Source organism: Osmerus eperlanus, chromosome 2 (assembly GCF_963692335.1).
Source record: "Osmerus eperlanus chromosome 2, fOsmEpe2.1, whole genome shotgun sequence".
NCBI classification, from domain to species: domain Eukaryota; kingdom Metazoa; phylum Chordata; class Actinopteri; order Osmeriformes; family Osmeridae; genus Osmerus; species Osmerus eperlanus.
Window position 1 is genome coordinate 23,114,491 of NC_085019.1, and position 121,523 is coordinate 23,236,013.

A 121,523-nucleotide genomic window follows, 5' to 3' on the forward strand; every position below is an offset into this window, starting at 1 on the left:
AGCGATACAGGCTAGCCACACAGCCTAGCTACAAAGGCTAGCGATACAGACTAGCCACACAGGCTTGCGATACAGGCTAGCGATACAGGCTTGCCACACAGGCTTGCGATACAGGCTAGCGATACAGGCTAGCCACACAGGCTAGCGATACAGGCTAGCCGCACAGGCTAGCATTACAGGCTAGCAATACAGGCTAGCCACACAGGCTAGTGGCACAGTGTAGCCACACAGCCTACCTACACAGGCTAGCCACACAGGCTAGCGATACAGGCTAGCTCTACAGGATAACTATACAGACTAGCATTCCCCAACACTACACCTGGATGTGAGGTGTTCAGACAGCATCTCATTAGTAGGTACACTGAAAGCCTATTATGAGTGCTTCATGTATGTCTCACTACATCTACAGTATAAATAATCCATGCTGATGTATAGAGGTGTGTAGTTACTGCGCTGCATTGGATTCAGCACTGCGTACAGTGAAGAACCTGTTAGTAAACTTACTGGATTGTGTTGTTGCAGGCTTAATGATCAACGCTAAATTACCTGCTATCCTAACTCCCATTTCTCTCTTTTGCTCTTTTTGTCAGAAACATGCACACACACACACACACACACAGAGACACACTAGACAGTAACTGCGTGTCAGCTAAGAAAAACAGAACTATCTCTAGCCATAATTGGACAAGACTACATTACCATGTAATCTTAATGAATAGTTTCATGCTCATGGGTGTCTCTGTGTGTGTGTCTGTGTGTGTGTGTGTGTGTGTGTGTGGAACAGAACATTAGAGGATGACGCATGGCATGTCTTACTGCAGCCAGAATAGAGAACGACTGTGTGTGTGTGTGTATACATGTGTGTGTGTGTGTGTGTCTATTGATAGCCATGGTGAGCAGTGAGTGTATTGTTGTTGAACTGAACCAAACCAGTTCTGTTCATTCCTGCCAGCCTGCTGCAGCCAGATTCAGTGTGTTGGGATGTGAGAGAGAAACCACATAGCAGGCAACACTACAGTGTCTACCTCCCCCTGGTGGTCAGGCTGTGGAACTGCAGGACATCTGCAGCTCCATGACAGCTATGGGTGAATGTAGTTTGCCTCAGTCTGTGTTTTGCATGTCATGTAATGTTGGATGGATCAAACTTGACTGTAACTTACTCCTTCTTCCCTCCTTCCCCTAATACCTCTCCCTCCCCCCCTCTCTCTATGCCTCCATTTCCCTTCTTCCTCCCTGTCTCCCTCCCCCCCTCTCTCTATGCCTCCATTTCCCTTCTTCCTCCCTGTCTCCCCCTCCCTTCTTCCTCCCTGTCTCCCTCCCTCCCTCCCCACCTCCCTCCCTTCTTCCTCCCTGTCTCCCCACCTCCCTCCCCCTCCCTTCTTCCTCCCTGTCTCCCCACCTCCCTCCCCCTCCCTTCTTCCTCCCTGTCTCCCCACCTCCCCCCCCTCCCTTCTTCCTCCCTGTCTCCCTCCCTCCCCCTCCCTTCTTCCTCCCTGTCTCCCTCCCTCCCCCTCCCTTCTTCCTCCCTGTCTCCCTCCCTCCCCACCTCCCTCCCCCTCCCTTCTTCCTCCCTGTCTCCCCACCTCCCTCCCCCTCCCTTCTTCCTCCCTGTCTCCCCACCTCCCCCCCCTCCCTTCTTCCTCCCTGTCTCCCTCCCTCCCCCTCCCTTCTTCCTCCCTGTCTCCCTCCCTCCCCCTCCCTTCTTCCTCCCTGTCTCCCCACCTCCCTCCCCCTCCCTTCTTCCTCCCTGTCTCCCCACCTCCCTCCCCCTCCCTTCTTCCTCCCTGTCTCCCTCCCTCCCCCTCCCTTCTTCCTCCCTGTCTCCCTCCCTCCCTCCCCCTCCCTTCTTCCTCCCTGTCTCCCTCCCTCCCCCTCCCTTCTTCCTCCCTGTCTCCCCACCTCTCTCTCCAGTCACGGAAGCTGAACCGTCTCCCTCCCACCTCCAGACCAAGGCTTACATCCGCCAGCTGCAGGTGATCGACAATCAGAACCTGCTGTTCGACATGTCCTGCAAACTGGAGCCCAAAGACATGTGAGAGACGGGGGTGAGGGATGGAGAGATGGACCCCGAGACGGGAGGATTCAAACTCAACAACAACCGGTCCTTCTTGCACCTCCCACTTCTTATTGGACGAGTTGTCTGTCAGTGTCACCAGCCAGTGATTAAGACCCTCTGGGACTAACTGACACGGTGGAATTCTGTGGTTGTAGGACTCTGCTATTGGTCATCCGTAAATAAGGTGGGGTTCAAGAACGTGTGAAGAACTGATTGGACGGTAATTCGAGGATGTGGATAAACAACTGGGCCTGCTGTTTACTTGACTCAACCTGTCTCTCGACAACCACTCATGCCGTCAGCTGTGTCGCGAATTCTTCCCAGTTCTCACTGCCACCAAAGCCCCCTCTCTCTCTCTCTCTCTCTCTCTCTCTCTCTCTCTCTCTCTCTCTCTCTCTCTCTCTCTCTCTCTCTCTCTCTCTCTCTCTCTCTCTCTCTCTTTCTCTTTCTCTTTCTCTTTCTCTCTCTCTCTCTCTCTGTCTGTTGGAACTCATTTCACTAGCGGGCCTCTGGAACTTTCCAGGTTGTCCGGAACACAGCTGAAATACAGACTGAAGGTGGAACCTTCTAGAATGATAGAAACGTATGGTGTAGAACAGGTGGAGGTGCAGGACTCTGTCAGTGATGTCGACCTGACGTTTTGACAACGTATCAGTCTGTCGAGCGGGTAACTCAGAGCGTATCCTCACAAACAGCACTGCCCGCCTGTTTCCACGCCAACCTGACTGTCTAGAGGTCTGAACACTTTTAACCACCAACTCGGACTGCGCCCCCTGTTTTTCTGTCCTTCCTCTTGACCTACACTCAGGCGTGAGACAATCTGACCCCGACGCCTCCCTCACACCTGACCACGTCTGTGCTACACCTTTTATAAGCCGGGCTCGTCCCCCCCGGACGCGGTCAGCTCTCAGCAGACCAGGGCCTGGACGTCAGACTCTCCTGTTTCTTCAAACAGCTACTGCTGTTACTGCTGTAACGGGTTGGGAAAAACGTGAGGTTTGCGCCTTCAGCCATAAACTATCTGAGAGGATCAACCTAGACAAGGAGCTTTAATGTTTAATTATATTTGGGTGTAGGCTTACTGAATTTCTTTGTTGTTTGGAATAGAAAGGGGATTTCTTGTTTTTGTGAGTAGTTTCTTCGACAGACACTCAGAGTACCTTAGGTCAGGTAAAGGTGCTCTGAGTACCTTTATCACAAGCTTCATTATGATGAAGAGAGTTTGAACCGCATCATTTCCTGTCAGGCTACCCACATATAAGAGCTTTCTCTACTGGTTGATTCAGTGGTTGATCACTGAAGGTGTAACTTCTCTACATGTACAGATCAATAATTGGCCAACATGTACAGAAAATGGTTGGCCAACTTATTTGTATCAACAAAGCACTTTTGCCTCACCTCAGGGCTCCATTTAATGAGGATAAAACAAGAGTGATATGATGGTGATATTGTATTCAGTTTTAATATGGCTCAGTTCAGTACAGTTCAGTTTTGTTTGTACAGTACGACCGTTAAGTATCATGCTACGTTACCGCACAGACTGTGGTTGCAGACTTGCTAAGTGTTTATCGCTTATGTGATTTCTTTTTCCTGAAGGGAATTCATCATAGAGGAGAGATCCTGAGCTAAATAACAATTCAGATTCGGTGTCGCTTATTGAAAATTGTATAAACAGATGGAAACTTTACACCTGGCACAAACCCTTGGTGAATCTGACCCTGAGTCTTTACCTGCTATAGCCATGGCAACCTCATCCCTATCACCGCATGTATCATGACATTGTTCTCTAAAATATTGATTATAGAAGATCTTGTATGAGGAGTTTTAGGCTGGATATTATGTCAGCACCTTGGCCAATCCTAAAGGTCTGAGGGGGTTTGAAGGACAGCTAAGCTAGGCTTGTAGCTCCTTGTCATTGGACTGGCTGGTCATTCTGTCAGATTGTTTTAGCCAGCACTCTCAGACCTGCTTGTCCAGGGTGGTGCTCAAGACGTGAGTAAGTGGACCCATGGAAGGTGATATCATCACTCGTTGCCTGTGACTCTCTCAGGACCACTTCCTGGGTCGTGACCCCTAGAGGACTGCCTGCGACTCCTGTATGATTAAGCTATAATGTAAATACTTCTACGCTGTGTAAATAACTAAATAATATGGAGACTCTATTTTATGAATGAGCTACGAAATGGATTACTCACTGAGATTATCTGATTTGTTTTGTAAATGTGAAAAAGTGTGTACAGTTATCTAACGAGCTGAAAGACAAAGGTCTACTATTGATGGTTGATGACTTCATGAATTGTACAGCTTAACTATTTAGTTGTTTTGGTTGTTTTGATTTCTTAATTGAGGGTAAGGGGGGGGGGGTAATGGGGGGGATTTTTCAGTCTTATTGCGTTTTGTTTTTGTACAGAAGTCAGTGTTTACAGTCATCATCTCTACTGAAACTCAGATTTGATGTTATTAGACGTGGTGCATGGAGTCTGGACCTGGCAGGAGTTGGAGACCCCTGGTCCTGTCCTGAAACAAGCCCTGACCCTCCCCCTTAAACACACCCTCCCCTCCCCATTAGACACACCATCCTCTCCCCCTTAGACACACCATCCTCTCCCCCTTAGACACACCATCCTCTCCCCCTTAGACACACCCTCCCCTCCCCCTTAGACACATCCTCCTCTCCCCTCCCCCTTAAACACACCCTCCCCTCCCCCTTAAACACACCCTCCCCTCCCCCTTAGACACACCCTCCCCTCCCCCTTAGACACACCATCCTCTCCCCCTTAAACACACCCTCCCCTCCCCCTTAAACACACCCTCCCCTCCCCCTTAGACACACCATCCTCTCCCCCTTAAACACACCCTCCCCTCCCCCTTAGACACACCATCCTCTCCCCCTTAAACACACCCTCCCCTCCCCATTAGACACACCATCCTCTCCCCCTTAGACACATCCTCCTCTCCCCTCCCCCTTAAACACACCCTCCCCTCCCCCTTAGACACACCATCCTCTCCCCCTTAGACACATCCTCCTCTCCCCCTTAGACACACCCTCCTCTCCCCTCCCCCTTAGACACACCCTCCTCTCCCCCTTAGACACACCCTCCTCTCCCCCTTAGACACACCCTCCTCTCCCCCTTAGACACATCCTCCTCTCCCCTCCCCCTTAGACACACCCTCCTCTCCCCTCCCCCTTAGACACACCCTCCTCTCCCCTCCCCCTTAGACACATCCTCCCCTCCCCCTTAGACACACCCTCCTCTCCCCCTTAGACACACCCTCCTCTACCCTCCCCCTTAGACACACCCGCCCCTCCCCCTTAGACACATCCTCCCCTCCCCCTTAGACACACTCTCCTCTCCCCCTTAGACACACCCTCCTCTCCCCTCCCCCTTAGACACACTCTCCTCTCCCCCTTAGACACACCCTCCTCTCCCCCTTAGACACACCCTCCTCTCCCCCTTAGACACACTCTCCTCTCCCCCTTAGACACACCCTCCTCTCCCCCTTAGACACACCCTCCTCTCCCCCTTAGACACACCCTCCTCTCCCCCTTAGACACACCCTCCCCTCCCCCTTAGACGCATCCTCCTCCCCCCCTTAGACACACCCTCCTCTCCCCCTTAGACACACCCTCCTACCCCCCTTAGACACACCCTCCTCTCCCCTCCCCCTTAGACACACCCTCCTCTCCCCTCCCCCTTAGACACACCCTACCCTCCCCATTAGACACACCCTCCTCCCCCCCTTAGACACACCCTCCTCTCTCCTACCCCCCAGAAACACTGTCCCAGGACTAAAGATCAGGGATTTCTGGACAGGCCTGGTAGACTCTCCATTCCATCTCCCTTATTTCTCTGAAAAGTGTGCACACATGTATGTCCCGATATGGACATGACAGGTTTACATGTATTGTATAGACTACAGCCTCACATTACCCTGGCCTCTGCCATGTTCCTCGGGGCTTCTGTTCCGTAAGAGGGGATAAAACAAGTGTCCACCTTTTGTGATGATAAGGATTTAGGATATGGTTGGTCTGGGAGAACTCTGTTCCCCTGGTAGGCCCCACCACACCCCAGCTTCAGACACTACACGCCTAAATAAAGCCTCTGCTGATGACCCTGGTGTCTCTCTCTCTCCTTATGGTGAATGTGCATATCTGTCTTTTGATGTACCTGTTAATGCTCTAGCATTGTGTCCAACCTCAACACAACACACACATAAGTACATCAAAATCTTAGAACTTTTCCTTTTCTAAGTCAACGCGTACCTCCCTGTGCTATGGCTTTGTTAGGAAAACAAACAGGATCGTTACACTCCAACTGCAATATAACTTGTTTATTGACAATGATCAGATACAGTAGAGTGTTCCGGACGGTAGTGAGTCTCTGTGATGGTCTTCTCTTGATATCCTCTCAGCCCAGCGAGTTCCAGCCAGGTGAGAAACTCAGAGTCCTCGTCCTTACCGCTGAAAGTACATTTCTGGCTCCTTGGCAACGGTCCTTACGTTGTCCGGGAGAAAGTGGGCCAGGAGACCTGCAGGGTAGAAGAACCGAGAGGCAGGAAACCAGAACAAACATCCCACATCAGCCTCCTGGAGATCCTCCAGGCTGAGTGTCCAAGTGTCCTTGAGCAAGACACTGGACCCCAAGCTGCTCCCGGTGAACAGGCTAGCCTTGCATGGCAGCTCTGTCGCTGTGGGTGTGTATGAGTGGGTGAATGAGAGGCATAATGTAAAGTGCTGTGGGTGCCGGGATGGGCGACTGTGGCTCAGAGGGTAGAGAGAGAGTTCTATCCCCAAATCCTCCAGGCAGGCACAAGCACAGATAGACCCCTAGTGGTGCTCAAGCACCTGCCCTTTTGCCCTGGATGAGAAAAGTGCCCCTTCTGCTGGAGACCAATTTTTTCTTCATTCATCAAAATTTAGGCAAAAGGGCAGGTGCTTGAGCACCACTAGGGGTCTATCTGTGCACATGCCAATGGGTGCCCTTTTTTTTGGTTTGAGCACCTGCCCCCCAAAATGTCTGTGTAAATGTACTGAGGCACAGACAAACCAGACCTCCAGGTTTGTACTGAGGCACAGACAAACCAGACCTCCAGGTTTATACTGAGGCACAGACAAACCAGACCTCCAGGTTTGTACTGAGGCACAGACAAACCAGACCTCCAGGTTTGAGACTAAGAATGGACTCAGTCAAGTCTTGTCCCAGTAATTTGACCCCGAGGAGCACCCATTCTCACTCTCACTCTACTTAAACGTATCAGTAGGCCGTCCTACTGGCTCCCAGACATCTTGAATGTTTTGGCGATGGACTTTCGAAGCGCACGGAACATTCGTACGTGTAGAGGACGTCTAGGGGGCTCCTGCTTGGTCTCGTGGTCCTTCGACAGCTCCAGATTGGCAGGCGAACCACACTTAGTCCCTGTGACAAGACAACATTTTAAATTGGTGAATTTGAAGTTAGGCTTTGTCAGAGTAATTAGCCAAATCTACAGGATCACTTTGTGATTAATTAAGGATGACAAGCAGTGATGGTCGCTCACCAGGTGTGACGTGAGAGCTGGGGGGAAGCTCCTCCTGGGCTGAGGGCTTCTTGGGCTCCGTCTTTCTCTTCAGAAACTGCAGGGGAAAACACAGAACATGCTGGAATCTATGGAAACTATGACAACACCTCCACCAAAGCATCAGGATTAAGAACCACAACAGCCACTCAGTCCCAACACTGCCTCTTCATTCTATACTCCATTACATGAATAACCAACCCATGGTCATTCATTCTGTACTCATACGATATACTATAAGCTCTGCTCTAAAAGCTCTATTACATAAATAACCCACCTTGTTCTTGAAGAGCTTGGCTTTCTTCGGCAGGCTCCACCACTTCAAGCCCTTCTTAGCCTTTCTCGTCTCTCCTGCAGAGGTCGACGCTGTCCCAGCATCCATGATGACCGCTGCAGGGCTGAGCTCACCGAGATCTTCCCCAGGACACGGAGCTGCAGCAGCAGACTCACACAGAGTGTCCATCACTCTCTCCGTCAGGATCCTGACCGTGCAGTCCAGGGTCTCCTGGCAGGCCAGGCTGGAGGTCGAGGGAAGGTTCAGCTCAAGGCTCTTCTGCAGCTGACTCTTAACCGAGCTCTCAGCATAGCTGTGGATGAGCTCCTGCCTGGAGGGCATCGGGGGGCTTTCTGGCAGCATCAGCTCCGACGTGCTTCTGGTGGAGCTCACGGGGCTCTGAAGATGCAGGCCGGTGGTGGCTGTCTGCCGGCGGAGCCGACGGACGTTGGCGAGCAGACTCTCTGAGGCGGTCTTGATCTGGAGCTCGTCCAATCCGGCGGAGTCCAGTCCTACGGTAGCGTTGGAGACTGTTGGACCCTCTTCGTCCTCACATAACTGGCTGAGATTCTCCAGTATGGAGTCCAAGAGGGCACAGGTCAGGAGGCCGTCCTCACTCCTCTTCAGTTCAGCAGTGGAGCACTCTGAAGCTGCTACTTCTGCTCTCATGGCACTGAGAATCACCCCAAGGGTCCTCTTGGTCCAAGAGAAGGACGCCTTCGGAGGGATGATCTCAGATACACGTTCTTCAAGAGCCGACAGCTTGTCTGCAGCTTTCTGCAGGGTCCTCAGTGTGCTGTCATAAAGCTGCTGGCTGGAGGAGTGGACCTGCTCCCAGAACTTCATGCCACCAGATCTCGCCTTTGCTGAGGCCTTGTGCTGCTCAACCACCTCATGGAGATCGTCTAGGATCGCACCAAGCAGGTTCTCGCAGTTCTCAGAGGAGACCAGCAGCGATGGACGCTCTGAGCTCTCTGGATTGGCCGCATGAGGTGAGCCACGAGGGGTCGCCGGCTGGCGAGAGAGCTTCTGAGTTGCTCTCCTCAAGGCCTGCTGGAACACATCTTTCCCTTTGGTCGCGTACTCTTTTATGATCGTTCCCACTCGCGTGTCATGAGCCAGGCTCTGCCCAGCTGCGGGTGGGCCCTCTGGACGTAAGAAAATCAAGGTCTCCAGGACCTCGGTGGTTCGGTGTCCACTCCCTGGCAGGAGGGAGTCGACAAACAAGGAGCGGTAGATGTGGGAAAAGGACATCTCCGGACGCCTTAGGATCAGCGAATGATCCAGGATGGCTGAGATGCCTTCGACGAGCTCATCGATTTCCAATTCCTCTACGGCCTTGTTTAGACAGGCCAACATCTGTTCGTTGGCCAGCTGCTGAAGTTTGGTCAAGCCTTCGTTCTTCACGCTCTCCCGATAGCAGAACTCACTACTTATGGCTCTGCAGGCTGCTGTCACCGTGTCGACAGACCGGATCAACAGAAGCCTGATGAGAGACGGGGGCAAACTTTCCAGAGACGTCTCGTTCATCAAAGAGACGCTCTCGTCCGCCGTCACATCTCCCATCCTGGAAGAGCTCACCAGGGGGGTCAGTTTGGCCGCTGCCTTGCAGACCATCTTCTTGACTTCAGAGGAAACATCCAATGTGTCCCATCCTGTGAAGGAGGAGCTGTTCCCTGCTCTGGATGATGAAGACTGGATGTCCAGCAACTCAACAGCACTCTTCACGGATCCAATGATCCCATCGACCAGGTCACTGGCCAGGGAATGTCCAGAGCCACCACTCCCCAGATAAGGGATCATGACCAAATCCTCAGTTCTTGATTGGCTGGATGGCGATGTGGACGAGCCCTCCTTCCTACACGGCCCAAACTGCTCCTCCAGCTTCTGCTCCACAGCCTGGACAACGTTGGTCCTCGACATGGTGGTCAGGAGCTCTCCCAGGGACCTTCCAGAAGACCGACTGCTGCTCCCTGATCTCCTCAGCAGCGGTAGAGTCTGCACGTCGGCACAGACAGCAGAGAGGAAGTAGCTCACAGAGGAAATGGTAACAGGCCCTTGAGCTTCTTCTTGGATTGCGGCCCTGGCTGCTAGGATGTTGCCGATGACCGGCACGATCACCTCAGCTGCCACAGAGCCCAGACTGAACTTGGCCTCCACCTGCAGATCCGGAGAGGGGGTTCCACTCTGTCTGCTGAGCGCCACCTGGCTTTCTGTGTCAGCCTGCAGCATGGAGGACACTTTGGTCAGCATCTCCTGGGATAGCAGCCCAGCAGCTGATGTGCTGCAGGTCTGGGTGTCTGGAACATCTCGGCTGGCATCCAAGCGAGGCAACATGTCTGGCAGCCTGCTGTTGATCAGCTGCAACACCGCACTGATCACAGAGATGGGCAGCTTGGTGCGGCTCGACAGGGCTGAGGAGCAGGCTGTCTTCATCGCCCTCTGGCTGGCAGACGTGGTGCTGCTGCTGGCTGTGCCGGGGGGCATTCTCTCCACTCCACTGACGCCCTGGGAAGTGGACGCAACCTCCAGGGCTTCCAGCTGGTCTTTTGACCCAGTGGCGGGTACTGAAGGAGCGGGCAGATCCGAAGCCTCAACCAGGAGGTCCATGTCCTCCAAACTTAGAGGCCTCACGGTCAACACCCTGATGAAGGTCCCCTTGTCTCCAGACAGACTCCCCTCTCTTCCCTCGTTCACCCCGGGCTGAGATGAGTCTTTCTTATCTTTGTCCATGTCTCTTCCTCAGAGACTGCCTCAGGTCACACTTGCTGTTGCAGTCCGATTTGAGAGAGAGGCTTTCACACCTGACCCATGAAAAGGCAGACTTTTACAAAGAACACAGAGAATGTAATTACTTTTTCAGAATAATCTAATATCTACCTACACATATATATCTACATGAAATCATTTGTCTTGCAAATTTAAACCTTACAATTTAAAGTGCAAAACGATGGGACCATATTACATTATAATATTTCTGTGTTCCAATACGAATTTGTCAAGGTTAAGGCGTCTTAGCAATCGTTATCCTTTGTCCAAGAACATTTTCACTTAAAACTGAGCACAGTGGTCATAACGGTCTTTTACAGTTTATTTGATGAATTACGTCATAATACAGCAAACGTCATCAAACAGCAGACGGCGAAATTTCAAGATAGCGCTATTTACTTTTCCAAAAAACACAGAGAATAGGCTACAATAACTTTTTCAGATTAATGTATTATCTACCTTCACATCTACCCGAGAACATCGTCTTGACAATTTAAACCTTACAACTTTAAAAAGTCCCCATATCCCCTAGGTGCAAAACAATCTGAACATTTACTTACATATATAATACGTCTGTGTTCCAATACGAAATTCGTCAAGGTGAAAGCCTCGTAGAGATCCAAATCCTTGTCCAAGAAAATGTTCAATAAGAAATGAGAGCAGTGATCAGAACGACCTTTTATAGTTTATTTGATGAATTACGTCATAATACAGCAAACGTCATCAAACAGCAGACAGCACAATTTGAAGATATTTACTTTTCCAAAGAACAGAGAATAGGCTACAATAACTTTTTCAGATTAATGTATAAACTACCTTCATATCTACCAGAGAACATCGGCTTTTATATTGAAACCTTACAACTTTAAAAAGTCCCCATATCTCCTAGGTGCAAAACAATCTGAACATTTACTTACATTACAATATTGCTGTGTTACAATACGAATTCGTCAAGGTTAAAGCGTCGTAGAGATCCAAATCCTTGTCCAAGAAAACTTTCTATAAGAAATGAGAGCAGTGATCAGAACGGCCTTTTATAGTTTATTTGATGAATTACGTCATAATACAGCAAACGTCATCAAACAGCAGATGGCGCTCTTTACACCCGGTCTGTTTAGAGTCCAGGCCGTGGTCTCTTATCAGTGTTAAACAGGGGCGAACATTTAATTGTACATGAACTGTTTGAAAACACTTTTTGAAAACGGAAAATGTAAGCCCTCACACACTTTGTATCAAGAAAAATATATTTAACGGCCCCATCCACTGTTATATAGATTTTAAAAAGCTGTCAGCACCCACATTGTAAAATAAACCGACGCCGTTGCTGTTCCATATTTGCATTATTTAATTATGATTTACCCATTTAGACGAATCAGGTTTATTTCGACTGGATATCATCCTTGAGATCTCTTGAACGCTGCCTGTCCTTGCATCATGGCGGGTCTTCAGGACCATCGACCCAAACATGAAGCTACAACTTTTCATTGGTGTGATTATGATATTCATACAAACATAAACGCCACTGGATTGTAACGCCTGTTGATAACATTGTTTATTATCAGCAGAAACGACACCGAACGCCTCAACAGGTGTGGTCACCTTGGTGAAGTAAGGAAAACGAAACTTGTTTTTTACAGGCTTTTATGAGGGTGGCTGAAAGCTCACTCTCAGAAACTTACTCAGAAAGCGATTGAATTAGACAAATCCTGGTAACAAATGTAAACTGTCAGACATGCTCAAAACCTAGGCTAATTGTTTACATTACAATTCTTTATTGGGAACTCGTGCCAGATGACAGACGTTCATGACGCGGAATTTCATCATGATCAGGTGAGACTACTAGAATACTTAATGTTCATTAAGTTCCTTATTTGTTTGACAATAGCCTTGTCTGTAACCAGGAGAAGAATGTCTGTAACCAGTGTTCGTCATGCTGGCTGATCTGTATGAATAACCCTGGCTTGTTTATTCAACTGGATCGTGCCTCACTAAACTCAAATGCAAAGTTCTTTATTGGCATAAATACTCAGGAAAACAATATCACCAAATCATTTTCACCACATATCAGGGAATCTAACTATCATCTATCATAAAACAAACACCAATATAAACATGATGTCATAGTTTACTGTAGCTATTCTAACGAAGTCTTGTATTTCAGAGAGGAGCTTACTGAGGTCCTGTGTCAGTACAAGTCAGACACCCTGAGCCACATAGCCACTCTGAGGGACTTCTGTGACAGGCACCTAAAATGGAGCTTTCACAGGGAAACAGAGCTGGAGATGATGAGAGACATCAAGGAAAGGGCTGACAGAATCAACCTGACTTTCAAGCATGTCAAAGAGTCTCCGAACAAGTGGAAGGCGCTGGGAGAGTACATGAAGAGTGGCCTGACGCAGATGACAGCAGCCAGGCGATGGGAGGAGCTGCAGAAGGAGCTGGCGGAGGTGTTGAAGGACACCCTGGCCGGGCTGGAGGAACTGGACCACTTCCTGGATGCTGTGGAGAGGCTGGCGGTCACTTCTGTGTCTGTGTTCGATGAGGAGTGTCCGTTTGGTGACCAGGAGGTGAGCCCTGCCGGTGTCCGTGATGTCATCACTGCCTCACAGGAAGCGTGTCCTCTGCTGGTCCGGTTCAGGAGAAACGCAGGGGACTTCTTTCTGGCCAGCCTCTTCAACGTGCCGGTGTTGGCTATCCAGCTGGACTCGTACATACGCAGCACCCAGCAGCTCTGTGACAAGCTGGAGAGCAAGTAAGAGAGCCCAGTGTAGACCGTTACTGTAGACCCAGCTTGCTGGATCAGGATGCAGGGTTACATTACGTCTTTATTATTCTTATATTACATTATCTGAACTTTCTTTTTCCAATGCAGATTGATGACAATATCAGAGATTGAGAGTAAATCTAGGTAAGACCTGCTGCTGACATGCATTTGTATCCTGTTTTAGTGTTTTATTGTTGTTGTTGTTGTTGCTGCTGCTGCCACCTAAGAAACAGTGAGTATACTATGTTTTATTCAGCCTCAAAGGGTTCATGTTTTGTTTTCTTCATCAGTCAACTAAGAAAGAAGAACGAAAATGTCGACCTCTGGGATGTGAGTGATGCATCCGTGCTGAATATGCTCGTCCATCTCAAAAAGCTCAGTGATGTCAGGTAAGCAGAACTCCCACTTCTATTTTACATTGCTCACCTCAACATCTGGGCTCACGGTGGCTTTCTGACTCTCTCAGGACCAACCAGGACTTCAGACTGGTTTTCCTGTTCCAGGAGGAAGCTGAAAACTTCATCAAACTCTTCATCCAGAGCAAGCCCAGAATGTTGCAGTTTCTGTCTGACCTGGAGGGGAGCGCCGTCCAGCTAGACAACATGAAGCGTGGGGCCCAGATCTCCACTGTGGCAGGCAGCTCCGTGGGGGCGGTTGGAGGGGTCCTGTCCATCGTGGGTCTGGCTCTGGCCCCCGTCACAGCGGGGGTGTCCCTGATTCTGACCATGACTGGCGTGGGTCTGGGGGTCACCAGTGGGGTCAACAGCTTGGTCACCGCAGTCACAGAGATGGGCGTCAACATCACTCATCAGAAGAAAGCCAACGAGTTGTTCCAGAGTTTTATGGAGGACGTGCAGAACCTCCAGGGGTGCCTGGAACATGTGGCCACAAAGATGGTTCCCGTGGTGAGTGAGGTGGACGCAACCGCGGGAGCAGGGAAGATTGCGGGGAGTGGTTATGCCATCGGGAAAGGAATCGACTCCTTGATCGATTGTGCCACAGGTGTGAAACTTCTGAGGAGTGAGGATGCGATTGCTGACCTGGGACAGGCCGCTAAAGGGACGCCCCTCGCCCTCTCCAAGGCAGCCCGGGGGGGGTTCATCGCTCTCAACGCCCTGTTCATTGGCCTGGACGTGTTCTTCATCTGCAAGGACAGCGTCAACCTGGCCAAGGGCAGCAAGAGTGAGGTTTCCCAGCTCATCCGGGCACGAGCACGGCTCTGGTGCTCCGAACTGGAGTCATGGCAGAAGATCCATGACTCCCTGCAGAGAGGTCTGCTAACGTTCCAGGACAGCGAGAACCTGCTGAAGATGCCCTTTTACCCTGTGGAAGAGATGAAGAAGATAAACCAGTAGCACAAAACACCACTTAGAGAATTTAAGGGTGCGTTCAACACTTGTAGTTTGGTTCTCTTAGTTCTCTCGGTCCGGACCAAAAAATAAAATGTTATTCCTGGTTCGCTTAGCGTTCACACTGACATTTACATTTAGTCATTTAACAGACGCTCTTATCCAGAGCGACTTACAGTAAGTACAGGGACATTCCCCCCGAGGCAAGTAGGGTGAAGTGCCTTGCCCAAGGACACAACGTCATTTTGCACGGCCGGGAATCAAACCAACAACCTTCAGATTACTAGCCCGATTCCCTAACCCCTCAGCCATCTGACCCCTTTATAACACCAAACCTAAACAAAAGGCATCAGGATAAGCTCTCAACTTAATTGGACAGCTTTTATAACGTCAATGATATGATTCGAACCGCACCAGAGTTCGTTTGGAAGCGGACCAAGACCCACTTTTCAGGCGGTCTCAGTCCGCTTGTTTGGTCACCCCAAGGTTTGGATGGCACACTTGTTCAAATGAACCGCACTAACAAAGCAATTGCACCAGAGTTTGTTTTAATTTAACCAAATCTGCAAAGTGTGAACACACCCTAAAAAATATATTTACACTTTGCTGATCTACTATTTCTTAGCAGTCTCTCAAATATTTTCAGAAACATTTGAATGTGATGTACAACACTCCTGTAAAAGATTTTCACGTGACCACTACCAGCTCTTAGAAACTACTATCTCTTTTTCCCCCTTTTTTATTCTTGTAGTATTGACCTGACCAATGATGATGATTTCTCAGTTAAATGGATCATTGACTGCACATATGATGGATTTCTATTTGAACACTATATTCAAGACTGTCTTTATATTGACACCAAACCTTGCTCTTGCATATCAAATTATTAATCTACTGTGTTCGTCTTATTTTATAAAAATTCTTGAGTTATTTGTTTATTTTAACAATTACTATTAATGGTCTGTATTGTCTGATCTATTCTTAGAAACAATTAACTTCATTATTTTACTAAACCTAATATTTTCTCATACTGTGACAATAATAGCAAGATGTTGCTCTGTTAAATTGGTTGATCTATTCTTACAATGCATAATTAAGTATTTCATGTATACTAATATTGCCACACTCCTACAATAAAGACAAAAAACCTTCCATGTTTTGGTCATCTGAAGCATTCATCACATTCCTGTGACTCTTTACCCCAGAACTTTTATTCATTTTATGTTAGGGTCAGGTGGGGACTGTCAGTCCATTCATGATGATGCAGATTGATGAGGATGATGACACTTCCATTAGCGTCCCAGATATGCAAATACACATCCTAGCGAACACTGACATGTCCATCAGGGTCTATTTCATACACCCCCAGCCCGATAACACACCCTGTTTACACCCCCAGCCCGATAACACACCCTGTTTACACCCCCAGCCCGATAACACACCCTGTTTACACCCCCAGCACGATAACACACCCTGTTTACACCCCCAGCCCGATAACACACCCTGTTTACACCCCCAGCCCGATAACACACCCTGTTTACACCCCCAGCCCGATAACACACCCTGTTTACACCCCCAGCCCGATAACACAGTCAGAGTACCTTCGGTCAGGTGAAGGTGCTCTCAGAGTACGTGTGTACTGTATCACAAGCTTCATTATGATGAAGAAATAAAGCCTCTGCTGATGACCCTGGTCTCTCTCTCTCCTTATGGTGAATGTGCATATCTGTCTTTTGATGTACCTGTTAATGCTCTAGCATTGTGTCCAACCACAACACACACATAAGTACATCAGAATCTTTCCTTTTCTAAGTCAACGCGCAGCTTTGTTAGGAAAACAAACAGGACCGTTACACTCCAACTGCAATATAACTTGTTTATTGACAATGATCAGATACAGTAGAGTGTTCTGGACAGTAGTGAGTCTCTGTGATGGTCTTCTCCTGATATCCACTCAGCCCAGCGAGTTCCAGCCAGGTGAGAAACTCAGAGTCCTCGTCCTTACCGCTGAAAGTACATTTCTGGCTCCTTGGCAACGGTCCTTACGTTGTCCGGGAGAAAGTGGGCCAGGAGACCTGCAGGGTAGAAGAACCGAGAGGCAGGAAACCAGAACAAACATCCCACATCAGCCTCCTGGAGATCCTCCAGGCTGAGTGTCCAAGTGTCCTTGAGCAAGACACTGGACCCCAAGCTGCTCCCGATGAACAGGCTAGCCTTGCATGGCAGCTCCGTCGCTGTGGGTGTGTATGAGTGGGTGAATGAGAGGCATAATGTAAAGTGCTGTGGGTGCCGGGACGGGCGACTGTGGCTCAGAGGGTAGAGAGAGAGTTCTATCCCCAAATCCTCCAGGCAGGCACGTGCACAGATAGACCCCTAGTGGTGCTCAAGCACCTGCCCTTTTGCCCTGGATGAGAAAAGTGCCCCTTCTGCTGGAGACCAATTTTTTCTTCATTCATCAATATTTAGGAATAAAAATTACTCTCTCTGTCATCAATTCCCCCCAAATGTGTTTTGATATCTGACGGGGCATTTATTTGAGTTCTTGTGAGAATTTCGCCCCGACATGCTCCGCGGCGCTCACAAGCCCCCGTCGCGCATGCAGTGCTGAGCGCCAGGCCAAACAGCTGCAGCCTACTTCTTCTCTGACCCGCAGCATCAGACAAACAGGTAATGACGGTGTTTGTGCAATCCCCCGACGTTGTTTGGTGATGAATTAACCACAACATTAGCGCTGCTGAAAACATTACGTCGCAGCTGGTCCGACATTTCCTAAAAAATAGGCAGGCAGGCAGGGATGTGTCTTAGGGGGAGGGTGTGTCTAAGGGGGAGAGGAGGGTGTGGCTAAGGGGGAGAGGAGGGTGTGGCTAAGGGGGAGGGGAGATGAGGGTGTAGCTAAGGGGGAGAGAGGAGGGTGTGTCTAAGGGGGAGGGTGTGTCTAAGGGGGGGAGGAGGATGTGTTTAAGAGGGAGGGGAGAGGAGGGTGTGTCTAAGGAGGAGAGGAGGGTGTGTCTAATTGGGAGGGTGTGTCTAAGCGGGGGAGGAGGGTGCGTCTAAGGGGGAGAGGAGGATGTGTCTAAGGGGGAGGGGAGGGTGCGAATAAGGGGGAGAGGAGAGGAGGGTGTGTCTAAGGGGGAAGGGAGGGTGTGTCTTAGGGGAAGGGTGTGTCTAAGGCAGGCAGGCATAAATTATAGTACATTTTTACATTTAGTCATTTATCAGACGCTCTTATCCAGAGCGACTTACAGTAAGTACAGGGACATTCCCCCGAGGCAAGTAGGGTGAAGTGCCTTGCCCAAGGACACAACATCATTTTGCACGGTGGGGAATCAAACCGGCAACCTTCTTATTACTAGCTCGATTCCCTAACCGCTCAGCCAACTGACTCCCCATAGTAGCAAGCATTAAAAGTAAGTAAGTCATATTTCTTAGGAAACGTCGGACCGAGGCAGGGAGAGAGGCAGGCAGGCAGAGAGGCAGGCAGAGAAGCAGGCAGAGAGGCAGGCAGAGAGGCAGGCATAGAGGCAGGCAGGCAGAGAGGCAGGCAGAGAGACAGGCAGAGAGACAGTCAGAGGCAGGCAGAGAGGCAGGCAGAGAGGCAGGCAGATAGGTATGCAGAGAGGCAGGCAGAAAAGCAGGCAGAGAGCCAGGCAGAGAGCCAGGCAGAGAGGCAGGCAGGCAGAGAGGCAGGCAGAGAGACAGGCAGAGAGGTAGGCAGAGAGACAGGCAGAGAGACAGGCAGAGAGGTAGGCAGAGAGGCAGGCAGAAAGGCAGGCAGAGAGACAGGCAGAGAGACAGGCCGGCAGGCAGGCAGAGAGACAGGCTGGCAGGCAGGCAGAGAGGCAGGCAGAGAGGCAGGCAGAGAGACAGTCAGAGGCAGGCAGAGAGGCAGGCAGATAGGTATGCAGAGAGGCAGGCAGAAAAGCAGGCAGAGAGCCAGGCAGAGAGGCAGGCAGGCAGAGAGGCAGGCAGAGAGACAGTCAGAAAGGCAGGCAGAGAGGCAGGCAGAGAGGTAGGCAGAGAGACAGGCAGAGAGACAGGCAGAGAGGTAGGCAGAGAGGCAGGCAGAAAGGCAGGCAGAGAGGCAGGCAGAGAGACAGGCCGGCAGGCAGGCAGAGAGACAGGCTGGCAGGCAGGCAGAGAGGCAGGCAGAGAGGCAGGCATGCAGAGAGAAGGGCAGAGAGGCAGGCAGAGAGGCAGGCAGGCAGAGAGGCAGGCAAGCAGAGAGGCAGGCAGGCAGAGAGGCAGGCAGAGGGGCATGCAGGCAGGCAGAGAGGCAGGCAGGCAGAGGCAGGCAGAGAGGCAGGCAGAGAGGAAGGCACAGAGGCAGGCAGGCAGGCAGGTTTATCTTTTAGAAAATGTCGGACCAGCTGCGACGTAATGTTTTCAGCAGCGCTAATGTTGTGGTTAATTTATCACCAAACAACGTCAGGGGATTACACAAACACCGTCATTACCTGTTTGTCTGATGCTGCGGGTCAGAGAAGAAGTAGGCTGCAGCCGTTTGGCCTGGCGCTCAGCACTGCATGAGCACTAAGTGGAGGAGGAGGGAGGGGCGCGGCGGGGGCTTGTGAGCGCCGCGGAGCATGTCGGGGAAAAATTCTCACAAGAACTCAAATAAATGCCCCGTCAGATATCAAAACACATTTGTGGGAATTGATGACAGATTAAAATATTGATGAATGAAGAAAAAATTGGTCTCCAGCAGAAGGGGCACTTTTCTCATCCAGGGCAAAAGGGCAGGTGCTTGAGCACCACTAGGGGTCTATCTGTGCACATGCCAATGTGCACAGATAGCCCTTTTTTTTGGTTTGAGCACCTGCCCCCCAAAATGTCTGTGTAAATGTACTGAGGCACAGACACACCAGACCTCCAGGTTTGTACTGAGGCACAGACACACCAGACCTCCAGGTTTGTACTGAGGCACAGACAAACCAGACCTCCAGGTTTGTACTGAGGCACAGACAAACCAGACCTCCAGGTTTGTACTGAGGCACAGACAAACCAGATCTCCAGGTTTGAGACTAAGACTGGACTCAATCAGTCTTGTCCCAGTAATTTGACCCCGAGGAGCACCCATTCTCACTCTCACTACTTAAACGTATCAGTAGGCCGTCCTACTGGCTCCCAGACATTTTGAATGTTTTGGCGATGGACTTTCGAAGCGCACGGAACATTCGTACGTGTAGAGGATGTCTAGGGGGCTCCTGCTTGGTCTCGTGGTCTTTCGACAGCTCCAGATTGGCAGGCGAACCACACTTAGTCCCTGTGACAAGACAACATTTAAATTGGTGAATTTGAAGTTAGGCTTTGTCAGAGTAATTAGCCAAATCTACAGGATCACTTGGTGATTGATTAAGAATGACAAGCAGTGATGGTCGCTCACCAGGTGTGACGTGAGAGCTGGGGGGAAGCTCCTCCTGGGCTGAGGGCTTCTTGGGCTCCGTCTTTCTCTTCAGAAACTGCAGGGGAAAACACAGAACATGCTGGAATCTATGGAAACTATGACAACACCTCCACCAAAGCATCAGGATTAAGAACCACAACAGCCACTCAGTCCCAACACTGCCTCTTCATTCTATACTCCATTACATGAATAACCAACCCATGGTCATTCATTCTGTACTCATACGATATACTATAAGCTCTGCTCTAAAAGCTCTATTACATAAATAACCCACCTTGTTCTTGAAGAGCTTGGCTTTCTTCGGCAGGCTCCACCACTTCAAGCCCTTCTTAGCCTTTCTCGTCTCTCCTGCAGAGGTCGATGCTGTCCCAGCATCCATGATGACCGCTGCAGGGCTGAGCTCACCGAGATCTTCCCCAGGACACGGAGCTGCAGCAGCAGACTCACACAGAGTGTCCATCACTCTGATCTGGAGCTCGTCCAATCCGGCGGAGTCCAGTCCTACGGTAGCGTTGGAGACTGTTGGACCCTCTTCGTCCTCACATAACTGGCTGAGATTCTCCAGTATGGAGTCCAAGAGGGCACAGGTCAGGAGGCCGTCCTCACTCCTCTTCAGTTCAGCAGTGGAGCACTCTGAAGCTGCTACTTCTGCTCTCATGGCACTGAGAATCACCCCAAGGGTCCTCTTGGTCCAAGAGAAGGACGCCTTCGGAGGGATGATCTCAGATACACGTTCTTCAAGAGCCGACAGCTTGTCTGCAGCTTTCTGCAGGGTCCTCAGTGTGCTGTCATAAAGCTGCTGGCTGGAGGAGTGGACCTGCTCCCAGAACTTCATGCCACCAGATCTCGCCTTTGCTGAGGCCTTGTGCTGCTCAACCACCTCATGGAGATCGTCTAGGATCGCACCAAGCAGGTTCTCGCAGTTCTCAGAGGAGACCAGCAGCGATGGACGCTCTGAGCTCTCTGGATTGGCCGCATGAGGTGAGCCACGAGGGGTCGCCGGCTGGCGAGAGAGCTTCTGAGTTGCTCTCCTCAAGGCCTGCTGGAACACATCTTTCCCTTTGGTCGCATACTCTTTTATGATCGTTCCCACTCGCGTGTCATGAGCCAGGCTCTGCCCAGCTGCGGGTGGGCCCTCTGGACGTAAGAAAATCAAGGTCTCCAGGACCTCGGTGGTTCGGTGTCCACTCCCTGGCAGGAGGGAGTCGACAAACAAGGAGCGGTAGATGTGGGAAAAGGACATCTCCGGACGCCTTAGGATCAGCGAATGATCCAGGATGGCTGAGATGCCTTCGACGAGCTCATCAATTTCCAATTCCTCTACGGCCTTGTTTAGACAGGCCAACATCTGTTCGTTGGCCAGCTGCTGAAGTTTGGTCAAGCCTTCGTTCTTCACGCTCTCCCGATAGCAGAACTCACTACTTATGGCTCTGCAGGCTGCTGTCACCGTGTCGACAGACCGGATCAACAGAAGCCTGATGAGAGACGGGGGCAAACTTTCCAGAGACGTCTCGTTCATCAAAGAGACGCTCTCGTCCGCCGTCACATCTCCCATCCTGGAAGAGCTCACCAGGGGGGTCAGTTTGGCCGCTGCCTTGCAGACCATCTTCTTGACTTCAGAGGAAACATCCAATGCGTCCCATCCTGTGAAGGAGGAGCTGTTCCCTGCGCTGGATGATGAAGACTGGATGTCCAGCAACTCAACAGCACTCTTCACGGATCCAATGATCCCATCGACCAGATCACTGGCCAGGGAATGTCCAGAGCCACCACTCCCCAGATAAGGGATCATGACCAAATCCTCAGTTCTTGATTGGCTGAATGGCGATGTGGACGAGCCCTCCTTCCTACACGGCCCAAACTGCTCCTCCAGCTTCTGCTCCACAGCCTGGACAACGTTTGTCCTCGACATGGTGGTCAGGAGCTCTCCCAGGGACCTTCCAGAAGACCGACTGCTGCTCCCTGATCTCCTCAGCAGCAGTAGAGTCTGCACGTCGGCACAGACAGCAGAGAGGAAGTAGCTCACAGAGGAAAAGGTAACAGCCTCTTGAGCTTCTTCTTGGATTGCGGCCCTGGCTGCTAGGATGTTGCCGATGACCGGCACGATCACCTCAGCTGCCACAGAGCCCAGACTGGCCTTGGCCTCCAACTGCAGATCCGGAGAGGGGGTTCCACTCTGTCTACTGAGCGCCACCTGGCTTTCTGTGTCAGCCTGCAGCATGGAGGACACTTTGGTCAGCATCTCCTGGGATAGCAGCCCAGCAGCTGATGTGCTGCAGGTCTGGGTGTCTGGAACATCTCGGCTGGCATCCAAGCGAGGCAGCATGTCTGGCAGCCTGCTGTTGATCAGCTGCAACACCGCACTGATCACAGAGATGGGCAGCTTGGTGCGGCTCGACAGGGCTGAGGAGCAGGCTGTCTTCATCGCCCTCTGGCTGGCAGACGTGGTGCTGCTGCTGGCTGTGCCGGGGGGCATTCTCTCCACTCCACTGACGCCCTGGGAAGTGGACGCAACCTCCAGGGCTTCCAGCTGGTCTTTTGACCCAGTGGCGGGTACTGAAGGAGAGGGCAGATCCGAGGCCTCGACCAGGAGGTCCATGTCCTCCAAACTTAGAGGCCTCACGGTCAACACCCTGATGAAGGTCCCCTTGTCTCCAGACAGACTCCCCTCTCTTCCCTCGTTCACCCCGGGCTGAGATGAGTCTTTCTTATCTTTGTCCATGTCTCTTCCTCAGAGACTGCCTCAGGTCACACTTGCTGTTGCAGTCCGATTTGAGAGAGAGGCTTTCACACCTGACCCATGAAAAGGCAGACTTTTACAAAGAACACAGAGAATGTAATTACTTTTTCAGAATAATTTAATATCTACCTACACATATCTACATGAAATCATTTGTCTTGGAAATTTAAACCTTACAACTTAAGGTGCAAAACTAAGGGACTATCATATTACATTATAATATTTCTGTGTTCCAATACGAATTTGTCAAGGTTAAGGCGTCTTAGCAATCGTTATCCTTTGTCCAAGAACATTTTCACTTAAAACTGAGCACAGTGGTCATAACGGTCTTTTACAGTTTATTTGATGAATTACGTCATAATACAGCAAACGTCATCAAACAGCAGACGGCGAAATGTCAAGATAGCGCTATTTACTTTTCCAAAAAACACAGAGAATAGGCTACAATAACTTTTTCAGATTAATGTATTATCTACCTTCACATCTACCCGAGAACATCGTCTTGACAATTTAAACCTTACAACTTTAAAAAGTCCCCATATCCCCTAGGTGCAAAACAATCTGAACATTTACTTACATATATAATACGTCTGTGTTCCAATACGAAATTCGTCAAGGTGAAAGCGTCGTAGAGATCCAAAGAAAATGTCCAAGAAAATGTTCAATAAGAAATGAGAGCAGTGATCAGAACGGCCTTTTATAGTTTATTTGATGAATTACGTCATAATACAGCAAACGTCATCAAACAGCAGATGGCGCTCTTTACACCCGGTCTGTTTAGAGTCCAGGCCGTGGTCTCTTATCAGTGTTAAACAGGGGCGAACATTTAATTGTACATGAACTGTTTAAAAACACTTTTTGAAAACGGAAAATGTAAGCCCTCACACACTTTGTATCAAGAAAAATATATTTAACGTCTGCATCCACTGTTATATGGGGGGAATTCGGGTAAACTGGGACATTGGGTAATGGGTAATGTGGGACACCTAAACTCCACAGAGCGTTTTCTTCCCCGCTATGACAATGTCTAGTCCACTGAACTATGACTCTAGGTTTAACATGGATGTTATGTGACTGAAATCACAAAACGTGATAGGGTGTGGTGTCACAGAAAGGGTCAGCACTATTCAATCAGGGAGCTCCGATGAAAAAATACATGGAAAAAATGCTAAATTACCCGAATTCACCTTATATATATATTAAAGTTGACCCATCCACATTGGAAAATAAACCGACGCCTCTGGTGTTCCATATTGCCTGCTTTAATTGTGCTTTAATTCCCATTTAGAACAATCAGGTTTATTTTGACTGGCTATCCTCGTGTGTAAGTGCGCAGCCACTTCACCGTTACACAATAAACCCCTCTGATATGAGACACTACAAGGCTGGCGATTCAATTTTGATTTGCCGGTGCCAGCCTTGGTGTCTATTCTAGCCTCTGGCAGCGTTTACTTAAAAGACAATTTGGCAGCATGGAGTAATAATCCCTCGTGCCCTTATATGGTTTAGTATTTGATATGCATGCACAGATCATAGACCACTGAAAAGCCAATGTCAGTAATTTCTTGACCTCATTTTAAGCTCCACCCCCTCATTCAACAGGTTTATATTCCAGGTCCCCCGCAGTTTGCATCCCACTGGTGATTGTTTCTCAGTCTCTCTCTGTCGCTGTCATCTGTCCTCCTATCGTTGAACTCCAAACTAAAGGTAATGCAATGCAGCTATAGCACTGGTAATCGTTTGCTGCACCACTTCACGAATTGTGCATGTATGTCAAATTATTTTGAAACATAGCCTATTCATGTTATGCTCTTTTAAAAATTTGGCTAATTAGTGTACTCGGTTATAACTAACTTGAATGAATGTTTATCACCATACATCGTTCCTCAACAATTTAACTGGATTGGCTCGAGGGTAATTGTAATTAGTGGCAATAATATGCAGGTGGTTTGCAAATCGACCTGTGCATCATTTTGTCAATTAAATTGATGCAGCGTGTCAACCTAGTCTGCAAGTGAACTGGGTAGTTGGGAAATTTTTGCTAATCCCGAGGTTTTCGTTCAACCACTTATGTGCCTAATCCAAGTCACTTTGAAACGATTATAATTAATCTTTGTCTTATAATAATTGAAAGGTAACAATTGGCTCGCAACAGTGAAAGAGCTATGAAGCCGCTTAACTATCAATGACGGGCAGTTCCGTTTGAACTGCGTTGCAGTCATCTTGCAAGCGTGGTTGCCAAATGCGCTTTTGACCGGCTAAATTCCCAACACGCAGTGTGTAGTGCAACATTCCTTGCCTTGTGTCACTGACGGCCAACAAATGTATTTTAGCATGCACACATTTGTAAGACTATAATGGGACCATACCGAAGTTATCGCTGTTCTAGCTCTGTAGCCAACTACATATCCGTTGTTACAGTAGCTCGGTGACGTTAGGCAACTTGGCCTAACATCAGCTGTATCAGGGTAAAAGGAGATTGAAGGCTTGCCCCAAGCTGTGTTTGTGCTGAATAGGCAGTGAAACGAGTCCTTGCTGTCCGTGGTGGAATGAGCATGTGGAAATGTTTTCCACGGGGGTAAGTGCCAACTGGAGGACTGACGGATAAGAATAGCACATATTTGGCTAACCATTTCCAGTGACAGCTGTCACACGAGTCTATAGGTGACCAGTAATGACCTTCCTTTATCTCCCCAAGCGGTTCAATTACTGAGCTGTGACTTAAGGTCAAAGCGGGCTGACTGGTGCATTGAGGGACCACTTCCTATAACCATATCAGGTGACCCAAGTTCAGACTAGAATCTGCGGCGCCACTGGTCTCCATCCTTTGCTCTTGACTCGTGTTTCCGTGTTTTGCAAAGCAGCATCTTCGCGAGCTAGATTGACCTGTTCTGGTTTGCGAGGTGGGCTCACGCCTCTGTCTGGTTTCAGCACCATGGCCGAGAACAAGGAACAGACTTTCATCGCCATCAAGCCCGACGGCGTGCAGAGGGGGCTCGTGGGAGAAATCATCAAGCGCTTTGAGCACAGGGGATACAAGCTCATTGCCATGAAGATGGTCCAGGTGTGTTGATGTGACTGTGTTCATTCGAGAGGGGGGAGGTAATCGCATGTGAACTCCAAAACCAACCCACTCCATGTTTTGAGTTATCACGTGTCAGACTTTTGACCCAGCTGGGATTCTGTTCATGTCATATTGTAGCCATCTGAGGAGCATGCCAAGCAGCACTACCTGGACCTGAAAGATCTGCCTTTCTACCCCAGCCTGTGCAAGTACCTGGCCTCCGGACCAGTCGTCGCCATGGTAAGCACCTGTTCATGTTATTCTCCCTGAGTTTTATTTGAGGTCCTAGTTCTCTTAGCTGAGGCCATTTTGAGAGTTTGATTGGTCGGGGTTTGAAGGGCAGTGATTCTCTGACTAACGCCGGTCTGTGCTCAGGTTTGGGAGGGTCTGAGTGCCGTGAAGATCGGTAGGATGATGCTGGGAGAGACCAACCCCGCCGACTCCAAACCAGGCACCATCCGCGGAGACTTCTGCGTCCAGATCGGCAGGTACGTGAGCCGGTCCAACACCGCTGACCGCTGCTTGACCAGTACACTGCAAAAACGCCCCATGAAATAACTGCAACATTTGTCTTATATATTTTTTTTAATGCTTGCTTGGGTTTGAAACGAGTACACTAGGCTGTCAAACAAGAGCATTTCACTTGGTCCAAGTGACAAATGAAGTCACTAGAGAAGCCATTATACTAGGAACAAGTCAAACACTAGTTTTAAAAACCAGATAACCACACTCGAGTAGATAGAGTTTCCGTCCCACTGACTACTGCTTGATCAGTACCAGGAGTTTAGCCCAGAGCTCCTCTTGTAGGGCACTTGACCAATACAGGCTGAGGCCCCGATGCAGTGACCTGGGTTCGAATCCAGCTGGGGCCATATATGCATGTCTCTATCCCCAAAAATGCATCTTAAACAGTCCAGCTTGCAACCCCGACCTCGTGTAAACCGAGTCATCTGACTGGCGTGTCTCACTTCTGCAGGAACCTCATCCACGGCAGCGACGCCCTGGAGACCGCCAAGAAAGAGATCGCCTTGTGGTTCAAGGCTGAGGAGCTGATCGCCTACGAGAGCTGTGCCAAGGGCTTCCTCTACGAGTAGATCCAGAAGACTGACCCAGCCGGCTGACCCTCCCAGCCCACACTCACTTCCAACTCTGACCCTAGAACTCCCCAGCAACACCCTGAAAGCTCTAGAACTTTATACCGACGTACTTGTCAATAAAATAATAATGGTTTACCTGATCTTTTTCTTCTGTCCTCATTTTAAGATGCATTAGTTGACGTATGCTTTTATATTTTACGAATGAGTCTAAGTGACGAGTAGAAGGGGCATGCAGCAGGGGCCCAGGCAAGATTCGAACCCAGGTCACTGTGACAAGTCCTCGGCCTACATCGTACGTTCACTTCTCTGAGCTACCAGGGTGCCCCTGTTTTGCTAACTTTGTGAGCTGAAATGTTTAGATGTTTCAGGAACATGTTACTGTATAACGTAGTGAATACATGTGCTGGAGGGAGTGACTGACACCTAGACTGGACATGGTACGGAAAAGATCTACTCAATGCTCAACTGAAGTTCTGAAGCTGGGATACCGGTACAACGATACACACGTCAGAAATAACAAGCAGGATAGCTGATACTTGAGGCTGTAATGCCAAGCCATGCATAGGCTGAGTGGGTTATGAGATACGAGGGCAGACTGCGTGTGTTCCTGCCAGGAGGTTTGGGGGGATGGCAGATAGCGAGGATGGCATCCCAGTGTCACTGCCAGGCTGCATGTGAGTCTGAACAGGTGGTTATTCAGTTTGTCCTTGAGGGTGTTTGTCAGGGCTGTGGATGATGGATGGGCTAGGCTACTGTACAGCGTTGCAGTGAGCAACACTGGTTTGAAACCACAGGTAATGATAATTTCACCAACAAATCGTTTACTTGTAATGTAATGTCATAATAAATCCTACAACGAAAATTTATTTGTGAGGAATTATTATTGGCCAATATATGGAAAAACTACTCCCAAATAGACAGAATAAATGCTATGTTATGTAGGTATAACATAACTGTTACTATAGTTACTCAACTTAGTGTACATTTACAGTAACAGGGATAACCAACACACCCTTTAGTACTGCACTTTTATTCAGTGTAAAAAAAGTGAAGTGAATAATTTATTTTACACTTAATTTTCTGTCCACAACCATGCTGCAAAATTGCAATATTAAAAATGTTAATTGAGAGTAAACATCTACATTTCTTATATCTTTAAACATTTGTACATTTGATACAGTTTAGTAAACTTTATGCTCACAGCACATTGACCATGGAAACGATATACTCACAGTAAAAAACAAATGTAAAAAAACGAACCCGAAACGGACAGACGTACTGTTAGACTCCACAAGTGCGTGCCATGCAAAGAAAACATCTTGACATAATACATTTTCTTTTATCTAATCTGTAATTTTATCCAAAATACGTTAACAAGACCCAGATTTTTCCACCAATTGTCACAGTTTATGAAATCATTCCATTCTTAATATAAGATCATCACTTTATCAAATATATATATAGCACCATGATACAAATACAATAGATGAAGAGATGTCACATTAGTAACAAGCGCACACACGCACCCATACTACATCCTCACAAACCCAAGTTAGACGTGAACTACAAGCCCAGCCACTGGCACACAGGAACGAGAGGACTGAAGACACGGCTACATGCAGCTGACTTGATGTGGGCACTCTCGCACACACACTCTCGCACACACACTCACACACTCTCACACACACACACACACACACACACACACACTCTCACACACACACACACTCTCTCACACACACACACACACACACACACTCTCACACACACACACCCTCACACGTACATTAATTTCTGAAGAGCCCTAGTGTCCACTTGTGCGTTTCGTTTTGACCATAATTGGGGACCAGTTCTTCCACCCCACAGGCTTGACACCGCGGTACTTGCTATCATCCATATTCTAAACACGGAGAACAGTTGTTGATAAGAGGATGGTGCCACATGTTTTACCCTCAAACAGTCATGCCATATATCAAAGCAGCAACACAGATGTACGAAACATGTCCAGAATTTGGTCTGTTCCCGAAACACATTCTGTGGATATTGAAAATTAAAAAGGAATACAAATTTGAAAAGGAGAGAAAGGGGAACACTATTGAAAATGAAGTTATATTTTCTGATTGTTTGTGTGACTTGGGTTTTAATGGGATAGTATATTTTAGAAGAACACACGCACGCTAGCTAGACTATTGCTTTATGATTACTACAGGTGATCAAATACCTGTAGTAATAAAATAAAAATGTACCGCCGGTTTGGGTTCTATTCCAAGGCCTTGTCATACAAAACACACAGTCAACTGCAAGAACAGACACCGGACATAGCTAAACATTTAACATAACACTTGCTTAAGAAAGTTGAAACCAAACATCTATACATCCAACAGTGACGTATGCGTAGGTTATCCTTACAAAACATATTACCATTCCAGAGAAACAAACACATTAAGGAGAGCCATTGTATCACAAGCGTTTTCCATAGGTCTCTGTGTGTCTGAGGTGGCTGTAGCTAGTGACGTGCAGTGTGGGGGTGCTGGACTAACACATTGAACTCTTCCACCTGCGTCTGATTTCAGCATGCCGACAACAAACAACTTTCTCGACCACCATTACGACACTAAAGCCTATATAATACAAGAGGATTTCCTGAGAGTAAATTATCAATCTTACCGATATAGACATTGAAACAGGGGAGTGCATTCAGATGTGATAGAAGTAAATTATTGTATATAATATGGATAAATTCCTTTCTTAAATGTTTGACGTGGAAATCTTAAAAATAAAAAAAATCTTTTTGTTGTAAATTGCCTCTGTTGCTATATACTATATTGTTCTGTTTATATATCTTATATATTTTCTCTAAAATATATTCTGACAATCTCATAACTTGGCTCCTACTACTTGTGTGGGCCTGTGTGATGGCTGGTTAGTGATGGCCTGATACTGTTATTCACTATTTCATATCTGGCAGTTCCTTACAGCCTTAAAACCATCGCTCTATAAACGTGCACTTGCCCTACAGCACACTTTAGACCACTTCTTACAGAGGAAGATCAAACATTAGCGACAGTTATAAGTCTATAGGTGTCAACGTAAGGATGTTGTGTTGATGATGTCGGCAGTGATGATACATGGATCATACAGACATGTTGGCTCAGCTGAATACTTCTGTAAATATTCATATGGCTCTCTATCATGACATCTTCTCTGTAGTTATGCTATAGGCTTAATATAACATTCAACTAGATAAAAGAAGACCTTTCATACTGATGTGATCTACATTTGCATAAGAATGTTAGACCCACTGAGCCTCGATAAACCTCCATAACAGAGACTCTTATCTCCAGTTAAACTGTCGAGTGAATATATAAAGAAGGGGTCTCCAGCCCTGCTCCTGAAGGGCTGCCTGGCTGGAGGTCTCCAGCCCTGCTCCTGAAGAGCTGCCTGGCTGTAGGATTACCCTGCAACACTAATCTAGCACACCCGAGTCTGGTAATGAGCTGGTTGATCAGGTTCAAATAAGTGGGGTTGGGGGCAAGACCGGCAGAACAGGCAGGTAGCTCTCCAGGAACAGGGTTGGAAGCAAGCGAGATGACTCCACTTCCAAGGCCCCAGGGACACCCACAGGTGACCCTGATGTCGACCTGTCAGTTAGTACTGACCCTAAACACAAGGATCGAACACGAGTGACCTCAAGCTGCTTTGACGTAGTCCAGTGTAGACCTTCTAGGAAGGCTGGCAGAGGGGGAGTCCTGCTCCAGGTCTGTGATTGGTGAAGAATGTCTACCAGTAATGCTCAGTCCCAAGTTCATCAAACGTTAATACACAATACACACCCTGTTTTAGGAACAGCTGATTACTGAATACTCACAGTATACCCATATAGATTATCCTAGTCGTCAAAGTAACAAGTACAAGAGATGCACAAAAGATCTCAGCTTTGAAAAAATCCTACAAAAAAAAAGAAGAAAGAAAATCCATCGTTTTCTTTCGTTGCTTGCCATACAAAATGAAGCCAAACCGAGAGAACACTATTGTCATAAAGGGCAAGAGAGCATCTCGCTGTGTCTCTGCTGGTCTGTGGACTCCTGCTGGACCTGACCCCGTCTGGCATCGCTGCCAGCCGTGGACGACCCTACACCCGGCAGTGTTCGTGTGTTTGTGGAAGACCTGGGGCCGGACAACATCTCAAACTCTTCCTGACACTCCAGGTGCACCTGATTGACATCGACTGGTTCCGTTGCACCGAGAAGAGCATCTAGAAAAAACCCGCTCCCCACTTTCCCTGGCTGCTGCAGCCACCCAGCTAAGCTAACCCAGTCGGAGAGGGCTGGAGGATGTTTGAGATAGATTGCCGCCCCCTCCCCCCCTTCCCAGGTGCGAGCGTGGGGGATGTCCGCCCCCTCCCCCCCTTCCCAGGTGCGAGCGTGGGGGATGTCCGCTCCCTCAGGGTTCCTGCTTCAGGTAGAAACTTCCAGAGCCGTTGGTCTCCAGGTCGGACACGCCCACCTGCGGGCAGGCAAAGTCGTCCCCCTCGACTGGCTCCTCCTTCATCTGCAACTCCGCCCCTGGGAGAGAGAGATATACAGAGAGAAAGATAGATATACAGAGAGATATAAAGAGAGATATACAGAGAGAGATATATATATAGAGATATATAGAGAGAGATATATATATAGAGATATATAGAGAGAGATATAGATATAGAGATATAAAGAGAGATATGTATATAGAGAGATATTTAGAGAGATAGAGATATATATAGAGAGATAAAGATATATATATATATATATATATATATATATAGAGAGAGATATAAAGAGATATACAGAGAGAGATAGAGAGATATATATATAGAGAGAGATAGAGAGAGATATATATAGAGAGAGATAGAGATAGATATAGAGAGATATAAAGAGAGATATGTATATAGAGAGATATAGAGAGATATATATATATATAGAGAGAGAAATATAGAGAGATAGAGAGATATATAGAGAGATATATATAGAGAGATATAAAGATATATATATATATATAGATATATATAGAGAGATATATAGAGATATATAAAGAGAGATAAAGAGATATAGAGAGAGATATATAGAGAGATATATATAGAGAGAGAAGCAGTTGACTCTGTGTTGCTGTGCTTGAGACAGGGTTGAGGATCTTGTGTGTCCTTGTCGTTCCAGCGGGTGGATGTTTACCGTGAGCTCCATCAGGGCTGCGGGCCGGCCCTGCCGAGGCGGGCGGGGCTGTCCCCGTCCCCGCGGCGGATGCAGGCGTGGGGGGGGACGGGTAATCGGGCGGGGTCATGTTCTCATCCCCTGACAGGTTCCTGGGGGGGCCCCCTGTCAGCACCACACCGGAGAGACTGACTGGTCTCTTGCAGATAGGAAGCTTGCGCTCTAGGAGAAACCCACAGCACAAATATACATTATAAATGTACTGTACAATAAAACATTATTATTATTATTCTAGATTTTTTCGTTAGGGTCACGACCCATTCATTTCTTATCTGATGAACGTCGTTAAACTGAATTGATGTCTTAAGTATGACATCTATCATAATTATGGCAATGGCAATAACTGTACATGTTTGTACATCCAATGACTGTGTTTCTGTGAGGATTCCGTTTTGATCTACAGTCCCAAACAAACAGCTTATTTGATCTAGAATTGGCAGGAGGTCCACGCTTGCTTTCAGAGCTGTGCTTTGGTGTGAAAAGGGAAGCTTGCATGTGAAGAGGACCGCTCTGTTCACAGAGAGAGGGGTGGAGGAGCAGAGGAGAGAGAGGGGTGGAGGAGCAGAGGAGAGAGAGGGGTGGAGGAGCAGAGGGGAGAGAGAGGGGTGGAGGGACAGAGGGGAGAGAGAGGGGTGGAGGGACAGAGGAGAGAGAGGGGTGGAGGGACAGAGGAGAGAGAGAGGTGGAGGAGCAGAGGGGAGAGAGAGGGGTGGAGGGACAGAGGGGAGAGAGAGGGGTGGAGGGACAGAGGAGAGAGAGAGGTGGAGGAGCAGAGGAGAGAGAGGGGTGGAGGAGCAGAGGGGAGAGAGAGGGGTGGAGGGACAGAGGGGAGAGAGAGGGGTGGAGGGACAGAGGGGAGAGAGAGGGGTGGAGGGACAGAGGAGAGAGAGGGGTGGAGGAGCAGAGGAGAGAGAGGGGTGGAGGGACAGAGGGGAGAGAGGGGTGGAGGGCCAGAGGAGAGAGAGAGGGGTGGAGGGACAGAGGAGAGAGAGAGGTGGAGGAGCAGAGGGGAGAGAGGGGTGGAGGAGCAGAGGGGAGAGAGGGGTGGAGGGACAGAGGAGAGAGAGGGGTGGAGGAGCAGAGGGGAGAGAGAGGGGTGGAGGGACAGAGGAGAGAGAGGGGTGGAGGGACAGAGGGGAGAGAGGGGTGGAGGAGCAGAGGAGAGAGAGGGGTGGAGGAGCAGAGGGGAGAGAGGGGTGGAGGAGCAGAGGGGAGAGAGGGGTGGAGGGACAGAGGAGAGAGAGAGGGGTGGAGGGACAGAGGGGAGAGAGAGGGGTGGAGGAGCAGAGGAGAGAGAGGGGTGGAGGAGCAGAGGGGAGAGAGGGGTGGAGGGACAGAGGAGAGAGAGAGGGGTGGAGGGACAGAGGGGAGAGAGAGGGGTGGAGGAGCAGAGGAGAGAGAGGGGTGGAGGGACAGATGAGAGAGAGAGGGGTGGAGGGACAGAGGAGAGAGAGGGGGGTGGAGGGACAGAGGAGAGAGAGGGGTGGAGGGACAGAGGGGAGAGAGGGGTGGAGGAGCAGAGGAGAGAGAGGGGTGGAGGAGCAGAGGAGAGAGAGGGGTGGAGGAGCAGAGGGGAGAGAGGGGTGGAGGGACAGAGGAGAGAGAGGGGTGGAGGGACAGAGGAGAGAGAGGGGGGTGGAGGAGCAGAGGAGAGAGAGGGGTGGAGGGACAGATGAGAGAGAGGGGTGGAGGGACAGAGGGGAGAGAGGGGTGGAGGAGCAGAGGGGAGAGAGGGGTGGAGGAGCAGAGGGGAGAGAGGGGTGGAGGGACAGAGGGGAGAGAGAGGGGTGGAGGGACAGAGGAGAGAGAGGGGGGTGGAGGAGCAGAGGAGAGAGAGGGGTGGAGGGACAGATGAGAGAGAGGGGTGGAGGGACAGAGGGGAGAGAGAGGGGTGGAGGAGCAGAGGAGAGAGAGGGGTGGAGGGACAGAGGGGAGAGAGGGGTGGAGGAGCAGAGGGGAGAGAGGGGTGGAGGGACAGAGGAGAGAGAGAGGGGTGGAGGAGCAGAGGAGAGAGAGGGGTGGAGGGACAGATGAGAGAGAGAGGGGTGGAGGGACAGAGGAGAGAGAGGGGGGTGGAGGGACAGAGGAGAGAGAGGGGTGGAGGGACAGAGGGGAGAGAGGGGTGGAGGAGCAGAGGAGAGAGAGGGGTGGAGGAGCAGAGGAGAGAGAGGGGTGGAGGAGCAGAGGGGAGAGAGGGGTGGAGGAGCAGAGGGGAGAGAGGGGTGGAGGGACAGAGGGGAGAGAGAGGGGTGGAGGGACAGAGGGGAGAGAGGGGGGTGGAGGGACAGAGGGGAGAGAGAGGGGTAGAGGGACAGAGGGGAGAGAGGGGTGGAGGAGCAGAGGAGAGAGAGGGGTGGAGGAGCAGAGGGGAGAGAGAGGGGTGGAGGGACAGAGGGGAGAGAGAGGGGTGGAGGGACAGAGGGGAGAGAGAGGGGTGGAGGGACAGAGGAGAGAGAGGGGTGGAGGAGCAGAGGAGAGAGAGGGGTGGAGGGACAGAGGGGAGAGAGGGGTGGAGGGCCAGAGGAGAGAGAGAGGGGTGGAGGGACAGAGGAGAGAGAGAGGTGGAGGAGCAGAGGGGAGAGAGGGGTGGAGGAGCAGAGGGGAGAGAGGGGTGGAGGGACAGAGGAGAGAGAGGGGTGGAGGAGCAGAGGGGAGAGAAAGGGGTGGAGGGACAGAGGAGAGAGAGGGGTGGAGGGACAGAGGGGAGAGAGGGGTGGAGGAGCAGAGGAGAGAGAGGGGTGGAGGAGCAGAGGGGAGAGAGGGGTGGAGGAGCAGAGGGGAGAGAGGGGTGGAGGGACAGAGGAGAGAGAGAGGGGTGGAGGGACAGAGGGGAGAGAGAGGGGTGGAGGAGCAGAGGAGAGAGAGGGGTGGAGGAGCAGAGGGGAGAGAGGGGTGGAGGGACAGAGGAGAGAGAGAGGGGTGGAGGGACAGAGGGGAGAGAGAGGGGTGGAGGAGCAGAGGAGAGAGAGGGGTGGAGGGACAGATGAGAGAGAGAGGGGTGGAGGGACAGAGGAGAGAGAGGGGGGTGGAGGGACAGAGGAGAGAGAGGGGTGGAGGGACAGAGGGGAGAGAGGGGTGGAGGAGCAGAGGAGAGAGAGGGGTGGAGGAGCAGAGGAGAGAGAGGGGTGGAGGAGCAGAGGGGAGAGAGGGGTGGAGGGACAGAGGAGAGAGAGGGGTGGAGGGACAGAGGAGAGAGAGGGGGGTGGAGGAGCAGAGGAGAGAGAGGGGTGGAGGGACAGATGAGAGAGAGGGGTGGAGGGACAGAGGGGAGAGAGGGGTGGAGGAGCAGAGGGGAGAGAGGGGTGGAGGAGCAGAGGGGAGAGAGGGGTGGAGGGACAGAGGGGAGAGAGAGGGGTGGAGGGACAGAGGAGAGAGAGGGGGGTGGAGGAGCAGAGGAGAGAGAGGGGTGGAGGGACAGATGAGAGAGAGGGGTGGAGGGACAGAGGGGAGAGAGAGGGGTGGAGGAGCAGAGGAGAGAGAGGGGTGGAGGGACAGAGGGGAGAGAGGGGTGGAGGAGCAGAGGGGAGAGAGGGGTGGAGGGACAGAGGAGAGAGAGAGGGGTGGAGGAGCAGAGGAGAGAGAGGGGTGGAGGGACAGAGGAGAGAGAGAGGGGTGGAGGGACAGAGGAGAGAGAGGGGGGTGGAGGGACAGAGGAGAGAGAGGGGTGGAGGGACAGAGGGGAGAGAGGGGTGGAGGAGCAGAGGAGAGAGAGGGGTGGAGGAGCAGAGGAGAGAGAGGGGTGGAGGAGCAGAGGGGAGAGAGGGGTGGAGGAGCAGAGGGGAGAGAGGGGTGGAGGGACAGAGGGGAGAGAGAGGGGTGGAGGGACAGAGGGGAGAGAGGGGGGTGGAGGGACAGAGGGGAGAGAGAGGGGTGGAGGGACAGAGGGGAGAGAGGGGTGGAGGGACAGAGGGGTGGCAGAGGGCAGTAAAGAAGTGGTAGGCTTAGGAGAGGTAGTGTGTGGGGGGAGAGAGAAGTGATGACAGGGGACAGAAGGGGAGACATAGAGGACATGGCAATGCATACTGGAAAAAGGGATGAGGGTGTTAGAAGGGGAGAGAGAGAGAGAACAGGAATCGGGTTGAGGGGGAGCAGGAAAGCAAGAGAGAAAGGTAGAGAGAGGTAGAGAAAGAGACAGCGAGAGAGACAGAGAGAGGAGGGGGCTGAGGCAGGGGTGGGATGAGCGAGGGATGACCCACTTCTCTTCTGGCCTTTGTACTGCTGAGATTTCTTCCTCTGCTTGGCCACACTGGCAGGCAGCTCCCTGGAGGCTGGAACACACACACACACACACACACACACACACACATACACACACACACACACATATAAACAGTCCAATCATTTATCTACCATGCCACATAATCAACTCATTCACCAAAATCCCATTATATGAACTGTTTACAAATCAAAGGAGAATGAGCTTTCTGAAAACAAGAACAATGCAATCCCTCACTGCACTGGATCAAGCCTCCCAGACATGAAAACACAAACAGCCACAGACTCAGCTCTCTCCAGAAGAGTCCGAACAATCTCACTGTTCATGGCTGCATTCAGAAGCTGTGTGGCATTTTGACAAGCCCTTTGGTGTGCTGTACCTGATTTATGTGTGTGTGTTTGCGTGTGTGTACAGTATACACGTATGTGTGTGTGCATGTTTGTGTGTGTGTGTATCTAAATATATGTGTGTGTGTGTTGGTGTGTGTATATAACTATATATATGTGTGTGTATGTATACACACACACATATATATAGACACACACTGAATGGGAAAATGTGTCCAAACTTTTGACTGGTACTGTATGTGTGTATATATATATATACACACGTGTGTGTGTGTGTACTGACCCTGCACGGCGGGGGGCTGCAGCTGGTACCCGGTCAGCTGACACCAGCCCACAGGGTAGAGGTCAGGTGACTCGCAGTCCACCCACTGGTCGTACTCGTCCTCCCAGCCGTCAAAGTGGATCCGCAGCAGGCGGTGGACGATGCGCGTCACCGTGGCGACGCACACCAGGCGGGGCTCCATCAGGTCGACGGCCTCCAGCTTCATGCCCACGCGGAAGCCGTGGTTGGGAACCTCCTTGGGGGTCACAGCAGGGGGTACTCAGTCTCTGTGGCCTCCCCCACGCCTCCCGCACGCCTCCCCCACGCCTCCCGCACGCCTCCTGCACGCCTCCCGCACGCCTCCCCCACGCCTCCCCCACGCCTCCCCCAGGCCTCCTGCACGCCTCCGCCACGCCTCCTGCACGCCTCCCCCACGCCTCCTACCTACAACTTCTGGGTTGTGTTGTGTGACAAGTGTGGTCGAGAAAGATCTTTTTGTTTGTTTTATTATTATTATTAGTTTATCGTCGTGGCTCGCAGAGGAGGATACCAGCTGTGGCAGCTGCCGACTCAGCAAAACAGACTTTCCACCCCGATCTCCCCATGTAAAAATATAATACTTTTGACTTTATAGTACACTTCAATCAATAATATTAATGTTATTATTATCTGCATTATATAAACTACGTTATAGTAATTTACGGTGGCATTGGGTCACATGGTCCCTCCACGCCGCCATGTAACCCTAAACTACCTCCCCCCCCCCACATGTCTACATGTGCCCCTGGTGAGCTTACGGCGTGTTTAAATCAAACCTTCTTCGATTCAACGCGCTACGATTGACTAGGACATCCTGGTCACATGACGTGGCGAAATGGCCGAAGAAGCCTCTTTAATCCAAATCTCAGAAAACTAGCCATTACCCGCGTATACTCTGAATAATGCAACGAAAGACTATGAAATCGATCATTACAATTAATATATAACATGACTAGAACTTGTTCAGGAACTAAGTGAGTCAGCAGTGATGGGCCCTGCAGGCCTGGCTAGCCGAGCAGGAGCAGGGATGAGCCCTGCAGGCCTGACTAGCCGAGCAGGAGCAGGGATGAGCCATTCAGGCCTAACTAGCCGAGCAGGAGCAGGGATGAGCCATTCAGGCCTAACTAGTCGAGCAGGAGCAGGGATGAGCCCTGCAGGCCTGACTAGCCGAGCAGGAGCAGGGATGAGCCATTCAGGCCTAACTAGCCGAGCAGGAGCAGGGATGAGCCCTGCAGGCCTAACTAGCCGAGCAGGAGCAGGGATGAGCCATTCAGGCCTAACTAGCCGAGCAGGAGCAGGGATGAGCCCTGCAGGCCTGGCTAGTCGAATGGGAGCAGGGATGAGCCCGGCAGGCCTGGCTAGTCGAATGGGAGCAGGGATGAGCCCGGCAGGCCTGGCTAGTCGAATGGGAGCAGGGATGAGCCCGGCAGGCCTGGCTAGTCGAGCAGGAGCAGAACAAGGTTACCTTGTTAAAGAGGTGAACTGGTGCTGCCGCAGAGCCTGTGTCCCTGAGGTAGTCAAACCATCTGAATGGGAGGTTTGTGTATCCTGCAGAGGAGAAAAGCTCTCACTTAGACTACAAGCACTGCACTGACCCCCTTCCTCCCTCCCCCCTCCCCTCCCCTGCACGCAAACAGCTATTCAGACGGTCATTTTAAAAGTTGTTGTTAAACCACCTCCCACAGATTAAAAACACACTTTAAAAGTAGTGTGATGGAAGACACCAGGAGATGTCACAGTGTGCAGTGTAAAAGTGGTGCGGTTGAACAGCGTGGATGTTGGCTGTAGGTTTGGAGAGGCTAAGCAAGCATGAGGAAACTCGTCTGGAGGGTGAGATAAGGAGGAGAAGTGATATTTCCTGACCACAGGGCTTGCTGGAACGAAACATACAGATGGAGCCTGGTCTTGGTCGTACCTCGAGGTGGGGTGAGCTCGATGATGTTGATTTCGCAGAACCCGGCAGGGAAGATCGAGGGAGAGGTAGAGTGATAGCAGAAACAGTCAGATCCATCCGCCGCCTCCGAACCGTCAATGCCGATCATGAGGTATCCATCCGCCAGGACCTAGATTCAGGGACAGGAACAAGACAGTTCGGGAAGGGCTTGGAAGTCAAATGAACATCAGCCTTCAAGAGTCTCAAAAGAACCGAAGGCTCTGTAATCCTCTCACAGATCCATCTAGAGGGGAACACTCTTCAACACACCTTCAAATAAATATTTGGGGATATTTCATGCTTTATTTGTGTGACAGGAAAGGCAGAAATAGAGAGGAAGAAGGACACTGCAATTTACCCAGGCTGGATTTGAACCGGGGCCGCTGCAGTAAGACCTCAGCGACCAGAAGACTCACCTTCCTGACGGTGGCCACGCAGATGGCCGACAGGTTGAGCGGGTCGATGGCTTCTAGCTTCATCCCGTCTTTAAACCAGTCCCCACTCTGGTCCACGTCCTTCACCTGCGGACAAGCACACCTCCCGTCAGGTTCTGGATCAGGACCGACACTTCAGCCGTCAACAGTCGTCCTGATCGACTCCTGTGAGGCCCAGCGAGCCAACGCGTCTTTCTCTGACAGATATACCTTTGGAGGCATTTCTGCCGTCATTATTTTATGATAGCAACAGTGTGCTTTGGAGAGGACAGGAAATGCGGGGGGAGAGAGAGGGGATGACATGCGGGAATGGGCCCCGGACCGGATTCGAACCCACGCACGCCGCAAGGCCTCAGCCGACGCGGCGTGCGCGCGTTAGCCCGGTGAGCCACAGGGGCGTCCGAACGTACCTTAGCGAAGAGCCGCCCAGGAGCGTCCACTTGACCTTCAAGCTTCTTCGACACATCTGGGGGGAAAAAGACGACAGGTCACAAAAGCTATGCTTATTACCCCTCGTGTTTCCCCCCACAAGGGAGCCATGTGTCGATGGACTGACTAGCCAACTGCGGAGGCCGGCTGACCGGATCGTTTGAAGCGGTGGCCGATGCTGCGTGACCAGCCGATGCTGTGGATGAGCGGGCTGTACATGTGGCACCAGAAGTCGTCGGTGCCGTCGGAGCACTCCTCGTAGACCAGCTTGAGGCGTCCGCCGATCACCTGCTCCACCAGGGCCACGCGCGTCCGGCACAGGTGGGCTTTGTCCACCACCTCCACGCGCATCAGCTTCTGGAAGGGGAACTGCATGCTCTCCTGAACCTGCGCAGGCACAAGAAGTTAGAGAGCAGAGACGGGATGTCAGAGGGCAGACACAGGAAGTTAGAGAATGCCTGTCAGGCAGAGACAGGAAGTTAGCCCATCAGAGACAGGAAGTATCGAGTATACCCGTCGGTGTACCAATGCATCACTGAACTGGACACGCACGCCTACATTATGGTACCATGCTGTGACAGTAAGTGTCCCAATCCGAATGACAAGAGTCTGAATTCATCAAAAGAAAAGTCCCTCACAAGAAGGTATTCTTCCATCAACAATGACGTCTGTCTGTGACGTTCTGTAAGTGGTGGATTATACATCTGTGGCTCACCTTAGTGGAGAAATCAGGAGGCAGGGTCTTCGACCCTGTGAGACGTTTTACCAGGAAGGATTTCCAGTTGGTGCACTTGTGCTGCACGGCTGCAGAGAGAGACAGAGAGAGAGAGACAGAGAGATAGAAAGAGAGACAGAGAGAGACAGGGAGAGACAGAGAGAGAGAGAGAGAGAGATAGAAAGAGACAGGGAGAGACAGAGAGAGACGGGGAGAGAGAGAGACAGAGAGAGACAGAGAGAAAGATAGAAAGAGACAGGGAGAGACAGAGAGAGACGGAGAGAGAGAGAGAGACAGGGAGAGACAGAGAGAGACAGAGAGAGAGAGAGAGAGAGAGAGAGAGAGAGAGAGAGAGAGAGAGAGATAGAAAGAGACAGGGAGAGACAGAGAGAGACGGGGAGAGAGAGAGAGAGAGACAGAGAGAGAGTGAGAAACATAAAGAGACAGAGAAGATGACTGGACTGTGAAGACAGCCGGACTTGAAGGCAGCACCAGGAGAGAGGATGTGGTAGAGAGGACGTCCCTCTTACATGTGGGTGGAACGAGGGGCTTCCCTCCCGCAGCACACCAGCCCACAGGGTGGATGTCCGGGACACACAGGTTACACCAGAAGTCCCGGCTGGAGTCGCTGTCGAAGCCCTCGTACCGCAGCAGAGCCTTGAAGCCTGCGTGTGAACACACACGCAGACACACACGCAAAAACACACACAAGCACAGACAGACACACATCATTTTGGGGGATTCTAACAGGAATTGTATCGATGACTATTTATTTGTAAATTATTCATTTCGTTATTAAAACACGCTGAGCAGTAGTATTTCCAGTTGACTTTTTAAGTGGATGTTTTTCAGTCTCTGCTCACCTGCTAGTTTGATGATGCCCGCGATCCAGTAGACCTTCATGGGCAGGCCGCTGTCTGTGTTTGGCACCTCCACCCTCACGCCTTCACAGATATCACCCCACGACGTCCCCATGGGCACCTGGGGCAGACAGGCAACACAGGCACAATCACACGCAGCACAAGCAGCACGGTCACCTTCTCCGCAGCCACTTCCTGTGGCACAGGAAGTCAGGTGTTTTGACATCTGCGAGGGCTGTCTCACGCCCGTGATGCCGGCTGTGTCCCGGGCGGGTCTGTGTGGAGTTTGCATGTTCTCCACGTGAACACACGTGTTCCCTAGCAACATGTAGAACCGATACAGCAGCTCTCCTGTGCTAGGGAGTGTGCTGTGAACTACAGGTCAGGATCCCCGTTAAAAGTAATAAGAGTAGGTAAAAAGGTCTGCTAAATTACTGAATGTAAATAGTGAAAGGAAAGCCAGCAGAGGTGGGCCGGATGTGTCTTAAGTACGGGTACTTAAGAAAGATTTGTTGGATCAGATGTCAGTTTATTTCCTCCAGGAACACTATGACACTTACTGAGGGACTCGCTGCACTTGTTGGTTAGTTCTAACTGATTTAACTGCTTGTACGAATAAATACCATTCTGATTCTGATTGTACTCGCTGTGAATTATATGATTGTTGCTTGCTTTCCTCCAGGTACACTCTAGCACTTTCGAGGATCATGTTGTTTAATTGAAATGTGTTTAACTACATGCTCTCCTGGTTCCACCCGTTGGCACTTATTTGCTTTTCACAATGTATGCGTCATGTTTTGGCTACCCGCAATGTTTTGGGGCTATCTCGTTGTTTATGATCATTGACCTGTGCACTTTTTGCAAAGCTCTCTCTTGTAAGTCGCTTTGGATAAAAGCGTCTGCTAAATGACTAAATGTAAATGTCTGCTTACGTGTTTGAAACAGCTGACAGGAGCCCCGGCCATCTCCCCGCTGCCGATGTAGCGCCCCCAGTCGAAGGCCTCCACAGGAACCACTGCACCCAGCACACAGCAGCCAGCGTGAGGGGAACACAGTTCAACTCAGGGCCATCTGCCCAGCATCCACACACAGCACACTTCAAACCCCACCGCGGGTCTGTTTTTTTTTTACCACCGGGTCTAGCTTAGGTTTCTGGACTGGGAATGACTTTCAAATGAGGTCAAGGTCCTCCAGGGAAGAGGGCTCCTGATCTGGCGGTTGGGCTTGTTCTGGTTTTATGTGACAGAGCCGTGCTTTATGTGCTGTTTGGCCCAGCTTGTGCGTGGAACCCACCTGTCTTAGTCTTCACCTGGTTCTGCTGGTTAGCTTGGTACTGGGCGTAGGCTGCTAGTTTAGCCATGAGAGGCTGCTTCTGGAGCACCTTGGCCTTTTTTGTGGGCGGTTTCCCCTAAAAGCAAACAAACAAAACAGAAGGAAGCGACACAAATCACCTCCTGTACCCGGAAGAACGTTCTGAATCGGTTCGAATTTGGAATGTTTTATCTGGAGGTCTTTGGCTGAGTTCATGCGAAAGCACTGTTGTTTGACGTCACCTTCGTTTCACCTTGCACCCATTCGGGACTGGTGCTGTGGCCAGGAGACTTCTCCTGCCGGGGTGAGGGAGCTGTTACCTGGAGACGAGCCAGTATGCTGGCTTTCTTCGAGTTGGACGAGTAGCTCCTGGAACACGACACGCTGCAGAAGCGCTTGGTTTTGGAGTAGAAGGCGTCCCTGACACCAACCATCCCACACATCTCACACGTGGCTGCGGGGGAACAAACGACATCCTTCTAAGCAGGCGGCTCAATCAAGAGCAACTAGTTTATAACTCGGACATGTTAGAATACAAGCCATTTCATTTTGTTTGAATACATTTGTATAGCTTCGGGCTATGTTTCTGTTGACCAAACAATAACTAACATAGCCACTCACAAGTAACCATTACTATTATTATCCATATTGATTCACAGCACACTACTCTAGGTCTATTGCACCGCTGTAGAAAACAGAGGAAAGATCCGGGTCCCTGGCAGGACTGACCCATGCCAGCTTTGCCGTCTGGGTAGGTGTAGACCTGGCCGTTGGTCTTGATGATGGGCAGGCCGGCGGGGAGCGAAGGCCCCACCTCCTCATCGCTCTCCTCGGAGCTGCTGCTGCTGCTGGACTCGTCGCTGCAGCTGTCGTAGCCATCGAACATCCCAAACGAGTCCCGCCTCCTCCGCTCCGAACGAGACGGTCGCTCAGCCTGAGGGGGGGAGAGGGGGAAGGGGGGAGAGGGTGGGAGATGTCCACTGTGACAACCATCGACAATAGACAAAAGTGCTATAAAGCAGATGTCAACCGCTCTCCTGAGAGACTTTCACTTATGGCTTGTCTACAGGGTGTGCTTCTAGCTGAGCGGTTTGGAAAAACACAATGTTTGCCGGCACTGCATAGCCCAAATCGCTTGTCCACTTTGATGACTTGTAGTGGATGCTATGTTACTTTGCTACAGAAAGTATCTCTCATCCTAGCGGGTGGATGCCAGAGTCACTGGGCAATGCAGACCCTGACCATCTGACATGGATACTGTGTTAGAGCTAACATGAAAATACCCTGCGTTGTAATATAGCAGAAATGTATACAATTAAAATATACAAAGTTAGGGAGATTTCCAGTTCAACAAGTGCAACAGCCAAATGAACTGTGGCTTTACAAAACAAGCCTGACAGCGGTACACGCCCCCTTTTGCCCAGCACTTCTGCATGACAATAAGCTGCACTGAGACTAGAAGCCCAAGACTACATGGATTTCGGCAAGACACTAAGAGAGCATCGGGAATCACTGCAGTGCGGTTTATTCAATATGACAGGCCTGCCTTGGTATTAGCTGGGTAGCTGCAGCTTGCACACTCAGTGATACTACAGGCTACAGAGGCAATGCAATGAATGTAATATTAGACGGCCAGTCCAGTGTGTTTAGCTAGCCTATGTTTATCGAAATCAAACATGCGGCTTACTTACTAGCTAACCAGCTAGGTAGCCGGCTAACTAGCTTGCTAAATATAACAGAAGCAACACTTGCTAGCTAGGAAGCACTGTCATTACAACCACAACAAAAGGAGTGAAATAGAATTACACAAGCGTTCCAGAAGCACACAACCCAAGCGCAGAGCTCACCAAATCTCTTGCGTTTTCCATCAGCCCTTCATGCAGAGCGTTTTCTATTTTCGCTAGACACAACACCGAGACAGAAAAGACAGAAGATTTAATGAAACCTAAAATGCAAAAAATAAACTCCAGTTGCTAGCTAGCATATCAACATAATTATCATATTTCAGTCGCGCAGGCGTGGTGTACACACGCTGACTCCTCATTGGTCAACGGGTTCTTCTTCGTGGGTCGACTTTACAGCCTCCAGGGCCAGACTAAAATGGGTACTTCAGAGCCATCTGCTGTAGGCTGCAATAGCGCTAAACCATCAACACGCTAGATGTACAGTGAACAGGTTTTATTCTGTTCGTCTCTCAGCTTGATACTTTCATGATGTTCCAGGAATGTGTCAGGTACAGGAAGAATAGGCTGTTTCGCACCTTGGTTAAGGGTTTGTTATTTGTAAAAATGACTAAATGTAAATGTGTAGAGTAGGCGAGACATGTTGACAAGAATACATGTTACAAATACATTATTACGGATGCATTGACTTAATCATATATTTTACATAGTTACCGAGGATTGTTGTTTCCAGATCATTGCCACTGAAAAATATACATTATATACAAATACGGTAAATACGGTATACACCTTTGTGATGTATCGCTTTGCGTCAGTAGTCAGTGTGATTCACCCTCCACAGTTGTACAATTCAAATCAAATTGAATTTTATTTGTATAGTACTTTTTTACAAGCAGTCACAGATGGCTTCACATATGCCAATAGAACTGCACCTAAACCCTGAAGGGCAATGAAGGCATGCATTTGAGCCATCGGTCCCCGTGATTCAAACTGGGCTCTGAGATGTGTGATCTCGCTTTCATCTCTGATACAGATCCCCTGAGACCATGGCCTGAACTGGTTGTTTGATTGCTTTGCTTAGAGACTGTCTATCTCCTTAACAATCCCAACAATCTTCCCCTTCTTTTTTTTCTTCTTTTTTAAGATGTATGCATTCTACTCAAAAGAACTAAGTGAATCTGCCACGAATTTAAAAAAAGCCCTTTGTTTGTAATGCAATTGGAAATCTGTCCTCAAGTCTTTTGATGTGTTATCAAATCTGTTCATATCTAGGTGAGCATCAGACTGCTACTACCAAAGTATCTGGTGCCTTCTCTGAACAGGCTGAAGCTTGTTTATTTTTCTTTCATAAGAAATACACATATTTAAATTGATCCCATGTTGTCTCTTTGAACAAACTTAAAGATTCCAATAAAGGATTTAAATTTAATTCATTTTAATTTAATTCAAGATATTAACGTCCCTTGTGGGTAATTTGGTTTGCAGACAGATTTAGAAAATGTGACTATATTTATAACATCATACACTGAAATTAGTGGATTCTCAATTTAACAGAACACACTTAGACTAAATATGGTGTGACACTTTATCTCTGGCTTTAATTAAATATTTTTGATTGTGTGAATAAGCTACATTGAAGATGCAGACAGTATGTCAAATGCGGCATGTATAAACATGCTGACCACCAGTGCATAGCATCAAAAAAACGTTTTGGAGTCCCATATTATAGGACTTCCCATGTTAGAAGGAAATGATTATTGTAAAATCCAAGACCATAAGATGACCTCAGACTGTCATTTCCCCCGTGATCAACGAAGCTGGGCCGATTTTATGAGAGAAGATTCGCAGCAGCGCCTGTATCAATTGTGGATGTTTTTCTTATTTGACATAGCAAGTCAAGAACAGTGATTTCGCTTAAGGAAAAATGACCCGTTGAAATGTGAAACGAATGCAAAGGACTAACATAAAGCCAGGAGAAGGTGTTTGACGGCTACTCAAATTTTTATTCTGCGCATGATGACGCGCTAAAGTACGTCTGTCTCCGCTTCACACTGCTAGCTAGCAGGAAGTATGTTGAATCGGTTGAAAAAAAGACCGATGAGCCGAAGTCGGTTGTTGATTCGAATAAAAAAACATGCCTAGTCTATGAATTTGCTAATTCTGCATTTCGAGATTAAGCATCATTCATACGGTTGCCACGAACGACAAGCAAGGGGTAAGTTATGAGTCTAAAACGGCCTAAAACCGATGTTTTCCATCAATGGGCCGGAGCGTATTTGTCGAGATCTTTGTGTTGGTTCAGGCTAGCTCAGCTAACCCTGCCTTGCGTGCCACGGTTTTTTTGCATGCAGAGGCGAAATGTCACCTTAGGCAATCAATTCCACCAAATCGTTGTCTTATTGTATACAGAAGTTCGTGCAAATGTAGTATCTCGTACGTATGTGTTTTTGCTACTACATAGTGGGCTTTATTGCTTTTGCAGCTTCCGTTTTCCTCTTCTTTAGCATCGTGGGGGGTAGCTAGCTAGCTTGCTAAAGGCGAACTCGGCCGCATATCTTGCTACCAGGCCAGTTTTTTTCCGTCGCAAATCTAACTGGTCTAGCTTCGCTAGCCGTGAGTATCCTCGTTTGATAGGTGGCTGTACATTTTAGTATTAATGCATTAGAGTATGGATTCTTAAATATACCCGTAAAGGATAGAAACGTCATATTTTAATTACAGAATAAAAGTATTTTCACACTTGACCTAAGATAGCTTGCTAGCTAACAGTCCAATGTTTGCACAGCTAGCTAGTTGGCCAAAATGAAGCTAGCTCGCTAGCACATGCTATCCACTTTGAAAAAATTGCTTGCTAGAAAGCCATTTTCTGGTGAAAATGGATCCCTCTTTCACTATGGAGTGGGCCGTAAGATATGTTAATGTATATGTTAGGAAGTTAGTGTTTGATTTGTTTGCCAACGATGAATTTTGTAAACAAAATTCCTGCGAATAATCCAGCCGCTCCTCCGGCCTTGACGTTGCCTAATTTGGGGAGGCGGCCGATGGAAAAGAAGACGGAATGTCGCGGGGATCGGCGGTAAAGATGCCCTGCTTTTGTCCTACAAAATGCTTAGTGAACTCGATGGAAAAAGACAAGCCAAGGTCAGGTAGCCTGTTTGATTTGCCGCATTCTTAGGTCTGACATTTGTTTAGAAAATATACGTTTCCACCACGCGAATTTTTCTTGCACGTTTGGGAAATTGTTCAATTGTAGTGAAACAACTAATCTCGGTTCTTATTCAAAACAACGCATGTGTAAACAGTAAGCAACGGAGAGTTTACGGTTAAATAAATGGAATGGACATTTTTTTCACAGTTATAATTCGGTCAGTTAATGTCATGTATTATTAGCAAATGCACCAATAGGAATTTTTTCTTTTAGTTTTCCTCCTTCATACAAAGTAACTGTTTGTTTACATAATCGGACTCGACGGGCTTCCAGCTCCTGGTAAAGGAATGCAAAAGTGAGAGTTTTTGATTGTCGGCTCGGATTCAGATTAGTTAGTTTATCATGTTGTTGAAAATGTGTATCCTGTGTGGTCTGTCTGTCCGTATGGAAGTAGCCTATCTTATTTTCGTATAGTATCATGTTATCATATTGTTTTATACTAAATCAACAATAAAATGCAAACAAAAAAAAATCTTAAAATGTCAGTATTTTCTAGAATGATGAAACCCATATTAGAATAAAGCATATTCTGACATACACTTTTGAAGATGGAATATCACAGCTAATTACCATTTACAATATAATTTCTAATTGCAAGAAGCATTAGAATCTCACAGGTTTGCATTTGTTTAGATTAACAGGTAATCTAGAGACCTCAGAAAATCTATTTCACACAAACTATTTAACACCTGAATGTATGGGGGGGAGGGGGGTGTTTTTAGTCAAAAATGTCCCTCAAGTAAAAATATGTATCTTATTCGTTATGCCACCTTCCACCCTTACCTAATACCATTTCCCCCTGTTATCAAAGCCCCTCCCCCTCCACACTCCTGGTTGTATCCATCAATCAAAAAATATCTCCCACACCTTTTTTGTCCTTACAATTTTTTTCTCTCTCCCTCAAAACTGGGTTTTCCTTATCATCTGCTCCAGTGTAAACAACAGCTGACACACGACTATAGCGGACATGCTTTTTTGTGACGTTAGACCCATCTGGCTGTTTGCTACCCAGATCTTGATTGACTTGATGAGACTAGAGCATCCAGATGGCCCGGCGCTGAGGCCCGAGGTTGGGGTGCTTTCCCTCAGGGCATAGGGCTATGACTTCCACATGCTAGCTGCTAGACAAACCCACGTAGGGCTGAGTGTCGATTCTGTTGAGGTGTCAACACGTGACTGGAGGAACAAATACTGGTGTGTCAATACGTCTTGTTGGAGTGACCTGCTGTAATTGTATGTTTCTAGAATAACTGGTTCAATGTTTGGTATTCTAGAGTAGTCCAAATGACAAATGCCTAATCTTATGATTTATGTATTGTTTTTTATTTAAAGAATTTAATTCAATTGTACAATAATTCTATTTCAAACGTAGTTTAAGATTTTTTGTACAATGCTGATCATGTATGCACCCCCCCCCCCCACGCCAATTATCACTACTACTGATTAGGCCAACTTTTAATTTTCATCTTGTGTAATATGTAGTAATTAAACAATGAACACACAATCCATAATTGTTCAATAAAGTGACTTTATTGAACAATTTGAACAATTAAGGATTGTGTGTTCATTGTTTAATTAATATTATATAATATTGATAATAATAAACAAGATTGCCAATGTTTTTGTGTCTTCACAGTAGACATCCAGAGGCTGGTCTTTGTCCTCGACCACCCCTGCCCTGCCCTGCCAGGGTGGTCTTTAACCGCTGTCGGTGAAGACTGATCTTGCAGAACTGGCATTAATAGCATTCCTACACAGGTATCCTACCACTGTTATGGTATTTTGCCTTGGAAGTGCCAGCACTAATTTAAGAATATCTCCTTCCTTAATAGAATTGTTGTTTAATCTAATACCACCTTTATGTTTCCACAGTTTTTCTCTGGTGGCTTGACTGTGTCCAAATCGTCATCTGCCCATCCCTGAATAAGTGGCCTTGAAAGGTTTAAGGAGAAGACAATATCTACAGCTCTGGGAAGGAAATGGCTGCCATCACGGACAGCTGAGAGCTAAGCCTCATCTTTACTCTGCTCACCTTTGCTGTGTTCATTATCTTAAGGACCTGATTTCTCTTAATATATTTGAATCACCTTACTATGGCAATGCATGACATGAGCCGTGCCAAGGGTTTCCCCTGCAAAGAGTGTGACATGGTTTGCCCCAGTACCCCCAGTCTTCTAGAGCACATGAAGGCACATTACCAGCAAGAAGAGAACGGAAGGTTTGAGTGTGAGCAATGCGGCAGAATCTACAAACACGCCGGCAGCTTGGCCAATCATAAGAAATCTCACGAAGTGGGCTCATTCCAGTGTCCAGTCTGTACCAGGACTCTGCCCAACGCTGTTGCCCTTAAGAATCACCTGCGTATCCACACGTTGTCCCCTAGCGCTCAGGCTGAGGAGGAGAACGAGGAGGTGGTCGAAGATGGGGGCCACGATGAGAGGGACTATGGTCTCGCCCAGGACTTGTCCGATGGGTTTGGCCGCAGCCATTTGAATAACAGTGGCATGGGCCACGGCGTCATGCAAAGCCACGATCCCGACGATCACAATAAACAGAAGTCTCCTGGATCTGACGACGCCTGGGATCGTCCCTTCAAATGTGACCAGTGCGACCGAACATATCGTCACCACGGCAGCCTGGTGAACCACAAGAAGTGTCACCAGCAAGGGACGTTCAAGTGCTCCGTCTGTTTCAAGCAGTTCAACAACCTGGCGGCTTTAAATGGCCACGAGCGCACCCACTCCAAATTCAAGCCTCCAGGAGCTTCGATGGTCAACACGTTGCATGATTCTGATCAACGTCCACCGGCTCCTCAGAACGACGACGCGTCTTCCTGCTTTTGCCATTTGTGCCAGGTCGCTTTGCCCAACAAGAGTGACTTCCAGGAGCATATCCTTCTGCACAACGCAGCTTCCTCTTCATTGGGGCTTTCCCGTAGTTTCCCTGGGATAATGCCACACAACCTTAGCTCTGTCCGCTCCCCGACGTACACGCCAGCACTTGGCGACCCTCTGCCACTTCCTCCTCTGCCTGACAAACGTGGCCCTTACGATCCCATGCTCGGACCGCCCGTAAACAACCCCATCTATACCTGTGCTTACTGCGGTGCCGGTCATCCAGATCTGGATAGTCTGAAAGTCCACTACCTGACCCATGACCCCCACCCAGGTTCGCATGGCCAGGAGGGCTCGTCTATTCTCAACACAGATGGGCTGGGCTCAGGCTCTCAGCCCTCAGTATCGTCACCCTCTGGCAGTGGAAGAGTGCAGCAGAATTCGCCAGATGATGGCGAAAGACGGTTCAAGTGTCACGAATGTGGGAAGAGCTACCGCCACGCCGGAAGTTTAGTCAACCACAAGCGGTCCCACCAGACAGGTCATTATCAGTGTACCATCTGTTGCAAGCAGTACCCACACCTGGCAGCTTTGCACAGTCACCTTCGCAGTCATAAGGGCAGACCATCCAACCAGCCCATCAGCAACGACAGCAGCGACTGGCTCTCTTCAGAACCCTTGACGCTTGATTCCCAGCAGAGCTATGCGCAGGAGGGAAGTGGCGCCACCACTCCAATCTCCCTTCCCGGCAACCTTGGGGATGCAGCACACTTCGTCCCAGATGGAGGCCACAGCAGTGGCCTTGATTCGTTGGAGTTTCATGACCGATTTGATGGTTCCCTGGCTCAAAGCAACTCTGGGCATCGTCAGGCAGACAGACATATGTGTGCCGACTGTGGAGAAATGTATGGAGACATCTCCGGCATCAAGTCCCACATGTGCCCCCAACGCCGCCAGCAGCAGGGGGGGATGTCCAACGGCTTTATGGGGAACATGAACTACCACAGCCCTGGTGGCACTTCCCTCCCTTCTGGGGGAGCTGGGAACCTGAAAGAAAGCAGTGGGCAGCGCCGTGCCCAGGACCAGATGCAATACGGAGGGTCTCAAACCCACAGCAACTCCCAGGGAGGCGGCAAGAGGATGAACGATAAGGACGAGGATGACGACGGGGAGGTTTACCAGTGCTCGGTGTGCGGAAACCACTACGCCAGTCTCAGAGCACTGAGGAGCCATTTACGCAGCCATGCAAACAATCCTACAGGAGCGGGGCCATCCAACCTCTCTCCCAACGAGCAGGACTGGAGGATGATCTGCAGCACCTGCGGCCAGAGTTTTGCCAGGAAGCAGGATCTGCTGAACCATCAATTGGTTCATGGACCACAAAGACCTGATGGGCAAGCACAAGGCATGGGGGCAAACTCGACCAACACCAATGGCAAAATGGATGGTCGCAACCACATCTGTGTTGACTGCGGCATGTTCTTTGCCGATCGCCACCACCTGATCACCCACCTGTGTCCTGGCAAGAACAGGGGAGGAGCTCTGAGCAAGGAAGGCTTGAATGGAGCAAAAGGGATGACTGGTGGAGCTGGTGTTAGCGGGGGAGTTGGCGCGGGTGGAAGTCGTGATACGGGAGACCGCCAGGCCATGCCTGTTTCTGGAGAGCGACCTCACCGCTGTGACCAGTGTGGAAGAGGCTACAGGCACCCGTGTTCCCTGCTCAACCACAAGAAATCCCACAAGACTGGAGTCTTTAGGTGCCTTGTTTGCCAGAAACGCTACTACAACCTGCTAGCCCTGAAGAACCACCAGAGAACTCACTTTGACTTGAAAAGGTAAAGTTTTCCTTTGAGATTATGAACAAATGTGTTGCAATAAATTATTTTTAGGAATGATCCCACAAAATCCAAAGTACAATAGAAGGCTCTTTCCACTTGCCAGGCTTTAGTTATGAGAATGCAATGTCATTAGAATCAAATCAAGCTCTCTTTAAATGTGTCTTGTTTCATGTTAAAAGGCGATTAATGAAGATGAAGAAAACCTTGGAACTGTTTCGTATTTTCCAATGATGCATCTTCTGCTCCACAGGCACAAGTGTGAGGAGTGCGGCAAGGCGTTCAAGATCCAGAAGCAGCTCATCAACCACCTTCGCCTCCACGAGGAACACCGAGCCAAGGCGCAGGTGCGTGATCAGAGGATCCAGGGCGTAGCCCCCAACGGATCCCGCTTCCAGCAGGCCGGGCCCTCTCAGCTCCAGTCCATGAGAGGAGAGTCCTCCAAAAGCCAGAACCCCACCATGGGAGGAGGAGTCAAGTACGGCCAGCAGGGATTCAAGAAACCGTACTCCTCGGCTGGAACCTCCAGGCCTCAGAACATCGACCCGTCAGAGGGTGGAAGACGCCCGTTTGCCTGTGACGAGTGCGGACGGACCTATCGGCATGCTGGCAGTCTGGCCAATCACAAGAACCTCCACAAGATCGGAGAGTACCACTGCAACGTCTGCAACTCGACCTATCCCAACCGCCTGGCCATGAAGAACCACCTGCGTCTTCACTTCGCCCTCAAGAAGCACACCTGCCAGGAGTGCGGCAAAGGATTCCGCACCCAGAAGCAGCTGAGCACCCACACCACCGCGCAGCTCTGCAAGGGCGGCGAAGGAACCAGCACTCAGATGGACTACGAATGCGATGGCTGCTGTGAAGGCTTTACTACTGCAGAAGAGCTGGCGGCCCACGACTGTCCCGCCCACCAGCTTCCCTCCTCCTCTGCCTCCCTCAACAGCTCCAGCCTCAGCATGGAGGGAGTGGACCTGGGCCCCGACGAGCGCCCCTACAGCTGTGACCTCTGCGGTTGCTCCTACAAACACGCCAGCAGTCTGCTCAACCACAAGCACACCCACAAGACGGGAGACTTCCGGTGCAACTTCTGCGACAAGCCGTACTCCAACTACATGGCGCTGCGGAATCACATGCGCATCCACACGCAGAAGAAGAGACACATCTGCCACACCTGCGGGAAAGCTTTCCGGCTGGCCAGATTCCTCCGCAACCACCAGAAAGTCCACGAGGAGGGTCACACCCGCTTCGGCTGCCCCAGCTGCGGGAAGAGCTTCCAGGGGAGGTCTGGTCTGGCCAGGCACCGCTGCGGGGACAACCAGGTAGGCAAGGAGGGCAGGAGGAAGGCCGCTGCAATCACGGGAGAAGAGTGCCGGTACACGTGAGTTCTCGTCTGTTGTTCGTGATTCTTGAAGTTGAAAATAGTGAAGATCATAGGTTTCTACGTGTCTATTACAGGTATATGATCTCCAATCCGGCTTCCTCGGGACCATACGCGTGCCGGAATTCGGATTTTTCTGAAGTTTGGACAAATTGATTAGTGGAGAGACCAGATAAGTCAACCCCGTTTGCTTTCAGTTAGCTAATATGCATTCGTTTCCTAGGTTTCCTAGAATCAGAAATGGAATTCGATATTTTTTTTTGTTCTTTTATTTTTTTCCTCTCCAAAGATTGCTATTAACTTGATATAAAGCTGATGTAGTACCAAGTTAAAGTTATGATTTGTGTGTTCCTTTGTACTTGTTTTGATTGTAGTGCTCCTTTGTTTGTTATTCATGGTGTATTACGTAGGTACAATTTTTAAACTGGCTATTTTGAATTGTAATTGTATATTTGATCAGAAGGCCAATGGGTTTTTGTCAAGTGAAGTTACAGAAGATGGTTACAAATGGCTGATGACAGATGAGATGTATTGGTATATTGCTCCCATGAGCCAAAGGCTTTTGTCTTAATGCTGGTACTCTCAAATGACTTAGGTAGAAGTAGAATATTCTTAGTAGGTATTTGGGGTTGGCTGCACTGCACGTTCTTGTGTTATGATAAGACCATTTTATCTATTGAATGTTTAGTTTTTTTGCATAGTTTTATTAATTTAAGGAACCACAGTTCTACAAGTAACCCGGTTTCAGTAGCTTGTGACAGTGTGTATTGGGGTAGGTTTCTGTTTGTGCAGTGCAGAGAGCCACAAATACCTCCTAAGCCTCAATATGAGGCCCACACTGTCAACAACAGTCCATAGCTTCTCCCCTATTACCCACCCATGTTCCCCCACATGATTTGCCTCAGTAGTAGTACTTCTTATAGTTAATGGTAAACCACTTATAGTCATCTCAAAAGCTTAAAGCCGGATTCAAGATCATATACCTGTACGTATGCTTAGGTTATTGTATGAAAATACAGAATGACCATTTAAAAGTGTTTTTTCACTAATGGGAAAAAAAAAGTGGTAACCAGCTAATTAGATGAACTTGGTTAGTTTAGTGGAATACTTAAAGACCAAAGAATCGTTGCTAATAGACATTTTTTTCTTTCCTTGTGTCTCTTCACAGATGTGATCAGTGCGGCCGCTCCTACCGTCATGCCAGCTCCCTCCTCAACCACAAGAACACCCACACCGTCGGCATTTATCACTGCGCCGTGTGCCTCAAAACCTACTCCAATCTCCTGGCCCTCAAAAACCACCGGCGCATCCACTCCGAGACGCGCCGTCATCGCTGCCCCGACTGCGGCAAGGCCTTCCGCGTCTCCTCCCAGCTCCAGAACCACCGCCGGGTTCACCTGAAGCAGCGAGAGCTCACCTGTGGACCTTGCCAGCGCAGCTTCCCCACTCAGGCCAGCTTTAGACTCCACCTGGAGATCAGTCACGGCCAGGCCCCAGTCCCCAGGACCTCCCACCACACCCAGGCCAGGGCCGGGGGCTCCTCAGATCTCGGCTGGGGGTCTGGTCTGGACCTCACCCTGATGCAGGCCCAGGGACTGGACCCCAACGGCCTGCCGAAGCTGAACTCCCCGTCCTCCCAGGGCCGCAGCCGTGGGGTGACGGTGAACAAGTCTCACGTTTGCGACCAGTGCGGCCGCGCCTACCGCCACGCCAGCTCCCTCCTCAACCACAAGAACAGTCACAAGACCGGTGCCTACTTCTGTAACTCCTGCCAGAAGGAGTTCCACAACCTGATGGCCCTCAAGAACCACAGACGGATCCACACCGAACCCAAACGTTATCAGTGCCCAGACTGTGGAAAGTCCTTCCGCGTGTCCACCCAGCTCATCTGCCATCGCCGCATCCACACCAAGGAGAAGCCCTTCTCCTGCCAGCAGTGCGACAAGCGTTTCTCCAGCAAGTCTAACCTCCGCCACCACCAGAAGGTGCACTGGAGCAGCTCATCAGCGCCCCCTACCATGACCATGGGCGCTGCCAGCTTCCTGGGTATGCCCACAGGCCCCTTTCTATAAGTTTGGGTGGGGGGAGGGGCACGGGGAGGGGCTAGTGGGAGGAACAATCAAATGCCAAGGTTTCTGGAGGTGCCAAAACACTCTTCCCACTCTCCTCTTCATTCTCTTCCATCTTCCCACTGGTCTGAAAGTGTCAGGTCTCCTACTCTAATTCTCTAGAGCAGGTTAGTGGTTTAGACACACACAGGTCCTGCATGCAACCCCTGACTCAAGGAGAGAGAGGACACGAAGTGGACTACAGATCGCAGCTCTGGTTAGGACCATGTTTTCATTTCAAGCCCCCTGTAAATCCATCCACACCACAATATGGCTGCCCGAGCTCTCTAACACGTAACAGCCGTGTCCAGGGGACTCCCCGCACCAGGACTACGGCTCACTCGCTCTTATTGTTAGACTCCCACATTAGATCCTGTCGATACCTCTTTCATACATATACTTCTGTTTTCCCTTTTCCCATGTTGTATACACACTAGATGACTGTAAACTCCTGTTTTTGTCCACTTTAAATACCGGTTTCAAAGAGTTCACAGCAAAAGATAAGACCATTCTGATGTCATTGTAGTAATGAGAATCTTATGAAGTCTATCCAAGGGGCTTATTTGACCAATATTTAGTTGTTTTTATCTCCATTCTGATATCTTCTTGACCAACACCCAATTCCCACCACATCCCATCCCATGTGTGATGATGATGAGGATGAGGATGATGATGATTCTTGGATGAAGCCTTTGCTTGCGGCCTTTATCTTGTTGTACTAAAGATGTTGACTAGTAACAAGTTCATTTCAAGTCTCTGTAGAAGTGGGCAATACGTCGGATAAGATATTTGAGATGTTATTTGACGATGTACATATTGAGGTTTTAAAAAGTGAATGTGGTGGTTGGAGAGAACCACATTTCTATAATTTAGAACGTTCCTGAGGGGGTTCTGCTCTCTTGTGAGGTTCTAATTGTTTTTTAACTTGTGTGTTTCTTGCAGCACGAAGATGAGCTTCAAACCTTATTATTCTACAGATGACAGCCTTGCTCGTACATGGCTGTTTTCTTTGTGACATCACATTTGTGTATTCCTCCCATATTTCAAACTGTTTTCTGGGCACCATGTATTTTCAACTTTGCGCAAATAGCTAACGTGTATAGAGGGTAGGCAGTGGTGACGGAAAAAAATTAATTCACGAACATTTAAAACAACAAAAAAAGAATAGCAAAGAAAATGTATATTGTTAGGCCTGTGGCGGAATTTGTTTTTTTCCCTGTATCGTAATCGTACTTCTGACTGTATTATTTACAGTACAACTTTTATAAAAAAAAACAACAAAAAAAACCCAGATCATTGTAGTATGCATTTATTTATATTAACACTTGTATTGGAAAAAAAACGCTAGTCTTAGGATGTCTGAGTTTAGGAGCTGTGTTGTAACTGCCCCCTTTCTGATGCTCTGTCACTCACCCTCATGTATGTATCATTGACATGGAGCCAAGCAAGATGGACTCCAAAGAACACTTGTTACAGTGACTGTAGTCCTCATTTTAAGTCTCAATTTGTTATGCTTTTAAAAAGATGTTTCTGTCCCTTGTCCAATAAAACAAGGAACTGTTCTAATGTGTGTTTTGATTGCAGTACGAAGATTAAGGAACTATTACTGAGATGTTTTTTGCCTTTTACAAGTGATATTGTGACCGTCTCCTCATCGTCAAGACTGGACTCTCCTGTTTCACAAAAAACTCACGTTCAAAGGGATACTTTTGTGAAATGTCAGTGCATTCAGTCATCATTATTTTAAGTTTTTTTTGTTTTTTTTTTGTTACACCTTTATTGTAACCCTTGTATTTATTAGTATTTTTCTTTATTTAATTGCGTTTGACTATTGGAAGCTCTGTGTGAACACTTTCTTTGGGGCACTGGTGCTAGTGAGTGAAATCTAAAGTGACAGTGAAGTGATTTAGGAGTCATGTGATTTAACTAGACCACAAGACAAATGTATATTCTATTTCAACCCTTGCATTTTCACCACAATTGGTTATTAATGTCACCTCCAAACTGAATTTCGGTTAGTCTAGAAAGGTTTGGTTTGAACAAGTATAACCCTTCATCTTAAGTTCTAACTATTTGTTTCCATGCATATATATATATATGTAATGCTTACTATACACTTTTATAAACTATGTTTTGATAATTAATTTCTTAACAAAACCTGTCCATTATAACCCCTAATGCTGAGTACTGAAAATAAATAGCTGGAAAAAGAGTGAAGTACGTTGTGAATCGATCGTCCTTTAAGCGCCACACACATACGTACGTAGCTCACCTTTTTATATCCGTATGTTTGTTTCATGCGAGTGTTCAGTCAGTCTGGGTTGTGCTGTACTGGGAAAGGCTGAAGGATGAGGCAGAAACATGTTGGCGGAAGTATTGACCAGTTCAAGGGCTTTGAAAGGCTTAAGAGGACCAATGGGATTGCGTTGAGATTCAATTTCATTTGGGAGAATGACCAAATTGGTTGTCCGGCTGTGGAAGAATGGGTTTTTATTCCGAATTTAGAGGCATTTGGAATAGTCAACAGGTTTGAGTATTTTTTCAATCCGACCGCAGGAGATCAGACTAATGCTTTGATCTAGTGACAGCGCACAGTTTGGGGGTTTTGTGGCCATTTCCGTTATCTGGGGTTGGAGGTCGTCATGGAATAGCTCAGAAACGCTCAGTTTTTAATCTAAACAGACATCCGAGAGGAGATTAGGTCGTGCCACACTTGGAATCATAAAATTAAAATTGGGATGTTTACTCGCATTTTAGGTCTGGCCCGTAAGCGTTGGTTTAAAGCAGATAAACACATATTTGGTCAAACTTGAGTCTAAATTCTAACACACCCTCTTTTGTACAATGGCCTATGCTCTTCATGTCATATTGTGTTGTAGTCATGTGCATTTCACCTTTCATATTGGCATGTAAGCAATAAAGTTTGTGCTTGACAAAGATCCAGGAGTGTTGATGTTATGAAATGTGTCCATTTAGTTAAATCTTCCTGTGACAGGCTACATGATCAACCTTTAGTCTTGGTGATAAAAACAATCTTCGTGTTTCTTGTGTAGTTGGTGACAGCAGGAACGTTTAGCCTGTATCCTGGTGATTTACCTCTTAAACAGCACAACGCTCTGCTTTGATTGGACGAGAAAAGACTATCTTACATCTAGCCAATTGGAAGGCAGGATGGTGTTCCCTCAGATGAAAGGTGTTTGGAAAATATTAGACGGTTGTGACTGTAGCCGGCATTACAACTTGACGCTTCATGACTCCAGAAATAAACATGTTATTAGTCTTAATGACAGACTACTACCAAAATTTTAGCTTACTATTATCAGCCTCAAATGGCTTCTGTTGATCAATGATTTTGAAATCAATAACTTGCTTGTGCCCTTTGTAAGAAAAATACGGTGTAGCTTTTTCATGTATGAAACTCTGGCACTGTTTGGATTTTTAACTGTAAACCTTCCTTAGTGAAATCACTGATCTGATTTGACCCGACTGCCAACAGATTAGATCAGAGATTAGATACATGATAGGAAGTAGGGTGCGTATGTCGCAGAAGTGTATTCTGAGTCCAGGATGAGACTTTTCTGTATCTGAGATATGTGTCAATCTGTCTGTGATGGTTTTAAGACCTTCATCTTTTCCGTTTTTCAGATGTGTCACCAGTCGGGACGGTAAACAAGTCTTACGTGTGCGACCAGTGCGGCCGCGCCTACCGCCACGCCAGCTCCCTCCTCAACCACAAGAACAGTCACAAGACCGGTGCCTACTTCTGTAACTCCTGCCAGAAGGAGTTCCACAACCTGATGGCCCTCAAGAACCACAGACGGATCCACACCGAACCCAAACGTTATCAGTGCCCAGACTGTGGAAAGTCCTTCCGCGTGTCCACCCAGCTCATCTGCCATCGCCGCATCCACACCAAGGAGAAGCCCTTCTCCTGCCAGCAGTGTGGTAGGAGCTTCTCCAGCAGGTCTAACCTCCGCCACCACCAGAAGGTGCACTGGAGCAGCGCGTCCACAGCCAGGCCCTCCTCCACATTCCTGCCCATCCCCTCTCGACCCTTCCTCTGAGGCCGGGCAGGGGGGCACCGGGGCGTGAGACGGCAGGAGGGGCCACAGGATCGCAGAACCACCTGCAGCCGTCTCTCCCCTCCCACTCCCCCACCCCCTCCACTTCTCTTGGTACAAAAACGAACGACAGCATTGTGACGTTGGAGTTGTCTCGCGGGTTTTGGGTGGTCCCCAAGGTGGATGGAGGGTAGGTGGGTGGGAACACTAATAGCACGGGACCACCCTCCATTGTCCAATTGTAACTCTGCTGGGATATTTATGGTGAACAGTGGAGGGGTCGGGTAATTACGTTATTGTATATAGAATTCTTCCAAGATGTGAGAGGCTCTCTGGTGTTCAGACTGCTTTGTAAGATTGTTAAATGCAGCATAAATAGGAGCTACACACCTTATTCTACAGAAGACGGGCAGCCTTGCTCTTAAACGGATAGTTCTCTAAATGTCAAAATATTTGGTAGTCTACTTTTATATATGTGGAAAAGCAGGTCTCTAAACATACATCTGGCCCTTTTCAGCCAGAGATAGTAAGAGGTGGACAGGAAATGTAGGGGTGGGATAGAGGGGAGGACATGCAGAAATGGCCCAAGCCAGAATCAAACCCTGGCCCCTGCGATAGGCCTTCGGCTCATCGTACAAGCTCTATCCATTGAGCCACTGGGGCTTTGTATTAATATGTATTATGTACATGTCTATTTGGGCTACTAACCAACTGTAATTGGTGTTGTTTAAGATTTTTGTTATTGTGATGGATTAGTAGACAAGTGGTTTTGTATTCTTAGAAGCACAGATGTGCACTCATGGTCACTCCAAAGCAAATAGCATACCAGCAACGTGGGTCTCTGAGAAACCTTTGGTTAGTAAACTGTCCGTTTACCGGATGAACTCTTATTGACAGCACATTTAAACACTTCCATATTTAGTTCTTTGAGGACACTTATTTTTTGACATTTTTCTAACTAGCTCGACCATTTACAAATTTACAAAGTGATATTGAAAGTCAACATCCTGTAAATATTAAGCTGGTACTGCAACTAGTTTCATTTACTATAATTATATAAATAGCGAATATATATATAATGTATTCATAACACTTGTAATAGGAAATAGAAAGCATACGTTTCTGTGATGCCTGGATTTTGGGTGCTGTCTTTCAAGTGTCCCTTTCCTGAAACGTTTTGCTAGATGTCCTGCAGAAGCCTTGGAGCGGAGGTCTCCAGCGCTGTTCCTGCAGAGATACTCTCCCACAGGTTTTCACTCCAACCCTAATCTAGCACACCTGGTTCAAATAATCAGCTTCTTAACCCGTTTAAATCGGGTTAGTTACAACTGGGTTTGGAGCGAAACCCCACAGGAAGGCAGCTCTGCAGAGACAAGATTGGAAACCCCTACCTTCGAGTCTACATTTTAGGCTTCTCTGTTCATTTGATGGGACAGAGACATCAGATATAGGAGGCTAACCGATGTAACACACTACCATGGCTCGGAACTGTCCAACCAAAGTGCCTACGGGATTCATGCGAAAGGTCAGAGTCACGGATGAAGGACTGTGTGAAAACCCTGTTTGCAGCGGCTGTCACACGGCGGCTGTAACATAGCGACTGTAACACAGCGACTGTACCATAGCGACTGTACCATAGCGACTGTAACGTGGGATCCCCTCATGCTTTGGAGTGAGACCCCGCACCTCTCTTGAACAGTGTTGACGGGATGTGGATCGGGTAGAGAGAGAACGAGACCGGCACAAACAGCTTCAGAGCGAACGTTGACTGTGTGTTTCTGCAGGCTGCCTGCTGACAGACCCAAGGGGATCCAGAAGGTGGAAGGATATTTTAAGGACAAGCCTCCTGGAGACGAGGGCTCCTCTAACTGGGTCGAGTTGGCGGAGGAACATCCAGTCTTGTGGTTAGACTTCCACTGCGGCCCACACTGTGCTTTCCCCACGTTTTGGCCTCCCAAGGACCACAGCCCAAGTGCCACGGGACACCTGAGGATCTGGAGGACCGCATGTCCCAGCATGCTGCGCGGTCGACTGTAAAGAACCAGTCCGCTACCGTGACTGGGTTCGCGAGCTTGGTGTCGGCCTCGACTGTTCATGGGCGCTGTGGCTGAGAGGGCGTCCCGATCTCCAGACCAGCTGTTGCTGTGTTGTGGGGACTGGAGCCCCCATATTAACCAGCTAAGGAGCTGGGTGAAGTGTTGGAGGTTAATTCTGGAGACTGTACAGGCTGTTTTAAGAAGCATATGAAAAAGGAAGCTTTAGAATGAGCAGTGAGATTCCTCTGCTTACGACAGAAGGACGCTTTGAAATGTATTTAAAGTACAGTGCTAGTTCTCCTGATGGGATGTGGACACGATGAGGCTCATGCGGTTTCCTCCTTTATATGAATCTTGATCATAATAGACTCTTACGACTATGCTCAAAATGGAAGCGCTTTAGTATTAGTGATTACCGATTTAGTAGCTGTTGAAGAAACAAATTAGGGGAATATTGTTGGTGCGTTGTGTGTGAATTAAAATCCTCTGCAGTTAAACATGTTTATTGTTAACCTTTTCTGTGTGGGTGGGTGGAGTTAGATTTAGGTGGTTGTTTAGGTGGAAAAGCAGATGTCCCCATATATCCTTATTTAATGGTCTTTGGAGTAACTTGCTATTGCATCCATATTCCCCCCAACTCAGTGCGTCTTGCTTGTTTTAATGTGCTCACTTTACAATGTTTCACACCAAAAGCTCCACGGATGTCTTAAGTAAACTCCATGTGTATGTTATGTTTTCCCCCAGTTCTCAGTCGGGATCTGTGTAACGTTTGATCCACTTCCACTGCAACTTCACTTGGTCTTTGTTTGCAAATAAACATGTTTCCACACACGATGCTTTGTATTTATAGCTGGTGTATTCCCTCCAGACGGCCTTCACACACGAGTACGTTAGAGCTAACTGAGTCCTTCTGATGAAGGTGGAAGACCAGGTTGATTGCAGGAGATTACTGTAGCAACCAGTTGGTGACCTCACTAACATGATGATGTCACAGTGTAAAACATGTCATGTGTTAATAGTACAGTTGAATCACCTTCACCCAGAGAGAAAGAGAAAGAGAAGAGGAGAGAGAGAGAAGAGGAGAGAGAAGCGGGAAGAGGGAAAGAGAGGAGGCAACAGCAATAAAGACAAACCACTAAGAAATTACACTGAACAATCCTTTTCTTTATTCATTTTTTGTTATCATTTCAATATGTCTGTCGGGGTTTTTTTTGTTTGTTTTTATTTTAAATTAAAATTTGACACACTTATAAAAGACAGCATCTGCATAGAGTTGTCATCTTAAAGATCCATGGAGAAAAGGGGAGAGAGCGAGAGGAGGGGAGAGGAGATGGGGAGGGGGAAGGGAAATACTGGCACATCACACTAACTAAACAGAACAGCAAACAGCAGTACGAGAGAGGGAGAGAGAGGGACAGATAGTTTTTTACATTACGGTACGCACACATACACACACACAAAAAAAACGGGACACAAGTTGCATTTCCAGTCAAAGTTGTAGCTAACGAACGATCCAACTGTCCCCTTTTTTATTTTCAATCTCTCTCTCTCTGTCCTTTTTTTAACTCAGACAACCCCCTCTAGCTGACAAACGTAACAAGATGGAGGTCGTTTTCACCTGGCTGTGTCGCTGTCCCTGTCACAGTCACTAACTTCTATATTCACTTTGACTGTGGCTAGAATCTGCCACCATTAGCGAGTGGTGGTTGAGGTCTGATATGATATCGTCTCACTTCTGCATTTTAAAGAAAGCCCTTTTTCTTTGTATTGCACATATAGGTGGGTTTCCTCTAATCAGCCACAGCCTAGCCTTGGAGGATGGTAACACAATACAGAAGGTCTGTAGTCTAATGTTTGGGACGATCCTTTCCCGGTCAAAGAGAAGGTGGGTAACAAAATAAATGTCGTCTTTTGACCACAGACATTATCCACCTCCTGTGCTCCCACACGGAGACTACGACACCTGGTAAGATGTTAATACTTACAAATAGAGGTATACTTGAACTGTCATGAGAAATAATTAAAGACAAGCATACTTAGGAGAGGTGAACAATCCTATATCAGCCCCTATATCCTTTGATCACCTTGAGTAGACATGAATAGATAAACAGGCAATCATAGGCATTCCTCCCCTATGCCTTCTCTTAATCTATAGGTGGAGGAATTGCCATATTGCTTATTCATGATCCGTCTATTCGCATCTACTGGAGAAGCTGGAAGCTTGGAGACCAAGGGAAAAGAGGCTGAGTCCCAACTGACGAAACGTCCAATCGGGTGAGTCTACGTCCCACACTGGCCACTTGATGGTAAGAGTCCCGCCCTTAAGGACGGGGCTGGTTTGTGACTAAAGATGGTCTACCGTGTGGAAACAGAGAGCTGTTCCAGGTGGTCTGGTCTGGGGTTGTCTAATATGTGGAGACACAGAGAGAGAGCTAGTGTTCAGGGTCGGGCCTTTGCGCGGCACACTGACGGAGGCGAGCGAGAAGGAGCGGTTAGCGATTAGCGGGTACTGTGTCTGTCTAGAGATGGAGGGAAGCACTTTTCATCAGAGGAACCTCTGAACCGAATAAAACTGGTGTAGAAGGTTTAGACTGGCACACAGTTGGTCACGCAATCCTATTCTGTCTACTGCCCAAACACTCCATATAACACGTATGAACTGAAAGGATATGGATGGACAGAACATCAGTCTATGGGGAAAAGGACAGAGATCGAACCACTACACAACTTTGACAGGAACAAGTATCTCAGTAGATTTATACATGGACATGCAAGTCATTTTTTCTCTCTTTGAAGTATTTACAATAATTACATGACACAAAGATCCAGTTCAGTTTGACAAAATTGCGAGCATTCGATATTCAATATTAGTACTATTATTATGTTAACATAACTTCATTATTTCATTAAATCATTGCTATTATAATGACTCCCGTTCTGAATGTTTGATTCCTTTGCCATTCTGTCTCCCCTCAGGTTGCAAGGTTACTTTTCATTATAATAATATATTTGTTATCTATTCACTTTTAATTCATCTTAATATTGTAACCGACTCGATGAAGGTCACCTCTGAATTCTCTCTTCACGGCACCTGCCCCCCCCCCCCGCCCGGCCCCCCGCCCCGTTAGAACACTGATAAAAGCAATACTGTGGTGAAACTAGGAAAGGGTGCATCCAAATGCTAACATGAAGCTAAATAAAAAATAAAATGTTTGATTGTGGCTATTAACAGCGGCACTATTATGAGCCACACAAACAAACGAGCCTCATCAAAGAGGGTCTGGCATGTTGTGGTTGTTGTTATTGTAATCGTTTTTAATCGAAGGTAAACCTCTTCTGTGAGAACAGTTTGAAGATTGACGTGAGAAGGTCGCAATGAAGACAGATCTACTGCTATCCAAGACACATCAATCAGAAAATGGTCTGGAATCTTCTATTCATACCAAAGCAGGCGTTGGGACGCCTGCCTGGTCGAGATCAACACTATCATCAGAAAAGTTGTGGAGTGCAGTCATAGACAGCTACTGGGATGACATCAGTTCACAGTCAAGTTCAAACTCTCTCCAGAAGACGTTAATCCCACCATCTGACTAGGCTGTCTCCTGACACTAGCTTGATGGTTTCAGAGCCTTACAGACACGTTTATCCGGCTGTCGCCTGTGCGACCATCACAGTCCTTCTACCCACAGCCACAGGGTGCTTTCTCAATGCTGGGGTCAGGACACCGCTGACGTCACCTCCACACCTCAAAACGTCCCACGCTTTCTGAACAGAGAGAGGAGGAGAGGCCCACGCTTCGGGCTCGTCCGGGCCGATTCCCTCTCTGTTCACGAGGGCGGGCGTTTCGGGGAGAGACACGGCTTCTGGTGTGAATCGATAAGTAGCCAGATGAACAGAGAGATAGTTGAACATGGCCGTCGTCTTCCCCCCAGGTGTGGCAGCAGAGAGAAAGCAGAGCAACCGAGTGTGGAAACTACAGGGTGCGTCAACTTCTACGTTTTAATCCGCATCATTAAACCAGTTGACATGGCGATACGAATATGACACATGAAAATGTATAACAAATAAATAAAATAAATAATAACGTCTCCATAGGACGCAATTCTCTTTTCACTATTCCTACCACAAACTAAAACTACTTCCTAGATAGAGATGACTTTAAAAGGACAACATGTAAAGTCTATTCAATAAGTACTATTGGTTGACAGACCGACATGCATTAGGATGGGTGGGGGGCAGAGACTTGGATAACATAATAACTTTGATACAACTAAAGTACTGTGATACCATTTCTCCCTTTGTGCTCTGGGCTGACTCTGTGAACACACGGGGCAAATTGCTTTGGTTTGAATTTAATTCAACAAATATAAATAAGTATTCTTCTTTTGTTCTGGTAATCTACATCGAACTGAAACCCAATGGCTATGACCCATGGACCTGCTGTCACAAAACAGCCCTCAGCTTTGTCGTGTGTGTGGAGTGTGATGCCACACACACACACGCCCGCGTCGGCTGCAGGCGTGCACACCCACGCACACATACTGTACACAGACAAACGCTCATGCTCACAGACACACGGACACACGGTACGTACGCACCAATCTTTACCAGGGTGGGAGGGGCATGCGGACAGGGGCCCGGGAGCTCACAAGTTGCAGTCGCGGCTTTAAAGACGATAAGAAAGTTTCCTCACAAGGACAGACGCACGTCGACCATAGAAGCACAACAAGCAGAGTGGTGGTGGTGGGGGGGGGGGGGGGGAATGACTAGCGGTGGTCTGGAGCGTGGGTAGGAGGGGAGGAGGGACATGTTGCACCAAAAACCTAAACAGCACCCAGAGGTCACCAGGGGGTTACCGGACACTCTCACAAGATATGGACCCTCTGGATGAACCACACTAACTCTGGTGTATGTGAAGAGACATCAGGAACGGCAGCTACCTATATAACCCCTTGACCCTTGACCCCTACACAGGATAATAGAAATAACCCATCGATAACTAAAACAGTGAAGGTGATAAGACAGTGTTTTCTTCAGAGTGTAAAGTGCGCACATGATCGAGAGCGGAAATCACCATGCAAACTCACAAAGCCCAAAGTTGCATGCCTTTCAGAATAAGGGCTCCCTAGCCATATTCCTTTTAAAAGAACGAACAAAAAAACTACAACGACATCAATATAACCCCATTATAACTGTACATGTAAGTGGTTGGACACACTAAATACACCAAAGCTTTTCAATAAACATGCTGGCCAGTGCTGAAATGACTTGAGAGACCACAGCCTCCTGCCGTCTGTGGGTGCTGGGGATCATATCTGTGAAGTATACCACTGTTTCTCCATCTGCAGCCCTACGCCCTGACCATCTCCCCCTGCGCCCTGACCATCTCCCCCTGCGCCCTGACCATCTCCCCCTGCGCCCTGACCATCTCCCCCTGCGCCCTGACCATCTCCCCCTGCGCCCTGACCATCTCCCCCTGCGCCCTGACCATCTCCCCCTGCGCCCTGACCATCTCCCCCTGCGCCCTGACCATCTCCCCCTGCGCCCTGACCATCTCCCCCTGCGCCCTGACCATCTCCCCCTGCGCCCTGACCATCTCCCCCTGCGCCCTGACCATCTCCCCCTGCGCCCTGACCATCTCCCCCTGCGCCCTGACCATCTCCCCCTGCGCCCTGACCATCTCCCCCTGCGCCGGCACAACCACAGGGGCCTTGACTAAAGAGGGTAATCGCGAGTGCAGAATGGGATTGACGGATGTATATATATTGGGTCTTGTGTTTCTGGTAGAAAACAGTGACATGGGTTAGTCCTGGGCTGTTGCGGTTGCTTAACGGGCTCAATAGAAAGCAAAAATAACGTCCGTCTGGTCATGACAAGCAGGGTTTGACGTCTCAGTTTCCCAATTAGCCAGTGGGCCCCCCCCACCGGGCCGATTTATTGACAATATTTTCATTAGTTACCTTCGTTTTAGGGCCAAAGTGAAAGGTCAGAATGGATGACAGGCGTCTTGCTAGGTACAGACTTCCTAGCTCGTTGTTATTTTCTTTGCGAGGAGTGATTCTGTTAAAATGCTGAGGATTTGTCTTCATTAACTTAATGCGTTTCACTAACTACATGAATCTGCCTTTGGTTTTTAACCGAACAACGTCAACTTTTGGCAAAAGCAAATCTCATAAACGTGATACAGTGACTAATTGTAAAACTGATAGCTGGTGCTTCACTTTTATTCTACAATATACATCTACATACTACATACTGTTGTCCTTACAATTATTTTGCATACAGGCAAAGGATAATCTACAAGAAAACACACATGATCTTGCTGTGGCTAGCATAGTCTGTCTGAGTTTTAGAAATGAACAAATAACCCCATACACTGAAATCCCATAAAGTTCCTTTAAATAGAATCTAACAGGAAACCATAATTAGGTAACTTTGTTTAGGTTAGATTGTCTAATCAAACCAAATAAATACGCCAGCAATACAGTTATTGCTTCGAAGTCTACTGAGTGCAAGGTAGATGTGGATTACAGTCTGGGGTTTAGACAGACAGAACTGCATCTCTGTACAAGACACACCAAGACTCTCATGTACGGTGGCCCAGAAAAGTCAGAAAACCTCAGCTCACCGTGCCTGAGACCACCCACAGCCAGGAAGGGAGGAGGAGGAGGAGGGGGGGGGGGTTGCTTTCTGAACTCTCTATTCCCCTTGCTCACGATTACATCTGTTGCTTTTACAGCGCTGGCATCAACAGAAGCATGGAGGCCTCAGTATCATGTTGCTGTGTTCTACTACATGTTAGAGTCTACAGCAGGACAACACACGCGTCACATGTGTTCTTGGCATGATGTCATTAAATGTGCAATCACAGAGCACAGCTCTTACACTCAAACCGAGCGATCTTCAGCAGGCTACACATCTGGAGATTACCACCCACCTTCAGGAAAACAGGATGACCTAAATACTGATAATACATAATGATGACAATTAATGTTGTACGAATGATCTGTCTATCTGTGTGGAACTGGATTATACCTGTACAGTTGGAAAACCACACCTCCCCAGATTGGCATCGCTGTTCTACTCACAGAACCCACCAGGATTATTGAATCTTATTTTTAAATGACAGGAAAGCAACAGCAAAATGCAAACTGCATCCATAAACGTCCATAAAGTAAATATGAGGCCAGACTAGTAGTCACGGACAGTTCACACACGAACACGACCACAGGAGAACAAACCACTTCCAAATAAAGACATGAGACTCTACAACCAGGGCTAGCCAGCAGGTCAAATTTTGAGATTACGTTACTCTTTTTTTTGTTTGTTTTCATTTCTTCTTTACTTTTTAATGTGTTCTTCATTTTAGAAACATCTGAAGTACAGGCGTGACAGCTAACATCTCTCTCTCTCCCTCTCTCCCTCTCTCCCTCTCTCCCTCTCTCCCTCTCTCCCTCTCTCCCTCTCTCTCCCTCTCTCTCCCTCTCTCTCTGAACTCCATCTTTCCGATCCAGTTAATTGCACTCCACGTTGGCCACCCTGGGGAGGAGTCCAGCTGGTCGGCTTCCCTTGTCAAAACTGCATAGTTCGACCATGGATCTCTCCCCAGTCCTTCAGTTTAACCCCAAACCCCTATCCCTTGCCTGTGTGTCTGAATTAGGTTTCGGCCGTGGACCAGATTAAGCTGATGGACAAGTGGGTCCCTTATCTAATCACAGGCCTGTAACCCTCCCTTCAAACAGTTCCATGGGTGTGGGCTGGGTTTTTGTCATATTGTTTGAAATCAAGACACATGCAAATTAATGCCTATCCGCAAAGTTGATCCTCAAGTCGACTAATTTGACAGGTTGATTCGAGTGTTGCAACTACAAGAGCTCCCTTGAGATACTGTTAAACCAAAACCCAAGTCAGCCTCCCAATGAAAGGTGATTGTTGTACCTAAGAAATAAGCTCCACCCATGTACCCTACTCCCCTCTACAGTTTTTGTGCATTTTGCTCTAAAACTAGCTGGAACACACACAATTTAGCAGTCATCCGCACTGTCCAGGAGACCCCTCGAAAAGAAAGAAACGTCAAAAAAATAAGAAAAAATAAAATATTTTCACATCATAATTCTTTACAGGTAGCTAACCCATGTGCTGCTTCCTATGTTCAATACATTTACATGTACATTGTAAATATTAGGTTTATTTTGTACCCTCTTTTTGTTATGTATTTTAGTCAGCTATAATGTAATGTCGGTTTTGTTCTGTATTTTTTTTGTCTTTGTGTTTTCAACCCCCGCCCGCCCCTATGACGTTATCCTTATCTCGTGTTACATCGTTTTCTCTCCGTGTTGTTTTTCTCTCTGCTGGCTGTCGGTCGTTGTCGTGGCGATGGGCGTTCTCTAGAAGCCGAGGCGTCCCTCCGATGGTGGACGCCAGGACCACCCCAGGATCACGCAACAGATTATGATCATGATCTTTTTCTGCAGGGGGGGGGGGGGGGGGGGGGGGGGGGGGGGGGGGGGGGGGGGGGGGGGGGGGGTGGGGGGGGGGGGGGGTTTTAGGAGAGGTGTTAGACTGTGTGTGTGTGTGTGATTGGGGGGTGGGGTGGTTGAGTGTGTGTGTGAGAATGTGTGTGTGGGGGGAGGGTGTGTCTATAAACATGTGCATGTGTGTGTGAGTGTGTGTGAGAGAAAGAGAGAGTGTGTGTGAGTGTATATGTGTGTGTATTCATGAGCGTGTGTGTATGTGTGTGTGTGTGGTACGTACTGCATGTGTGTGTCTGTGTGTGTATTTGTGCGTGCGTGCGTTACCTTTGCGAGCCTGGCTCTGGTATTTGACAGCCTTCTTGGTGTCAGACACAGCCCGTTCCACGTAAGTCCACTGAGTGCTCCACATTGTACTCGATTCTGTCAATCATCTCTCCCTGTCAGCCACACACAGTGTCAGCAACATCACTCGACACAGGACAGGCAGCCCAACAGACAACTGCTGACCACAGCTTTTTAGCTCCCTCACTCCCAATCTAAGTGATTCAATCATGTGTTATTACTTATAGTATTGACCTGACTGCCTAGCTGGTTACACTTCATTTCTCTTGCCATTCATCAGAATGGATGTGCGGACATAGTAAGGAAATGGACACAAAACAGCCATAATTTCTGTTTGGGAGACAAACATGGCTGTTTTGTGTCAATTATTCATGCTTTATTGGCCAGTTTTAAGTGAAGTTTGACATGATAGGCAGGGAGAGAGAGAGAGAGAAGAGACCGAGAGAGAGAGAGAGGAGAGAGAGAGAGAGAGAGAGAGAGAGAGAGAGAGAGAGAGAGAGAGAGAGAGAGAGGAGAGAGAGAGGGAGAGAGAGAGACCGAGAGCGAGAGAGAGCGAGAGAGAGAGAGGGAGAGAGGAGAGAGAAGACATTCAAACCCAGGCCAAGGCCTCAGCCTACATGGTTCACTTGCGCCCCAACAAACAATATATTTATTTTCTTGGAAGGTATTTTGAGTGACAGGGTTAGGTTAGGGTTTGGGAAATTGTGTACCTGTTTTGTTTTCTGTCCCAATCTAACCTTAGAACCAAGCCCCTGTTCACTGCAGCCTCCTTCTGACTTGTTAAACCCAGATCCTCACTGTGATCTTACACATGGAGCCACCAGCCTGCACTTCCTGTGTTTCTGGCAGATGTGAGCATGTAGCTGGGCCCTGGGCCGGGGGGGTTCCAGAGTGATGGGTGGAGGAGAGGGAGGGGAGGGAGGGAGGTGAGGGCAGGGCTGACAGCCTCTCACCTGGCTCTCCACCAGCATGGCCATGTCTACAAACATGTCGTGCAGCTCCCTGATGCTGTTCTCCAGCTTGATGATCTCAGTGTGTCGTGTCTCGATCTCGTTCAGGGCCTGCTTGGTCATCTGGGAATCCATCTTGATCTGGAGGGCCAGGAGAAAGGGAGAGAGAGAGAGAGAGAGGAGAGAGAGAGAGAGAGAGAGAGAGAGAGAGAGAGAGAGAGAGAGAAGGAGAGAGAGGGAGAGGGAGGGAGAGGGAGAGAGAGGGGAGAGAGACAGAGGGGAGGGAGGGAGAGAGAGAGAGAGAGAGAGAGAGAGAGAGGAGAGAGAGAGAGAGAGAGGAGAGAAGAGAGAGAGAGAGAGAGAGAGAGAGAGGGAGAGAGAGAGAGGGAGGGAGGGAGGGAGAGAGAGGGAGAGAGAGGGAGGGAGGGAGGGAGGGGAGAGAGAGGGGAGAGAGAAAGAGGGGAGAGAGAGGAAAAGGGGAGAGAGAGAGAGAGGGGGAGAGAGAGAGAGGGAGAGAAAGCAAGAGGGAGAGAGAGGAAAAGGGAGAGAAGGGAGAGAAAGAGAGAGAGAAAGAGAGAGAGAGAGGAAAACGAGTGCAATCAGAAGTGAGGGGGTGGCAGAGAGTGCACTGAGCTGAATCTATTTCCTCAGTGGCAGTCGATTATAAAGTCTGTAAAAATAGCAATCGACATGTATTAACCTCTATGAAAATCACTATGAAAATCACCATGCAGACTCAAAAAGACAAAAGCTGCATGCCTTGGAGAATAAGGGGCTCTTTAAATGTCCCATTCATAGGCACTGCCACAATATATTTATATGATGCAATATTCTTATTCATATTGTATATTTCCCATTCCTACACTCTGTAAACTTTTTTTATTTGCTTCTATGCCTCTGTTATTTTGCTTGTACTTTATCTTTGTATATATTTTTTATTTGGATTAGATTTGACGCTGACTGTGTAGATTTTGCTTGCCATGCCACAGGAATGTCACTGTCCTGCTGTTCGATGTATGTGACAAATAATCCACTTTGGCTTTAAACATATTCCTTCAAAAAACGACATTGAACTTTTCAAATAACACGCCAGCACAAGTCTAGTACTGTTACATTTAGTCATTTAGCAGACGCTCTTATCCAGAGCGACTTACAGTAAGTACAGGGACATTCTCCAGAGGCAAGTAGGGTGAAGTGCCTTGCCCAAGGACACAACGTAATTTTGCACGACGGGGAATCGAACCGGCAACCTTATGATTACTAGCCCGATTCCCTAACCGCTCAGCCACCTGACTCCCTGTTCAAGGGCATTGCACAAATGCAGCAACAGAACTCTCGCCTATGCAGCTAGCTAGCCTGGCAGTTATGTTCATCTGTGTGCATGCCCTACGGCAGGGCCTCAGCCAATCAGAGCAGGGCTCAGGTGAAGCGGCTCTTACATCATCAGTGAAGATGGCGAGCTTGCCACTTTCCAGCATGTCCTCCAGCTCCTCGTTGGTGGTCGTTCTCCCAGCTGCAGGAGCACGCGCACACACACACACACACACGCACACACACACACGCAGACACACACACACACAGAAAACAGTTACAGCTGAGTGATGAAATGTCCACAACTTCCCTCACTGCTCTGTATGATGTGCTTTTAAAGGTTTAAATATTTAAATCAACATCCTAATTTTAGCACCACTCAAAAGAACAAGGGCTCATTTAAATAAACCGTTTGTTTCTGAACATTTAGTTATTTAGCAGACGCTCTTATCCAGAACAACAGCAAGCATCACTTAAGGCCCATTCGCTTTATTTCTACATTACTTCAATCTATCAATAGGATGTTCACCAGACTGCAGCTGATATATATTAAGTATATTATATTGATAAACAGGTTCTGCATCAGAGATGGTGCTGTGTCCATGTTGAAAATGGTGTGTATTGTCTGGGGGGGGGGCAGTATTTCAGTAATGAAAGACTAAAATAATCACTGTCTCCTATCAAGGTCAGTGTTACTGGGCCTGAAAATATCTGCACGTCTGCAGAAACCGAACAACACTGTTTCCAGTGTTCAGTATCAGTGTACACTAGTATTATCATGGACTATCTAGTCCTTTTGTTACTGTGTGTTTGGAGGGTGTGTATTTGTGTGTCGGTAGAGCGTGTGTGTGTGTTGGTAGGGTGTGTGTGTTAATGGGTGTGTGTGTGTTGGTAGGGTGTGTGTGTTAATGGGGGTGCGTGTGTTGAGAGGGTGTGTGTGTTGGTAGGGTGTGTGTATGTTGCTGGGTGTGTGTGTGTGTTGGCAGGGTGTGTGTGTGTGTGTGTGTTGCTGGGTGTGTGTGAGTGTAAGGACAGGGTGTGTGTGTGTGTGTGTGTTGCTGGGTGTGTTACTCACTGATCTCCAGCTGCCTCTGGATGCGGTCCTTGCAGCGGTCTCTGTACTTGGACTGCGTGGTGTTGTACTCAGTCATCACCTCCACAAACTTACGTGACAGCGTAGAGTGCTACGGCACACACACACACAGAGAGAGAGTAGGGAGGTTAATACACACCCAGATCCACACAACATGCCTGGGGAGGCAGGTTTGCTGACACCGCCGTTCCGTAGAACAGATCGGTGGCAGATGAGATCAATGAGGGTCTGGACGAGACAGACAGGAGCACACACACGGTCGCTTCTCCGCTCCGCAAAACAGGACTTTCATCCCCATCATGGCTGCTGCATCGGGGATGGTGCTGATTCTGCAAAGACGTCGCCCGTCGCAGAGCGCTCTCCAGCCACCAGAGGGAGGGAGTGAGCGCCACGGATCACTGACGGAAATAACCCAGGGGTCAAAGCAAGGATGGCTCTATCAGTGCTCTGGAGGGCCAGACCACAGCCAGGTCTGGTATCCTGCCTGCCTGCCTGCCTGCCCGCCCACCCACCAGGGGCTTGGGACAGACAGCCGCCCTGCCGACCGGAGGTCCAGGAACGACAGCAGATCTGGGGACTGAGGTGGGCGTGGCTCCCGTCTGAGCGGCGGGAGGTGGATGAGGAGGAGGTAGAAGGGAAGGAGAGGTGAGGACCGACTAACAGGACCAGACACCACAGGGCAGGTAGCCGGCCAGCTTGGGAGGCCTCGGGGAGGAGGGAGCTGGTCCGTCTAGACGTCTAACATGAAGTTGTTTATTCACAACAACAAAAACACGTTGACTCTCAACAACACGAACATTCGGAAAAAGTGAAAATAACTGAAAACAGGAACAGCAAATGAGCTGACTGTCAGGAAGCAGTGGGCTGGCTTTCCAGTGACAGCCAGAGAGAAGAACAGACTGGAGGGAGGAGGGCCCATGCGGAGGAGGGGGGGGTGAAGTGACGAGCTGTGATTCAGAGGATCAGGTGGTGGGAAGTCAACACGGAGAGACATCCTGCAGTCAGACAGGATGTCCTCTGGTCACCTCTACATCACATCTGTCCCTCGGCGCTAGAGAAACGCCTCCCAATCACAAATGAACTCCTGCTGGGACTGAGAGAAAGATTTGAAAGGTACGTGTTCGAGCACTCGAATGATTGATGGCGCAGGCCGTGTGCGTTGCGAAATGAAATATTTCATTTCAATAGGCGCAGCATAAAATGTCTAATGGAAATGAACTCCAATGAGGTTTTTATTCACGTTTTTTATTCAATCTCGAAAAAGCTTTGTGAAAACTCCCCGCACCAAGTTCCTCTGAGGCCGTCCAGACTGACTGAGACATCTGGGCGGGGGGGGGGGGGGGGGGAAGCTGCTCTCCTGCTACCTGACACATCTAATCTGATGTCCGTTGTTCTGTGGTACAGAACCTAAATGTATGTCAATGCTGCAGGTTCTGGCAGGTGTGCTGGTGTGGTGGGCGGGGCTCAGGTATGGTGGGCGGGGCTCGTGTGTGGTGGGCGGGGCTCAGGTGTGGTGGGCGGGGCTCGTGTGTGGTGGGCGGGGCTCAGGTGTGGTGGGCGGGGCTCGTGTGTGGTGGGCGGGGCTCACCTGTGTCTTGCGGATCCGCAGGTCTGCAGATGATCTATTCAGCCCCTCCTCCTGCTCGATGCTCTGCTCGATTGCTGCATGGGGTGAAACACAGCAGACGCAGTCAGGACGACAGAGGGGACCGAGCCTGCGGCACACAGAGACCTCCCCTCTGCACAGTGACCGAGCCTGCGGCACACAGAGACCTCCCGATAAAGAGAGAGAGAGAGAGAGAGAGAGAGAGAGAGAGAGAGAGAGAGAGAGAGAGAGAGAGAGAGAGAGAGAGAGAGAGAGAGAGAGAGAGAGAGAGAGAGAGAGAGAGAGAGAGAGAGAGAGAAAGAGAGAGAGACACAATCCAGTATGTCTGAGGATGCGCTGTGTCCCTTCTCTCACATGTATATGAGTTGCACTGTACGGTACACACAGCACAGCGTGTGTACGCGTGTCTCCCATCCATCTCCAGACCGTCCCAGAGAGCCCTCTCCCTCCTCTGGCCCTGGGCCCAGACACTCTCTCTCCTCCTGAGGACTCGGCTGATCACTGCACCTCGGAGGGGGGCTCCCTGGCATGGTCTTAAACACGACTTCACCTCTCTCTCAGCGGACGCCGATACTCATGCAGCCAGGCAGGAGGTCTGGCCCTGTAGGAGGGCAGTGATCAGGTCTGGCCCTGTAGGAGGGCAGTGATCAGGTCTGGCCCTGTAGGAGGGCAGTGATCAGGTCTGGTTCTGTAGGAGGGCAGTGATCAGGTCTGGCCCTGTAGGAGGGCAGTGATCAGGTCTGGCCCTGTAGGAGGGCAGTGATCAGGTCTGGCCCTGTAGGAGGGCAGTGATCAGGTCTGGCCCTGTAGGAGGGCAGTGATCAGGTCTGGTCCTGTAGGAGGGCAGTGATCAGGTCTGGTCCTGTAGGAGGGCAGTGATCAGGTCTGGTCCTGTAGGAGGGCAGTGATCAGGTCTGGTCCTGTAGGTGGGCAGTGATCAGGTCTGGCCCTGTAGGAGGGCAGTGATCAGGTCTGGTCCTGTAGGAGGGCAGTGATCAGGTCTGGCCCTGTAGGAGGGCAGTGATCAGGTCTGGCCCTGTAGGAGGGCAGTGATCAGGTCTGGCCCTGTAGGAGGGCAGTGATCAGGTCTGGCCCTGTAGGAGGGCAGTGATCAGGTCTGGTCCTGTAGGAGGGCAGTGATCAGGTCTGGCCCTGTAGGAGGGCAGTGATCAGGTCTGGCCCTGTAGGAGGGCAGTGATCAGGTCTGGCCCTGTAGGAGGGCAGTGATCAGGTCTGGTCCTGTAGGAGGGCAGTGATCAGGTCTGGCCCTGTAGGAGGGCAGTGATCAGGTCTGGCCCTGTAGGAGGGCAGTGATCAGGTCTGGTCCTGTAGGAGGGCAGTGATCAGGTCTGGTCCTGTAGGAGGGCAGTGATCAGGTCTGGCCCTGTAGGAGGGCAGTGATCAGGTCTGGCCCTGTAGGAGGGCAGTGATCAGGTCTGGCCCTGTAGGAGGGCAGTGATCAGGTCTGGTCCTGTAGGAGGGCAGTGATCAGGTCTGGTCCTGTAGGAGGGCAGTGATCAGGTCTGGTCCTGTAGGAGGGCAGTGATCAGGTCTGGCCCTGTAGGAGGGCAGTGATCAGGTCTGGCCCTGTAGGAGGGCAGTGATCAGGTCTGGGTTGCTGGAACACCCTGTCTGGGCGTGGGATGGAGGGGGGGGATTCTCTCTCGGGGAACCAGGAAGAAACCAAACGACTGATGTGTTGACGAGGACGGGGTTGTGTTCTCCTTTGCGATTCACGTAAACATTATAGGAAGGAAAAGGAAATGTTGGGCCATCTAAAAAGACAGGGTTAGATACGTAGCCTGCGAGGAAGACATGTGCGGTCGACGTTTGTTTAAAACGCCGGCCGACTCCGTCCAGGCGCCATTTTGTCTGTGCTCAGTTTGGGCTGTGTTGGCTGAGTGTTACTATGAGACGTGAGGCCCTGGCATAGCAGCACCATATTGTTGGATTTAGAGGTGCAAACTGATATGTGACCTGACATGCTGAGAGAGGGGGTGGGAGGGGGGGGGGCGGGGGGTGTGGGCCGAGGGCTAGCGTCACAGCTGGGCGACATCAGTGACGCGGCCCGACTCGCGGGCTTGTTTTTCACAGCACGGCCCTGGGGCGTCGCAACTCACCACCGACGACAGAAAACCCTGACGTCCCTCCTGAGATCACACTTAAACCAGACAGACACCCGGAGAGGGGAGCTTCCCTCTTAGAGAGACGGACAGACGTGTGCCGGGATCGACGGACTCAAGGGGTCACGACAGCGCGTGTCTCAGAGCCCGTTTCATCCGTTCTCCTCCAACCCAGGCCAACCCCTCCATTGTGTGCCATGAATCTCCAATGAGAGAGGAAGTTCCTCAGATCAGGAGTATTCCGGTCCAGCGCCAGAGAGGAAGGACTGTTAGCGACGAGGAATTTCTGCAGAGCCCGAGTTCTGCAGGGAGGAGACACCATGAGAAGCAGCTGGGTGTTTTTAGAGGACAATCACAGATAGACCTGGTGGGGATTCCAATTATAGCCATATCGCTACCATCGCAGCTATTCTCAGACAGCGCTACCAGTACCGCTGTGTGTGTGTGTGTCTGTGTGTGTGTTTGTGTCTGTGTGTGTCGGTGTCGGTGTCGGTGTAGTTTCGTGTGTGTGTGTCTGTGTATGTGTGTCTCTGTGTGTGTCTGTGTGTCTCTGTGTATGTGTCTTTATGTGTGTCTGTGTGTGTTTCTGTGCGTGTGTAGTGAGCATGTGCAGTAGAGTTCTGGGTTGAATCCCGGTATAGATAAACCCTGGGCTCCACATTAAAGCAGCTATGTCCTTGAACGCACACAGCTTGAATGACTGGCTTGATGGTGCTACAGTTCAACTGTTCCCCTCTGGCTTCCACCCCTCATTCTCCTCTCATTAAAACTAAAACCCTGAGATAGCGAGGCGCTGACCTCGCTTGACTCCACTACTGCCTTAGATCTGGAACTGGTCATGATTTCTTTAAACACGGAGGGATGAAGACGTTCTCTGATTTAGTACGCGTTCAACGAGGTCCGCTGTTTTGTTTTGTTTGATTTCTGTCAAGTCAGCCGTTGGTGTTGTTGTGAAGCCTGAGTCACTCAGAACCACCCTGGTTGTCATGGTCCGCTGAGCAAGACTGAGAGACTCTTAAAGGTCTAGACGAGGGGTGTTCACCCCTGGTCCTCAGGGACCCCCTCTCCTGCATGTTCGAGATGTTTCCAACACACCTGATTCAAACGAGTGGTCGTTTCCAGGCTTCCACAGAGCTTGACAGCAACCAATGAATCCGGTGTGCTGACCAGAGGGGTTTAATACCCCTGGTCTAGACTTCACTTAGAAAACCCTCTGGCCCTGTTCGGATCAGCAAACACAGGGCGTGTCCTCTGCCCGTCAGAGTCGCTCGACCTTCATATTTACCTTTTAATTTTGAGCGGACTTTATTGGCTGTCTTCTTGATGTCAGCTGTGAGGTCCTCCAGTTCCTGCTTGGTTTCTGCGGAACGGAGAGAGAGGGGAGAACAGGATGAGACGCAAAATGAAAACCCATCTGGGGGGACTGGGTGTGAGTCAGAAGGAAGCACTGAGAATGCTTGTGTAATGTATGTGGGGAGGGAGGTGTGTCATTGCTTCACCGTTCATCCATGCATGTAAGTGTGCACATATCTGTGTGTGTGTGTGTGTGTGTGTGGTGGATGTGTATGTGTGTGTGTGCGTGCGTGGTTCAGCTGCAGTGCTTGTACTGATTTATGACCGCTGCAGTGCCATTCAGTCAGTGAAACCAGCTCAGCCCTTTCTTTCTTTCTCTCTCTGTCTCTCTCTCTCCCTCCCTCCCTCTCTCTCTCTTCCTCTCTCCCTCCCACACAATCACTCAATCTTTTCTTCATCCTCCTCCTCTCCATCCTTCGCCCCCTTGTTCCCTCTATCACTCCTCCCTGCCTCCTCTACGAGCCCCCCATGGTTCTATCTAGTTCATAGTGTCTGTGTTGCAGACCACTGACAACATGTACCAGACAACATGTAGCTAGCTGGTAACACAAAACCATAAGCAGAATCGGTTAAATGACGACCAATTAAATGCGTCCACCTGTTGTCATATCTGTCTAATGAGTTTATCACTTGATTTTTCTCCACGTTGCAACTTGGCAGGATGACCGTTTGGTAAAGGAAACGTGTTTTCATAGATGAGCAGAAGTTAGGTCTGATCTACAGATTGAGGGTGTTGTCGACTCTAAATCTAAAGAGAGGATCAGTAGCTGCTTGGCTGAGATCAACCAACATCCAGGACTCAGGACCAGCGGATCAACTGCCAGACACAGTCAACATTTAACGACGTTTCCTGGCAGAGTTTCACCAACAGTCCCAATTAATAGTCTTGGTGAATTGTATATAGGATATGAAAAGGTTGGATGGTTGATTCAATTTTTCTAATTCTTACCTTGTTAATTAGTGTTGTTATTGTTGATAAGTATAGCAGCTCATATAGGTTAGGATTAGGATAGGTGGACAGAGATTTTCAAGAGGAACAGGACCCAACAAGTCCAATAGTCTGTACTTGTTACAAATGGCTCAACTTGAACTAATCCAAACACACCTACGACAGACACTTGAGAAATGACACCCACACAGAAACAAACACATCATCATCTTCTAATTTTATCCACACATTAGGATATTAAATTACAGACATTACAGTTGAGTACTGAATCAACACTGAAGCCTTTTTCATTTGGGTACATGTGATGGGTGTATGTCTAGAGCCAATTAGTGCTAATCAACATGTAATTACGAGGCTAATTCAGTATAATTCCTTGCTAGCTGTTATCAACAAACAGACCAGACAGTATTGAGTTGTGTCTGGTATTTAACAGGTTAACAGCGTTATGTGTGTCCTGTTTTAACAGGAAGTGTCACTGTAAGGATGTTAAAGGTGTCCTGTTTTAACAGGAAGTCTCACCGTGAGTATATTAAAGGCGTTCTGTGCCAACATCGGGCCTTTACATTGTGTCTGTCCATCGATTCTCCCAAAACAAGACGTGTCCTATGTCACTGAACTGGCAACTCATATTTGCACACAGCAACACCTCTGCACGGGTCAATACTGCTGTCTGGGAGCGGCACCTGCAGCTATATCTCTAACACTCCCGCCATGACTACACACACGCTCAGGGGCGCCGCAGACATATTAGGACCCCTCCCCATTTTGGTTATGTCTGTTTTTTAATTCAACACATTTTAATTCAAAGCTTTTGGAGGGTCAGTGCCCCTTTAACACGCCTGCACACTGGGGCCCTGGGTAGTCAGCGCCCCTTTAACACGCCTGCACACTGGGGCCCTGGGTAGTCAGCGCCCCTTTAACACGCCTGCACACTGGGGCCCTGGGTAGTCAGCGCCCCTTTAACACGCCTGCACACTGGGGCCCTGGGTAGTCAGCGCCCCTTTAACACGCCTGCACACTGGGGCCCTGGGTAGTCAGCGCCCCTTTAACACGCCTGCACACTGGGGCCCTGGGTAGTCAGCGCCCCTTTAACACGCCTGCACACTGGGGCCCTGGGTAGTCAGCGCCCCTTTAACACGCCTGCACACTGGGGCCCTGGGTAGTCAGCGCCCCTTTAACACGCCTGCACACTGGGGCCCTGGGTAGTCAGCGCCCCTTTAACACGCCTGCACACTGGGGCCCTGGGTAGTCAGCGCCCCTTTAACACGCCTGCACACTGGGGCCCTGGGTAGTCAGCGCCCCTTTAACACGCCTGCACACTGGGGCCCTGGGTAGTCAGTGCCCCTTTAACACGCCTGCACACTGGGGCCCTGGGTAGTCAGTGCCCCTTTAACACGCCTGCACACTGGGGCCCTGGGTAGTCAGTGCCCCTTTAACACGCCTGCACACTGGGGCCCTGGGTAGTCAGCGCCCCTTTAACACGCCTGCACACTGGGGCCCTGGGTAGTCAGTGCCCCTTTAACACGCCTGCACACTTCTCTCTACTGGAGTTCTCCAGGCTTAGTTTATAGATTTGGGCTTTTTGAGACTAATACCTCCCCACCCGGGTAGCTACATAAACAATCATGCGTCAGATAAACCTACAAAGAACTTCAACAGTAGATCTGGGCTGCAGCCCTGTAAGCTGTCCTCAGAGCCAGGGGTGTATTGATTGAGCTCAGCTGTTGAAGTTGGGGTTGTCCAGTTGACACCGTCCGGACTAATGTGAGGATCGATTTCTGTATAACCTTCACATTTATAGGACATCCTCAGGATTTTCATCTACTTTTTTATGCTGTAAGGACCTTGTTGGAAAAGGAATCAAGAGAGAGAGAGAGAGAGAGAGAGAGAGACAGAGAAAGAGAGAGATAATAGAGAAAGAGAGAGCGACAGAAATAGAGAGAAAGAGAGAGAAATGAGAGAAAGAGAGAAATGAGAAAGAGAGAGCAACAGAAAGAGAGAGAAAGAGAGAGAGAGGAAAGAGAAATAGAGAAAAGAGAAAGAGAGAAAGAGAAAGAAAGAACATTTCCTTGTTGTCCCTTTGCTAAATCTACTCTGATTATAGACCTCAACATTCACAATTCATTAGAAAACAGCTTAGTAGAAGCTGAATAACCACCTCTGCAAAGTTGGTTCTGACGATGCTCGTAGGCGTGCATCCGCATAGCCTACATGTCCCAGCATGCATTATTCAATAATGTACTTTAGGATGCATTTTAAATCGTTCTACACAGCATCCAGATGTTTTAAATATATAAAGGAACAATTCAGACTGTGTGCTACACTAGTTCAATAATTAATTGAATGTTATGAACAGAATATTACTTATAATTTCATTATATGAAGTGAAGAAGTAATATATCAAACACATTAAAACCAGACATCGACAATACACAGCACAGGACAAAACAAGTACTGGTTAACTAGTTAACCAGTTAACCAGTAACCACTTAACTCACTCACGAACACTCATCGCCATTAACTAGTCCGCTGAGGCGACTTCTTCATGAGGCATGCATGGAAAGACGAAGGGTGAAAAGACAAGAAGGAAACACACACAAGAAGAAGAAAAAAACAGCATTCTCATAAACGGACCACATAACATAGGACATGAACGTGCAGAACAACACATATAAAATGTTGAAATCATAAGGCAGAAATAGCATGCAAACACAATGCGAGGTTGGCGCTGCATGCATAATCCGGTGCATGTGAAACGGAGCATAATTCTGGACGATTCCGTGACGGGGGAGATGGCCGTACAGGGTGAATCGACCCAGACTAGCGCCTGTCTGACTGAAGCTAGAGCTAGCCACGAAACACGTCTGATGAGGCCCTGGCGTTATCACTGAGAGTTTTGCTCAATCCAGTTGAGTCACATGCAGTCTAGGTCACAGAAAACTGTTCGGGACATCTCATCTTTCAAAGCAGATCATTATAAAGAAGCCATTTTCTGGATAAAATCTCTGTCTTTCTCTTTCATGGTTTTCCACTAGACGATAGAGTCAGTTTCTGTTTTAATGTGAAGCGTAGTCCGATTTTAGAAGCTGAAGTTGTAGAGCCATATGATTAGATTTACTAACCCATTTGGTAAAAAAGGCTGAGGACCATCATTTAATATTCAAGAGAATATTGTGGTTTGATCATTAAAGCTTGTTAAACGTTTATTGAGCTTGGATGCAGCTCATGAGGGCTTGGTGAATAGTGATACATGTTGACTTATTTTAGCGGCCTATACAGGATCAGAAATGTCATAAATGGATTAATCATCTATTTCATTTACGTAAATACATATGCATGTTCATGACTATACACACCAACGCACAGTTTCAATCCAGTTCTAGGTTTTTGTCCTACGGCTCCGGACTTTTTCACATCTGAGAGTTTAAGTATTTTTCTAGCCTACTTAATATATATCTGAGTAGCGATACGTTCTTGTTGTTGTTTTGCAGTAGGCACTATCACACAGTTGGAAAGCAAAACTGCAAATGAAACTCCACAGTGTGAGCTAATAATAATAACTGGGTCAGTTCTATGGATGATTTAGGGGATGTGTTTAGTTGTGTGCGTGGACCAAGGGAGAGCGTGCGATTGGCCGGGACTTACTTTCGTCAGGATTGGGCGCTGCCAAGATGGCGCTGTGCTGCTTCTTAACCTGTTCCACATCCTCTGACAGCTTTTCTATACAGCCCCGGATCTCTTCCACCTGCGCAGGAAACATCAGCGTGTTAGCTTGCCGGCTGTGTGTGTGTGTGTGTGTGTGTGTGTGTGTGTGTGTGTGTGTGTGTGTGTGTGTGTACTGTATGTTCCATATCCTTGAGGGTTTAAGTTGGTTTGAGGGGCAGTTCTATGGGTGTATGTGAAGCCCTCTGTGACATGGCTTGCGAAACAGGCTACACAAATACATTTGATTTGATCCACGTTTCAACTGATTGACATAAACTGGGGAAGCCAGAGCCGAGAACAAGCGTTTCCTGTTTCCTCCTCATAATTGGACATTAGAAGCTTTTTTCTCATCTCGACCTGCGCTCTCCTCACCGGCACAGTACAGGTTCTGTGTTGTGTGGGGGAACCAAGGACTACGGACCCTGCGACGGGCCAGGGAGTCAGATGCTGAGTCATTGGCTGGCAGGAGGAGCGAGTGGATTGGCTGTGTGGGCTGACTGACAGAGCACCCTGGGATCTCAGCCCTCAGGCCAGCGCTGTGTCTGCTGTCGACTGCTCATGGTCATGACCTCCAGAGCTGCGTTCTCCTGGTTGTACACCAGAACCTGGGATGGTCCTGGTTGTGTTGGGCAAACGTGGACATTTTGGCATCATTCTGTACGGTCCTGTGATGGAGGAAAGTGTCTTGCAGGGTGTATCTGTGCATCTGTGAACCTCTTTATCTTGCCTACAGAATTTCCCCACCTAGGGATGAATAAAAAGAGTTTTCTAATCGAATGTTTCCTTATCTCTGGTTCCATGTGTGCTGTATTTTGGATGTGGGGACATTTCAGGGAAAATACTGTGTTGGAGTATTTTAGCTGGCAACTATGCTTTTGCGTTATTTGCAGACAACAGCAGATATTCTCTCTGCTGCTGCGCTCTGAATCCCAGATGGCTGTCTGTGGCAGGAGGAGTCCTCCCACAGTCCTTCATCCCCTCTCCTATCCAGGGTCCAGAAGCCACATCCTGATACAGACATGGGGAAGAAAAAAGACCGCTCCACAGTGTGACTGTAGCTGTGTGAATACTTCTGCATAAGCCAGGGCGGTTTCCTGTGACTATTACAATTAAAACCTAAACCAAGCTGTGCCCAAGTTCATTTAATCCACCTTCCGGATTCCTGCTAGGCTTGGTTTGAAAAAAAAAAAAAAGATTTCCTCCTGTCTTGACACAAGTTGAGCAAGTTGAGTTGAGGCCAGCTCTGAAGGTGGAGAAGAGTACAGCTAAGCCTGGTTTAATGACTACACTACCCAGCAGCCTTGCAGACAGGTGTTTAGAATTACCACCCTCCAGGGTCTTAAAACCTGCTGATTCACTGTCCTGCCTCGTGCTCGTGCTGTGATTGGCCAGAGAGAGAGGGCTCACTTGGTTTCTCATCTGCAACGGTAGATTGAAAGGCAATTCATCACCAATATTGAGGACAGTTAGTCTGTTCATCGCTGCACTGACAACCAATAGAGTCTAATCGAGTCCATAAAAAGCTATTACATAAGTCGTCTACACTAAAACTCTCCTTCAACAGCAAAGATTAAAGAAGTATAGTCGATGACGTGGCTCATTGTGTGAAATAGGTTCTTTGGGGAGAGCAGCAGTTTGTAGGAGCAGTTGGCATGAGACACGGTGAGTGTTGCAAGGTGGTCGGAGGCAGCTGGAGGTCAACATGAACAGTATGCATCTCCACAGTCTACAGCAGTATGCATCTCCACAGTCTACAGCAGTATGCATCTCCACAGTCTACAGCAGTATGCATCTCCACAGTCTACAGCAGTATGCATCTCCACAGTCTACAGCAGTATGCATCTCCACAGTCTACAGCAGTATGCATCTCCACAGTCTACAGCAGTATGCATCTCCACAGTCTACAGCAGTATGCATCTCCACAGTCTACAGCAGTATGCATCTCCACAGTCTACAGCAGTATGCATCTCCACAGTCTACAGCCTCCACTGCCGACAGCATGGAGGCACTGCAGTCTCACGGCATTAGGGAGAGAAAGGTCAACGTCTCTGGTGTGCCGGACAGAAACACGAGAAACCTAGGGGAAGGACTCGGCCGCTGTTACGACCCCCCAACACACACACACGCTGTGTGTTTCTCTCTCTCTCTCTCTCTCTCTCTCTCTCTCTCTCTCTCTCTCTCTCTCTCTCTCTCTCTCTCTCTCTCTCTCTCTCTCTCTCTCTCTCTCTCTCTCTCTCTCTCTCTCTCTCTCTCTCTCTCTCTCTCTCTCTCTCTCTCTCTCTCTCTCTCTCTCTCTCTCTCTCTCTCTCTCTCTCTCTCTCACACACACACACACACTCTCTCTTTCTCTGTCTATCTCACACACACACACACACACTCTCTCTCTCTTTTTCTCTCTCTCTTTATCTCTTTTGCATCACACATACACACACACATTCTCTCCTTAACATGCCCGCTACTGGTTCACCAATTAGTATGCAAATCACTACAATTTCCCCTGTTAGAACACACCAAACAGGGTTCTGCTCTATTTGCATGCATGGCTCCTCCCCTTTGCCTCATAGCACATGTCCTTGGTACATGCGCACGAGTACTAGGGCAGTTACAGTGACATCCTCTGGTTCAATCCTCCCAAACCGCTCCAGAAATACTCGTCTGTGATGCTAATACGCTGACACACAGTGGAACCCAGTCAGATGCTAGCTGGAAGCTTCCACACACTGTGTCTCCTGAAGGTCATCTGAAATGTAACACTGCATTTGTAATAATTTGCCAATAAACCGGTTGATTTAATGGAAAGCGTGTTTCCTGTGTGGTAAGTTGTTCTTAAGCCTGTGCAGCATCCTGTAATAACTGTTGTAAACAGGGAACGAAGGCCGAGCGTTAAAATGCTTAACGCTCGTTAAATGCAGCTCATATCCTCAAGCTGTACGTCATCAGCAGCTCTTAGTTTACTGTTATGAAAGTCGCTGCTGTTCCCAGACGTGGTCTCACTCACCTGCTCAAAGAACTCATCCATGAAGTGATCTCGGTCCACCTGGACCACCTCCTCATCGTCATCGCTGTCCTTGGCCTGGAGCGGGGGGGGGAAAGAGGGGGACAGGGTTAAACTCTGCCCACACATCACCCTGGTTACGGTTGAACTGTGTGTACATGCTCTCTGAACATGGCGTCCTGTGTACACTCCAGATAGTGGCAGACATGGTGTTTAAGTTAGAGGGGGTGTAGAACAGAATGGTTGTTGTGTATCATACTCGTGTGGAGAAAGAGGGGGGGTAGATTGAGTTTGGATCGGACCATGGGGGGCTGGGACTGTTGGTGGTCACACTGGGTGATGGATTGGGAGTGACCCAGGAGAAAACGTCTGGTTGATCCCAACGTCACACACACACCGGGCCCTCGACGACATGGAATGACGCTCGCTCCATCACTGACCAGAGGAAGGTCAGGAGAGAGAGAGAGAGAGAGAGAGAGAGAGAGAGAGAGAGAGAGAGAGAGAGAGAGAGAGAGAGGGAGAGAAAGGGAGAGTGAGAGAGAGTAAAAAAGGGGGAGAGAGAGAAAAAGAGAGAGAGACAGCAAGTAATAAAGAGAGAGAGAGTAAAAGAGGGAGATAAATGGTAGTGGAAAGGAAGGGCACTGGTCTGAGGTAGACCAGGGGCTTCCAGGGCCTTGCAGCCATGTCTGGTCTGAGGTAGACCAGGGGCTTCCAGGGCCTTGCAGCCATGTCTGGTCTGAGGTAGACCAGGGGCTTCCAGGGCCTTGCAGCCATGTCTGGTCTGAGGTAGACCAGGGGCTTCCAGGGCCTTGCAGCCATGTCTGGTCTGAGGTAGACCAGGGGCTTCCAGGGCCTTGCAGCCATGTCTGGTCTGAGGTAGACCAGGGGCTTCCAGGGCCTTGCAGCCATGTCTGGTCTGAGGTAGACCAGGGGCTTCCAGGGCCTTGCAGCCATGTCTGGTCTGAGGTAGACCAGGGGCTTCCAGGGCCTTGCAGCCATGTCTGGTCTGAGGTAGACCAGGGAGCTGACCATGACACAACACAAGAATTTTACGCAAGTATCATAAACAATCGCCAAAGCGTCCAACTGCGAGGTCGTACAAAGGTCCGAAACAGCCATTTCATTATTCCTCCGCGCAAACAAGACCGTGGAAGAGCAGAAATTGAGCTGTCATCTGTTGGCAAACAGAGGAATTTATAAAATGGCAGCCACACTGGGGGACTGTAGCTCGTATGTTTGGTCGTCGTTACCGTGTCTGCTGGCCAGACGGGAGGAGAGCCGAGTCCTCCCAGCATCCTGCCGGCGACAGCCAGGGAGGGAGGGGGGGAGGGAGGGAGGGGGGGGAGGGAGGGAGGGGGGGGGGCGAGGCGCTGAGGGAGGGGGGGGGGAGCGGGGAGGGGAGGAGCTCAGCCTGCAGACTCAGGCACCGCTGGGTGTGGGACTGGAGTGCTGCAGTCCTGATGGTAATGGACAGTTAACCCTTCAGATGCTGGTGAGCCTCTCTTCACCCGGCCTCCAGGCCTCCACCGCCCCTACCCCTGTTCCTACCGACCCTGCAGCAAGACATCAGCTCCACCCCCCGGCCTCCAGGCCGCAGACTGTGACCCTGGCCTCCCCTGTCATCCTCTGCCCCCAAGACACACTCAAGTCAGCCAGTCTGCCGTGAGAGAAGCGGCCCCAGTCAGACCTCAGAGGAAGCTTACGCATTCACACGCGCATTTACGATGACGTCCGACGCACCGGTCACACGACAAAAGACAGGGTTTTGGTCAAAAGCCAAAGAGTTTGTGCATGAGGTTGTGAAATGGAATCATCTCAAAGGAGTATTATCCTGGAAAGATCAGCTTTAGCCACTTAAGAGAAATCCCTCTTGCGCACAAATGAGAATCTTTGAACGCCCCCTCACACCGAAAATAAAACGGCCGCTCCATGTGCAACAAGCCTTGCACATGGACTCTGTGGGCACAAAAACAAACCTCTGTTCCATATGTGCAGTGTGACAGAGCCAGGATCGCCTTAAGAGGGGGAGCGGTCTCGCATAGTCACGCCAACATCCAAGCGAGAGAACCGTACGATGTTCAATCAGAATCAACAAGCGGTGGCGCTGCCACAGGAAGCGTGCCCCTCCGTCAGACGAGCCTGTGTTGGTTCACACCGCGCTGGGTTCCCATCAGGGGCCACGGTTTTGGAACAGCCTCTCATCTGCATGTGTGGGACTGAGAATGCGGCTCTCAGTCTGAGGCCTGTGCTGGACCGGGACGTGTTACACCAGTGGTTCCTAACCCCGGTCCTCAGGCCCCCTGTCCTGCATGTTCAAGATGTTTCCCTGCTCCAACACACCTGGTTCAAATGAATGGGTTGTTATCCAGCTCTGCAGAAGCCTGCTTATGACCGTTCATTTGAATCAGGTGTGTTGGAGCAGGGAAACATCTAAAACATGCAGGACAGGGGAGCCCCGAGGACCAGGGTTGGGAACCACTGTGTTAGACAGCCTTCAGGATGCTCTAGGGCAGCCTTTCTCAACCCTGGTCCTCGGGACTCCCTGCCCTGCATGTTTGAGATTATTCCCAATTCCAGCACACCTGCTTGAAATGACGCCTGATTAAAAGAAATGTAAACTCAGCAGAAGCCTGGTAACGACCCGTTCATTTGAACCAGGTGTGTTGGAGCAGGGAAACATCTAGAAACATGCAGGACAGGGGGTACCTAAGGACCAGGTTTGAGAAAGGCTGCACGTAGACTTAGATCACTACGGTTTGTGTCTCCGTATATGTGGTTTAGGTCGGTGTCTACTTAACGTTTATGGATGACTTCTAATTAATGTAAAAAAATGACAAAAGAAACATGAGGACTGTGATTCTGTGATCTAAAAGTAGCGGGGGAAACAGCTGAAAGTTCTGGAAACTTTCACAACGTCACACAGAACGTCCTCCTCTTTAACAGTTCTCGGTTCCATCCGTGTATTCCCGACGGTGCTGATGATAATCAGATCTCTTCCTCCCCTGAGGTAAAATATTCTGTCCATTTCCTCTGCATTATTCAACAGCTAAAAGCAGATCTAGCTGCGTTCTGCACACCAACACCGCGGTTGCTGCCACACAGAACTGAAGGAGCCCCAGGTTCTACCAGGAATCATTATAGGCGATTTATTACAGTTCAAATCCTCGAATTTAACCGATAGGCTAATTCTGGATTAACTCTGCCATTTCTTGTTAACCTGCCACAAGGATACACACCCACACAAGCAAGCACTGGTGTAGCACTGGAAATGTATTGGAGATGAAAAATAAGCCTACATGTGGACTAAAAATGCTACAGATGGAATACATTTTCAAAAAGGACTCCAAGGGGAAAAAATCATTGAGATTCAAATGAGGCAATCGTCCAGAATATGATTCTGAAAATATTTTACATTATCAGACCAATATCTCATGTTTCACTATTCGTGATATCTACTATTGTTCCGAGTCCTTCCACCACCTCGTATCATGCGAGTATCTTAGCTACATGCTAGAGAATTAATATTTCCATAAATAGCTTGGCTTAAGCAGATACATATGTTTACGAGCAATCACCTCACACCAGTCCCAGATTGTGTGTGTGTATGCAAGTGTGTTTGTACGTGTGCATATGTGTTTGTGTGTGTTTAGCTCACATAACAACAGAGAGGTACACATACAAGCATCCATGTAAACATTCAGCCTGTAGCTTAGTGATTCTGTGAATATCAACTGCTCTAGTTTCCGTTTTCTAAAACGGTTTAATTCAACTAAGAACTAATGTGATTTCATCACCATATTATCACCATATGATTAACACTTTACAGTGCTATTTTTGTTTGGTTTTTACAGTGCAACCAAAGTGTATTCACACTGTATATGAAGGTCTCACCTGTTAAAAGAGGTCTCACCTGTTAATAAAGCACATTATGAGTAATGTCAGTGAACACAATCTGCTGTTGAACAGGGATGAATCTGTCTGCTGAGTGACAGAGAACACGGGCCATTCAGCGCCTGGCAGCATTTCCCTGGTCACAGTCAGGTTCCGTACAACAGTAGAGAGGCTATATTTGTCTGTTTCCTCACCCCACCCAGACTCAGCAGTAACCCTCTGACATCCTCCACCCCTCTCCACCCCCACCACACACACACACACACACACATACACAGTCACACACACACACACACCCACACATACACAGTCACACACACACACACACACACACACACACACACACACACACATACACAGTCACACACACACACACACACACCCACACACAAAAAGTCACACACACACACACACACACACACACACACAGGGCCCATGGCAGCATCTCCACCCTCAGCTTGCCAACATGCTCAGTTCCGTGCCCGCTCACAGCTCCATCCTCCTGAGCGGTGCGGGATGACTGGGCCAGGAGGCCGCAGTCCAGTAACCAACGGTAACTGGGAGAACGGTGCAATAGGAGTATAGCGGTGCCTGTTATGGGGTGTGGCTGAGCTGGGCACCGAGGGGGAGGGGTGTGGGGGGGGTGGTGACGTAAGAGGATGAGGTGACTGGACGTCCCAGATAAGGTCTAGATGAGGTCTGACAGAAGGCTTCGCTGCAGTCACATCTGCAACTATACCCTCGCTGGAGACATTTACACTGCTCACGGAAATGGTAAAAAATATTTGGAAATACATGGGCATCAGGATTGAAATAACTGGAATTAGTTCAAACACTGAGCAGAGACCAAATACCATAAAATGCATGATGAGTGATTGTCAGATCACCCTGAATTAGCGTGAAATCCACCTGTGTGCGTTTGAATTTGAAGGCCCAGTCAGTCATCGTACGACAGCGCTGGGCTGACTGCAGAACAGCCCGGCTGGGAGTCTGGGACTAGGCGGTCTCGTGAGGGAACCATTTTACCGTGTTCCCAGAAGAACCCTGCTGGGGCTCCGAGCCCTTTCCTCCACCTGGCCAGAACAACACACCGCATCCTGGACGGTAACACAATCCTGCCCAGCATTCTCAAAGTTACCCCCTCGCAGCTGAAAACTGTAGTAAACAAAGTCTACACAAACAACTCGACATAAAAACAAGGATCTGTGAGTCCTGTGGCGGCAGCAGGTTGGGTGAAGCAGGGATGCTGTGGTACAGGGTGTTGACTGGGTGAAGCAGGGATGCTGTGCTACAGGGTGTTGACTGGGTGAAGCAGGGATGCTGTGGTACAGGGTGTTGACTGGGTGAAGCAGGGATGCTGTGGTACAGGGTGTTGACTGGGTGAAGCAGGGATGCTGTGGTACAGGGTGTTGACTGGGTGAAGCAGGGATGCTGTGGTACAGGGTGTTGACTGGGTGAAGCAGGGATGCTGTGGTACAGGGTGTTGACTGGGTGACCCAGATGGGGAGCGGTGTGTGTGCCACTCACCCCTGCGCAGTCAGAAGCCGCCCGGCCTCATGCATGCCAGAGCAGCACAGTGGAAGCTCCAGCCTTCAGAGCTGGGCAGAGTTTTGTGAGTGGAACACGCTTCCGTCATGGTATATTTATAAAGATTCTCGCCAAGAATCCAGCCTGCGGTCTAATCTGCAATCTGCATGTCACAATTTAGTTGCTGAGATACTATATATACAGTCAGGTGCAGGTAAACACTACAACGACAGTAGAGTGTGTGTTTGTGTGTGTGTATTTCACCTTACTGTAACTGCGTGTGTTGGAATTTATGGCCATCATATAAATTAGTAACACCACAAGCATGTCAGAATACTGACACCCAAGATGAACAACAGAACGTTTAGAACAGAATGATTTAATCCTAGACAGTAATTGTCTTAACCTAAGTTTTCTTTATTCGAGTGCGGTATAAAAAAAACAACCGATTCCGAGCTTCTGTAAATTAAAAAAACGGCTGAGTCTAGCTTCTCTCTAGCTGTTTATCTACCGTGTTGACAACGTAACCAGCTGCTTTGGAGGATTTGAGAGCCGACTCCGTCTCATATTGTCTGACTGGAGGAGCAGGGAGGTGTGAGGGTGCAGTAGCAGAGGGCTGGACCAACCAAAGGACATGACATTGGCTCTGCAGTAAATATGTCCACGTAAAATACAACACGAATTATCCCTCTCGGCACTCTGTGTGAATGTATGTGGCGGTGTGTGTGTGTGTGTGTGTGTGTGGATGTTGAGAGAGAGAGAGAGAGAGAGAGAGGATGGAGTGGGGGTGTATGTAAAAAGAAGACATAAAAATGCACACTGTGAGTACAAATACTGTACACAGTTAACCAACATAATTCATAAACCCACACCTTGCATGGAAGCCCATCCTGCCTCCTTCACGCCAAGATGACAGTGGACCAACCCTCAGCTCAAAGGTCTAACCTTCCTTATGAGCGGGAAGACAGGAGTCAGGAGTCAGGTGGCTGAGCGCTGAGGGAATCGGGCTGGTAATCCGAAGGTTGCCAGTTCGATTCCCGGTCATGCCAACTGACGTTGTGTCCTTGGGCAAGGCACTTCACCCTACTTGCCTCGGGGGGAATGTCCCTGTACTTACTGTAAGTCGCTCTGGATAAGAGCGTCTGCTGAATGACTAAATGTAAATGTAAGACCAGGAGCATGCCGTTTCGACACTGTCCACAGTAATCACCCGACACACTCCCGGCTTCCCACAAGCGGTCGAGGACTGCGTCGAAGGCAGGCTATCTCTCTTCGACGGGATTCTACTGCCTTGTATTCTGACGTGTCACGCTTCTATCCTGTCCTACTTTGGGGCAACAGGCTTCTGACGCCCCTGTCAACGGCAGCTCCAGGACCTGTGACGCGACGGGATCGTCCACACACCGGCAGAGCTCGCAGGAGCAGGAGTCTGGGTGTCGTCCTGAGCCGATGACGCTACAGGGGAGCTTCATCCACTGGCTCACTTAACACTCTCTCTTTCTCTCTCTGTGTGTGAGCGAAGCACGCCTGTTAGTGAGAATGAGCACACATATGTGTACACGCGTTGTGTTTGTGTGCATATTAATCTGATTAATTTGACTGACTGCGCTCTGACTGTTTCAACCCTGCAGCAGGGAGAGGGAAGGAGGGGAGAGGATGAGGGAGGGGTCAAGAGAGAGGAGAGGCTGTGGGGGAGGGGACGCAGGAGGAGGAGGAAGAGAGTGTGTGGGGGAGGGGAGTGAGAGAGAGAGGGAGGGAGATGGAGAGAGTGTGTGGGGGAGGGGAGAGCGGTTGTAGCTACCACACAGGATGTAGGTTAAACAGCATCTGTTACCATCTCAAAAAAAAAAAAAAAAAAAAAAAATGTGTTCTAATTTTCATGTGAGGACAGGAATGACGATCCATCTCCTGGGTCATCACTGTACCCACCCCTCCACCCCTCCATCACAACCCCACCTTTCAGCTCCCTGTCAGCCAGAGTTATATAAGGCTGGGTGACCTCAGGTGCGGGGGTGAATACTGATGCCACATGCATCTTGCCCTCCCCATAGTCCATCTGTGTGATTGGACAGGCATTATCCAACCGTCAACTCATCCTGGTAACCTCTAGGGATGGAGGGATGAAGGAATGGAGGGATGGAGAGAGGGATGGAAGAATGGAGGGACGGAGGGATGAAGGAATGGAGGAATGGTGATAGGAGGGATGAATAAATGGAGGGATTGAGGGATGGAGGAGGGATGGAGGGATGGAGGAGATATGGAGGGAAGGAGGGATGGAGGAGAAATGGAGGGAAGGAGGGATGGAGAGAGGGATGGAAGAATGGAGGAAAGGAGGGATGAAGGAATGGAGGAATGGTGGTAGGAGGAATGAATAAATGGAGGGATGGAGGAGAGATGGAGGGAAGGAGGGATGGAGGAGAGATGGAGGGATGGAGGAGAGATGGAGGGAAGGAGTGATGGAGGAGAGATGGAGGGAAGGAGGGATGGAGGAGAGATGGAGGGATGGAGGAGAGATGGATGGAAGGAGGGATGGAAGAGAGATGGGGGAAGGAGGGATGGAGGAGAGATCGAGGGATGGAGGAGAAATGGAGGGAAGGAGGGATGGAGAGAGGGATGGAAGAATGGAGGAGAGGAGTGATGAAGGAATGGAGGAATGGTGGTAGGAGGAATGAATAAATGGAGGGATGGAGGAGAGATGGAGGGAAGGAGGGATGGAGGAGAGATGGAGGGATGGAGGAGAGATGGACGGAAGGAGGGATGGAGGAGAGATGGAGGGAAGGAGGGATGGAGGAGAGATGGAGGGATGGAGGAGAGATGGAGGGAAGGAGGGATGGAGGAGAGATGGAGGGAAGGAGGGATGGAGGAGAGATCGAGGGATGGAGGTGAGATGGAGGGAAGGAGGGATGGCAGAGAGATGGAGGGAAGGAGGGATGGAGGAGAGATGGAGGGATGGAGGAGATATGGAGGGAAGGAGGGATGGCGGAGAGATGGAGGGAAGGAGGGATGGCGGAGAGATGGAGGGATGGAGGAGATATGGAGGGAAGGAGGGATGGCGGAGAGATGGAGGGAAGGAGGGATGGCGGAGAGATGGAGGGATGGAGGAGATATGGAGGGAAGGAGGGATGGCGGAGAGATGGAGGGATGGAGGAGATATGGAGGGAAGGAGGGATGGCGGAGAGATGGAGGGATGGAGGAGATATGGAGGGAAGGAGGGATGGCGGAGAGATGGAGGGATGGAGGAGATATGGAGGGAAGGAGGGATGGCGGAGAGATGGAGGGTTGTCGAGATCTTCACGCAGAGGGACCAGGGAGATCAGGAAGAAACACTTTTCCCAACGAGGGCCCTGCTGCTATCACTTAGCATCTTAGCAGCTTCTCGTGTTCCACAACATGGCCTCCCCACAGGTACCTGGGGAAGAGCACGAGCCGAGCTGAGGTACCGGGAGGAGGCTAGGGCTGGTCTCCATCCACCCCATCCCTGGCTATCCAGGAAGACCTCTCCCGACCGGAAGAAAAACGAGTTTTGTTTGTTTGTTTGTCCGTTTGTCAGTCGGACCGTGTCAGCTTTGTTATTCAGTCTCCATGTTGATGTTTATTTATTTTTATCAACCGACATTGTGATGCTGCATGAGTTTCTTGGGATAAAATGGAGGCGCGCAATAATGGAGGAGGAACGGAGCAGGGATGCTCCGAAAGGAACGCAAGGTTTCCAGACTGACTCAACGTAAACCCAGGGGAGCATCTTAAGTGAAGTAACAAACAAGGTCAGGATGTGAGAGCAGCGGGCTGAACCAGGAATGCAGCAGCCACAGGCTCTGGGACAGACTGGACTACAATTCCCAGATGTGGGACTGCTAAAGACTGGACTACAACTCCATGAACTTGTTCACAACAAGTCTAACAAACCAGAGAGGAGCGTTGACACAGTGGTGATTATTTGCACGGGAAAACATCAAGCATAGAGAAGGAGCTACGTGTGAATTCATTTAATTTAAAAAACTTCTCAAATCAATGCACTCATAGATTGAATAGCACATTAATCAAATTAGTGGAAGTAATATTAGGGGGACAACTTACAAAATGGCAGTTATATCTATATATTCAAATGAATTTATTGAACCAAAATAGATCTGGTCTGATGGCTCTTGTCACAGGTTGTCATCAGCACACATGTGGAGGGATACACAGAAGTGTGGCGCTCAATAATCGCAACATCAAATCCAAACCCTAGTATGGATGTTTTGGCCTGAGTGCAGACCACACATATTGAACATAAACAATTAACTATTTTGTCAAAATAGTGTAAAATAATGTTAAAACTGATTATGTATACATATGCAGTACTGTGGTGAAGTCTTAGGCACCTAAGAATTTTTACATTAATATTGTCTCGAAAAAAAAAAAAATGTCTTCTGTATTCTGTATTCAGCTTTTTCTTTTAATTATTTCGTGAAGCATTTATTTTTATTGTTTTGCCCAAGACTTTTGCCCAGTACTGTATGTCTCTGCCAGGCATTCATCAGGTACGCTTTACAGTGTGACAGGAAATGTGACGAATGTGGGCATGAGACTGTACACCATCGCTCTGACTCAGGTTCCCCAGACCCTGCCAAGACCGCCCCTCCCCCCCCCCCAGCTCTGCCTCCCCGGGGAATCACAGATGAGAAACAGAGACAGGTTGCAGTAGCTGCCAAGGCCTTTTCAAGACATTACAACGTAACCAATTCCCAGAATTCCATGAGTCATTTAATCAATACATAACAGCAAGTGTGAAGTGTGGTTCGACACACACACACACACACACACACTAGTCACACGGTTCTGAAGCACCCAGCTTTTTCTTTTTACAAAAATCCAACTATGCCGGATTCTCTCTGCTGTATCTTATTCATGTCGCTAGAGAATATGTGCTTTTAATGTATGTTTTTTTTTCCCCGGCTTAGAGCAAATTGCCAATTAGGAAGATGAAGCTGTATTGGGCTATTGATTGATCGACCGTTGCTGCCTCACTTGCTGCCTCACTTGCTGCCTCACCAAATTCCCCAGACGATGTACCGTCCTGTCTTATTTCTCCCACAGCTCATGAATGTGGGAGGAAATCTGTGATCAATTACATATTCAACACGAGACAGCCTCAGAAACGTCAATGCATCAATCAGGCCACCAGACAGAGGCTTGGCTCTCTGAACACCAGAGCACGCCACAAGCCCACACGCAGCACTGGGAGTGAGCAGCACCACGTGTAGTGTTTGTTCACATACGAAAGCCAAGCACAAAAGCAAAATGTCAAACTCAGATTGTGAGAGATCAGGGAGTATTTATTAGGAAACAGTGACATGACATCTCAGTGATCTGTGTGTGAAACGACGATGGACTTGATTCGAAGAATTCCTTCAACATTCTAGGGTGACCTTATGTTGTCCGATTGTTGTGAATGTACTGTAGTGTTAATGCACTATGGTTGTAATTTAATATATGAATTGTGTGTACTGTCATCAAGACGCAGGCTTGTTAATATTTCTTACACTGATCCGTTACCTTCCAATCAAATAGCAATTTAATCTTTCATTAACCCGAAAGCCAAAGCAATGACCTCTTTCCCCTCGAACATGAGAACATCCATCTGACCTTCCTGAACTGTCGCAAAGCAACTAGCAATTTTAGAAGATCTGGAATGGAGGTCATGTTCATTGACACCGCAAGAGATAATCTACTCAATATTTAATTGAAAGTCAAATGTTTTACTGACGTATCATCATAAAAGAATGCAATTAATATGAACTGATTTCAGATGAAAACAATTCTCAGCCAGCTCTTTCTTTAATCATGTGTAAAAATGTTTTGAAACTTCAATACTTGAAGGAGTCCTTCCTGATTCCAGAGCACTGCTTCATGAGGTGTAGTGTCCTAATCTTTAATCTCTCTCTCTCTTTCTATTTCTCTTTCGCTTTTTATGTCTCTCTATTTCTCTCTCTCTTTCTATCTCTCTCTCTCCCTCTCTCTCTGTCTCTGTCTCTCCCTCTCTCTCTCCCTCTCTCTCTCATCATCTCTGACTGCCAAACAACGAGGTATCTGGGTGGAGTCAGCCAACTGTAAACTCTAAGTTACTGTACCTCTGATCACGTTCAAATGTTACTTGATCAGTAGGAGGATCACTGGCCAGGGACAACTTTAGCAGTTGCAACCTGACCCTTTTGATTCTTCTCATGTGCCCAGGCCCAAGCCTTGATGTATGCTATATGTTTGGCCACATTTCAGCCTCTATCATTCTGTCAAACTATATAAAGCTCTGAGATCAGAACTCAGTCCATGCAGACTAATCACTTATCAGGTTCATTTAGAGGCTGAAGTTGTTGGCAGAGAAGTAAGCAGACTGAAATGCCTGATCAGCAAGTCAAGAATGTTCCGCAATGACATTTACAGTAAAACTGCAAGCTATTCTTTCTAGCAGATACACAGAAGCCAAATGACTAAGTATGAATTATTCGATTACTCATTTTAAAGGATTTAGTTGTCTCAAAAGCTGGGAAAACATCCAAGGACTGTTGTTTCAACTGAGCAAAATCCAAACCCATAAACGTCTGTGTGCTCCACAGAGCTGTCAGTGTGAGGCCCTCACATCATTTCCTGTCAGGTCACAACTCAGTCTGAGACATTTACAGTAAAGAAATAAAAGACTACCAATGAGCTTCCGGACCACCTGAATATGATAGGCTTGGCAGAGTCACTCCAAACCCACAGACATCATTCATATGAGAAACCAGACACATGCAAGTAGCTGAAAATCAGAAAGAAAAATAGCATCTCACAGTCAGTCAGAGTCGTGGGTAACAAATATTAAAAGGACTTCAAAGTCCTTCTGACGTGGGCTGATTCATGGTTAACCTTTATAAAAGATGTCTCACAATCAAATGTCTTCAACATTATAATAGTTGAATGGGACAAAATCCTTAAATGAATGCCAGTGCTACCTGAGTTTAAAAATGTGACTGTTCGTTGAGAAGGTCATTAATAACACCACACTGGCGCCAACAATTCCAATTGCCATTAAAGGGTCTAGCATCCCATTCAAGTCCAGCGAGCTTGAACGAACACGTACACGAACATTAACTCTTTACTGGAGGAAGATTTGTGGGCCAAAAGAACGTGGCTTCTCTGCTGCAGGACTCTCACCCACCCTCCCGTCTGTCTCCTGCCTTCCCTCTGTGTGGAACCACGGCAACACTGCCACCTCATCGTCAAGCTTAATCACTTTGAGATCTTCAGATAAAACCATCACTCGCTGGCTAAAAGCTGCATAGGTTTACGAGGAAGGAATTTCACCAGTATTCCGGTTCACAGTAAGAGTGTGTGTGCTGTTTTCTGTATGTACGTGTGTGTTTTATGCGTGCGTGTGCGGTACCCATGAACAGCTCTGGGTTTTCTATCCAGTGGCGGTGGCTGCCCTTGGCAGCGAATGACCTCACGGAACACAATGTCCCAATGTCCCAGCATCCTCCACTCTCAGGCTCAAACCAGGGGAATGAGCCGTGGAGACAAGGCTGGAGCCAGCCTCTAATAGGGTGAAGTCAGGTAGTGTCACTCCATCTCTAAATCTCCATCTCATGCGCAGTGTAGTTGACTGAAAGCCGTAGATGAAGCAGCCTACTTGCGGAATCAGGAACCTACACGCAGTTTCCTCTGGGTCCTTTTCAAACGTGCTTTGATAGGTTACCCTGAGACGCCGTTTGATCCAGACCCACATGCAAAATCCCGGACCTATCCTTAATCTGCCCCTCTCCCAATGCGCCGCGGCGATAGGACCGAGGCGCCGAACGACGCCGGGCCCTCGGAGCTGCGAGCTCCTCTCCCAGGCTGCGTCTGGTTGGGGGCGGGGCGGAGGGGGGGGGGGCGCGGGGCTCATGCATGTTACATGAGCAGCTGACGGATTCGCTCCGGCTCCTGAGACCATCACAGGGCCAGCACATGCAGATCCTGCCATCAATCACGTGACAGACATCCCTTCTCCTCAGGTGAAGATGTGCAAGGACTGATGAAGCCGGCTAGTGGGGGTGGGGTGGGGTGGGGGGGGGAGTCAGCCTCTTTGAGATGAGATTATTTGAGATGAGATGAGGAGAAGGAATGGTTTTGGTCATCTTGCCCATGAATGATCTTGCATTGTAATGCATGCCGTCGTGGTACACCAGCGGTCCTGTAATCTGCGCTCTCATTCCTCTGGTGGGGATGGATGAGACCAGAAAACCAAACTCCGAAGCATCTGAACTGTAAAATGTGCTGTCTGGGGGGCGTTCTAATGACATTAACACAGAACGTCACGTAGGGGAGAACGGATTTGAGAACATCTGAATGATATGATTCAGATCAAATCTGTTACGGGAGGGTCACAGCCGGCCTGCACGTGACCCCATGTCAAAGACGAATGTTGCGTGGTCCCCGGAGACTCCCTTATCTCAGTTTTAGTCCCAGGCTTTTGAATACAAAGTATTTACTCCCAGAGAAGCACCGGTTTCTTACAAGATATCTCTCAGTGACAGGTCTGGGTCCGGACGAATGACAAAATTGTGGCGCTGACTGGAAACGATGGGCTGTAGTCCCACAACCCAGAGGTCTCTTGTGCTGGTCGTGGAGGGCAGGGAGAGGCCCTTGCCCTTGCAAAGGCTCAAGGAGAACCACAAGCACGAGCCAGGAGGACATATCACCGCACTAACACGGCAGCAGGGTAACCAATTGTCTGCTGTTGTCATTGGTGCTGTGCTGTGGCATGGCTCTGGTGCCTGTGGGCTGAGGGCACGAGGTCAGGCGGGGGTTCAAATTCACTCTGGCCAATTCGTGTCCATTACAATAAATGGGACCCTTCTTAAACGCTGTTTTTATTTGAATTTAATTTTTACAGCAGATTACTGCAGTTATCGACAGTATTGTACTGTAGATTAAATCAGATATCTACGACTTTTCACTGTAGATTACATCAGATATCTATTGTGTTTTTCCAGACTGCTTCACTTATGTAGCTATTAGATATAAAAGAAATGAACTTCAACACGAGATTATAGTTTAGGTTTTGACGGGAGAATTTCAGGATAGGGGGAGTGCAACAGGGTATTTATAACAGAGGAACATTCCAGTAAATTCATACAAAAAAATCTGTCTCAATCAAAAACATTTAGCCATCTCAAACATATTATGAAAGCAATGGGCTTGATCAAGGAACATCACCTAGAAATAACACAAATACTACCCTAGTTAAACGTGTATTAATATAGGTATGGTGGACATGCAAGTGTCCATGAGTCTCCATAGCTGGGCCACTCGTTCAATTCATTTAAATGATTCTGACTGGCAACAGTTAAAAAAGAAGTGAACCCCGCCCATCTTGCACCATCCCAGCCTACTTGATACCGTGACAACAAATATCTAACAGTAAACCTGAATAACTGTTTAGCATAGCAGTGTACACTGTTGTGCACACCCCTGAATTACAGTCAGACAGACACAGCTCTCTCTCTCCATAATAACCCTGCTCAGAGTGATGTTTTACGATGACACACAGATATTACATTTTAGTTGTGCTCTGGAAACCCTCTTAGTGTTTAATGACGTTAATTCACACTCACAATATAAATGTATTCAATCACTTTTTAAATTAATATTGATCTATTTTCTTCAAGGGCAACATCCCGTTAAATATATAGGGGCCAGGAAGGAAGAACAAATGTGTGCGTGCGCCTGCGCGCGCGTGCAAGCGTGTAGCCTACCTATGTGTGAATGACAAGGATCGATACTACTTTTATGAGTAAGGAATTCTGTGGTGGAACCATCACAGTCTGTATCCGAACCTCCCTTTCCCGGAGAAATACATAACGCTGTCGGCTGAGAACAGTTTAATCTCTGGTTGATGGTGTGAGGTGAAATTTCACATGAATTATGTCTCTCCTCAACCGGACCACTCACCCATTCATAATCAGTGAGCTTGGAACGGACATTAAACCCCCCTACCTCGACGGTCTAGCGCCAGCCTTCTATCCTACAGCGAAATAGACGATATAGACCCGGTAAATATAGCCGGCCACTCTTCTGCTCTCTCATACACGTAGGCCTACACATTCGGTAAAACCCGTGCACACACGGGTCTTGTTCGGTTAAGGACGATGTAGCGCCACGTACACGTCACAGTGATGTTGATGATTACATAAAATGCAATTATTACCAAATGATACGGCATCTGTTACCGGAATTAGCAACGTGATTTGCTGTAACCTTTTAATATTATAATAGGTTATTATACACCATAACGTCTACATATAGGACGGTTTATCTATTTCACTTTTGATATTAAATGAGCCAATAGGGAAGGGCAGGGGGAGGGCCGGGTCAAACCCAAACGTTCGCTAATTTGTAAGGAAACAACCTAAAAATACAAACCCTTAACATATCATTCACGCGTCCATTAAGCGATTAGATGTAGGCTATGCTGCGGCCAAGACACGAACGTCATAACCAATAGATGTTCGTGGTCTACCAACATAATCTGCAGTGGGCAGCGAGGCATGAGCACTGCCAGATCAGGGGTATCTGTGTTCGGCATTTCAGTGAAACGGAGCAAAAGCCCATATAGGTGCACCTGCTGACCAAAAACCATCGCGGTGACCGTAGCAGTTGGAATAATTTGCTCACGCTCACAGCAGTGCAGTAGGTATAGCTTATCTCTGCTGCAGCCTGTACGGTGCTTTTGGAAACAATTACACTAAATCACACAGACACACACACACGCGCGCACACACACTATGGTAAGGTGCAGAGCGGCAGTGAGTCCAGGCGTTTCCTTTCGGATAGGCTGCTGTATTGATCTCTAGTCGTTTTAGGCTGGGCAACGCCAAAAACCTATCGGGCCTAACATTGATTGAATTGGCTCGAGAATTGAACACATAGGCTACCTATTTTAATAAACTCAAAAACCTCGGCTAACTCGAATTATTGTGGTGGTCATTGCTGTGCAATAGGTTATCTCGTAACCGTGTTCGTTTTAAATAAGTGTGTGTGGTTCTCCATCACAGGGAATCACCGAGACCGTGTTGCAGATGCTGGCATAGCATGGGTTCTCCAAAACGAACCCGATTGAACCCCGTAGTGTCAGGAAAGGGTTACGATTCAGCCGTCCTTGGTGTGAAATATTCGTTTATAAATCAATTAATGATCTCAAGTAAAACTAGTCGCAGAAATGTCAACTCTTAAAATACGACCCTCTAACATCGCCGTAATCGACTTCTTTAAATTCCCTATAATGCACTTAATCTATCAATCCATGATATGAGAAAATATACATTTGGCGAGGCATTCCTGATGAGAATATTTATTTCGGACATGGGTAGATGCTATTGCTTTCTGTGTGACTATCTTCACAGGCTTTGCATGTTAAGGCCAACTGTCCATCCATATTAGCCAGCACTAAGCATTCATAAGAATATATTGATTAGGATGATTGAGCTAAGAAGGTAACAGGATTTATTTGTTTCCTTGTGAATGCAGTTATCATCCTACAGACTATAACTGCATTGTGACAAAGATTTTTGAGCGAACTCTTTTTCCACCATGGTCATGTTCCATGTAGCCTATCAGAGCACGCTTGGGCACCACTATTAACAGTGAAGGAAACATACATCCGAAATAGGAAAAAGACATCCGAAATCAATACAATAAAAATAGATTAGTATCCTCAGTGAATAAAATTCAATGATGTAGGCTAGGCTAGGCTATGCCTAAGCTAGAAGCTATATTGTCAGGCGCTGACGCCCGATTGCGGTGAGGATTGGGGAGGGAGGAGGAGAGAGGGACCAGTAAAGGAGGAAGGCAGGAATGGAAGAATATAAGCTTACGCTTCGTAGTTCTTGCGTACGGTCCTTCATTGTTTCCCCGCCGTGTTGGCTAAATTATAATCGCCTAGGATGTTCGCCCTCGTTGTCTTCTTATGTCCAAGGTTCCGACCGTTTTATATTTTCTTCTAGTATTCAAACCCGGGGTTTGCGTGTCCCCTGTGAGCTACCTTCTCTCTCTTTTTTCCCCCTTTTTCCTAGTCCCCCTGTAAGGTGCTCGTGCGTCCTCCTCGGCGGTGCAGTGTCGCCCCGCAGCGCGCTCCGGCTCCAGCAGCAGCAAACGAATGCAATACGAGCGCGGTACTGATGCTGCAGAAAAAAACGGATGAAAAAAAGAAGCGATGCGGAGGGATGGAGCCCCGTGCGCACGCGCGGTCTCTCTCGCTCCATCTCCATCATTTTACCTGCTTCCCCTCCCCCTCCGCCCTTTTCCCCTTCGGTGTCTCTCTGCAGCGCGTAATCGCCTGACGCTCCATGCCAACCAGGGAACTGTAGTTTGTTTCAGGTGAATGAAAATCATTCGGTGGAATTTGTTGCCGATGACAGAATATAGATGCCAACTAAAACCAAGTGCTCTTCTCCAAAGAGCGGTTTCCTTGATGGGCGGGTGGTCTAGGCTACCGAGAAGGAGATTAAATAAATGCTGGATGGGTGATTCTACCAAATATCATGTTTTCAACGCTAGCCACACGCTTGCTTCCATACATATGCATGTAGTGTCCTGTCTACGAAATGGCAAACGCCACTGTAGCTAAAGACAATCTGGTGTCGATTTAGTGATCGTAATTAATAAATGTGCCAGATATGTTATTTGCAGATCATGATAAGACTACGGTCATTTAATTTGCGATAATGTTAACGAGATCAAGTTGCTGTATATGCATGTGTGTGGCAAGACCGCTCTATCAACCAACACAGTGAAGAAGTCATATAACTGATGGTTTAGGCCCATGTCACTAATTTGTGTGTTTGGAACCTTTTTAGAATTCACCTTCACTGCCTCGTCAATCCAAATGAGAAGGGGAAAAAAACGGAATTCAGAAACTAATATTGCATTTTCTAAATATAATACAATACTTCCCTTAAATAAACGAGGAAACGTCACAGGCAGCACCGAAAACCAATTTGAACAGAGTGGGACACGTGAACGCTATACTTACTGAAAAGAAAAATAGTTGAAAACCCTTTCACTGAGATCTGAGTCAAAAACTATGTATACACTTTAAATAAATATGCAAAAAACACTCCTAATATTGATACAAATGTCAGGAGAGTTTTGGGTGTGTTACAAAAAACAATGACATTGACTATCCAGTAGAATTACTACTTTGAAACCTTGATTACTCTATATTGATGATAAAGTAGGTCATAAATGTGCAAAGTCGTCTTCAGTTTTCATCCAGAATCCTGCTAGCTTCTACTAAATCACCTCACAATTCAAAATCTGCCACATCCCATCCTAAAAATCCCTATTTAATGTTGATGGTTAACTAGAATTTCTATGCTAATGTTACTATTCATCACATGATTTATGTGAAGGTCACTACAGGTACCTCACGATTATTGTATTAATCATAAAATTACTGTTGCTGTCATGTGGTTTATTATAACATAGAAAGTTACATATCAGGTGAGGAAATGTATTTTCTCTGATTAACATGTGAAATCATGACATTAAGCATAAATACAGAAGGTGAAGAAAAAACAAAAACAAACAAACAACCACAAGAAACTATGGAGAAAAGTTTAAACATGAACCGTTTGTCAGCTGGGACCCAGTGGTGAGATACAAGTGCAAGCATGAGCTAGGATAGTGCTACATAATGCTACGTAATGCACATGAAAAAAATATGTTCAATTAACACAATATCATTCTCAATCTAAACTTCACCAATCAGAAATAGTTGCACGCAAAACGTTTTATTTGTAGCTGCTTTTTTCTTTCTCTGTAGGCAGAGGCCACCCACTCTGTCCGTTGAGAGTTGTGGTCGTATTCTGTGCATGTCTAAGGACATGACCACAGTCCTCACCATCTGCAGAACATCAGCAAAAACCACGTTACCGTTCTTCATCAAGCTGGTGTGAAGCAAAAACAACATCCCCTTCTCTAGCCCGAGTGAGGGTTTCATACTACCAAGCTAACAACGCTTCAAATAAACTACAGGGCCGTTCACCCTGTAATCCCCCGTCCCTGCTGCCCACAGAGCTCCTCTTCACAGGAAGGTGGAGTTGCGGGCAGCAGGGCCCTGCTGGAAGGAGGTCCCCACGTCCCCACCAGGGTCCCCGGCGTCAGGCAGCCCATCCAGGGAACTAGGGGAGGGGGAGTAGTCAATGCACAGAGAGCCCTTCAGGCTGGGCCCGCAGACCACAGACATCGTCACGTACAGAGAGCCGTGTTTCAGCTTGAACATCTTGCTGACGTTCACGCCCTGAGTGGGGATGATCAACGCAGTGCCCAGGTGGTCGTCGTTCCAAACGCTGTCGCGGTCCCACACCTCAAACTTCACAGGTCTGAAGAGGACGGGGGAGAGAAGGTGTCAGGTGGTGTGTGTGAGGTGCGCCCTCCTAAAGCAATCTGCAGTCGGGACAATTTCATTTAGTTACTTTTCAGGTTTTCTAGCCTACTCGCTGTCTTTAAATGCACTTGAACATGTATATGTTTACATATTTCAACCAGAAACCATTTTATTATTTGATCGGAACACTGACAAGCAAATACCAACAAACAATGCTTGTGTCCTAATGTCCAGCTTAACGTCGTTTACAGTCTAGCCATGTTTAAAATGCCACTAGAAACAACACTGTTTTACCAAGAATCTGAACTTAAAACTCACGTTCTGCTCCCCAACTCCACCGTCCCAAAGTGTATCTTGAAATTCCACGCAGGGAAGTCATTGTTCCATATCACTGGAGTGGTGTCTCCTTGATTGCCGTAGAACACCTTCACGTAACCATCCGTTTTGGAAATGTAGTCCCCCCAGAGCCCCGTCGCCCGGACAACCGTCACGTTCATCCTCCCTATGCCCGGCTTGGTGGGGCAGCAGTTGGAGTTCACCCGACTGTGCCCGCTGCACGAACACGCACAGTTTTTGTTCCGCCGGCCCATGCTGCACCCGGACGGACAGGCGGTGGAAATGGCGTTGCGCATGATGTAGTCTCTGATGGCAGTGCGCAGGTTCGACTCCAGGATGGGGTTGTTCCTCACCAGCGTGTGCAGAGAGCTCAGCTGGTAGGAGACCATTCCGGGAAGTGTCTTCAGAGATGCGAGCCACTTCTTGTAGTTGGACTGTTTACCGGGTTGGAACAGGAGGTCCGCAACTTCTCCGTTGCCGCCTTGGACCTCGGTGACGCGGTCGGAGAAAGTCCCCGAGAAGCTCAGGCCTGTCTTGAGCTTCTTGCTCTGGGTTTTGCAGTATTCGGTCGATGCTTTGATTTCGATGCCCTTGATAACGGCGCTGGCCTCGACGCCCAGGCAGTTGCTGACAGAGTGGGTGGAGAGGCCGTTCATGGAGGCCTGGCAGGTGCGCACGGCCGTGGTGGAGTGCACGCGCCCCCCCAGGTCCACCCTGCGGATGTAATGGGTGCCGAAGATGGAGAGGAAGTGGTCGTAAGCTTTGTGGCTCTTCGGTTCGATGGTGGTGGGAAGGTTCTTCAGAGCTTCTTGAAACTCTTTGCCCAGAGGAGGGGTGCTGTGGAGACGAAAGCTACGAGGACAGGAGAGCAAACAGCGACGACTTGAATGTGAGGGTGTATTGTTTTTGGTTCCAAGGGACTTAATACAGAAATGACGTCATAGATTTAAAAAAAAGCATTGGCAAGAACGTAACTGTTTAAGCAATTTGAGACTGATTTAACCAAAATACATTATTCTGGAATCCGACACGAAATACGCAAGTCGAAAAACGTAACCATGTAAATATCTATACATACTGTATTCTTGATGATATCTACTATACATAAATATAAATACTGTACAAAAATCACTCACGTGTAATACTTGCATTTGAACTCGTGGGATGTGAAGGAGTACTTGTCCTTGCGGGAGTGACTCTGGGCGAACGAGGACGACTTGGAGTGTGTTCCTCCAACTGCCACTCCTCCCACCTTTGGAAGTCCCAGACCGACCTTCCAGCTCACACTGGTGGACGTGCTGCTCTCCTTCACGACGGACATGCTCGACTCGAACATCTTGCTGCTCAGGCTGCGACGGCACAGCACCTTGATGCGCCAGTCCACCACCGACAAGGGCAGCTTCTGTGTCTGGTTCATCAGTCTGTTGTGGCACAGCGTGCAGTTGGCATTGTGTCCGCTGCCGTCCATGAAGTTCCTGACGTCCACCACGTAGGCGCCGGACGTCTGCATCTTGACGATGTCGAAGCCCTCGCCCACCAGGTTGTGCCCGGGGACGAACTGAGCCGCATGGCACTCGGTGAAGGTGCCCGTGTGGCAGCCTCTGGACGGAGGGGTGAAGAGGAGGAGGAGGAGGAGCAGAGGAAGGGAAGGCATGGCCGGGCTGGAGAGGAGGGGTGAAACTGAGCATCAGGAGGAGAAACAGATTGTATTGGCTTTTAACCCTTGTGCTGCCTTCGGGTCACATGACCCAAAGGTTCATAACGAACCATCGTTGTGTTTACCCAATTTTATTCAAAAACAAATAAAAATAATTTTCTTTTCATTTTCGCAATGTGGGGGGTCTGAGACAGCCCGACGGTTAAAAGAAAATGCTTCACTTTGTCTTTGTATGCGGTAAAGTTGTCGCAATATGACGGTGGGTCACAATGACTGATGGGTCAGAATGACCCGAAGATAACACAAGGGTTAAGTTGTTTCTTGTATAGGAGGAGAGGGATTTTTGGTTTCGTCCATTTTTGGTGTGTTATAATACGAATAACAATAATATGAAATACAAATGTAATATGTTACCAAAGATTTGCACGGGGAAAGTATTCATAAATGCACTGAAACAATCATGCTGCCAGGTACATGTCTGATCCAGATGACACAGAGAGGGAAGCCGTAGTAACACAGACATACTGCAAACCAACCACAGTGTGCTGTATACATTACTGTATACATTACTAAAAGTCATGCATTCAAATAACTTGGCTTCGGACTTAAAGCAATAACTTGATCACAGCGATATATAGGAAATCTATGATCATGTTTAGTCATTATTTTTACAAATTCATTCTAACTCTAAAACAGGTTGAGTCAGTTGACTCTAGTGCATGTGCAATAAAGTCTGAAGCTTCATAAGTGAACTATAATAATAATAATGTATATTATTATACAATTATATTGATATAATAATTAAATCACACTGACAAAAAAGTTCAGATATAATATTCACATGAAATCCATGTAAAACCAGTTGCACCAATTTACAGATTAAAATGACAGAATATAATAGTATTGAGTTATATTGTATCAGTCAAACTTACCTATTATGTTCAATGGTATGTTGATGTGGGTCAAAAGGAATCATATCAGTGAAGTAAAACCTTCTTTATGTATCTTTATGTACTACGTTTGTCAGAGGGCGGTGGCCAAACTGGTCAAAACCACAGTTCAGCTCAAGCCTTCAAATGACACATGTATATGCACTTTCTGTAGTCACACACCCCATCCTGATGTTCTCTGCTCTCTCATGCTCTAACACACTGTTTCTCACCCTTCCACACACTGGAACAGTACATTCTGACAGTCCGGTGAAACCGGACTGTCCTTAGAACCCACGTCTCCTTCACCTCAGAGTTGTAGTTGGGACAGGCTGGGCTCTAAACGCACAGACCCTCGGTCATTTACACGATGAAACATTCATGCTCGAGACTCTAAAATCTGACAATGTCAAATGATTCATCAACGATGCACATTTCAATTGACCCGTGGACTGTCCACATCAGTAGCTGTCATCTCCACCTTCATGTCCTCCTGTCATGCCTTGACTGCTGTACTGCAGTGGATAAACACTGCAGTAGTTGGGGATCAGATGGCTGAGCGGTTAGGGAGTCGGGCTATTAATCAGAAGGTTGCTGGTTCGATTCCTGGCCGTGCAAAAATGACATTGTGTCCTTGGGCAAGGCACTTCACCCTACTTGCCTCGGGGGAATGTCCCTGTACTTACTGTAAGTCGCTCTGGATAAGAGCGTCTGCTAAATGACTAAATGTAAATGTAGTTATGGCTCAACTGGGTCTGGCTGGTGACTCCGAGTGTATATCACCACACAAATGCTACACGTTTGTTGGAATCTCTCAGCGGATACACAGGTGTTGATGTGTCTCATTTGTCTGTAGCCAGTTAGACTGTTAGAGACAGTTGGTGTCGATACAGCAACACACCCATGCTAAAACTCTGAGCTGAGACATTGAACTCTAAACAGCTTCTTTTGAACAGCACACACTCTCCCCGGAGTCCTTTTTCCCTTTTGATGGATGAAACTTGTTCTCAGTATTGAGAATAAAAACACAAATGCACGAATGAACTCAGCGATTTGTGGTATTGCAAGTTTTCATTGTATCTTAAAGGTAGGCTGTGTATAAGTAATAAAGTGCAGATATTATTGAATGTAGCTCTACTCCTGATTATTTCTGGGAGTATGGACATATGGACAGTATTTCAGGTTTTTTGAGAGCTTCAAATTGAAAGGGACTGAAGATGCCTTCGCCTTGTCAAACCAGTCATACTGACGAATGCGTTCTCTACATGCTGAATGGTCTTTGGGTAGGCCTATTAGTAGTATTTCTGGTTAAAGAGTTTGTAGTATATCTGGTTTCAAAATCAAACATTCTACGTGTGTGTGCTTGTTTGGTGTGTGTGCTTGTGTGTGTGTGGGTGTGTGTGCTTGTGTGTGTGTGGGTGTGTGTGCTTGTGTGTGTGTGGGTGTGTGTGCTTGTGTGTGTGTGGGTGTGTGTGCTTGTGTGTGTGTGGGTGTGTGTGCTTGTGTGTGTGTGGGTGTGTGTGCTTGTGTGTGTGTGTGTGGGTGCTTGTGTACTTTCTCGGCTGTGCTTTTTGTCAAAGGGGAGGATACTAAGAAAATACGACGCTGCAGAAAAGTTGAAAAACCGTCACACCTCAACTTGTGTTGAGGCGGCATCTTATTTAGTCGCCTGCTAAAAGGTTCAGTTCCTTTTCTTTCCAAGGGCAAAGAGAAGCTTCTCGTTTGAGTGTGTCATTCCTCTCGATTCACAATAAGCAGAATCCTCGCTCCATTCTCTGAGTTGTTAGGATAAACAACCGGACAACAAACTGCTTCCCCACTCCCCCTATCGCGGCTGAGCTGGCTTCTAAATGTAAAACAAGAAATGTGCGAAAAGTATTCTTAGATCGTAAACTACACACAACAGTGCTGCAAACAGTAACCACACCTCCTGGGCCTTTGAGTCCGTCTGACCTGGGAACAGAGGCTTGGCAACAACCCCCTCAGACGGAGAGATTTATAGTTCCGTTCAGGTAGCGGCCAAAGCCGCCCACCTCTTTTCCAGAGAGCCTGAGCCATGGCCCGGTGCCCACTGCAGTCCTCTACTGACTCCTCAGCACACTGGAGCACTTTGCTGACAGCCAGACAACAAGGCTGACTACACAACTGTACTACGCAACTACTTAAGCAACACCACACAGCCAGCTAGTGAACACACAACAGGGATATCTGATGTCTAATGTGCACGGCGACTGTACAAATCTACCGAAGGAACAGGTAAATGTTTATTTTTTGTCTTCTCACAAATACCCTTCTGAGATCAGAGATGGAACAGGTGGGAACGGCATATTTGTGACGAAGCAAAAACAGGTTCATCCGTGGCTTTCCCCAACCTACGTCCCAATAACAACTAGTGATCATAAACCTACAATCAGACCTATGTCAAACATGTCCCCTCCCTTATCACCTTGGTGCAGCCCTCTCACGGCCCAGCTGGACCCACAATGCACTGCAACCATTACCGGAGGTGACCAATGGTCTGCTTGTATGTGTGGGCGCGAGGGTGTGTATGTGTGGGTGCGAGGGTGTGTTGCATTGTCCCTTCATGGCTTGCCGACGCGCCTTCTTGGTCACACATTCATTACTCTCACCCTTTGTCCATCGGCCAATCCCCTCCAGTGGTTCATCTGCTGGCCCTGCACCCCCTAGAGGGCAAGGAAGTGAACGACACCCTCGGTCCTCTTGAAAATTGAGTTTTTCACCTTGGGTTGCAGGGTTGAAGGTTAGGACGATAAGGGGTGGGGGTAAATTGAGATTGGGCGAGTCCCTCTCATGTTCGATTAGGGAGAGTCCTCTATCTTCAGATGTTTGGTAATAAAAGGTGAATCTGTCATTAAATTCCGTGAGGCATGAGGAAAGTCTTCGATGGCGCTGATAACCGCGTCTCGGCTCTGGCAAGGTTATGAGATTAACTGATGCCATGGCGATATCAGGGCTGCATTTAGCAGGAGAGTCCAGACAGCCGTGTCCGTCCATCACTGTGACTGCATCCTCTCAGCTAGAGAAGAAGAGAGGGCCTCATTTATCCATGGTTGTAGAATGGAGGACATCTTCTCAAGTATCGATGTGCTCAACATACTCTGTCATCTTTATTCAGGCCCACAGCGTCCAGCAACAGGAACCAACAGAGGAAACTGGGTTTGGACTGTAAACAGACATCGTTAGATTTCAATGTGCAGCAACCTCGGAGATCTATTATTGTGATGTCAGCATAAGAAGCTAATTATAGAGCAGTATATGACATGAACAGTTAAATCAATTCCTTCAGGACTGCGGTATGTTAATGCTGGTGTCGTTGCAGCTTCTGCTGTGAACGAGATAATGAGCTCTATTGTTTGGTCAATAACATCGACTAGTCTCTGTTCTCCCTCTCTACTTGACCTGTTAGCCTTCATAAAAATTGAGAAAACTGCTAAAACTGTATTTGGAGACGGGTTTAAAAATGTGTTTTTCCCAGGTGCTGCATGATTCAGCCTTCAGAGAATTAGCTCGACCTCACAGGAGCCCTTGCAAAGAATAAGTAAGATCACAAAATACTGACTCACAATCTGGTTCACAATATGAATTCCATTATAATGTGCATTTAAAAAGCATTTTTATAATATTTCATTTATTAATAATACTCAATACACAATTAATTAGTACATTTACACAAGATCATTTTCATCGATTAACATTTTTGAGGATGATGATCTGAGAAATTCTAGTGAGGGCAGAGGTGCATAAGGCTGCTCCAGATCAGGGTGAAATGTCATTACTGTCTCTCTCCTAGCTGACTCAGCAGATTTTCTGGACCACAGGATCCAGGCTTGTCATCCTCATCTCAGCCCAGAGACTTATAGATAAACTTACTCAATCATGCATATTCAAAGGTCATACTTTTATTGGCTGATTGAGACCAGAGGTGAAAATCTGATATCAACATCGGGGGGCACAATTAATTTCCTCAAGAGCAGTTCCTGGGGACACACACACCAAAAGTTGTGCTGTAACACAACTTTTGGTGTGTGTCCTAAATTAACTTAACCCTTGTGTTATCTTCGGGTCATTCTGACCCATCAGTCATTGTGACCCACCGTTGTATTGCGACAACTTTACCGCATACAAAAACAAAGTGAAGCTTTTTTTTTTTTTACCGTCGGGCTGTCTCAGACCCCCCACATCGCGAAGGTTAAAAGAAAATGCTTTTTATTTGTTTTTGTATAGGGTAAAGTTGTCGCAACACAACGATGGTTCGTTGTGACCCAAAGGCAGCACAAGGTTTAAACTGAAAAAACGTATTATGTGTCTATAATCAGCACAAGTGTCTTAACTGCATTTTATTAATAAGGAAATTACTTAGTTTATGTTTACAGTGATGTATACATATACAAGATTTCTGCCCATGATTAAGATTAAGTTATGATCAGTGACCTATGCTCTTTTGTAAAGCTCTCTCTTGGAAGTCGCTTTGGATAAAAGCGTCTGCTAAATGCATAAATGTAAATGTAAGACACAGTCAGCTGAGCTCAGATCAGTAGTTACTCAACACCTTCCCAGTTTCAGTATCTCCCAGACCTGAGGAAGGCTGTGCAGACTGTGTGTGTTACAGTGAGTGGGGAGACCAGGGCCACTCACACACTTAGTCTGGCCAACAAAGGCACCAGACTGGGGAGGGAGACAGAGCCTTTACTTTGAGACATCCCTCAGAGTATAGAAGCAAATACGGCCATATGGCTGCTCTGGTCTGTGGACAATGATGGATGATCTGGGTTTGCCCAGCTCTTTACACATCATGAGATACAGCACATGATTCAGCACCTATCTGAAGAAATCTCCACTTGCAATCTTTTGGTAAACATTGCATCAGTACAGTCTGCAAGTCTTAGATCTGTGTCTCAAAATATGCGTTTCGTTTTAAGGTCATAACTGGTCAGTTCTAATTCGCCCTTCACTACACTTCCCATTTTTTATTTCTCCCTTTCTATCTGAACATTCTTTTTGTGTATTGTAGAACTCTGACTGTTTCTTATTGTATGTGTTTTATCTTGTATTTGTCTCTTTTGCTATGTTTTGTAATGTGCTATGGAGCGTTGTTTGTGTGTCCGGAATAAAGAAATAACAATAAATATTAATGTCTGTCTAGTTTTTTTCCGCTGACAAAGTTCCACGGGAGATACCTGCGTATGGCAGGACGACATTTCCCAGAGAAAACGACTCAAAACGCCCTGAAACTTACATCTCCAGAGCGATATCATCGGGTGCGTGGTGACCAATCCCAATGAGCCTTGAATGCACGCTGCATGACATGGCCTCCAAAGTGCTCCAAAATCCCCCTGATGGTCAAAACCGGCATTACAACCAAGGGGGAAATACCCCGACACGAAGTGGGCCTCGACTAAAGCAACAATACTGTGCAACTTCCCGTCTCGTCTCTGCTCTGGTAGCCGGGGTTTGTTTCAGTCGTGGTAACAGAAATGTTCTGTACAGATCGTAGATACAGCTGCGCACTTCTTTTATGCATATAGCCTAACTGTATACACTATATTACATTTAGCACATCACAAACGTGTTTAAGTGAGATCACAAGGACTATTGCTGTGTAGTATAGTGCGCTTTCTGCTTCCTGCATATTCTCAACACGTTCCTCGGTTGAAAGGAGAGTTATTTCTGCATGTCAACTGCTCACCTAACATGCCGTTCTCCTCATCCTGTTACCATTTTACCATGTTACCTATGATGGAAAAATACAACTTGTGTCTTCCACCACACCTCTTTGGACTAAACCTTTTCAACCATTTTAGGTTTGAACGTATCCAAACCCATCCCTGTGCTCTGTGTTTAGCTGCTTTGAGTTGAAAAGTAAACATACCCTAATGAACGGTTTCCACTGGTTCAGAGGTTGAGAATGTGCTGCTCAACATATGGACTGGTATCTGATTCCTGATTAACACTGGTCAATCCTGGACATATGGCCTGCGATTTGTTTTCACAGCCCCCTCTGAGCCAAAAGAGATTAAACATGTTTATTGTCACCAACGTAATAAGTGTAAACTCATGAGGGTTGAGGATTAAGGTGTCTTTAGCTAATTCGATTCGAGATGACCGCTAGGTTACACCTACTCGTGACGTAACCCAGTAACCCATGCAGAAATATCAAATTCTGTTACGTTATTTAATACAGTTTCACTGACACTTTAATAGGGTCAAACTTATTAAAAGTGTTATTTTATGGAGACATACAGAGATACTGTGTGCCTGCTCACATAGGTACTGTTTTAAAACATTTCCATTGCATATGTTGGATGGGTGTTGGTAAACATTCACATAAATAAACACCGACAGGTGTGTAGGTAGAGTTCTGTCGTTTAGACTACACACAGCCACAGATAGGGACTGCATGGGAAAGGTGATAGAGTTTGAGCAGGAGAACTGAACAGATCCAGGGATGGATGAGCAGTCGACTGAAAGTCTGGCAAGGGTCCAGACCCCCTGTTTGGTTGGACAGATGGACGCGCGTGTGTTCAGGAGAAAGGGGAGGGTTAGCTCGAATCCCAAACAGAGTTCCAGAGACTGCAGGTACCACAGTATTATTCCTTGAGGAAGAGCTGGACAAACTGGGGGGGCCAAGCTGGGGGGGGGGGGGGCAGCTGGGGGGGGGGGCAGCTGGGGGGGGTAAGCTGGGGCCAGCTGTACTGTTAGAGGGACCGGTTACATTAAACATTATCGTTGTCATATAGTTTTCCTCACTGCTTTGCAGGCATTAACAGTCCAAAGACCATGTTGATGATTCCGACTACATTTAGGGGGGGCCAAGCTTGTTGTCTCAAGGGCATTGGACCCCCTTCCACCCCCTCCAGAACCACCCCTGTGTATGTTCACCTGGAATCCTTCGGAGGCATATGAGAGCCACCACACATGTGCACCGCCATCAAGCAGAGACATGCCACAGGTGGACACGCCTACCGATGGCTCGCTGCACCTCAACCAGCAGGGGGATGTCGGAGGGGTCTTTCTACAACCATGGACTACCAAGGGAAGATGTTTTCGTTAAAGCAAGATAGATCTGACACAACTACACACCTCTCTGGGGTTGTTCAGCTAACAGGGGAGGGTGACGGCTGAGAGACAACTTACATAACTGATCAACGAGAGCACGTGCCATTCCTTCCTCTTTGTAGAGTAAGTGTTTATTTTGTATAGCAGTACAGTTACATAAGGGTGTGGTTTGTAAACATTTTTGAGGGAAAAAAAAAGACACACTAACCTTTTTATAACATGGCCAGATATTCCACATTCATATTTAAAGACATTGTGTTTTGTCCCACTTCCCCCAACCCAAATTAAAAACAATCTTCTCCCGCTCTGCCTCTCCATCTGTGCATCTTCGCTTCGAGTGGCAACTGCCAAATGAGTCATGATGATAGGAACAGTACCCTGATATAAGCCACTCTCTGATATCTGTGTGGGTTTTCAACAGCAATACCTCATTACAGCAGCCCACAGGGATACCACCAGCCTTACATAAGTGGGTCAGACCCTCCCCTGTGCCAAACGAAAAGTTACAGAATAAGCGCAGGAGACGCAGGGAACAAAACGAGACGTTGTTTTAAGTGTGATCCTCGAGGAGATGAACAATACAGTAGAGGCTCAAGGTATATAAAGAGAATCTGTGTCTTTGTTCTTCCATTTTCCCAGTTTTGAATCACACTGTTCTTAAATTAGCTGTCACTCCAGTCTCGATATTACACATAGGCTCCACACTGTTCAACCCTGTTCACATCTGGTCTTATGCAATAACGCTCAATTCTCACTAGCACACTTGATTTATACGTATCAATTTATTTAAGTGACGGTGCAGTATTATTATTAGTAGTTTATAAGATATTACATAAGTACACAACCTGACCAACTAGTTTGTGACTGGGCTGTACATGCAGAACATACAAAATAATACTTCTATCAAAACATGAAGCTTTGGTCGGCTACAACCCTAGCTATACCGCAGAAAGACAGCACGTTATTTCAAGCCAAACTGCACCTTATAGAATCTGTAGGGTAATAGGTCCACTTCCTCATACGCTTTCAAACATATCCGGCTTATGGAAACTATTTTAGAACGTATCCGTCCATCCAAGATAGAGTTAGTCTTCATGTTCTGGAGAATTTCCACATGCTATGGAAAAATGTGTTTCTAGGTTGAGAGCTTGCATGACTGCAAATTTCCTTCTTCTAAATTCGGATAAAACCGAGGTTCAAATTTTCGGTCCTAAAAAATATAGAAATATTTTTTCCAATCTGACCTTAGACCTAGACGGCGTCAAGTCTCTCAAAGCCAGCTAGTAAAACATTTAGGAGTCACAATGGACCTAGACCTTTCGTTTGAGTACCATATTAAGCAAATTACTAGAACTGCATTTTTCCATCTACGTAATATTGCCAAAATACGAAAATTTCTCTCAAAGGATGATGCCGAAAAACTAATACATGCATTTGTTACGTCCCGATTGGACTATTGCAATGTGTTGTTCTCTGGCCTCCCAATTACCCACCTAAAAAATTTACAGCGGGTGCAAAATGCTGCTGCTAGACTATTGACCAGAACAAGAAAGTTTGATCACATAACATCTACTCTTGTCTCTCTACACTGGCTCCCTATCCAAGCCAGAGCTGACTTCAAAGTTCTACTACTAACCTACAAATCTCTGCATTGATTGGCACCACTGTACCTCTCCGGTCTCCTTGCACCCTATTGCCCCGCAAGGACACTTAGATCTCAAGATGCCGGCTATCTGGTGGTTCCCAAAATTAAGAAAAAAACAGCTGGAGGTAGGGCGTTCTCATATAGAGCGCCTCTTCTCTGGAATAAACTACCCGTCTCAATTAGGGAGTCTGATACTGTTTCGACGTTTAAAATTAGGTTAAAAACGTTATTGTTTAGTCAATTCTACGACTGTTAAAGGTAAGTATGTTACTAGTTGGAGGCAACGGGGGACGGGTTGTTTCCATCCTTATTCTTTAAGTATAACTTATTTTAGAGTTCTCTTCCCCTGGAACAGATTTCATGTTCCAAATGAGGGGGGCTGTCGCTGTCTTGGTGTGTGGGGTTGCATCAAATTCCCCTTTTTTGCTCTGTTAAATTGCTGCACCAGTCCACACTTGACCGGTGGGGATCTCATTCTATTATGACTGTAACTGTTAGCTGCTCCTGGCATTCTCTAATCCCTGCTCTCCTCTCTCTCTGTCCCCCCCCCCCACACACACACACACACACATCCCTTGTGGTGTGGGGGGTTTGAGTTGTCAGCACCTGCCTGGTCGTCGGTCAGCCAACGCTGGACCTGGTCGCGAGTCTCCCGGTCCTGTCCTACATCTATAAAGTTGAATAATGGATTTTGGTGTTTTAAAAACCCATCGACACTGTATGACTATGTTTAGCCTGTGTTCTGCTCCTCTCTCCCACCAACCGTCTCTGGAGGAGGGGATCCCTCTCTGAATTGCTCCTCCCAAGGTTTCTTCCATTTTTTTTCTCCTGTTGAGAGTTTTTTGGGAGTTTTTCCTTGTCTTCCTTGAGGGTTTAAGTTGGTTGAGGGGCAGTTCTATGGGCATATGTGAAGCCCTCTGTGACATGCTTGCGTGTAAAAAGGGCTATACAAATAAATTAGATTTGATTAGTCTCAATCTCCCAACAAAAACAGACTGCTCAAGTTTATATAGGAGAGCTTCGGTGTAGGATCATTCAAATATAAATCGCTTTGGCGAATTAGGAGGACTAATCTGTATTTCACAATAAGTAGGTACACATGTGAATATAAACTTGAGTTTCGTAAATTAGCCTACTCCTTCATTTGTGTGAAAATGGGGTAGCCGTGGGCCTTTCTAGCTGTGACCTATTCGGAAAACCACACCCCTCTGTCCGTTATGTAATTTAAATGTTTAAAAAAAATAAGAGCGCTTGCTTTTAATGTGCAACAAATATCTACAACCTGACTCCTGGAGCGCTCAGAGGCTATATTCAAAGAGAGCGGTATTGTAGCCTACGCCACAGTTCACCTTATTAAGACAGCTCAGCATGCGGCGTATTTTCGGGCCTGTAGAGCTTCTTAAGGCTCTGCAGTCGGTGGCAATCAAACGTAGCCGGCTCAAGCTCGCCAAGTCCCATAACAAAGACAGGGGAGTGCAATGATCTACCATGATCCTAACCCCGCCTTCCGGTTAGATTGTGTTGAGAACGGTTGTTTTTCTTTACCGTACATTATTCAATACGGCGCAAAGATATTTTGGACCGAGAAGGGGGCGTGTCATAGCGTGTTCAAAGCCTGTTTATAGATCCCACAAACAGGTCTGCTTCTACAGTAAAACTCTTGTTTTATGTGTTTGAATTTGCAGTAAAGCAGCAACCAATTTCCATCATGTTAGATCAGAAAAGGCCTGATGTTTATTGAGAAGAAAAAAAAAAATATATCGTTGGATTATGAAAATATTTAATGACCATTATCATAATGTTTCGTTGTAGCCTACATCTATGAATCACAATCAAAAAATTGGATTTCAATACTTTTATCAGATAATCTGAGAGGATTAGACATTTTGTCGCAGTCTTGCTGTTCTTAAATAAACATGAAAACATAAGTTTATACTCCGTGTATCCATATCTCTCAGGATAAACAATCAACGTTGCTCAAACAATGGTCTTTCAATCGGTAAATTACCGTTGCATATTTATTAGGAGAAATAATAACAGTTTTAGCCCCTTTGGGATTGTCTAACATCTGGTCTTGAGCCTTCAGGTCGAGACCTACAGTTTATTTGAAGGAGTCTGCGTTCAATTGGCCTGATCTCACATAACAAGCCTCCGTTTAAGAGATTTCCTATGAAAACACGGCCCTCTCCCCTCCTGCAGACTGCTGCTCTATTAACTCCCCCAACAAGCTTTAGCATGCCTCTGTTAACATTGATACCCAAACAAGTGACTGTGTAAGCAAGCTGACATTGCCAGTAAATTATATGTATTATGTCTTGAGTGGATTCACTGTTTTTTTCATTGTTTTAGACTGCGTTTCTATGGTTGCACAACAGGGGCCTGTTGCACAAAACTAGGATAAGGGATTAAGCCAGGATATCTTGGTGATCCTGGCTCAATTGATCCGTAATCCGGTTGCACTAAAGATGGATAGGGGGCAGGAGGATATGTTATGGTATAAATTACCATGGAGATTTATTCTGTGGAGCTAGCCTGCTCCAGACCAGGCTAAATTCCAGGATCTATTTAATCTCATCCCTAATGTCAGTCAGCAGTCACCACAAATGGAAACCAATAGTTATTTCACTGCTCACTATACATTGTTATCACATATAACTAGACCCACTGTCATTATTTAAACGTTTGTGATCATTAATTTCAATGATTTTGGATAAAAAATGATTTTTAGATGATGTTGCTATCATTAGATAATTTACAGTTTCCCATAGACTATAAGGCTATATATAAAATGATAGAATATTAGGGCCACAGAGGGGAAAAAAACACAAGTCATAATATTGTAACCAGTTGTTTTAAAGGAGGACAGTTGTTAAAATGACAGATGTGGGGCATTTCGTGAAATTGTACTTCAGTATGGTTTCATAAACAAAGACATGCTGATGTGCCAGAATATTAAGTATCACATTGTCATAAGTATCAAAACTGTAAAAACAATATGTAGCTTTTCTGCAGAAAGAACCAGCCTCATAAATTTATGACTTTATCCTTTTTCTTCAGTGTGGCCCTAGTACTCTGTCATATAAACAAATACACATTCCATATGAATATAAAAACACAATGTGTAACATTATGTTCCTTTATTGAATAAGGACAAAACAAAGCAG

At 48.0% G+C, this 121,523-nt stretch overlaps 8 protein-coding genes and 1 long non-coding RNA gene across 10 annotated transcripts in view; 4 read left to right on the forward strand and 5 right to left on the reverse strand.

The window, feature by feature from the left end:
* The window catches only part of rapgefl1 (Rap guanine nucleotide exchange factor (GEF)-like 1), an 18,646-nt gene extending 16,203 nt beyond the window's left edge, over positions 1-2,443 (forward strand). Inside the window, exon 8 of the mRNA XM_062483993.1 lies at positions 1,912-2,443. Within this exon, the coding sequence (XP_062339977.1) occupies positions 1,912-2,036 (125 nt within the window). The 3' untranslated portion in view covers positions 2,037-2,443. The remainder of the gene's footprint in view (positions 1-1,911) is intronic.
* A 4,539-nt stretch (positions 2,444-6,982) lies between these two features.
* LOC134015429 (uncharacterized) lies at positions 6,983-11,287 on the reverse strand. The gene is made up of 5 exons (XM_062454947.1): positions 11,216-11,287; positions 7,890-10,710; positions 7,595-7,670; positions 7,215-7,473; positions 6,983-7,109 (listed from the first exon to the last, which is right to left on the reverse strand). The coding sequence occupies exons 2-4, from the start codon at positions 10,617-10,619 to the stop codon at positions 7,325-7,327; spliced, it is 2,955 nt and encodes a 984-aa protein (XP_062310931.1). The 5' UTR covers positions 10,620-10,710; positions 11,216-11,287; the 3' UTR covers positions 6,983-7,109; positions 7,215-7,324.
* Positions 11,288-11,948: 661 nt separating this feature from the next.
* On the forward strand, positions 11,949-16,210 carry LOC134015437 (uncharacterized). Its single transcript, XM_062454958.1, has 5 exons — positions 11,949-12,485; positions 12,817-13,407; positions 13,528-13,563; positions 13,710-13,808; positions 13,886-16,210. Exons 1-5 carry the CDS (start codon positions 12,460-12,462, stop codon positions 14,772-14,774), a joined length of 1,641 nt encoding a protein of 546 aa, XP_062310942.1. The 5' UTR covers positions 11,949-12,459; the 3' UTR covers positions 14,775-16,210.
* An 8,245-nt stretch (positions 16,211-24,455) lies between these two features.
* Positions 24,456-27,213, forward strand: LOC134015446 (nucleoside diphosphate kinase B-like). Its single transcript, XM_062454969.1, has 5 exons — positions 24,456-24,619; positions 25,844-25,976; positions 26,115-26,216; positions 26,352-26,464; positions 26,953-27,213. The coding sequence occupies exons 2-5, from the start codon at positions 25,848-25,850 to the stop codon at positions 27,068-27,070; spliced, it is 462 nt and encodes a 153-aa protein (XP_062310953.1). The 5' UTR covers positions 24,456-24,619; positions 25,844-25,847; the 3' UTR covers positions 27,071-27,213.
* A 4,261-nt stretch (positions 27,214-31,474) lies between these two features.
* Positions 31,475-44,865, reverse strand: LOC134015451 (MBT domain-containing protein 1-like). Its single transcript, XM_062454982.1, has 17 exons — positions 44,713-44,865; positions 43,595-43,799; positions 43,186-43,319; positions 42,848-42,962; positions 42,487-42,569; positions 41,558-41,675; positions 41,225-41,359; positions 40,695-40,783; positions 40,132-40,366; positions 39,961-40,016; positions 39,533-39,637; positions 39,099-39,246; positions 38,649-38,731; positions 37,166-37,400; positions 36,516-36,587; positions 32,281-32,481; positions 31,475-31,638 (listed from the first exon to the last, which is right to left on the reverse strand). Exons 1-17 carry the CDS (start codon positions 44,731-44,733, stop codon positions 31,517-31,519), a joined length of 2,157 nt encoding a protein of 718 aa, XP_062310966.1. The 5' UTR covers positions 44,734-44,865; the 3' UTR covers positions 31,475-31,516.
* Positions 44,866-46,354: 1,489 nt separating this feature from the next.
* si:dkey-89b17.4 (zinc finger protein 646) lies at positions 46,355-60,042 on the forward strand. Of its 2 annotated transcripts, none has more exons than XM_062454996.1 (6): positions 46,355-46,762; positions 49,392-49,513; positions 49,628-52,424; positions 52,678-53,805; positions 54,974-55,851; positions 59,559-60,042. In XM_062454996.1, exons 3-6 carry the CDS (start codon positions 49,849-49,851, stop codon positions 59,975-59,977), a joined length of 5,001 nt encoding a protein of 1,666 aa, XP_062310980.1. In that variant the 5' UTR covers positions 46,355-46,762; positions 49,392-49,513; positions 49,628-49,848; the 3' UTR covers positions 59,978-60,042. The 2 variants fall into 2 exon arrangements, with proteins under 2 accessions (XP_062310980.1, XP_062310990.1); XM_062455006.1 differs by lacking the exon at positions 59,559-60,042 and adding an exon at positions 56,856-58,854.
* A 3,111-nt stretch (positions 60,043-63,153) lies between these two features.
* Positions 63,154-67,823, reverse strand: LOC134015482 (uncharacterized). Its single transcript, XR_009929126.1, has 2 exons — positions 67,712-67,823; positions 63,154-67,396 (listed from the first exon to the last, which is right to left on the reverse strand). It is a non-coding gene; the product is annotated as an uncharacterized LOC134015482 (long non-coding RNA).
* Positions 67,824-70,809: 2,986 nt separating this feature from the next.
* Positions 70,810-104,505, reverse strand: stx1b (syntaxin 1B). The gene is made up of 9 exons (XM_062455011.1): positions 104,203-104,505; positions 86,915-86,989; positions 83,857-83,956; positions 79,195-79,269; positions 75,769-75,842; positions 74,163-74,271; positions 73,216-73,289; positions 71,780-71,917; positions 70,810-70,921 (listed from the first exon to the last, which is right to left on the reverse strand). The coding sequence occupies exons 1-9, from the start codon at positions 104,230-104,232 to the stop codon at positions 70,850-70,852; spliced, it is 747 nt and encodes a 248-aa protein (XP_062310995.1). The 5' UTR covers positions 104,233-104,505; the 3' UTR covers positions 70,810-70,849.
* A 1,574-nt stretch (positions 104,506-106,079) lies between these two features.
* Positions 106,080-108,705, reverse strand: prf1.3 (perforin 1.3). Its single transcript, XM_062484005.1, has 3 exons — positions 108,188-108,705; positions 107,034-107,903; positions 106,080-106,710 (listed from the first exon to the last, which is right to left on the reverse strand). Exons 1-3 carry the CDS (start codon positions 108,703-108,705, stop codon positions 106,413-106,415), a joined length of 1,686 nt encoding a protein of 561 aa, XP_062339989.1. The 3' UTR covers positions 106,080-106,412.
* Positions 108,706-121,523: the final 12,818 nt, after the last annotated feature.

Excerpts from the sequence above, each read along its gene's own strand:
- LOC134015451 (XM_062454982.1), bottom strand. The coding sequence starts at position 44,733 with ATGGAAAACGCAAGAGATTTG. Across the intron at positions 43,800-44,712 it reads TGGAAAACGCAAGAGATTTG|GCTGAGCGACCGTCTCGTTC; the intron begins GTGAGCTCTGCG and ends TCCCCCCCTCAG. Across the intron at positions 31,639-32,280 it reads CAGCCCTGATGGAGCTCACG|GGGCGGAGTTGCAGATGAAG; the intron begins GTAAACATCCAC and ends TCTCTCTCCCAG.
- LOC134015446 (XM_062454969.1), top strand. The coding sequence starts at position 25,848 with ATGGCCGAGAACAAGGAACAGACTTTCATCGCCATCAAGCCCGACGGC. Across the intron at positions 25,977-26,114 it reads TTGCCATGAAGATGGTCCAG|CCATCTGAGGAGCATGCCAA; the intron begins GTGTGTTGATGT and ends GTCATATTGTAG. Across the intron at positions 26,465-26,952 it reads TTCTGCGTCCAGATCGGCAG|GAACCTCATCCACGGCAGCG; the intron begins GTACGTGAGCCG and ends TCACTTCTGCAG.
- stx1b (XM_062455011.1), bottom strand. The coding sequence starts at position 104,232 with ATGAAGGACCGTACGCAAGAACTACGAAGC. Across the intron at positions 79,270-83,856 it reads AGCGCCCAATCCTGACGAAA|AAACCAAGCAGGAACTGGAG; the intron begins GTAAGTCCCGGC and ends TCCGTTCCGCAG. Across the intron at positions 73,290-74,162 it reads CCAGAGGCAGCTGGAGATCA|CTGGGAGAACGACCACCAAC; the intron begins GTGAGTAACACA and ends GTGCTCCTGCAG.
- LOC134015429 (XM_062454947.1), bottom strand. The coding sequence starts at position 10,619 with ATGGACAAAGATAAGAAAGACTCATCTCAGCCCGGGGTGAACGAGGGA. Across the intron at positions 7,671-7,889 it reads CCAAGCTCTTCAAGAACAAG|TTTCTGAAGAGAAAGACGGA; the intron begins GTGGGTTATTTA and ends TTTCCCCTGCAG. Across the intron at positions 7,474-7,594 it reads CAGCTCTCACGTCACACCTG|GGACTAAGTGTGGTTCGCCT; the intron begins GTGAGCGACCAT and ends GTCTTGTCACAG.
- prf1.3 (XM_062484005.1), bottom strand. The coding sequence starts at position 108,705 with ATGCCTTCCCTTCCTCTGCTCCTCCTCCTCCTCCTCTTCACCCCTCCG. Across the intron at positions 107,904-108,187 it reads TTCAAATGCAAGTATTACAC|CTTTCGTCTCCACAGCACCC; the intron begins GTGAGTGATTTT and ends CTGTCCTCGTAG. Across the intron at positions 106,711-107,033 it reads GTGGAGTTGGGGAGCAGAAC|ACCTGTGAAGTTTGAGGTGT; the intron begins GTGAGTTTTAAG and ends CGTCCTCTTCAG.
- si:dkey-89b17.4 (XM_062454996.1), top strand. The coding sequence starts at position 49,849 with ATGGCAATGCATGACATGAGCCGTGCCAAGGGTTTCCCCTGCAAAGAG. Across the intron at positions 53,806-54,973 it reads GGAGAAGAGTGCCGGTACAC|ATGTGATCAGTGCGGCCGCT; the intron begins GTGAGTTCTCGT and ends GTCTCTTCACAG. Across the intron at positions 55,852-59,558 it reads GGGCGCTGCCAGCTTCCTGG|ATGTGTCACCAGTCGGGACG; the intron begins GTATGCCCACAG and ends TCCGTTTTTCAG.
- LOC134015437 (XM_062454958.1), top strand. The coding sequence starts at position 12,460 with ATGACGCGGAATTTCATCATGATCAG. Across the intron at positions 13,408-13,527 it reads TGTGACAAGCTGGAGAGCAA|ATTGATGACAATATCAGAGA; the intron begins GTAAGAGAGCCC and ends TTTCCAATGCAG. Across the intron at positions 13,809-13,885 it reads AAAAAGCTCAGTGATGTCAG|GACCAACCAGGACTTCAGAC; the intron begins GTAAGCAGAACT and ends TGACTCTCTCAG.